This window comes from Staurois parvus, unplaced genomic scaffold, assembly GCF_062004578.1.
Source record: "Staurois parvus isolate SC_StPar_1 unplaced genomic scaffold, SC_StPar_1.0 ptg000775l, whole genome shotgun sequence".
In the NCBI taxonomy this organism is placed as follows: domain Eukaryota; kingdom Metazoa; phylum Chordata; class Amphibia; order Anura; family Ranidae; genus Staurois; species Staurois parvus.
The window spans coordinates 257,156-401,334 of NW_028318571.1; the positions used below are offsets into that span (position 1 = coordinate 257,156).

The 144,179-nt window shown below is 44.5% G+C and overlaps 1 protein-coding gene and 1 pseudogene across 2 annotated transcripts; one reads left to right on the forward strand and one right to left on the reverse strand.

The window, feature by feature from the left end:
• Positions 1 to 2,978: 2,978 nt before the first annotated feature.
• CCDC127 (coiled-coil domain containing 127) lies at positions 2,979 to 82,803 on the forward strand. 2 transcript variants are annotated; one of them, XM_089654545.1, is made up of 3 exons: positions 2,979 to 3,133; positions 53,441 to 53,562; positions 81,988 to 82,803. In XM_089654545.1, the coding sequence occupies exons 2-3, from the start codon at positions 53,451 to 53,453 to the stop codon at positions 82,656 to 82,658; spliced, it is 783 nt and encodes a 260-aa protein (XP_089510671.1). In that variant the 5' UTR covers positions 2,979 to 3,133; positions 53,441 to 53,450; the 3' UTR covers positions 82,659 to 82,803. The 2 variants fall into 2 exon arrangements, with proteins under 2 accessions (XP_089510671.1, XP_089510672.1); XM_089654546.1 differs by lacking the exon at positions 2,979 to 3,133 and adding an exon at positions 3,350 to 3,373.
• LOC149444770 (cytochrome P450 2C3 pseudogene) lies at positions 10,225 to 10,684 on the reverse strand (annotated as a pseudogene).
• Positions 82,804 to 144,179: the final 61,376 nt, after the last annotated feature.

Here is a 144,179-nt window from a genome sequence, read left to right on the forward strand (position 1 = left end):
TCTGGTGCTAAAACTATGGATCTCACTCTGGCGCAGTTGCAATTGACATTTTCATGTGTAGGTGCCCCAACATGTGCATTTACATTCGTATACATGGGGGTGGGGAGGGGCTCACATTTTTGGGGGGGATGTTATGTGCTTAGGTGTAACTATATTTTTACAAAAAAAATGTTTTTACTTAACTTTTACATTTTATCACATAGGGGAAACAAAGTCCCCTATGTGATTATTTTTAGGTGACAAATCTCTTTATTGAGACATGCAGGGTCTATAAGACCCCCAATGTCTCCTCTCTGATCCATTAAACTGCATTGCAATACATCTTTCCCTGGCTATTCTAGTCGGGAAAGTGACAGATGTGATCTGGAAATGACGTTATGGACATTGCCTTCCAGGTCACACATCGGAGGGGAGTGGTTTCTTCTCTCCCTTCCACCTGCTGGCACCCGCGGGGTGGACTGCACTGGAACTGGGGGCTGTGGAAGGCCAGCGGTAGAGGAGCCACCTGACTGCTTCCACCTGACAGGCAGGAGTCTGCCTGTCAGTCAGTTTTATACAAACCCCAGTGGCTGCAGCCACTGGATTGTGTATAAAGCCCCCTGCTGTCAGGTCCATATGGTGTATGGACCTAGTAGCGAAAGGGTTGAAGGATAAGTTCACCTTTACACAAAAAATAATAAATGCACATTTTCTTGCAGGTAAAAAAAAATGGGCATTTATTTTTTGTGTTAGGAGCCTCTAAAGCATTGCACTAGTGATCAGCAGATCGCCGACGCCATACAAGTCTCCTGCAGGCTGTCAATGTATCTGCTTGCTTGTACATCCCGAATGAGCATGCCAATACTTCTAACAGTGCCATGGTAATTCATTGAGGACTACAAGCTGACAGCCGCTAAGGGTGTCGGGAACTGTAGTTCATTCTTGTACAGAGGAATGTGAATGAATGATGCGGCCGTGTTTTTAAAAAGTGAAAGCTTGTATGGGGAACTTCTCCCCATACTTCTGTCACCAGGAGGGGGGGGGGGGGGCAGCAGGCGCCAGCTGCAGGATTGGGAACATGTTACATGTTCCATGATAAAAATGGTTGGAACATGTTCCTGAAGGAGAACTTTTCCTTTAACCACTTCCCGTCCGGCCCATGTATATAAACATCCGGATGGGAGCAGTGCATGGGCGGGTGGCCGTTTATAAATGGCCTCCCCACCCCCTGCTTGTGCATGCTCCCTGGGAGTGCGCAGCACCGTGATTCGGTGCCCGCTGCCGAACACAGTGGAACACCGATCGTTGTACATCATGCGATCACTGATTGGCCAATCAGTGATCACATGAAAAGTAGTAAGCAAGATGTCACTTCTGACATCATTGCTTACTACGTGTAAAATCTGTGAATGATCACAGAGCTCACATAGTACAAGGCTATTCACAACAGCCTTGTACCATGTGACAAGCTGTGACCAATCACAGCTCACACAGTATTTCTCAATGGCTGCAAGAATGCAGCCAGAGAGGAGGAGAAATGATTGCTTTTACAGCCTTTATGGGTGTAAAAGCAATCAATGTAAAAAAAAAAATTTTTTCATAACCCCCCACAAGTAGTAGTGTCACTATGGTGACACTGTACTGCTAGGGTGACAGTATGTAAAAAAAAAAAAAAAAAAATAATAATATAAAAAAATAAAATAGAAATGTAAATTTTTTTTTAAAATTATAATTTTTGGTTGTAAACTAATATTTGTTTTTACTAAAAAATAACTGAATACATTTTGGCCAAGATTTATGAAAAAAGATTATTTATTTGCAAAATTTTATAAGAAAAACACTTTTTTCAAAATTTTTGGACTTTTTTATTTATATATCAAAAACAATAAAAATCCCAGTGGTGAATAAATACCACCAAAATAAAGTTTTATCTGTCTCAAAAAATGCTAAAAAGTTCATATGGGTACAGTGTTGCATGACTGCGCAATTGTCATTACGTGTGATCACACTGAAAGCTGAAAACTGGCCTGGTCAGGAAGGGGATAAAAGTGTCTGGACTTGAAGTGGTTAATGAACCTTTAATATAGCAAAACCACTTATAGACACAACTCAAGAAATTGGAGGCCACGTTTTCTGTGTACATTTTTGCAGAAACACTGTAGTCTCTTTTTTATCAGATGCACAGGGCAGGTAGGTTTTGTAATTTCTAGTAAAGTGGTAGTAAAGTGCGTTCTTTGAGTTCTACCTACAGGTAAGCTTATAATAAAAGCTTACCTGAAGGTAAAATGAATATCTCCTAGGAGATATTCCGGAGAGCAGCAGTCGGAGACATCACAAGTAAACAAGTCACCACTAACAGGGCTTCCATCTTCAGCTGGTTTTCTTTCTGGATTTGCATCATGTGACTGGCCGAGCCCAGGGCTTGGCACACAGCTCTGAAGGAACCGCACAGGTATGCCATTTCTTCAGAGCACATGCACTGACATTGGGTCCAGCGCCGGTGTTACATCTTCATGGGGGTACACATCTTGCCGCTACACCTGCTCCTGCTCTCTGGAATATCTCCTAAACGCTGCACATTTAGTGCATTTGCTAAAAAAAACAGACTACAGTGTCCCTGCAAAAATATACACAGGATATATGTCACAGGAAACATGTGACCTCCACTTCTTTGAGTTGTATCTATTGCTTGTAATATTAAAGTTCATTATATGAAAAAAGTGGAGTGGAGGTCACAGATTTACTGTCGAGTGGAGCTCCACTCTGCAGCCATTCATTGTTTGTTACATTAAAGTTCACTTAAACTAAAACATAGTTGGAGTGGAGGTCACATGTTTCCTGTCCGAGTGGAGCTCCAGTCTTCGGCCACACCCCCTTGAAAAGTATACACAGGAAATATGTGACACGACACATGTAACCTCCAGTTCCCTGAGTTGTGTCTATTGGTTGTTTAAGACATTAAAGTTTCATCAAATAAAAAAATGGAGTGGAGGTCACATGCTTCCTGTCGAGTGGAGCTCCATTCTGCTGCCTCTGCTTGTTTGTTGCATTAAAGTTTACTAGAAAAAAACGGTGGAGGTCACATGTTTCCTGTCGAAAATAGAGCTCCAGTCTGCAGCCAGACCCCTCTCGAATTCTAAGGCTATATAAACAGGTAAGAGTAACTGCCATTTCTTGGTGGTATGACCTGTAGCCAGCACTGGCTTGTGGTTGATGTGCTGTTTATGTATGGAGCTTTTATTTATAGAAATGTAAGGTGATCTGAAAGTGATTTTATTAGTGAATGCAGTCCTGCTGCATCATAAAAACATGCTCGGAGGCTCTTAGAGTCAACACTGTAGCTGTGCTGCGTCGCATGGTTGTCTTCTGGCAAAGGAACTGCTCACATTACATGGTATGCTACGCTTTGCCAAGTTTAGTGGTGTGTTATAGCTGTTCACTGCTCTGTACAGCACTCTGTACTATTGATCTATCCTTTTGTCCGTGTAACTAAATCAACCTGCTTTATTGTAATTTTGCTATGTCATGACTTTAAGGACAAGTTCATGTTTAGTAAACTTGTAGTAAAAAAACTGTTATATCCCCTTTGCTAAACCATGACTGCTGCAGCTCACTCTGCTAAAGGATGTAGATGCTTAAAGCAGTGTTTCTAAAACTTTTTTTTCAGTCAAGGCATTCTTTAAAAATTATAGAAAGAGCATAGAAAATCAGAGCGCTTGTGGTGAAAGCCAGGAAATAAATGCAGTGGTGAACATATCGAGCAGTCAATATGATTAATACAAAAGTTTAATAAATCAATAAAACCATAGTCACTATGTTGAAATGTATCCATGAAACAGTATGGTGCAAGACAAGGATTGGCACAAGCCACAGGCTGAAAGGAATGGTGGGAGCGGCTTACATGTATGTAGACATGGCTTTGGGGAGCTTGGATGGTGAACTCCACAGATGGAAGAGTAGTGAACAACAGTAGTTAGTAAAAATAGTGTCCGCAAGCAGGGCTGCTGTTAGAAACCATGGGGCCCCACAAAGCCAGTCTGACAGGCCATACCCCCCCCCCCCAAAAAAAAAAAATTCTGCTAGTTTACTATGCTTCAGTAATGAATGAACACAGTGAGTAATCGATCTCTCATTGTGTTCACTCAGGAAAGAAAAGGGCTGGTAAATGTGACATATTTACGGGACCCTTCCACCACTCCCCATCTCTGAAGGATCCTATTGTGTGCTTGCAGTTGCTGGTGGGAAGGAGAGGACGGAATGCGGCAGTACTGTGGGGGAGGGTGCACCTGGGCAGCACACAGAGGCATCTTTGCAGCACTGGGAAATGTATGGTGCACAGGGAAGGTGATGGATGTGGTGGGTTGGCAATTACTGGAACCAAACCCCTGTATGCCTCTTTTTGCAGCAGCTGATAGCCAGCGGGAGGGTGAAAAGAAGCCAGCTGGTGCAGTGGGATCTATACAGGGGATCAGTTCCAGAAATTGTCCTCCCTGACTTGCTGATTACCCTCCCTGCCCACATCCGATTCACACAGCTGTCTGGACCCCGCTGCTGGCCTGTGCCCTGTACAGAAGGACAGGTGGTACCCCCTTATCCACAGCCCTATCCACAAGCCAGCAGTCTGGTGAGATGCCACTTGAGGGGTAAGAGGAACCAGAAAAGACCTCCTTCGTGTCACCAAGGATCGCACACCAGAAGTGACATCACAGCGCACCGGAAATCACCTCAGTGGACCTCAGGGAAGCAGACAGCAGCCATCGTGAGCCCTCAGGAGGAAGGAGACCAATCTCAACAACTCCCGGTTACCATGACAACGTGTTTCACACGATTCAGTGGTTTATCACAGTCAGTTGGTAAACGGGGTGAAGAGAAATAATCAGCTTGTAAAATGGGACGGAGTCAAATCTAAGATGCTGAGATTAAAGCTGTGTGCCAAGGTAATGCAGTTCCGGTGCACACACACAGGAGTTGCATCATCAGCAGCCACCTAATTCTAAAGCAAGAATACGCTGGACCCAGAAGATGGTGGCAGCTTCGCTGAAGGGAAACATACTAAGACAAATGTGAATAATGGCACATAATGGTGGTGCGACAGAGCAGCATTTGCTATAAAGTTTCTCTCTAATGTTGTTAGTTTACAGTTTATGCCTTCCCTGACATGTTATCAGTTCCCAAATGAACTCTGCACTCTAATTAAATCTCACAGTTCATTTGCATCATTGTTACAATTCAGATTGCATGTTTTAACATGCAACCTGAATTGTAACAATGATGCAAATGAACTGTGAGATTTAATTAATGTACAGTCAGGTCCATAAATATTGGGACATCGATACAATTCTAACATTTTTGGCTCTATACACCATATATTTGAAATGAAACGAACAAGATGTGCTTTAACTGCAGACTGTCAGCTTTAATTTGAGGGTATTTACATCCAAATCAGGTAAACAGTGTAGGAATTACAACAGTTTGCATATGTGCCTCCCACTTGCTAAGGGACTGAAAGTAATGGGACAGAATAATAATCATAAATCAAACTTTCACTTTTTAATACTTGGTTGCAAATCCTTTGCAGTCAATTACAGCCTGAAGTCTGGAACGCATAGACATCACCAGACGCTGGGTTTCATCCCTGGTGATGCTCTGCCAGGCCTCTACTGCAACTGTCTTCAGTTCCTGCTTGTTCTTGGGGCATTTTCCCTTCAGTTTTGTCTTCCACAAGTAAAATGCATGCTCAGTTTGGATTCAGGTCAGGTGATTGACTTGGCCATTGCATAACATTCCACTTCTTTCCCTTAAAAAACTCTTTGTTGCTTTTGCAGTATGCTTTGGGTCATTGTCCATCTGCACTGCGAAGCGGCGTCCAGTGAGTTCTGAAGCATTTGGCTGAATATGAGCAGATGATATTGCCCGAAACACTTCAGAATTCATCCTGCTGCTTTTGTCAGCAGTCACATCATCAATAAATACAAGAGAACCAGTTCCATTGGCAGCCATACATGCCAACGCCATGACACTACCACCACCATGCTTCACTGATGAGGTGGTATGCTTAGGATCATGAGCAGTTCCTTCTCTTCTCTTCCCATCACTCTGGTACAAGTTGATCTTGGTCTCATCTGTCCATAGGATGTTGTTCCAGAACTGTGAAGAATTTTTTAGATGTCGTTTGGCAAACTCTAATCTGGCCTTCCTGTTTTTGAGGCTCACCAATGGTTTACACCTTGTGGTGAACCCTCTGAATTCACTCTGGTGAAGTCTTCTCCTGATTGTTGACTTTGACACACATACACCTACCTCTTGGAGAGTGTTCTTGATCTGGTCAACTGTTGTGAAGGGTGTTTTCTTCACCAGGGAAAAAATTATTCGGTCATCCACCACAGTTGTTTTCCGTGGTCTTTGAGGTCTTTTGGTGTTGCTGAGCTCACCTGTGTGTTCCTTTTTTTTTAAGAATGTTCCAAACAGTTGTTTTGGCCATGCCTAATGTTTTTGCTATCTCTCTGATGGGTTTGTTTTGTTTTTTCAGCCTAATGATGGCTTGCTTCACTGATAGTGACAGCTCTTTGGATCTCATCTTGAGGGTTGACAGCAACAGATTCCAAATGCAAATAGCACACTTGAAATGAACTCTGGACCTTTTATCTGCTCATTGTAATTGGGATAATGAGGGAATAACACACACCTGGCCATGGAACAGCTGAGAAGCCAATTGTCCCATTACTTTTGGTGTTGTAATTCCTACACCGTTCACCTGATTTGGATGTAAATACCCTCAAATTAAAGCTGAGAGTCTGCAGTTAAAACACATCTTGTTTGTTTCATTTCAAATCCATTGTGGTGGTGTATAGAGCCAAAAATGTTAGAATTGTGTCGATGTCCCAATATTTATGGACCTGACTGTATGTGCTTTCTATTACAAATACCTTCCTCATGCTGTCCTGTTGCCCTATTTGCCCATTGAATCCCTATGTAAAGCCATTTGTATGTGCAGCATGCACATTGTCCAACATCACAGCTCTCAGGCCAGGTATTTATTCAGACACCAAGAGCTATGCTGCTCTCTCCTCTGTGACAGAGCCAAAGGCTGTCACCGGCAGAATCACTGGCTATTTCTTAGAGCTCTGGAAGGAAATTGTAGTGTAGTTGACATGCTGCATCTACAACAGACGCCTATCAAGTGAACTTGTTACTTTGCCTATCATAGAGGCAATACCATACTTCATGGCCTTCTTTTCTCTCCTGAGGCATTACATACCTCCCTCTGCCAGGCGTATAAATGGCTTCCTATTTTAGGACCCCAGCTCATTCACTCAGGGATGCCATATATCACGCAGATGCCCAATTCCCTTTCTCCCATCCTGAAACATTTCTTTACTCTCCTGGGTGTGTAAACAGTAAGCTCCTCATACTTTAGGGCAGTGGTCTCCAAACTGCGCCCCGGGGGCTTGAGGCACTTTTCTCCACACTGATGCAAGACACTATTCCTCCCACTGACACCAACAATGGAGCATAATTCCTACTACTGACATCAGCAATGGGACCCATTGAGACATACAATGGGGTCCTATTTCTCCCACTGACACCAACAACAGGGCACTATTCCACTGACACCAACGATAGGGCTCTATTCCTCCCAGTGACACCAGCAATGGGGCACTGTTCCTCCCCCTAATACCAAAGATGCATTGTTTACTCCCACTGACACCAGGACAATTTCAACTCCCAGTGGCAACAGAGCGGCCCCCCTAAAGTCTGACCGTAAACTGGCCCTTTGTTTAGAAAGTTTGGAAACACCTGCTTTAGGGGAACCCACAGAACCCCTCCAACATTCCATATTTTGTGACCTTCCTTTTTACCATTCTGAAATGTTTTCTGCCTCCACTGGGTGTGTAAATGGCTTGGGTATTTCCCCAAACCTCAGAGGGAAACCCTTAACTGGTAATCTTATCTTAGCCACTTGCCCTCCAGAGGATTTACCTCCCTTAATGACCAGGCCTCTTTTTGCTACTCGGCGCTGCACTAATTCAACTGATAATTGCACGGTCATGCAATGCTGTACAAACAAAATTTGTCTTTTTTTCACACAAATAGAGCTTTATTTCGGTGAAAAAAAAACACAATATTTTTTACTTTCGGCTATAAAAATATATAGTAAACTCAAAATTAGTTATAAATTTAGGCCAAAATGTATTCTGCTACATGTTTTTGGTAAAAAATCCAAATAAATGTATATTGATTGCTTTGTGTGAAAGTTATAGCGTCTACAAACTATGGTATAGATACTGCAATTTACGCCATTTTTTTGCTATACAGCGCTGCACTAGTTTAACTGACAATTGCGCGGTCATGCAATACGGTACATAAATTAAATTTATGTCCTTCTTTTCACACAAATAGAGATTTCTTTTGGTGGTATTTGATCATCTGTGTGCTTTTTATTTTTGCTGCTATAAACAAAAAAAGTTTTGAGAAAAAAATTTTTTCTCATTTCTGTCATAAAAAATATACTAAAAAACTAAAATTTTGTCATAAATTTAGGCCAAAATGTATTTTGCTACGTTTTTGGTTAAAAAAATCCCAATAAGTGTATATTGATTGCTTTGTGTGAAAATTATAGCATCTACAAACTATGGTATAGATAATGCTTGAAGTGAGGTGATTGTAGCCGTATTAGTGCATTTGCGACAGAAACAATTGAGTACTGTCCGTGATATTTTTTTTATTTGCACTAACATACAATTTTGAGGACACGCTTTCGGGGAATGTCCCCTTCTTCACCTGAAGAAGGGGACATTCCCCGTAAGCTTGTCTTCAAAATTGTATGTTAGTGCAAATAAAAAAAAAGTATCACAGACAGTACTCAATTGGTATAGATAATGGAATTTACACAGCTTTTACTTTCTGACTGCCTATCACATTTCTTGAGGTGCTAAAATAACAGGATAGTACAAACACCCCCAAATGACCCCTTTTTGGAAAGTAGACACCCTAAGCTATCTGCTGAGAGGCATATTGAGTTCATGGAAGATTTATTTTTTTTCCACAAATTTCTGGAAAATGACAAAATATATATTTTATTTTGTACACAAAGTTGTCATTTAATTATATATTTTTCACACAAGCCATAGGTATATGTGGAAGTACACCCCAAAATACATTCTGCTACTTCTGAGTATGGGGATACCACATGTGTGAGACTTTTTGGGAGCCTAGCCACATACAGGAGCCTGAAATCCAATGACCACTTTGAAAGCCTGAAGGTGCGTAACTTCCTCATTTCACTTCCTCACTACCTATCACAGTTTCGAAGGCCCTGAAATGCCAGGCACCATTCTGGTCTCCAATCAGCTCTATGGTCAGCTAGAAGAAACACCAGCTGCATTCTCAGGTTCCCCCGATGGCACGGGACTGCCCGAGAAGGCCGTGGAAGGCAGTGGGGGAGGGGGGAACCATCTCCCGCTGCTTGTAAAAGCAATCCTGCAGCTAATTAGCCACTAGGATTGCTTTTACATGAAAGCTGATCGCTGGCTGAAAATAACGATACCAGGATGATGCTTGCAGCTGTAGGCATCATCCTGGTATAACCATTCAAAGTCCAGTGATGCACCAGTACGTCATTGGTCCTTGTTGGGTATATATGCTATGTTCTTTTTTTTGTATGCAGCCTGTGGAAGTACAGTGAAAATTCAAAGACCATCAGGCAGATATCATAACTACTTGACCAGCATTTGATGGCTTATTGTAATAAGGTCATAGTTGTGCACAACTGATACGGATTCATATCATAGCTCACCACATCCTGCCTGTGTATTGTGGAAGAGCGATCATTCACTGGAGTAATGTGCAGACAGCTTCTAGGCTGGTAATAGCAAATTCACCTCACTGAGCACCTCATGATAGGTGCAAATATTCCGGTTCCTGCCAGGTAGGGTGCATTCCTCAGTTAGTGCGGCCGGGCTATGACAATGCTGTGACCTGCAAGTGTGCTGATGTATCCATGCAGAGGGTGCAGGGAGGTAAGACGGCTGGAGAGCCGACCGAGCTGAGACTGTGCAGGCTGCACCCAGATGTGACGTAACGCGTTTTGCCCAGCGAGTCACGTGGGCTTCTTCAGAATGGAGGAACCATGATTCTGGAGTTCCTTATAGCCCAAGAGGGCCTCATTTTCAAAAATCATTGGAAACATGGCCTCCAATTAGCATCAAGAAAAGATAACCGTAAAATCAAGGACAAAACGTCATCTCATAATGAAATATTAGAGAACATACTTGGTGGATAATGCTCGGGGACGGCACACAGCTGAGCATTGGACAAAATGTCATATTTGTTAGCATGCAGCCGACGTTCAGATCTCGGGGGCAGCTTGATGGTGAATTTCTGAAGCAGAGCAGAGAGGAGAAAGAAGAGCTCCATTCGGGCCAGACTCTCTTCGGGACAAACGCGCTTTCCTGCTGAGAATGCCATGAAGGCCACCCGATTGCGGAACTGGCCCTCTTCATCCAGGAAGTATCCGGGATTGAACTGTTGTGGCGTCTTCCATTGAGAGGGGTCATAGAGCACCGATAAAAGGAATGGGATGATGATGGTGCCCTTCGGGATGGCATATCCATGGAACTCGATGTCTTTGGAGGAGAGTACTTGATGTCAGGTCTAAAATTCTCTGCATTTTATGAATGACAGCATTGGTATACGGCATTTGTGGTCTGTCTTCGAACCTAGGTAGATGCAATGACTGCGTCACCTCATCAGTTTCTTGTTGGACTATTGCAACATTGCCTGTAGGCTCTCATCACAGAAATCTGGGTCCTTCTCATTCTCTGCCTCTTTCATCTTCAGCAGGAAATAATCAAATCTTTTCTCCTCGAGCATGCGGAATACCATGGTCTTCTTCCCCGTCACAAAGTCCCTCAGGAAGGAGATGGCAAAGCGGCACAGAGGACGCCATCGGGGGCCATTAAAACCGCAAATTTTTTGCTCATTTTAGCACGATTGCGAAGCCCCTCACAGATCTCACCAAGAAGGCCATGCCTCGGATGGTAACCTGGACCCCAGCCTGCCAGACTGCATTTGACCTGCTTAAGGAGGTCCTTTCCCATGACCCCATCCTAGCAGCACCCAACTACCAGCTAAGGTTCCTACTTATGGGCTGAGGGCCGTCCTCAGCCAGGTAAAAGAGGAGGAGCACCCTGTGGCATTCCATAGCAGGAATCTACTAGACCGGGAGGTCGCCTATGCCACCATAGAGTGCCTGGCCATAGTGTGGGCATTGAAGAAACTTCAACCCTATTTGTATGGCCGTGAGTTCACCATCCTCACAGACCATAACCCCCTCACCTGGCTGAATCGGGTCTCCGGGGATAATGGCCTCCTCTTACGATGGAGCCTGGCTTTACAACCCTACAATTTCACTACCCAATGCAGGTGGGCTGTCCAGTCAGCAAGACCCCCAGTAGATAAATGCAGTCCACAAGTGCTTCCGAGGGAACCTGTTGAGGTTCCCCTGGCCGCACTTATAGAATGGAGGGAGGAGGGGTTGTCACGGAGCTGGTCCTCCCCCCCCCCCCCCATCCTCCAGATGTGGTGCCTGCTGCCCCCCACCTCTCAGCAGCCCCTCACTCTACTGTCCCATCCGTGCTGGGACTTCTATTCTTCCTTGTCCTGACACAGGAAGTCCCCAGCGGCCCCTCACCCCCCTGTCGCCGGCAATCTGGCCCCCGTCGAGGGAGCATCCTGCTTCCCTGGCTGAGTACCACAAAGTTGGCTCCCCTGTTGTGGGAATCCACAGGCAGGCTCCCTCCTGTCACCCCCCCTCCCTGTCCCCTTGTGCACATCTGATCCCGCAAACGCTGAGTTTTTTGGGACGCTATATTAATGTGAATGCTGGTATAGTGCTGATCTGATCAAAGATATTGATTCGTTCAGACACTATGCTAGCAATGGAGGTTTATTGTGTATGAGCATGTTCCTGGCAATCAATGGGTTAAATGTGATTACTGGTGTACTGATGGGCAATCTGACGCTAACTGGAAGGAAGGTGAAAACCACAGGAGCGCGAATCACGTATATATTTAATGTGATTTTGTGCACCCGTGCCACCCTGTAGCAGTATTTCTGCTATAGGGCGGTCAGGAAGCAGTTACATAAGCGGTTTGTGTTATGGCGCTGCGTTACTTTAACTGACAATTGCGCGGTCATGCAACGCTGCACCCAAATGAAATTTACGTCCTTTTTCCCCACGAATTGAGCTTTCTTTAGGTGGTATTTGATCGCCTGTGCGCTTTTTATTTTTTGCGCTATAAAAAAAAAGACCGACAATTTTGAGAAAAAAACCCAATATTTTCAACTTTTTCCTATAAAATATGTCCAGTAAAAAAATGTAAAAATCTAATTTTTTCATAAATTTAGGCCAAAATGTATTCTGCGACATGTCTTTGCTAAAAAAAAAAAAAAATCCCAAAACGCGTAAATTAATTGGTTTACATGAAAGTTATAGCGTCTACAAATGGCGGTATAGATATTGGAATTTATTTACTTTTTTTATATTAAAAATGGCGTCGATTGGCAGCGACTTATGGCGGGATTGCGGCAGACATTCAGACATTAGGGTGGAACTGACTTGGGGTCACTGACATCCCCAGTGACACCAATAGATCAGTGCAAAAAAAAAAAAAACTGGGGAGGAAGGGGTTAACATTTTTAGGCAATCAAAGGGTTAACTGTGTGAGGGGAGTGTTTCACTAGGGGGTGGGGGGGTGTGTACTTCACAGGAACACACTAATCCAGAAAGCTAAGCTCTGCTCTCCGGAACAGTGTGCTGAAACTGACAGGGAGGAGAGCTGCAGTGTAAACACTGCAGCCGTCCTCCCTGTTAGTGACTGGCCGGGATTTTGTGCAGCGTTGCCGCCCTGCTGCAGTATATGTACTGTGGCTGGTCTGCAACCGGTTAACGCTGAAAATAAACCCATTGGGCAAGTCAAATGTATACAGAAACTGTGGCTGCCACTTAGGCTGGCGATACATTATACAATTTTCTTGTACAATTTTCCTTTAGATTTACCATAACCATATAATATGAGGTCAAACCTAAAAACTATCAAATTGTATGCAATCAGGCAGGCCCTTGCACTAATTTATGGTAACCCTAAAGGTGACCAATGCTGTTCTAGTACTTTGCAGCCTCCATACCTCCTACTTGAAGTGTAAAAACAAATCATCTAGATTACTGTAGGCTTGCAGGTTTATATAAATAGTCTAGCATTTTGGTATGTAAAATTGACCTAGATATCCAAATTAGGCAGGTTACAGATATCTGTGCATGTAGTTAACATAGAATACAAACCCACTCACAGTTTGGAAAAATTTAGATAGTACTATGGCTCCATAACATGTACTTGGTTTTATGTTAACCACTTGTCTACCAGCCACAGTATATATACTGCGGCAGGGCGGCACCGCTGTGCAGAATCACGTTTTAAAACTCATTCGCGCTCCTGATGCTTTTGCGGACGGGGGGGGGGGGGGGGTGCACGCACCCCTGCCAACCCGCGGATGTCACGATTCGATCCCCGAAGGATCAATCATTCAATTTCAGCCAGTGATGTCCGGCTGAAGTTGGATGATCGGTCCCTGTCCTATCCTGTCCTGTGTTGACAGTTACACAGGACAGGATATGATGTAAATCTTCTGTGCCTGGGCAAATTCGGTCCCAGAGAGAGAAGAAGACACAGAAAACATGAGAAAAACAGCACACATTTACAGTTAAAACACACCTAGGTCACATTTAACCCATTGTTGCCCCCCCCCCCCCAGTTAACCCCTTCACTGCCCTGTCACCAGTGTCATTGTTTACAGTGCACAGATTTTTACTGATCACTGTATTAGTGTCGCTGGCGACTTCTGATAGTGTTAACGTCAGCGTCAGTTAGCGCCCCTCCCAGATAGCTTCAGATTGCCCGCTAGTACACCAGTAAGCACATTTAACCCCTTGATTGCCAGGAACACGCTCACTTGCACACTAAACCTCCATTGCTAGTATAGTGTCTGATTGGATCAATATCTTTGAGCAGATCAGCGCTATACCAGCGTTCACATTACACCCTGTTCCAAAATATTATGCAAATTATATTTTTCTCATTTACCTAAATAATTGATGTAAATAACAGTCAGCATAATTCTCATGTTATCAACTATTAAGAGTACAATTCAAATTTTATTGAACAAACCTCCTAATGATAACAGTATTTTTTTTAAACATCTCGCAGAGAAAGAGAAAAGAAGATCTCCCTGCCTTAATATCGAAACTAACAGTGGGAGATCAAAGCATCCTTTTGGTCATGAGACTTAAAACCAAGGCTGACTGGCAAGTACTTTAACCCTTTAAACTCCTTTCTGTTACTGGTTTGCTTTGCGGTTATGCTATATATATATATATATATATATATATATATATATATATATATATAGGTTACATCTTCTTTCTGTAAATATTTCTTCTGCTGCACCCCTTTAACCTTTTGGTAATAAATCTTACTTTCTGAAAGTGTTGAACTGCTTCTATAGCTCTTGAATGTAACTTACGAGTCCCTGCCGCTGAAGAACGCTACTATGAGTGTTTAACCCTCTGTATAACCGGTCTGTAGAGATAGCGGTATACTGTCGATTAACCAATCATCCTAGTGTATTGCCGAGTTTCCTCTTTCTCTGTATAAAAAGGAGGTGGTGGCAGTGTGAAGGGTTAATTGCGTAATTAACCTGACCCAGTAACAAGCTGATCCCGCTAACGCTGCGTTTTTGGGAACACTATACTACACCCTGTTTCAAATTCATGTGCAAATTCTATTTAAGTGTCACAAAGAGTAAATATTTTGTTTTTCAGTTTAACTCATGGATGGCATTGTGTCTCAGGGCTCTTTTGATCACTGAAAACAATCTCGGACACCTGTGATAATTAGATTGGCCGGTGAGCCCAATTTAAGGAAAAACTACTAAAGGAGGGTGTTGCACATTATTAAGCAGAGCACCATTTTCAATCAATATGGGGAAGAAAAAGGATCACTCTGTTGCCGAAAAGAGTTAAATAGTTCAATGCTTTGGACGAGGTATGAAAACATTAGATATTTCACGAAAACTTAAGCGTGATCATCGCACTATTAAGAGATTTGTGGCTGATTCAGAGCACAGACGGGTTCGTGCAGATAAAGGCACATTAAGGAAGATTTCTGCCAGATCCATGCAACGGATCAAGAGAGCAGCTGCTAAAATACTATTACATAGCAGCAAACAGATATTTGAAGCTGCTGGTGCCTCTGGAGTCCCACGCACAGACATCAAGGTGTAGAGTCCTCCAGAGTCTTGCAACTGTGCATAAACCTTCTATTCGGCCACCACTAACCTGTGCTTACAAGCAGAAACGACTGCATTGGGCAGAAAAATACATGAAGACTAATTTTCAAACAGTCCTGTTCACTGATGAGTGCCGTGCAACCCTGGATGGTCCAGATGGATGGAGTAGTGGATGGTTGGTGGACGGCCACCCTGTTCCAACAAGGCTGCGACGTCAGCAAGGCGGTGGTGGTCATGTTTTGGGCCGGAATCATGGGAACAGAGCTGGTCGACCCCTTTAGGGTCCCTGAAGGAGTAAAGATGACCACTGCAAAGTATGTGGAGTTTATGACTGACCACTTTCTTCCCTGGTACAGAAGGAAGAACTATGCTTTCCGTAATAAAATCATCTTCATGCATGACAATGCACCATCTCATGCTGCAAAGAATACCTCTGCATCAATGGCTGCTATGGGGATAAAAGGAGAGAAAGTCATGGTGTGGCCTCCATCCTCCCCTGACCTCAATCCTATTGAGAATATTTGGAGCATCCTCAAGCAAAAGATCTATGAGGGTGGGAGGCAGTTTACATCCAAACAGCAGCTCTGGGAGGCTATTCTGACATCTTGCAAACAAATTCAAGCAGAAATTGTCCAAAAACTCACAAGTTCAATGGATGCAAGACTTGTGAAGCTGCCATCAAATAAGGGGTCCTATGTTAAAATGTATCGTGCCCTGTTAAAATGTTTAAAAAGTTAAAATGTTGTTAAAAGTTTGATTGAAATAGCTTTTGATTTTAGTAAATATGCTGCAAATACAACACATGACAATTTTCAGTTCTTTACAACCTATGAAGTGTTTTGAAACTTACTGTGTGTAATAATTTGGAACAGTGCATTGTAAGTTTTTTATGTTTAGAAAAAATACTGTTATCATTAGGAGGTTTGTTAAATAAATTTTGAATTGTACTCTTAATAGTTGATAACCTGAGAATTATGCTGACTGTTATTTACATCAATTATTTAGGTAAATGAGAAAAATATAATTTGCATAATAATTTGGAACAGGGTGTATATACATATATATAAAATATGCACTGCTTGTTTGTAAGGACTTTTTCCACAAAGGTTACAATCCTTCAGTGCAGAGCTAATCTTTAACACTGCACTGAAGCTCTTAATGCAACTATCTCATGTACGCTGCCAACAATATGTGACGGGCGCGGCATGAGACCCCAGCCCTTCTCACCAAACTCGTGACCGAAGGACTAGCCAATCTAAAACCGCACTGTCACGTGCGTAACAATGCCACACCCAGCTGCACCCTGCACAACGATTTTCCAGCTAATTGGACCACAATCGATGTACCGGCAGCCTGAATGCGCTTGTTACTGGGTTAGGTTAATTAGGCAATTAACCCTTCACGCTGCCACCACCTCCTTTTTATACAGAGAGAGGAAACTCAGCAATACACTAGGATGATTGGTTAATCGACAGTATACCGCTATCTCTACAGACCGGTTATACAGAGGGTTAAACACTCATAGTAGCGTTCTTCAGCAGCAGGGACTCGTAAGTTACATTCAAGAGCTATAGAAACAGTTCAACACTTTCAGAAAGTAAGATTTATTACCAAAAGGTTAAAGGGGTGCAGAAGAAATATTTACAGAAAGAAGACGTAACCTATATATATATATATATATATATATATATATATACACACACATGGTTGTGTTCAAAATAATAGCAGTTAGACATCACTGACCTGATCAATCACTGCTTTTGGTAGAAATGATATTTCTACATGGCAAATAATTTACTAGCAGGTGTAGTAGAGTAATAGAAATCCAACACACCCAACAGTCATGACATACATGCTGCTGATTCTGTGTAATTGAATCACTAATTGAAGGGGGCACTTTCAAAATAATAGCAGTGTGGAGTTCTGTTAGTGAGGTTATTCATTCTTTGAAAAACAGGTGGCAATTAATTATTTAAGGAAGGAAGGCAGCAAATGTTGTACATGCTGGTTACAGTGCTGTTACAATTAGAAGATGCCTATGTGAAGCCATGTGCAAGAAGCCCCTGCAAAGTCCCACTGTTAAAAAAAAAAGACGTGCTGAAGAGGTTACAATTTGCCAAAGAGCACATTGACTGGCCTAAAGAGAAATGGCGCAACATTTTGTGGACTGATGAAATTAAGATTGTTCTTTTTGGGTCTAGTGGCCGGAGACAGTTTGTCAGACAACCCCCAAACACTAAGTTCAAGCCACAGTACACTGTGAAGACAGTGAAGCATGGTTGCGCAAGCATCATGATATGGGGATTTTTCTCATACTATGGTATTGGGCCTATTTATCGCATACCTGGGATCATGGATCTGTTTGAATACATCAGAATACTTGAAGAGGTCATGCTGCCTTATGCTGAAGAGGAAATGCCCTTGAAATGGGTGTTCCAACAAGACAAAGACCCCAAACACACCAGTAAATGTTCCAGACCAACAAGATTGACGTTATGGAGTGGCCAGCCCAATCCCCGGATCTTAATCCAATAGAAAACTTGTGGGGTGACATCAAAAATGCAGTTTCTGAGGCAAAACCAAGAAATAGAGAAGAACTGTGGAATGTAGTCCAATCATTCTGGGCTGGAATACCTGTTCACAGGTGCCAGAAGTTGGTTGACTCCATGTAACATAGATGTACAGCAGTTCTCAGAAATAGTGGTTATACAACTAAATATTCATTAAGTGACTCAAAGGAAAGCAAAATCTTCATACATTTTTCAGTTTATATAGTGAATGTTTCAGTTTGTAAAGAAAAATACAAACACCGCTATTTTTTTGAACAGTCTAATATTCACTTTTCTTCAATTTTTTTAGAGGAACAACACAAATTTGATATATTTTTCTTCATGTTTTGATTTGGAATAGAATGTGTAGTGTTCCCAATGCATTTGTGTGTATGGAAATAAAAGCTATTAGAAGGATTTTGAGCTTTATTCACTTTTTTCAACACACTGCTATTATTTTGAACACAACTGTATATAAATATACAGAGCTTAACAGCACAGCAAACAGATAACAGAAAGGAGTTTAAGGGTTAAAGTACTTGCCAGTCAGCCTTGGTTTTAAGCAGCTTCAAGTCTCATGACCAAAAGGATGCTTTGATCTCCCACTGTTAGTTTCGTTATTAAGGCAGGGAGATCTTCTTTTCTCTTTCTCTGCGAGATGTTGCACGCAGAAAGTCCTCACGTCTCTGACTACACCCAAAACATAACGGCTTTTTTTTCTACACAACATCAACTGGTATCTGCCTACCCCGGACAAGCCAATCCTTATTCCCCTGAGGGAGGGGGGAATGAGGGGATACATGAAGACTTCTTAATACAGTGAGAGCCTGTGCCTGGCTCTTGTATGCACGATACTATACCTCCCCCCCCCCATCAGGTGATGGCATATGAGTTTAAGAGTAATACCAAAATGTAGAAGTTTGGGGTAAAATGGAGAACCGCACCTCTCCCTGTGGGCATGATTGTGACAATGGGTAGTGCTGAAGGTTAAGTTGGGCCCTAGGAAGGGGGACCTTAATAAAAAGTTGTTGAAGCACAACAGCCAATTGAATTTTTAGGCTAGGTTATTTTTTAGCCTAGATGAGGGCTTTATATACTTATCCTTTATACAGGATTGAAGGAATATATGTCCTGTTTATCACAATATGGTTTCCTCCATTTGTAAATACATTTTAAAATTTAAATACACATATATGTATGCACATATAGGACAGTTTGTAACCTCTTAACTGGGACCCTTTCTCACCTATGTGCTTTTTGTGCACTGGAAGGCATATTTCTAACGTGACAAAAGCGCATCAAAATGATCCCTCTTTTTAAATCCTGTGTTACGTTTCACATTGCTGTACAATTTTAAAAGCCCTCCATGCAGAATCTTTGGTGTGCTTTTCAAAAGTGCACCAAAGATGCACCTTCCATTTAAGTCAATGGGAAAAGCACCAAAAATGCACCCACGGAGTGTTTTTAGGTGCATTTTTGGGGTCATGTGACACAAAGATGCTGCCAGTGCCTTTAACCAGTGAATAGCGGATTGTTAAGCAGCCAGCACATTCCTTAACCCCTTAGTTCCTGAGGGTAAACGAATGTTAACGCCTAAGCACAATTTTGCAAATTTGACATGTTAGCAAACCTTTACATATTATCACAACTATTATTTTTTTATATTTATTTTTTATTATTATCAAAGGAAAACTGGCACAAAATAGTACATTTTTTTTTTTTTAGTTGTGTATTTTTTGCTGTTACTATCATTTACCATCAAAGAACAACCCAAAATAAATTTTACTGCTCCTGATAATCGCAGATAACACATGCAGTATGTGCATATTGTTGTTTGTACCTGTAGTAGGGCCCAGAAACAATGGTGTGCATTTCGCATTTTTTATTATCTTGCCTAAACACTCTGACACCAATAACACTGATCCTAATTGAAAAATGTGTTTTTCTCTTCTCACCTTCCAGGACAGCACCCCTGAGAGATGAGAGGTTCCTCCCTACAGGAAACACAATCAATTGACAGCTGTTAAAACTCCCCACCCTTCCCCTTGATCCTCAGTATTGATTGCTTCTCCTTATACAGCGGAACGTTTGTTGTTTTCACTGACCAAAAGACCACAGGGTGGAATGGTACCCCTGTGAGGCAGGCATAGGAAGGCCGGGGTCTCTCTGTGGTCCCGGCGACCATACAAGGGAGAAAGAGGGAGGGAGAGGCTATCTGCTAGCCACCCCTGGATTTCTCGGCCATGTCCTTCCCTTCCTGTTTTGGGGAAAGTTTGGGTTCCTGGAGAGGTATGTGTGTGTGTGCCGTGGGCATAGTGTGGGACACTGGGGGACACAGCCTAACTTGACAGCCTTTTAGAAAAGACAGCAGCTTGGAGGAGTGAAATTGGCCGCTATCCTCCCCTTGTCCACAGATGGATTGTCAGGGTCCTGTCCACGGCAGAAGTTCTGGAAGATCTGGCATTTCTGTCAAATATCTGTCAAATGTCAAATATTCCTCTATAAAGTGAATATTTCTGAATCCCATATGCTCCTAATTGCAATCTCTGAAAACATAAAAAAAATCCATCTCTGTGTCCTCTGACTCCTCCTGGGTGCCTTACTCCACTATTAAGTATTTAGGAATCAAATTATTTTTACCAAAGTTATTCCATATACCGCTTAAATTATGAAGCTCTTCTTCATTTCATGAAACAGCGAATTGACAACATCGGGGCAGCCCACTTGTCTTGGGCAGGCAGGGTCTCTGCTACAAAAAAGTCTTTGCTTCCCAACTGTCAGGGTCCTGTACACGGCAGAAGTTCTGGCATTTCTGTTAGTACCCTGCATGGCCGCAGAAGCACGCATCAGCCTCAGACGACCTTTATAAGGAGGCTCATCACTTCCTCTAGTTGCTGGATGATCTCCCATACCTTGTTCCTGGTTCCTGTGACTTCCTGATACCGACTCGGCTTGCTCTTGAACCTGTCTACTCTACTTAACCCCTGATCTGACCTCGACTTGGCTAAAGGATACTCGCTCTCTCGCTCCTCTGTGTGTGACCTCGGCTTGGCTAAAGGATACTGTCTCGCTCATCTGTGTATGACCTCGGCTATTCCATCTGACTACGTCTGCTCTGATTCCTACCTGGTACCTGACCTTGGCTTTAACCGGTTATCCAGTAATCCTCTATTCCCAGAAGGGCTTGCATACCTCGCACAGGTGCCATCTGTCTGCAGACCTCATCTCTGTGCATCAGCTGTGCTCCTGGGTGGACCACCAACAAGCACTCTTACAGGCGACCTGTGCCACTTTGGGCCTGACTCCCGCTGTCCCACTCTCAGGGGAGTCTGGAACTTAGCCAAAAGGGAAGCTCTCTCTCCATTGGCCTCCATCACCAGGCCGAGAGAGGCGCTACCTCACTAGAGGCCCTGTGCCAACAGATGACGGCGCTTACTCAAGCAGTGAAAGATCTACAGCAAGGATACTTCCAGCTGGAAGGGCGTCTTCACTCCCTCACTACTTCTGCGGACCAGGTTCCTTCTGTCAGTTCTAACCCTGTAGCTGCACCTTCCAGTCCGTCTCCTGCTACCACTCCTGCTGTGGTGTTACCACCTCCGGAACCCAGGGTCCCTACTCCTGAACGTTTCCTCGGGGATCGACATAAGCTCAGAGCTTTCAGAAATGCCTGTGAACTGTATTTTACTCTACAACCCAGAACCTTTTCATTGGAAGCAGTCAAGGTCAGATTCATCATCTCCCTCTTGTCTGAAGAACCTCAGTCTTGGGCACATAGCCTACTAGAACAAAAAATCCCAGCACTCAACTCTGAGTGAATTTTTTGAAGCCATGGCTGCCCTTTACGATAATCCCCAGAGGACCTCCACTGCTGAGTCCGCCCTCCATGCTCTACTACAAGGTCGGCGGCTTGTGGAGGACTACATAGTGGAGTTCCGCAAATGGTTAGTGGATACTGGTTGGAACGACGCAGCATTAAAGTACCAGTTCTGCCTAGGCCTGTCCGAATCACTCAAGGACGAGTTAGCTAGGGTGGAAGCTCCCTCCTCCTTGGAGAACCTTATTCTGCTCTCTACCCAGTTGGATTGGCGTCTACGGGCAAGACGTGCTGAGCGTACTCAGAACTTTCGACCCACATGGGTTCTGCCAAAAGTTCCAGGACCAATGGCTCCTGCCCCTACTCCGCAACCCATCAGCATTTCTGAGGTAGAACCAATGCAAATTTGCCTTCTCCGACCTGCCCCAACTCCGGAAGAAAGGCTACGCAGACAGCAAGGCAATCTATGTCTCTACTGTGGGGCCACTTCTTGCATAACTGCCCAGTGCAACCAAGTAAGTCCAGCCAACCCCATCCTTCGTACCTTCAGTTATCTGGAACTTTAACCACCAATGTCATTCTCCCCATATCATTGCAGGTGGCTGGAAGGGACGTCAAGTTATGGGCAGTCGTTGACTCAGGAGCCTGTAGCTGTTTCTTGGACATCAAACTTGCCAAGGACTTACATATCTCTCTTCTGCCTAAGAAACAGAGACTTGACTTATTACTAGCCGATGACACTACTCCGAGCTCAGGACCTGTTACCCAGGAAACCATTCCTATTCTAGCAACAACTGACTCCGGCCATCAGGAGTTCATTCGTTTTGACGTCATCAGATCCCCCATGTATCCAGCCTAGGAATGCCCTGGTTGCAAGCCCACAATCCACAAATCAGTTGGCCCAAGAAAGAAATAATCTTTTCATCAGAATATTGTCTGCAGCACTGTGGTGCCCCTACGCTCACCAATTCTTCCATATGTCTCTCAGTCCAACCTTCCCCAGAGGCCAGTCAATCAGTGCCCTCTACCTACCATGACTTCCTTGATGTGTTTGATAAAAATAAGGCCGACACATTGCCTTCTCACCGGTCTTACGATTGCCCAATTGAGTTACTTCCAGGGGCAGAAATACCATTTGGACGAATTTTCCCATTGTCCAAGATTGAACTGGAAGCTCTCCGACATTACTTAGACGAGAACCTCGCTAAGGGATTCATCCACCCCTCTTCCTCTCCTGCCGAGCTGGTATTTTCTTTGTTGAAAAGAAAGATCAGTCTCTCAGATCTTGCATGGACTACAGAGAGCTTAACAAAATTACCATTAAGAATCGGTATCCTCTTCCTCTTGTGCCTGAGTTGTTTCAGAGGTTTCGAACAGCCCGAGTATTCACTAAATTGGACTTACAGGGGGCCTACAATTTAGTCCGCATAAGAGAAGACGATGAGTGGAAGACCGCCTTCAGAACATGCTTTGGACATTTCGAGTACCTGGTGATGCCATTTGGGCTATGTAATGCCCCTGCTATGTTTCAACACTTTGTAAACGACATCTTTAGAGGAATACCTTGATCTCTTCGTAAATGTCTACTTGGATGATATCCTAATTTTTTTTACCTCACTGGAACTCCATCGAGATCATGTTAGGAAAGTGCTAAATACTCTAAGGATACATGGCTTGTTGCGTACAAGTGTGAGTTGGAAAAGCAGTCCATCCAGTTCCTGGGGCTCATAATTTCCACTGAGGGAATCTCCATGGACCCTCAAAAAGTATCTGCTATCCTGGAATGGCCTGCACCTTCAAACAGGAAAGGGGTCCAAAAATTCGTAGGCTTCGCCAATTTCTATCGGAAATTTATTAAGGGCTTTTCAACCATCATTTCCCCTATTGTTAAATTCACTTGGCAGCATACACATTTTTTGCTGGAGCCAGGAAGCTCAAATAGCGTTCGAGCAATTAAAAAATCAGTTCACTTCCGCTCCCGTGTTACATCATCCAGAACCAAAACTTTCCTTCATCCTGGAGATGGATGCATCTGAAGTGGCTACAGGAGCCGTACTCTCTCAGCTCCAGGGCCCAAAGGCTCTGCTTCACCCAATAGCCTTTTGTTCGAGGAAACTGAGTCAAGCTGAAAGGAACTACGATGTGGGTGATAGGGAACTTCTAACAATCAAGATAGCCTTCAAAGAATGGAGATACCTCTTGGAAGGAGCCAGCCACCCAATTATGATTTTCACAGATCATAAAAATCTGGAATATCTAAGATCTGCCAATCGCCTAAGACCTCAGCAGGCTAGATGGGCTTTTTATTTCTCCAGGTTTAATCTCCATATAACCTACCGCCCAGAATCCAAGAACGGGAAGGCAGATGCTCTTTCCCGTATGTTCCCGGACCCAGAAGAGCCTTCTCCCCCCAACACCATCTTGTCGGCCCCAAATTTTTTGCTGATTCAACCCAGCCTAAAGTCTTCAATCAAGCAAGCCGCTGCACTATGTTCTGAACCTAAACAAAACTCGTTAAGAAGGCAGGATGGTCTTCTTTGGCACAAGGATAAGATCTTTGTACCCCAGGAAGTAAGATCTCGAATTTTCAGGACTTTCCATGATCATCAACTGGCTGGACACTTTGGAGCCCGTAAAACAATGGAACTGATCCAGCGATCCTTTTGGTGGCCCAACTTGAATCAAGACTGTAGAGCCTATGTGAAATCTTGTGTGTCTGCGTAGCAAGGGAGACAAAACCAAGGCTTGGGGGTTACTGAGGCCCCTGCCCATTCCTGATCGTCCCTGGGAGATGGTCGCAATGGACTTTATTGTGGACTTGCTGCCCTCTGAGGGGTTTACTACCATTCTAGTAGTAGTGGATCGGCTATCCAAGATGGCCCACTTCTTACCAATGCTGGGTACTCCATCTGCGCCAGAGATTGCACTTACCTTTATCATAGAGATCGTTAGGTTATATGGTCTGCCCAGTAATATTGTCTGACCGAGGGGTGCAGTTTATTTCCAGTTTCTGGGAGAGCCCTCTGCAAGGCCCTTAAGGTGGAAATCTGCCAATCGTCTGCCTACCATCCTCAGGAGTAATGGGCAAACGGAGTGAACAAACCAGACTTTGGGGCAATACTTACGGTGCTTCTCTGCTTTTTCCCAGGATGATTGGGCATCCCTACTCCCATTGGCAGAGTTTACCTATAGCAACTCAGTCCATTCAGCCACAAACCAATCACCATTTTGGGCCAATTATGGATTCCACCTTTCCTGCATACCGGACACCATTCCTGAAGATTCAGTACAGGAAAGACTCTCCATGATGCTGAACAACTGTAGAGTTCTCTAAGAGTCTATAAAGAAATCCCAGGCTGATTATAAGAAGCACTACGACAGGAAATGGAGAGGAAACCCTCCTCTAAAGATCGGAAACAAAGTTTGGCTGTCAATTGCCAACCTAAAACTCCCTTGCCGTCACGAAAGTTTGGACCAAGGTACATTAGCCGTTTCCAGATCAAGAGGGAAATTAATCCAGTGGCGTATGAGCTATTTCTTCCTGAATCATACAAGATTCATCCAGTTTTTTTATGTCTCCTTACTCAAGCCAGCTGTTCCAGATCCATTTCCAGGGAGAGTAGAACCACCTCCACCGATAACAATTGGGGAGGAGGTGGAATACGAGGTTGAAGCAATTCTGGACTGCAGAAGGCGGAGAAGACAAATTCAGTACTTGGTCAGTGTCAGGGAGCGAGGAGCCAGACACATAAGGAGGTTTATTAATATAAAAATAAGACAAGAGTCTATGCAAGTCCAACAGCGGAAATCGTAGCCAAAGCCGGGGTCAAGAGCCAGGAAGAATCGTCGCCAGAGCTGGGATCAGGAGCCAGGAAGAATGGTCGCCAGAGCCGGGGTCAGAAGCCAGGAGGAGTCTTAGCCAAAGCCGAGTCGGTATCCAGGAAAGCAATGAGTAGCTAAACAGGAGCTTGCTGTTGTGCAACAGACAGGACACGAATGCAATGGGCAGCCACAAACAGCAGACTTATATGTGATAAGCCGCCACCTCCTGGGGGATGAGCCGCAGAGGGCTGAAGCATAAAGGATCCCACAATGCTTTGCAGACACCTAAGATGGATGCCAGCACATGGAACAGCACAAGGTCTGAGGAAAGGTAGGACCTTGACAGTACCTCCTGCTCAAGGGCCTCTCCCCCTCCGTAGCTCAACATAAGGCTTCTGTGGAAAGCGGGCGTGAAAAGCGCGGAGGAGGGCAGGAGCATGAACATCCGCGGAAGGAACCCAGGAACTCTCCTCGAGACCATAAACACGTCAATAGACCAGGAACTGCACTCGACCGTGGACCAACCGAGAGTCCAGGATGCGACTCACCTCATACTCCTTATGACCGTCGACCCGGATAGGATGAGGCCAAGGCGGAGAGGCAGTAAAGCGATTACAGACTAGAAGCTTCAACAGGGATACGTGGAAGACATTGGAGATACGCATCCCAGGAGGAAGAGCAAGGGCATAGGCAACCGGGTTCACCCTGCGGAGGATGCGGAAAGGACCAACAAAACAGGGAGCCAGTTTCGGTGCGGGCACCCGAAGATTGAGGTTACGAGTGGACACCCACACCGGATCTCTGACCTGGTATGAAGGAGCGGGCAACCATCTACGATCAGCCTGGAGCTTCTGGCGCTGAGCTGAGTCCTTCAAGGACCTCTGGATCTGCCCCCACGCGGAACGCAGGCAGCAAGATGGTTATCCACAGCTGGAATGTCCTGTGGCGAGAACAACGGAGGCAACACAGCGGGTTGGAACCCATAGTTGGCCATGAAGGGAGACATCCCGGAGGAGGAGTTGACAGCCGAGTTCCTCGCAAACTCTGCCCATGGCAGGAGATCGACCCAATTGTCTTGATGGTCAGAGATATAGCAGCGTAGGAATTGTTCCAGGGCCTGGTTGGAACGCTCCGCAGCCCCATTGGACTGCGGGTGGTAGGCCGAAGAGAATGAGAGCTTGATACCCAACTGGGAGCAGAAGGTGCGCCAGAACCTGGACACAAACTGGCTCCCACAGTCCGAGACAATCACCTTAGGCAACCCATACAAGCAAAAGATCCCCCTGGCGAAAACCGTAGCCAGTTCTTGCGCAGTCGGCAATTTCTTGAACAGAACACAATGGCACATCCTCGAGAAACGATCAATGACCATAAGAATGACCGTATGGCCTCGAGACGCAGGGAGGTCTACAATAAAATCCATGCCCAGGTGTGACCAGGGACGCTCCCCATTGGGAATGGGTTGCAGAAGGCCCAATGGAGGATGCCGAGACAGAACATGCCGCTACATATGAGGTGATGTCGGAACGGAGAGATGGCCACCATAATAAAGGAAAAACGACCCAGGACAACTGGTTCCTTCTTGGATGACTGACGGTCTTGGAATTATGGTAGGTACGCAGCAAGCAGATGCGCAATCCCTCAGGTATGAAACATCTACCAGCCAGTCTCTCAGAGGGAGCATCAGTTTGAACCGCCAAAATCTGCTCCCCAAGGGGAGAAGTCAGGCTGGAACGAATGGCAGCCAGGATCTATTTCGGAGGTATGACCGAGGTCGGCTCAGAGACCTCCCTGGACAGCTCAGAGTATTGCCGTGACAAGGCATCAGCCCTGACATTCTTGGAGCCAGGCAAATAGGAGACCACATAGTTAAAACGCGACAAGAACAGAGCCCATCTGGCCTGACGGGGCGTCAACCTCTTAGCTTCCGAGAGATACGTCAGGTTCTTGTGGTCAGTGAGAATGAGAACCGGAACCGCAGAACCCTCGAGCAGGTGCCTCCATTCCGTGAGAGCCTGAATAATGGCCAACAACTCCCTGTCTCCAATCTAGTAGTTGCATTCTGCGGAGGAAAGCTTCCTGGAGTAGAACCCACAGGGAAGTAGGGGTCCATCGGGCGACCGACGCTGAGACAGGAGAGCGCCTACTCCCGTCTCAGATGCATCAACCTTGAGGACAAAAGGCAACCCAGGATTGGGATGAGACAGTATCGGAGCCGAAGCGAAGGCGGATTTCAGAGCTTCGAAAGCTAAGATGGCCTCGGATGACCACTCGTGGGGATTACTGCCCTTCTTGGTCAGATCTGAGAGAGGCTTGGCCAGCATGGAGAAGTTCCTGATAAACTTCCAATAATAGTTGGCGAATCCCAAAAAGCGCTGAATGGACCAAAGACCACTGGGACGAGGCCACTGCAGAACCGCCGAAACCTTCTGAGGGTCCATGGAAAATCCCACAGCGGAAATGATGTAGCCAAAAAGGCAACCTGGGATCAGTGAAATTAACACTTTTCAAGCTTACAGAAAAGCTCGTTCTCACGTAATCGTTGCAGCACTCGCTTAACATCCTGGATATGAGACTCCATGGACGCAGAGTAAACCAGGATGTCGTACAAGTAAACCACCACGCACTGCTGCGACAAGTCACGAAAGACATCATTAATGAACTCCTGAAAGACCATGGGCGCGTTACACAACCCGAAGGGCATAACCAGGGATTCATAGTGGCCAGTTCTGGTGTTGAACGCGGTCTTCCACTCGTCGCCCTCCTTGATCCGTACGAGGTTGTACGCAGCCCTAAGGTCGAGTTTAGTAAAGACCGTTGCTCCCTTGAGGCGGTCGAACAACTCGGTTATCAACGGAATTGGGTAAGCATTCTTAATCGTGATTCGATTCACCGCCCTTCTTTTTCACAAAGAAAAAACCAGCTCCTGCTGGAGAAGTAGACCTGCGAATGTGCCCCGGGAAAGCGCATCCGCAACGTACTCCTCCATGGCCTGATTCTCCGCAACCGAAAGAGGATACACCCTGCCACGCGGAGGAGTGGCACAGGGTTGTAAGGTTATGGCACAATCGTATGGACGATGAGGAGGCAGAGCACCGGCGCGCACCTTGTCAAACACGTCCAGGTACTCCCCATAGTCAGTGGGCAACACAGAGTCCGAGGAGGCACACAACACCTTAACAGGTCCACGGATGCAACCGGACCCACACTGTGGAGACCATGAGAGAATCTCGGCCGACCGCCAATCAAAGGTCGGATTGTGCTTCTGAAGCCAGGGATATCCCAAAACCACGGAGTAGTGCGGGGAAGAAATTACCTGGAAACAGGCCAACTCCCTGTGAACAGCCCCAATAGCTACTTCCACCGGCAGGGTCTCGTGGGTAACCTGCAGCGGTTGCAGGGGCCTGCCATCTATCGCCTTGAGGACCAATGGAGTAACTTGAGACTGCAGAGGAATGGAGTACTGGGCAGCAAACAAACTGTCTATAAACAACCCGCTAGCACCAGAGTCTACCAACGCCTGGGCCGTCACCGAGCCTTCCGCCCAAGAGAGGACAACGGTGATTAGCGGTTTATCTTTGCGGGAAACTGGGGACGAGGAAACTCCACCCAAGATCTGCCCCTAACAGGATCTCAGGTGGGAGCATTTCCCGGGGGACCGGACAGGACTGCCGAAAATGCCCAGCAAGACCACAGTACAGGCAGCGACCCTCCCGACGCCGAGAGGCCCGCTCCCCCTCGGAAAGGCGAGCAAACCCCAGCTGCATGGGCTCACCGCCAGACAAGCCATCCCCAGGAGGTGTGGGAGGAGAGGGAGGAACGGGTGGGACAGAAAACGTAGGCGCCAATTGGTTAGGAGGCTTCCGCAGATGCTCCTTAAGTGAAGGCCTCTCCCTGAATCTGGTGTTAATCAGGATTAGGAAGGAAATGAGTGCTTTGAGCTCCACAGGCAGTTGTTTGGCTGCAATCTCGTCCTTCAACGCATCTGAGAGACCATGAGAGAAAGCAGCCACCAGAGCCTCATTGTTCCAACCCACCTCTGCCGCCAGGGTACGAAATGCTATGGCGTACTCGACAACAGTTCGTGAACCCTGATGCATGGACATGAGCAACTTAGCAGCAGACGCGGAGCGAGCAGGCACATCAAATACCGCACGGAAGGAGGCAACAAAACCGGCAAACTCGTGAATCACAGGGTTATTTTTCTCCCATAAGGGATTTGCCCAGGCCAAGGCCTTGTCCGAGAGCAGCGAGATTAGGAAGCCCACCTTTGACCTCTCAGTAGGAAAAGCGTGGGGTATCAATTCAAAATATATGCCCACTTGGTTAAGGAAATGCCGACACTGACTCGGTTCACCCCCAAAGCGCTGTGGAAGGGGGGCTGAACCAGTCATACATCTGGGCACCACAGGTTCGGCAGCAGATGCGGAGGTAGGCGCAACAACCGGAGCAACAAAGGGAGCGACCACAGGAGTGATAACCGGCCTAATAGCACCAGGAGCAAGGTGCGCTATGCGTGCAAGCAGCGTCTGCAACGCCTGAGTGAACTGAGCCAACAAGAGATCCTGCTGATCAAGTCTGGCAACCAACATAGGGAGCGGGGGCGTACCTACACCGTCAAGATTCATGGCATTCGTGTAGTGTCAGGGAGCGAAGAGCCAGACACACAAGGTAGGTTTATTAATATAAAAATAAGACGAGTCTATGCAAGTCCAACAGTGGAAATTGTAGCCAAAGCCGGGGTCAAGAGCCAGGAAGAATCGTCACCAGAGCCGGGATCAGGAGCCAGGAAGAATCGTCGCCAGAGCCGGGATCAGGAGCCAGGAAGAATGGTCGCCAGAGCCGGGGTCAGAAGCCAGGAGTCTTAGCCAAAGCCGAGTCGGTATCCAGGAAAGCAATGAGTAGCTAAACAGGAGCTTGCTGTTGTGCAACAGACAGGACATGAATGCAATGGGCAGCCACAAACAGCAGACTTATATGTGATAAGCCGCCACCTCCTGGGGGAGGAGCCGCAGAGGGCTGAAAGCATAAGGATCCCACAATGCTTTGCAGACACCTAAGATGGATGCCAGCACATGGAGCAGCACAAGGTCTGAGGAAAGGTAGGACCTTGACAGTCAGATGGAAGGGGTACCCACCTGAAGAAAGTTCCTGGGAACCAAAAGGCAATGTACATGCCCCCAGGCTTCTCTAAGAATTTAGTTCCAAGTATCCTGAAAAGATGGCCCTGGTGGGCATCCGGAGGCTGCCGTTTAGGGGGGCACTGTCAGTGTCTTGTCCACGGCAGAAGTTCTGGAAGATCTGGCATTTCTGCCAGTACCCTACATGGCCACAGAAGCATGCATCAGCCTCAGTTTGGTGCCAGACGACCTTCATAAGGAGGCTCATCACTTCCGCAAGTTGCTGGATGAAATCTAGCTTCCCGTACCTTGTTCTTGTTTCCTGTGACCTGTGATTTCCTGATCCTGACTTGGCTTGCTCTTGGACCTGTCTACTCTACTTAACCCCTGATCAGCTTGGCTAAAGGATATTCTCTCACTCCTCTGTGTATGACCTCAGCTATCCCATCTGACTAAGTCTGCTCTGATTCCCACCTGGTACCTGACCTTGGCTTGAACCAGCTATCCAGTAATCCTCTATTCCCGGAAGGGCTTGCATACCTCGCACAGGCACCATCTGTCTGCAGACCTCATCTCCATGCATCAGCTGTGCTCCTGGGTGGACCACCAACAAGCACTCCTACAGGCGACCTGTGCCAGTTTGGGCCTGACTCCCGCTGTCCCACTCTCAGGGGAGTCTGGAACTTAGCCGCAAGGGAAACCCTCTCTCCATTGGCCTCCGTCACCAGGTACCTGATATGTATAATCTCTCTCCCCCAGCTTCCTCTTACTTCAGTAGATGCTGTGGTCATTGCAACATAAAGGGGCTGATTTACTAAGAATAAGGTGAAGCAACAGAAGTTAGACACCAAACTTCATCTAATTGAAACGATTAAGACCTTGCCGTGGTGAACATAAAAACGTCTTCACTCAGGAAAATGTCCAATTGGAATAGTCGTGGCTACAAAATAGGCAATTCTAAACTTGGTCCCTAGAGGGCAAAAAAGCCAAGATCCCATTTCTAGAAAGAAACAATTGGCAGGTGTGATTTGTTTGCTTTTTTTTTATGCTAATTATATTACTCATTCTCTTTCTTGTTTTGTAGTGTTTTTTTTACATCTTTTGCAAATACAGTGGTACCTCGGTTTACGAATGCCTCGGTTAACGTAATTTTCGGTTTGCAAATGAAAATCCATTGAAAATAATGCCTCGGTTTACAAATTTTTTTCGTGATACGAAGTGTATGTCGGTGCTGATTTTTAAATGCAATTGCCGGCTTTTTTTTCTTCACTACAGCTCACAGGATTAGCTGTCACTTTGTTTTTTTTAAGAAACAAAAAGGAAACATTGTTTCTTTTAACGTAAAATTTTTTAAAAATGTAAAAAAAAAACGGTGTGGGGGTCCCGCCCAAAATCCATACCAGACCCTTATCTGAGCATGTAGCCCGGCAGGTCAGGAAAGGGGGGGGGGCCATACCAGACCACATGCCCTCAACATGGGGGGTGCTTTGGGGCAAGGAGCTCCCCAATCTGGATCTGGAAGCCCCCTTTAACAATCCCTGCCCCCCCATGTGAATGAGTATGACGTACATGGTCCCGATACTCATTCACAAAAAACAAAAGGTGTAGTGTGAAAAAAAGACAGGACACGGTCTTTGATAAGTCCTTTATTAAAAGAAAAACCTAAAAGAATGTCCCCCGCAGTAGATCCAACGTCAATCACAATGTCCGCTGCCAGCCCTCTGCCTGCTCCGGTGGTTTGACAGTTTTTAAATAGCTAAGGTGCGGGGCCACCTGGGCACATCACGCATGTGACCCCACCCCATGTGACATCAATGATGTCACATGGGGTGGGGTCACTCACTCCTAACATATTTAAGAACTATCAAGCCAGCTCAGAGGCAGAGGGCTGGCAGCCATCGTCAGGAACGGAACCTTTTTTTTTCTCTTTTTTCGGGTCTGCGGCAGGCTTCATAATTGACGTTGGATCTACAGCAGGGGACATTCTTTTAGTTTTTTCTTTTAATAAAGGACTTGTCAAAGACTGTCTTTTTTTACACTACACTTTTTGTTTTTTGTGAATGAGTATCGGGACCATGTAACCCATACTCATTCACATGGAGGGGGGGCCGGGATCTGGGGACCCCCTTGTTAAAGGGGGCTTCCAGATTCCAATAAGCCCCCTGCTCGCAGACCACCAGCCAGGGTTGTGGGGAAGAGGCCCTTGTCCCCATCAGTATGGGGGGTAGCCCCCCTGCCCCAAAGCACCCCCCATGTTGAGGGCATGTGGCCTGGTATGGTTCAGAATGGGGGGGAGCTCGTTCGTCCCCCCCTCCTTTCCTGACCTGCCGGGCTGCATGCTTGGATAAGGGTCTGGAATGGATTTTGGGGAGGACCCCCACAACATTTTTTTTTTTAATTTTGGTGTGGGTTCCGCTCAAAATCCATACCAGATCCGAAGGGTTCAATCTGTTTCTTCATGAATGTCTCAAGTGATTGCACCTGATTAGCAGGCTAATACTCCTCACAAATGTGTTATCCCTTGGCTATGTGCATCAATTCACACACTGAAGGTCAAAGTCCATTAGCATGCATAGAAAGAAAGCAACAGTTAACTAAGCATATGTACCTGTGCAATGTAACAGAAAATGTGAAATGTCCAAGTCCCTGGGCATGCTCAGTGCTAAAAAACAAAAAAGCAAGTTGTAAGTCATTGGGCATGTGCAGGGTACAGTGCAGGAAATCTCACATGATGGCTATTTCACCCAAATTTCTGATAAGCATGACTAGTCATGTACTGGTCATGCTTGTCAGAAATTTGGGTAAAATAGCCATATATTTCCTATATATTCCAATGGCTGTAGTTTACCCCAGTACAGCACATTCTTGTGCAGCCCACCAATTTAGATCATGATGGATGTTTTCTGCATGGATCTACACTGGGACATGGCCAGACAACCTCCTAAATGCACTGACATGCATTACTGTCTACAAATTCTGTGGGTTGTTAGGAGATGACACCTGCTGGCATCTTAACAACCAGAGACTCATCCCCAATGACAGCAGAATGAAAACAGAATAGCCATCATGTACCAAAGAGCATTGGCCCTTCAGTCTGTCATGGATCTGAAGGTGAGGATCTGAAGGGGAACCTCATGGCCAAAAAGTTAAAAAAAAAAATTGTGGCTTCCTCCCAAAATCGCTAACACGCCCTTATCTGAGTATACAGTCCTGCAGGCCAGGAAAAGGGGTTGGAAGAGTGAGCCCACACACTTTTTATTTGTAATGTCAGCTCTTTTGTTTCCATTCCGTGAAACCCATCTAAAATGTACCAGATTGCAAAAAGCACCTATAAAAACATGCATTATTAGTTCGTACTTATATATCACCATCCAGTTACACAGCACATACATATTGTACATTCATATCAGTTCCTGCCTTCAAGGAGCTTAAAATGTAAAGTCCCTAACATTAATTTACTAGAAACAATTTAGACAGGAGCCAAACAAATACCAGCATGTCTTTGAAGCATGGGAGGAAACCCATACAGGCAAAGCATGCAAACTTCATGCAAGTAGTGCCATGGAGGGGATTTGAACCAGCAACCCTAGTGCCACTAGGCAGCAGTACTAACCACTAAGCCACTTTGCTATCACATGCCTGTAGATTGCAACTCTGTGGTTTGATCAGTTCTAAGTCCTTGGGCATGGTCAGTGTAACAAACAATATATTTCAAATGGAATACAAATGTGGCACTGAATAAGCAGAATTCACAAGGCTGCCTATTGTCATTCACGAGTGAAAACATATGGCAATATTTATTTTATTTTTACATTTACATATAGGTGGTGGACTTCCATATGGTTCTATGTTTATTGATTTAGGAATTGATATTTTTCTTCATTGGCGTGTCACTGTGGAACAGTGGCGTCACCCTTCTGAATTTTTTTTCATTATCTTTATGTGGTATTTATGATGTTGGGACACATATCACATTTTTTGTAATGCTATTATCCTTTGTATTAGGATACATATCCAACACACATCAAATTTAGTAACACAGTGCAACATTTGTATCTTTTTTAATTTTGCTTCAGCACTAGTATGGTATTGTGTGTGGTTGGTGAAGACAGCTGTGGAAGTTTGGATTTGGCACTAAGTGCCGTTTTTCTACCATTTAGTTAATATATTTCAAAATTCTAAGTCCCTGGACATGATCAATGCACATGGCAGTACATACAGAAGTATAAATACTGCATAGAATATATGCTCAAAAAAAAAAAGAATAAAACATGGCACTAGCATTATTTAAAAAAAACGAGAAGAAAAGAATATATATAAGAAGCAAAAAAAAAAAACACAGCTAAATAAATTTACAAAGGAAATTAAAAAGTTCTTAGAATATCTTTGTTGGTGTTTCTGTGCATATTGACCGTTCTATAGTCACAAGTATTGATGTATACCGGTAAAAAAATAATATATATATATATATATATGTGTGTTAGTCTGTTTAAATATGTTTTACAGGAACAGATTCACTCTTTTCAACGACATTTCCAGGCTTGCAAACACAGGCATTTACTATAGCACTTTAAAAAAAACAACCGTGAATGCAGTATTCAGTTTTGCTGGTCTGGGCATGCTCAGTCATGTCACTACTGAGATGTTTGAAAGTGATATATTTCAAAAAATCCAAACATGGATTGATTTCACCTAGTTCAAAACAGATAAATCTAGAATTATTTTAAAGCAGTTATTCTTAAAAATTACTGAGTGCTTTAGTAAATCTCTTCTCTGCCTAAAAGTAGTCGGTCCACTCTAAGCCCTACTGTGGTACATTTAGAGTGGTGGATTTAGTGAAGTCCTGAGGCCAGATAGACACTAGCTCCCCTGGGTGAGTTGTTTACAGGCTATTTTGGCCACTGAAGGAACTCCTGACACACCTAAAAAGATATGAGGTTCAGTGGAGGGCTGGAACTTGGATATCCCAGGAGTAATACAGCAGCGTTTCCCGTGGTCTACAGTGCTACACCAGGCAATCTGAATCTACTATGCCAGCTGCTATGAACACGGCAAGATTCCTCCAACATGGGTTGCTGGAGATCTTCCTTCCATCACCTAATGACGGCTTGTTAAGGCCTGCTGGTTACACCCTCCAAGCTAATATGGTGTTCACTTCTTCTTGGACAGCAGCCTTAGTTTACCACAGGGAAGGCTTGGACGTGCTCCTACCTGTGTATAGACTAGCTAAACCTACTCAAACTTATGTTAGTGGATGGGGAAATTCACTGAGATGCATGACTAAATATGCAGCATTAGGATGACACCTAGTTTGCACCTATTCCAAACCAAAACCTTTGGTGCGGTTCAAGCCTAGTGGTGGAAACTATTGCTGGTTACCAACAGGTACTACAGTGGTAGTGTGTTCACCTTAAATTGATGATCCAGGATCCTCCAGTGGATGGATAAAGGATGAGTATCCAGAGTCCAGGCCATACCTATGATAGGTAGTGCTGTTTGTGGGGTATTTCTTAGACAAATACACCATGACTGGGACTTTGTGCTTTGGTAGCATTTGTCCCTGTTTACCCAGCTGCACTTCGGGAATACACAACATTGAGGTTTGTGTTTTTTTCTGTTTTTAGTATTTTCGTGCACATCAGAAACACACACAACATTGAAGTTTGTGTCCTGTCTGGTTATGAGAATAAACTCCTAGATTGTAAGCTCGAAAGAGCAGGGCCCTCGAACCCCTCGTGTATCACATTGTATTGGTATTGTTCTGTCACATGTTCTGTCCCCCTTTGTAATGTACAGCGCTGAGTGAACTATTGGCGCTTTATAAATACTGTATAATAATAATAATAATAATAAACAGGTGGCGCACACACCTAGTGCATTATCCAAGGTTTATTGAAAGGAGTGAAAAATAAAAACATACAGACGAAGCATGTATCTAAAAATCATTTGCATAATGACAATGGCCACAACGGCAAGAAAGGTGTTCCAACTGTCAGTGCGGTCAAATGGGTGACGCGTTTTGGGGACGAATCCCTTTCCTCAGAGCTACTGACCAGCCTGTATGAAGGTCAAGCGGTAATTAACCATGACTAAATGCTTTGGGAGCAGAGCTCCACCTCCTCTACTTGTTATAAGGCGAGGAGTTGGAGGGGGTTATTTAAAGTGCAATATTTGGTAAATTTCTATAAACGCATATACATAAATATATACACATGCACATACACATATACATAGATACATACATGCACTGAAAGAGAAAGCGAATAAAAAATTATATATACATGAATGTATCATTTGCAAATGTAAATAAATAAAAATAAATATAAAAATAATTGTAGTAGTAACACTGGCAACAATGATAAAAATAGAGGTAAAAATAATATTAGTAAAAATCATAAAAATGAAGATCATAAGACTAGTGAGTAGTAGATGATTTGCAGTTCAGAGTGTCAAGTGTGGCTGTAGACTATATATATTTATTAAAATATCATAAAAAGGAAAAATGGGGACAGTAAAAAACATGAAATAAAAAGTGTGTCTGTGGGTAAATGAATGTCCTTTAGGAGGCGATGGTCTGGTGAATTGATAAGAAATATGAATATGGTGTAGATACCTCTGATGCAGATGTGTAGTGGATGGATGATGGGAGCCTTGTCTATCCTTTAGGGAGGTGCCCCCACACAGTGACCCTATCCTTATGGATGACCGGCGGCCATCTTGGAATTTTATGTAAGTTGTGTACCTGTTTTTATATTACACCTTTAATAAAAATACTACACTATCGGATACCTCTCTTCTGGGCTTGTTTGTTCTGCGAGCCCCCCCCTAAGGTGATTCCTGATGCATGAGAGCGTGTAACATCCCTCTGGTGGCTGATGACGGAATACCTGGAGATGAATTTTCTACCTTCGGACGCATAGTACCTGAATGCTGCTGAGCTGATGACCATTCACGTTACAGTGCTCCAGATCCAGACGACCAGGAGTAGGTCCTATTTACTCCAATGCGCAATAAATTGCGCTGTCTGGTTAGTGCAATCAACATTCACTTTCTAAGCCACAGATGTCACGGATTGTTTTTATCATTTTGCAATACCACCGGATAGACTGACTTTGGCACCATTGTCACTATATGCACCTTATCCAAGCATTCAGCCCGGCAGATCAGGAAAGGGGGAGGACGAGCGTGTCCCCCCTTCTTGAACCATACCAGGCCACTTGCCCTCAACATAGGGGTGCTATGGGGCAGTATGTACCCCATATTCATTCACAAAAGGGTGACCAGGATCTGGGGGCCCCCTTCTTAAATGTGGCTTCCAGATTCTGATAAGTCACTCCCCGCAGACCCCCACAACTACAGCCTAGTGCTGTGGGGAAGAGGCCCCTGTCGTCCTCAACATGGGGACAAGGTGCTTTAGAGGGAGCCCCCTGCGCCAAATCATCCCCCCATGTTGATGGCATGTGGCCTGGTATGGTGGTGGGTAGAAGTGTGTATCTACACTTCCACCCCGGACACACTTGCACATGCACACTACATGCAGAATTTATCCCAACTGCTACACACTTGGCAAACATATAAGGGCAGAAACGTCGAGATATAGCCATTCTCTGGAGTGGCTGTGGTGTAAAAGGAAATCCTTGCATGATCTAACCCTATACAATTCTGCCCTCCTAAAATACAATTCCCGCCTTCATTCTGCCAAATAAACCTATTTCATTACTCTCATTACCACCCCCTCATCCAGTCCTTGGCCTTCTTTGCTTTTAACACTTTACTTTGTTGTCCAGTACCTACACCCACCAACTCACTCCCTTCCCAGAAAATTGCCAGTCATTTTCAAAACAAGTTTGATGCAATTTGTTAGGAGCTCTCCTCTAGCCCTATACCCTGAACCCCCTAACACACGTGTCTACCACCACATTTTGTCTGAAGCCTACCTGCCCCCTATTTGCCCCCTTGAAGCCTATTCCTTCCCAGCTACTATGGTCACCTTCCTGCTCTATTATAGGCTCATGTCTATAATCTCTCCCTCATTACTGGAATCTTCCCCACCAATCTAAATTAATTATTGGTCATCCCCATACTTAAAAGCTCTCAATGGACCTCACCAGTTTAATCTAATTATAACCCATCTCCTTGCTTCAGTTTACTCTCAAACTTCTTGATCGCCTTGTCTACAATTAGTGAGTTGCTACCTCACTTTAAATAATCTTCTTGACCCCTTGTGGTCTGACCTCTACCCGCAACACTCAGTTAAAACTGCCCTCCTAAAACTCAATTAATGATGTATTTAATCCTAAAACAAATAACTACTACTCCATACTTACATTCTTAAACCTTTTTGCCACTTTTGATATAGTAGACCGCCTGTTATTCTAAAAAAAAAAAAAAAACTCCACTCTTTCCTGCTTCTTCTTCCTATCTTAACATACACTCATTGTCACCTACCTGTCTCCCGCTTTCTGTAGTGGTCCCCTAAGGCTCTGCCCTTGGACCCCATCTATTCTGTATCTACACCTTCCCATCAGTCAACTGATTACCTCACACAGATTCAAATACCACCTCTAGTCAAATGACTCCTTAATTTTTCTCTTTACTCCTCAGCTCGCCTCTTCAGTCTCTCCAATGATCACTAACTTACTGACATATCAGTATGGATTTTAGTTATATTCAATAGCTGCCAACATAAAGTTCAAATTCCAAACACACAAAACGTCCAACAAAAAGTCTCAAAAGTTCTCAAGGTTTTTCCATATATACTGGGGATGTTTTTGTATTGTTCCACCAGTCCCCAATTTTCCTCAAACCGATTTCTTTTTCCTTCAGGATATTTGATATTGCTTCACATCATTGGTTTCAGCACCAAATCATTTTGCTCATTTGCACATGTATATCATGTACACTTTACTACCCATTTTAATATCCAATTTTTAGCGCTGCATATTTTATGTTCATGTATTCATCTTATCTCTGTCTCCTCTGTCCCCTCCTCCCTCTCCCCCCCTTCTGTCACAATTATCAGCTGCCTTTCCAGTACACATCACACAACACAGGTCTCTGTCTACCTCCCTCCCCCCCCTCCATTCTGTCACACTCATCTTCTGCCTCCTCATCACTCTTTAGTTCAGTCCCTTTGTTCCAGAGGCCATCCGTGCCATTATCACCACTATACCACATTCATCCCCTCCAGCTATCCTTCACATGGCTGTGCTGACACTGGTCCCTTCTTCCCCCCTGGGAGGAGCATTGCAGTCACTGCACGTGTTGATGTTTTGTTTCAGGGATGCCGGATGTGACGTCATCCGGAGTTTACTTCTGGTCTTGTGGCTTGCGTTCCAGCAGCCATTTCCCCACAGGCATAAAGCACACTCCCACACCATCCTACTCAGGCATCACCAGCAAGGCTCCCATCATCCATCCACTACACATCTGCTTTAGAGGTATCTACACCATATTCATATTTCTTATCAATTCACCAGACCATTGCCTCCTAAAGAACATTCATTTACCCATAGACACACTTTTTATTTCATATTTTTTACTATCCCCATTTTTCCTTTTTTTTTTAATGATATTTTAATAAATATATATAGTCTACAGCCACACTTGGCACTCTGAACTGCAAATCATCTACTACTCACTAGTCTTATGATCTTCATTTTTATGATTTTTACTAATATTATTTTTACCTCTATTTTTATCATTGTTGCCAGTGTTACTACTACTATTATTTTTATATTTATTTTTATTTGTTTACATTTGCAAATGATGCTTTCATGTATATATCATTTTTTAATTTTTTATTCGCGCTTTCAGTGCGTGTATGTATCTATGTATATGTGTATGTGTATATATTTATGTATATGCGTTTATAGAAATTACCAAATATTGCACTTTAAATAACCCCCTCCAACTCCTCGCCTTATAAGAAGTAGAGGAGGTGGAGCTCTGCTCCCAAGGCATTTAGCCATGGTTATTTACTGCTTGACCTTCATACAGGCTGGTCAGTAGCTCTGAGGAAAGGGATTTGTCCCCGAAACGCATCAACCATTTGACCGCCCTGACAGTTGGAACACCTTGCTTGCCGTTGTGGCCATTGTCATTATGAAAATGCTTTTTAGATACATGCTTCGTCTGTGAGTATGGTTTTTATTTTTCACTCCTTTCAATAAACCTTGGATAATGAACTAGGTGTGTGCGCCACCTGTTTATTCTCTATCTAGTGACTGATCTCCCCGTCTGAGGAGGGCTGCACCCCTGAAGCATTTCCTTTGGTTGTTGCTGTCTTAGTTCCCTTGACTTCCCTTTTGACTGTGCATATCCTGAGGAGCTGGAGAGTACATACGATAGCCTGTCTGGTTATCTGTTGTATTTTTTTAGCTGGCAGTGCATCAGAAATACACAGCATTGAAATAAGTTTGTCTTTTCTGTCTACAGGTGTTAGATCACTTTAACCACTTGCCCTCCAGAGGATTTACGCCCTTTCCTGACCAGGCCATTTTTTACGATACGGCGCTGCATTACTTTAACTGACAATTGCACGGTCAAGCAATGCTGCACCCAAATTAAATTTACGTCCTTTTTCCCCCACATATAGAGCTGATGGTATTTAATTGCCTCTGTGTTTTTAATTTTTTGCGCCATGAACAAAATAAGACTGACAATTTTGAAAAAAAACTATATTTTTTACATTTTTCTATTAAACGTGTCCAGTAAAAAAATTTAAAAAATCTAATTTCGTCATAAATTTAGGCCAAAATGTACTCTGCTACATGTCTGCTAAAAAAAACCATCCCAATACGTGTATATTAAGTGGTTTATGTGAACGTTATAGCGTTTACAAATGGCAGTATACAGGTGAAACTCCAAAAATTAGAATATCGTCCAAAAGTTAATTTATTTCAGTAATACAACTTAAAAGGTGAAACTAATATATGAGATAGACTCATTACATGCAAAGCAAGATATAGTTCAAGCTGTGATTTGTCATAATTGTGATGATTATGGCTTACAGCTCATGAAAACCCCAAATCCACAATCTCTGAAAATTTGAATATTACATGCAATCAATAAAACAAGGATTCTACATAGAATATCAGTCCTCTGAAAAGTATAAGCATGCAAACGTACTCAGTACTTGGTTGGGGCCCCTTTTGCAGCAATTATTGCCTCAATGCGGCGTGGCATGGAAGCTATCAGCCTGTGGCACTGCTGAGGTGTTATGGAAGACCAGGATGCTTCAATAGCAGCCTTCAGCTCTTCTGCATTGTTCGGTCTCATGTCTCTCATCTTTCTCTTGGCAATGCCCCAAAGATTCTCTATGGGGTTCAGGTCAGGCGAGTTTGCTGGCCAATCAAGCACAGTATTCCCACGGACATTGAACCAGGTTTTGGTGCTTTTGGCAGTGTGGGCAGGTGCCAAGTCCTGCTGGAAAATGAAGACAGCATCCACATAAAGCTCGTCTGCGGAAGGAAGCATGAAGTGCTCCAAAATCTCCTGGTAGGCGGCTGCGTTGACCCTGGACTTAATGAAGCACAGTGGGCCAACACCAGCAGATGACATGGCTCTTCAAATCAACAGAGACTGTGGAAACTTCACACTGGATTTCAAGCATCTTGCAGTGTTTGCCTCTCCATTCTTCCTCCATACTCTGGGTCCTTGGTTTCCAAATGAGATGCAAAAGTTGCTCTCATCAGAAAAGAGGACTTTGGACCACAACAAACCAGGTCTGTTTTTCTTTTGCCCAGATAAGACGCTTCTGACGTTTGTTGTTCAGGAGTGGCTTGACAAGAGGAATACGACATTTGAAGTCCATGTCCAGGATCCGTCTGTATGTGGTGGCTCTTGATGCACTGACTCCAGCCTCAGTCCACTCCTTGTGAAAGTCCCCAACACTTTTGAATGGCCTTTTTGTCAGGGAGCGAGGAGCCAGACACACAAGGAGGTGCAATTAAAGGTAGGTTTATTATACAAAAACAAGACAGAGTCTATGCAAGTCCAACAGCAACAGCGGATGACTTGGTAGAACAGTAGCCAGGAAGGATGGTCCCCAGAGCTGGAATCAGAAGTCAGGAAGGATGATCGCCAGAGCCGGGGTCAGAAGCCAGGAAGGATGGTTGCCAGAGCCGGGGTCAGAAGCCAGGAAGAATGGTCGCCAGAGCCGAGGTCAGAAGCCAGGAAGGAGTCTTGCCAAAGCCGAGTCGGTATCCAGGAGAGCAATGAGAAACTAAACAGGAGCTTGCTGCTGTGCAACAGACAGGACACAAATGCAATGGACAGCTACAAACAGCAGACTTATATGTGATAAGCTGCCACCTCCTGGGGGAGGAGCCGCAGAGGGCTGAAAGCATAAAGGATCCCACAATGCTTTACAGACACCTATGATGGATGCCAGCACATGGAGCAGCGCAAGCCCTGAGGAAAGGTAGGACCTTGACACTTTTCCTGACAATCCTCTCCAGGCTGCGGTCATCCCTGCTGCTTGTGCACCTTTTTCTTCCACACTTTTCCCTTCCACATAACTTTCTATTAATGTGCTTTGATACAGCACTTTGGGAACATCCAACTTCTTTTGCAATTACCTTTTGAGGCTTTCCCTTCTTATGGAGGGTGTCAATGATGGTTTTCTGCACAACTGTCAGGTCAGCAGTCTTTCCCATGATTGTGATTCCTACTGAACAAGACTGAGAGACCATTTAAAGGCTCAGGAACCCTTTGCAGGTGTTGTGGTTTAATTAGCTGATTAGAGTGGGACACTTTGAGCCTAGAATATTGCACCTTTTCACAATATTTTAATTTTCTGAGATTGTGGATTTGGGGTTTTCATGAGCTGTAAGCCATAATCATCACAATGATGACAAATCACAGCTTGAACTATCTTACTTTGCATATAATGAGTCTATCTCATATATTAGTTTCACCTTTTAAGTTGCATTACTGAAATAAATGAACTTTTGCACGATATTCAAATTTTTTGAGTTTCACCTGTATATATATATTCTGTTCCCTCATCCCTATAGCTCCTCTACATTTTTTATATTTTATTTTTTATTTTATATTATTATTTTATTTTTTATATTTTTTATCTTTCATCTCATCTTTTCAAGTAATTTAATAATGTTCTTTACTAAACTTCATTACACTTTTAATTTTTTTATTTTTTCATTATCGATAATTTTGAATTTCCTTCCTTTTTTCAGACAGAAACAATTGAGTACTGTCCGTAATACTTTTTTTATTTTCACGAACAAACAATTTTGAGGACAAGCTTTCGGGGAGTGTCCCCTTCTTCAGGTCCAAGAAGTACTGGACCTGAAAAAGGGGACACTCCCCGCAAGCTTGTCCCTAAAATTGTTTGTTGGTGCAAATAAAAAAAGTATCACGGACAGTACTCAATTGTTTCTGTTGCAAATGCACTAATACGGCTACAATCACCTCAAGCTTCCTTTTTTCATCATTCTTCCCTGTCCTGTTGTGTTTCTATATGTGTTCAAACCCAATCGCTATCTATATATGTGAATTTTGCATGTACCCTGCCCAGACATTGCTTTTTATCCCATCCCCCTCTCCTCTCCACATACTCTACATGTTCCTCATTTTGCAGCTGTTAATCTAAAGCCATTCACAAGTTTTATTAAGTGTTCTTGCAAGAACACTTATTGTTATCTCACAAATATATTCTTATTAAGTGTTCTTGCAAAGAACACTTATTGTTATCTCACAAATATATTCTTATTCCGTTTCTTATTATAGCCAAATTTGCCACGCTTACTCCTCCCACAGTTTTTACACTACAAAGACAAGTAATATATCAAAACGTGCGGATTGTTCCCGATCGGATTGCTATTACTTTGTGGAACGTTTTGCCGAATTGTTCACGAAATATCGCGGTTTTTGTGGTGAAATTTTCCCATAGGAATGAATGGAGCAACTAGAGTGAGAAGTGACAAAGCTACAGTGTGGAAGGAAAAATCAGAACATGATATGTAAACTGCCATCACTCTGTCATTTTCAAGCCCACCTACACATATCTTATATCAAAACGTTCAGCTAACCCTGCTGTCACTAAAAATGTCCACCATTTGTTTGCAACTCACCCTTCCCATTGACTTTCATTGAAACTTCACTCATAGCCACCTGAAATTTTAAGGGACATTTTTAAACTGCGACTGTGCCTTCATTTTTAATATTTCAGAGACATACTATACATCAAAATTTAGCTCTGCTTCTTGTGATTCTTGCAATATTATGCAACAACACTTCACACAATTTCCCCAGAAATTGTAGATTTTCTAGTTTTTATTCTTATTTTAGCCAAATTTGACACGCTAACTCCTCCCACAGTTTTTACACTACAAAGACAAGTAATATATCAAAACGTGCGGATTGTTCCCCATCGGATTGCTATTACTTTGTGGAATGTTTCGCCAAATCATTCACGAAATATCGTGGTTTTTGTGGTGAAATTTTCCCATAGGAATGAATGGAGCAACTACAGTGGCAGCAGAGAAAAGCTAGTTTGGAAGGAAAAATCAGAACATGATTTCTAAACTGCCATCACTCTGTCATTTTCAAGCCCACCTACACATATCTTATATCAAAACGTTCAGCGAACCCTGCTGTTACTAAAAATGTCCACGGCTAAGCCATAGTCCTGATAGTTTTCACAATATGACCATTTGTTTGCAACTCACCCCTCCCATTGACTTTCATTGAAACTTCACTCACAGCCACCTGAAATTTGAAGGGACATTTTTAAACTGCGACTGTGCCTTCATTTTTAATATTTCAGAGACATACTATACATCAAAATTTAGCGCTGCTTCTTGTGATTCTCACAATATCAAGCTGTTCGCTGTAGCATTTATACTTTTAAAACTACAAGTATTTGAAGATGGCAATTGCCAGTGAAGTTGGCAAGTTGGAGCAGTGTGCTTATAAAAGCCCTTCTCACCTTCCTGTCACTGAGTGAGTTGCTTTAGCAACCAAACATGACTCACAGGCAGCTGAGTCACCGAGGCTAACTGTGAGCTGCAAAATACAAGCTGAAATGCATTTCTCACTCTATCAGCCTTGCTATGTGCACTGCTTACATTTCATCAATCGTTTGGTAAGGGTTGGCTGCAAGAACACTTCACACAATTTCCCCAGAAATTGTAGATTTTCTAGTTCTTCTTCCTATTATAGCAAAATTTGCCATGCTAACTCCTCCCACAGTTTTTACACTACAAAGACAAGTAATATATCAAAACGTGCGGATTGTTCCCGATCGGATTGCTATTACTTTGTGGAACGTTTTGCCAAATGGTTCACAAAATATTGCGGTTTTTGTGGTGACATTTTCCCTTTTATTTATACTTTTAAAACTACAAGCGTTTGAAAATGGCAAACACCAGTGAAGTGAGCAAGTTGGAGCAGTGTGTTTATAAAAATTCCTCTCACCTTGCACTAGAGTGAGTTGCCATAGCAACCCAGCTGTGTCAGCAGAGTGACCAAGGCTACTCCGCCCACTCCAGTTGTAGACTACTGCTGCAGGCAAGAACACTTCACACAATTTCCCCAGAAATTGTAGATTTTCTAGTTCTTATTATTATAGCCAAATTTGCCACGCTAACTCCTCCCACAGTTTTTACACTACAAAGACAAGTAATATATCAAAACGTGCGGATTGTTCCCGATCGGATTGCTATTACTTTGTGGAACGTTTTGCCGAATTGTTCACGAAATATCGCGGTTTTTGTGGTGAAATTTTCCCATAGGAATGAATGGAGCAACTAGAGTGAGAAGTGACAAAGCTACAGTGTGGAAGGAAAAATCAGAACATGATATGTAAACTGCCATCACTCTGTCATTTTCAAGCCCACCTACACATATCTTATATCAAAACGTTCAGCTAACCCTGCTGTCACTAAAAATGTCCACCATTTGTTTGCAACTCACCCTTCCCATTGACTTTCATTGAAACTTCACTCATAGCCACCTGAAATTTTAAGGGACATTTTTAAACTGCGACTGTGCCTTCATTTTTAATATTTCAGAGACATACTATACATCAAAATTTAGGTCTGTTTCTTGTGATTCTCACAATATAATGCTCTTCGCAGTAGCATTTATACTTTTAAAACTACAAGTGTTTGAATATGGCAATCGCCAGTGAAGTTGGAGCAGTGTGTTTAGAAAAGCCCTTCTCACCTTCCTATGACTGAGTGAGTTGCTATAGCAACCAAACATGACTCACAAGGCAGCTGAGTCACCAAGTTGAAATTCATTTCTCACTCTATCAGGCTTGCCATGTGCACTGTTTACATTTCATTTCAAATGTGATCCTTGGATAGTAGTAATCACATGTTTAGTGTCTTTAATGTAGGCTCTGGTTTTTTCTACCAGAGGCTGTAAAAATTGATCGATGTATTGGCCCACTCTAGATGTTAGTGAGTCTATACCATTAATGGTCTAATAGGTGGATTTTGGATATCCTTATGTATTTTCGGTATACAGTATATAATTGGTATTTTACTCACTGATGGCACCAAATATTTAGCTTCTTTTTCGTCCACAATACCCTTTTTATTTTCATAATCTATTAGCTTAATTAGTTCTTTTTTGTATAATCTTGTTGGATTGTTATTTAATTTACAATATGTTTCTTTATCTTCTAACATTTTGATCATAGATGTCTCATATGAATTCTTAGATAATATGACTATTCCTCCCCCTTTATCAGCTGGTCTTATTACTAAATGTTTTCTATTTTTTAGGGCCTTGATTCCTCTATTTATATCAGATTCTCCCTTATATGTTTTAATTTTCAGGGCTTCAATATCTTCTGTTACCAATTTCTTAAATATATTAATATATGTATTATCCTGATTTTTAGGATTGAACAGTGATCTGTTTTTCAATGTACTATGTTGAATATTATCCATACTGTGGCTACTTTCTCTACTGGGATTCTGTATAAAATATTTCTTTAAATTTAAATTATTATATATATTAAATTGGTTTGATGGTATAATATATTTTTTATATAACTTGGTCACTTATTAATATTGATCCCTTTAACATTATAGGAAGGATATAAATATTTTGATATTGTGGTATTAAGGAGCGCAACATTTAAAGGTATATTAATTCAGCTGTACCGCATAGTAGTATATTACCAAATCCAGAGCTCAGAGGTCTAGACCCCCCCTCAATCTGGAAGTATAAAGAGTGCATCTATTCACCCTAGGTCTCTCAGCTCCCCATATAAATAACATTTTCTTTGAAATGCTTTAAAATCAGGCATTCGTATCGCAACTGGGATAGTGTAAAATAAATACAAAATCCTTGGAAAAATATACATTTTTAGGGAATACAGTCTGCCTAACCATGATGAAGAGTTGGTTTTCCACTTATCTAGGTAATCAGAGAATATCCTATACAACGGGGGATAATTCTTTTGGGTGTGCAAGGAAGGTTTTAGAAAAATTCCCAAATAAGGTAGGGCCTTGGATTGACATTTAAATACAAAAGTCTGTTTAAGGATTGTCTAAGGAGACATTTAGTGCCTGTGATTTTGTGAGATTTGCTTTAAGGCATAAGATGAATGAGAGTGGTCGTAAAAAAGCGTAACAATTAGGGATAGAGGTAATGAGGAAAGACAGCAGCTTTAAGATATCGTCTGCGAAAAGGGCACATTTATGCTCCCTTTCCGCAATGTATGCCGTGTATATCAGCGCAGTTTCAAATTTTAATCTGGGAGAGGGGGCATTCCTAACAAGTGCCCCTGCGTATATTAAAGACTGGAGACATATACGCTTTGACCAGCAACAAAAAATAAAAACCACAGACACGACCAAATACCACCGAATAAAAGCTCTATTTGTGGGAAAAAAGGACATAAATTTAATTTGGGTGCAGCGTTGCATGACCGGGCAATTGTCAGTTAAAGTGACGCAGCGCCGTATCACAAAAAATGGCCTGGTCAGGAAAGGGGATAAATCCTCTGGAGGTCAAGTGGTTATGATTTTTTACTCTGTGATGTTTAAACCAGGATGAAGAATGATAATGATTATGTGTTTTGTTTAGATCAGTATTAAAGAGAATATATATGGCTCTTGAAGAAGTGGATCAAGTCCTTGAAATGCGTTGAGCCTAAAGAATTTGGATCACTTCTGAAATAATATGTCTTTCCATGATAATTGTTGTAATTTTTTAACCTTTATTTGATACAGTACTTTTAATTGTAAGTACCAGTCACATTTTTTTTAAGTCTAATAGCACACATTATTTGGCATTAGAGGACATATTTATCACAGTTGCTAGTATGAGTAGGGCCCTTTTTCTTTTTTTTTTTTTCTTCATTTTAAGTGTTTGCTTACATCCAGGGGCTGCTTCTCTTGATAATATTTAAAGCTATTCTAAAGGTTCATTTTCTTTTTTTTGGGAGAATAACAAACGTGTTATACTTACCTACTGTGTGCAGTGGTTTTGCACAGAGCAGCCTGGATCCTCCTCTTCTTGGGCTCTCCTGGCCCCTCTTTCCTGTTGGGTGCCCTAACAGCAAGCAAATTGCTATGGTGGCACCCGCTGCTCCGTGTGTCCATTCACAGACGGAGCCTTCGTTTGGTCCCGCCCCTCTCTCCTCATTGGCCGACTGTCTGTGATTGACAGCAGCAGGACCCAATGGCTCCTGCTTGCTGTCTCAGCCAATAAGGAGGCAGAGACCCAGGACATCCGAGGCTGTCGTGCATATCACTGGCTACCAATTTAAAATCCATGTAATCAACGAGATGGTGGGGGGTGCTTCGTCCAGGGGGTATTGTTATTGCCAGGTTTTGGGATAATGCAGACTGCAGATAGGAGTAAGCCCTATCCAAGGGAAGAACCTTTTTTCTGAGCTCATAAATAACTTAGTAAGACGTGGAGAGAGGAGGTCAAAGAATTTTTGGTAATAGACAGCCGTGAAACATAAGTCCGATTTTTTTTTTCTTTAAAGTCTTACTAAACCCAGGACCCTGCATTCACTATGTTTGGTCTCCCACAGTAAACAGAACATGGAGGTATAATTATTTTAGTAAATATAAACTGCTGAATACCGTTTTCAAATCAGCAGTTAGAGCAGTCTTGTGACTTCAATCAGTGTCCAGCCGAGCACTGGTTAAAGCTTGTAGGAGGAGATTTAATTTTGTTCTAGGAGGATGCAGAACCCCTGACCTCTGTCTGGACAGTGCTGATTGGCCCTGTGCTGATCACATGCACTCTCCCATGAAAAAATAAACCTCTCCAGCAATGTTCAGAGTGACTCCACACAATATACTCCACACAAAATACCAGGAGGGGGACACTGGAAAAAGGGGAAGATCAGAGAAGTCAGGATCAAACAGCGTTTTTACACAATGCAGAGGATTAACCCCCTAGGTTCCACAGTGAGTATAACAAGCATACTTTACTGCATATACAGACTGATTTTACTATTGTGGGTTTAGTAAAACTTTAGTTTCAGTGTTTTTTTAGCCTGTTGTACTTACAACAGAGAAATTTCTGCAACTATGGAGGTTATCGAGGGCTCAGATAGTTTCATAAGTGCAAGTTTAGCAAAAAAGGCTTAAAACAATTGATTTAAGGGACTTGTGAAATGTGCACATGATCTTAATCAGGTTCACTGTAAGGTTGATATTACTTGTATGAAATTAGAAGGTTTATAGGTAGGTCCAACATCTCGAAGCCTAGTGACCTTCAATAATTTCTTTCATTGGACCTCCTCGTAGACAGAAGTAACAACTTTTTAAAGTGCAGAAATATGATTTTGTAATTCACAATATAATCAATGTATTGAAAGAAGGATCAGACCTGTCCCGAGATTTGTTTGGGCCAACAAAAAGTCTTGGGTCTCAAAACACACTATGCTTATACACAGGAAACAAAGTTGCTTGGGAGTCCCTAATTTTTCACAAATGTATAGCCGCTCAAATCGCTTCTCTGACTTCTTGTTACATTGCACAACTCTCTCCTCTATGGTTCACCTTGGAAACGCTTTCTTGCTCTCCGGTCTCTCCCCGCTCACTTCTGTGGCTTCCCCCAAAATCTAGAACTGCATCCATTAGCCCCCTAATGACCCATTCGCTCTGAGTATGACTCCACCAAATACTTCAGTGGTCTAATTGCCCCACACCTGCCCCTCCTCCTTTTACGCAACCCACGGTTTTCTCCAGGTTTGGAGTCCCCTAATGCCTTCCATTGGTGGGTTTCCCACAAATTCCACTTCGTCCACTCATTCCTCACTGGTCGCAAGTCCCCCAACATTGAACTCTTTCCATTTCTACAAATCAAGCATTGGCTAACTTCAGTACTCGCTAATAGAGACCTGGGAACTCAACTATCATTGCTCGAGTACATTTGTCATCGGATGCGTCTCTCTCCTAGACACATATCTACTCTCTACTCACATTTGAATAACCTCAAAAACCCTAACAACCATGGTTACGTCTCACAGGAGGAAAGGGACCTTAAAAACACTAAAGACAGAGGAAGCTGGTCAGAAATTTGGGCCACACTTAGTTCCTGTTCCATCAATATCCTCACAATTGACTCGGCTTTTAAAACTGTTTCATGGTGGTACCTGGTCCATCTCATTTGGCACTTCTTCACACATCAGCTCCTGGCCCCTGCTTTAGGGAAGACATCCTCCACATATGGTAGACATGCCCCATGTTCTCCCAGTTCTGGACAAAAGTTCTTTAAACTTGTACAATCATTACTAACTTGCCCCTTCCCAAAAAGATCCGTGTTATGACCTGCTACACCTGAAACCCCTGGGCCTCCCCAAATCTCAGTTCAGACTGGCCACCTATGTACTACTGGCAGTGAAACAAACAATAGCAAGAGCTTGGAAACAACAGTTTATACCCTTTACAGAGGTCCACTGCCTAGAAATATTTTTCACTAATGAAAAGCTTTCCAGTATTCTTTTAGATACGCATGAGAAATTTCCTAAAATATGGATCCAGTATGGTCACCCTTCTATATCAATAGCCAGTTATACACTGCTATGAGCACTGAGACATGAGGTTTTGGCTGGGGTGCTTCGGACAACCTTCTCAATGGAGTCCATCCATGAAATTTATTTGCTACTAAATATTCCATGGCCAACTGTTATTATTATTATACAGGATTTATATAGCGCCAACAGTTTGCTCAGTGCTTTACAATATAATGGGAGACAATACAGCAACAATACAGTTCAATACAAGAGGGATAGGAGGGCCCTGCTCCTCGGAGCTTACAACTGTTAGTGGTATTATAACAAAGTGGAAGCAACTAGAAATGGTAGGCCATGTAAAATAACAGAACGGGGTCAGCGCATGATGAAGCGCACAGTGCGCAGAAGTCGCCAACTGTCTGCAGAGTTAATAGCTAAAGACCTCCAAACTTCATGTGGCCTTCAGATTAGCACAACAACAGAGCTTCATGGAATGGGCTGCTGCATCCAAGCCTTACATCACCAAATGCAATGCAAAACGTTGGATGCAGTGACATAAAGCACACCGCCACTGGACTCTAGAGCAGTGGAGAGGCATTCTCTGGTACTCCACTGCTCTATGAATCATGCTTCTCTGTCTGGTAATCCGATGAACACGTCTGGGTTTGGCAGTTTCCAGGAGAACAGTACTTGCCTGACTGCATTGTGCCCAGTGTAAAGTTTGGTGGAGGGGGGATTATGGTGTGAGGTTGTTTTTCAGGGGTATGCGTTTTACCCTTTGTTATGTTGGGATAACCTGTTTTTGGGTAGATATGTGGAGAGTCAGGGGGAGTTTCAGAGTAGGTTATTTGCAAATCTACCAGCATTGTAAATGCAAGTCTGTCTGATTAGATTGGGAAAGGTCTTAAATATTCATAATGTACTTGTTTATGGTGAAGAGAGCAGTTTTGCCATAAACAAGACAAGAAGTATCTATTTAACTTTTTAATTAAAATCTATGCATATAGCTGTTCTAGGTCTAGACACATAAGATCAAACATGCTCATAAAACCAACCAATCAGATTGCTCGACACTTTGGTCAGTGGGAAAAGGTGTACATTAGGGAAGGTTTTTTTGGTTGAGTTCTGTCAGGAGAAAGGACACAGGAAAAAGTGGTGACAGGAGAGAGTGGTGTCTGGAGAAGGAGTGATAGGAGAAAGGGGGTTCTCTGAAGGTTTCTGATTATTGCATGAATCTGCCTTGTCTGTACCTCTGTTTTATGAACTGTTTCTGAGATGATTAAATGCATCTCTCTAGAAAAGAACTGTTGGACTAATTGCTGCGGGAAAATACATTTATAAATATACACTCGTCATCCGTCCTGATACAAGACAACACTTCCCTGAAGAGTTGAAGCTGCAAAGGGTGGGCCATCTCAATATTGAACCCTATGGACTAAGACTGGGATGCCATTAAAGTTCATGTGCGTGTAAAGGCAGGTTTCCCAATACTTTTGGGAATATATCCGTCAGCGCCTGGTTCTCCAGTATGGGCGCAAAGGTTTTGTTTCCTTTTATTTACATTGTTCCTCTGTTACGGCATGACTAATGTGCCCTCTGACATTCCATTCTGTTATTTGCTGTCATTTTTCTGCTTGATGTATGGCTGCTACTGAGTTGCAAGTTGCTGATATTGCCCTTCTATCTGTGTTCAAAGTCACACATTGTACTCCTTACATTTCTCAAAAAAAATGTTTTGAAAGTGAAAGAAGATCAGAAAATGCAATTTCATAGACTATAGGAGCGCTGCAGAAATGTTATTTAATCATTATTTGATCTGTGTAACATCATTTTGTTTGCTTGTTTTAAGGTCCATACCAATGAATAACTTGAACAATCCACCTCAGTGGAATATCCAACCTAATGAAGATGGAAATGGGAGTAAATGGAATTATGCTTTGCTGGTTCCCCTAATGGGACTTGCTGCTTTCCGTAAGTATTTTAAATGTTTGACCAATTTTAATATATGTTATCTAGCACCCTTGGTTTTGTTACAACTGAATCCCAATTCCATAGATGCATTTTAGACATTTTTCCTTTCCAGGCATTAATGATGGCCCCAAAAAGCTTGAAAATGCTGTAATCAAATAAAATAAATGGTTAGCACAGTGGCTAAGTGGTTAGCACTTCTGCCTAGCAGTGCTATGGTCATTGGTTTGAATCCCACTAGACCTCTGAAGGTATGCTGTGGTTTATGGTACCAAGCCATCAGTAGCAGATCATTTAAGCCCTGGAATTGGGGCCTCCATGGAGTGTACTTTTTTTCCAGCACATCCCACAGATGTGTGATTGGATTGAGAACTGGATAATTTAGATGCCAATTCAACACCCCAAAATCGTTAAGTTCCTCAAACTATTCTTCAACAATTTTTGCAGGGTGCATTATCCTTATGAAAGAGGCCACTGCTATCAAGGAATACAATTACTATGAATGGGTGTACTTGGTCAGTAACAATATTTAGATTTGTGTCAAGTAACATTCACATGGGGGTGTGGCTAGGACATTGTTTGGGAGCTCTGTGTAGACCACAGCTTAGGGCAGCTAGTCTGGACCCTGCAGCCAACAGATCTCTATGCCGAAGAAATGGAAACTGCCCTACAGCAGCTGACGGAGCAACAAGGTTCTGAGATTTCCCAATACTTGCTATGACAAACCCTTGAACCACTACCTGTGGAACCTTCTAAGATGGTGCCACCGTGAGTCAGATTAACAAGGCCTGCTCTTGGTAAGAAGTCTTCCAAGTCCATGGTTGGAGTGACGACAGATACCTATATCTCGCCCAGACTCTATCTTAACCCTGGTCCTAGGAGCAGAGTTCCAAACAGATTCTATCGCTTCAGAACTCAAGTGCCCCTCCATGATAGAGTCTTCAGGGACTTGATAGCTTATCTGCTCACAAAACAGGACATCCATGAAATGGCGTCTTCCATAGTGAACTCCTTGTTCCGTGAAATACAGGACCTAAAGCAGCAGATTGACAACGTAGCAGAAAGAATTACTACATTAGAATCCTCCTCTGCAGGGTGGACACTAGGCTCTCTGCCCTGGATGTGCCCCAGGCTGCTTTTAGTGCCAGCTCATCAACATGCAGCTATGGATTGAAGATGGGGAAAACAGAATCTGAAGAAATCACCTACGCTTGAGAGGTATTCCTGGAGCAACTATGGGTGATGATTTGTGAACAAACGTGGTCACCATTCTAAATCACCTGCTGGTGAAGCCCCCAACTGCTGACTTGGAGTTGGATCGGGTGCATCGGGTACAAGGTACACAGCCAGATTCATTCCCATCAGCAGCCTCTGCTTCTACACTCTGCCCAGAGTGCATTTCTGTTCTGTAAAAGTGTAACTTCTATGCCAAGCCTAGTCTAAAGGCCCAATTGACTTCAACAGAGCTATTAGCTGGGTCCTCCCCAACATCTTCCAGACAGACCCATAAAATGCAAACCACTGCTAATCTGCAGATGTACTGTATCTTACGGCTGGGGGTCACCCATTCCATCTAATTGTGTGTAAACAAGGTGCCTCTTTCTAGCTGTTTACACCCGACCAACTCCCTGCCTTTTTCCAGTTTCCAGACAAGCCGGTCATATTTGTACTGCACTGGTTGAATTCCTTGCTGAGCATTGATGGCCCCCTGCCAGCCCTCCCCAAGACCACAGAGGATCTCTAGACCCAGATCTTTTGCCTCCAATCGGGAAGCGTCCAGAGCTACCCCTTCATCATCAGAGGACTGACGCTCTGTCTAACATGACTCACCAGCACTGTTTGCACATACTATGCCCTTTGAATGCCCAGCAGCCTCTGTCATTTTAGATGAAGGTTGCTTACGTGCAAGTTACTGCTTTTGCTATACCGAGGGGCTGCCCCATTTCTGTTACCCTTTTGTGGTCTTGAACCACTGTGTGCCCTCATGAGGTGATATTGTGTTGACTAACATACTTCCCTTGGTGGAGTTTTTTTGTCCTCTTAGCAGCATCACCACGTGCCCACAGATCTCTGCATAGTGGCCCCCTCTCTGTGTTTTGAAAACCATCTATGAACCTACCCTGTGACAGCCGCACTGGCCATATTTGATCCCAGGAACATGCAATTTTCATGGATTTTTGTCTGATTTTGGTGTCCGTTCATAAAAGAGAAAAGCTGAGATCCTTATGATCTTGGCTGATCTCTCATGTGTGCCAGTTTATGTAGCTGAGACAGGGAGCAGAGAACATGTTGCTCACTTCTCATCACAAGACACACTTCATTCACTTTTACAGAGGTGGCCGATTTATGAAGATGAGATCTCAAAATCTCACTGGCCATGTCTGTAAAAGATATCTCTGTCTCAGCTTCTCCAGCCAAGAGATGGAAAATCTGGGAAAGAAACTGCTGTGATGTGAGGAAGAAGGCTTCTCTCTCCTAATATCAGCACCAGTGGGGTTAAAAATTAATATAAATAATAACTATATATATATATATATATATATACTGTATATATATTCCCATAAATGCGGGCCATTGATTGCAAACACGATTTGTTAATTTGCACACACAAAAAAATATTTTTCCTATCAAATTCATTCAAGACCATGTTGCTAAAATTAATACATCCCAACAAAATCATAGGAGCAAAGCTAAATTTTAGACAACAAAATCCTAATTAACAAGAATTCAACTACAGGTGAGTTTAATTATTCATTAAACAGATGTCCAGCAGACAGTTGATTATAAAAGGCCGTTACTTAACAAAGAGAACCCCTTCCCATTTCATGCCGTCAGCAATGGCACAACATGGTACAAGGCCTGAGAAAGAAAATAACAGGATACAAGAAGATCAGCAAAGATTTACTTGTTAGTCAGAATACTGAAGTGATACAAAAATTTAGCAAAGATTTAACTGCAACCATCTCAGAGAGATGTCTAGGCCGTCCACGGAAGTTAACACCTCGACAGGAGCATCTTTTGATGAGAAGCGTTGAAGAAAATCGCCATGCAAGTTTACTGCAGTTAGCTAAAGAAGTAGAAAGCCAAACTGGGTTGATTGTTTCCCATGACACAATACGGCGTACACTGCAGAGGAATTGTATACATGAGTATCGTTCATGAAGGAAGCCTCTCCTAAAGCCCATGCACAAAAAAGCCTGCCCAGAATTTGCCAGGGCCCATGCTGAAAAAGAAGAAGACTACTGGGACTCTGTACACTGGAAAGATTTTTTTTGAACTGATGACTTCAAAACTTTATGGTGTCGTAAAGGTGAGGAGTACAAAGAAAAATGCATGGTACCTACAGTGAAACATGATGGTGGCAGTGTCCTTCTGTGGGGCTGCATGAGTGCTGCTGGTGTTGGGGAGCTGCATTTCATTGATGGCATCATGAATTCACAGATGAACTGCTCTATATTGAAAGAGAAGATGCTGCCATCACTCTGTGCCCTTGGTCGTTGTGCACTTTTCCACTTTTTAATTTTATTTTCCATTCTGCTGACATAACTCTTTGCCTCTTTTTCTTGCTGGACTCTGACACTGGAGCTATCTCAACCAACTCCTATTACTGTATTTGGGTAATCCCTCCTTCAGGCTCCCTTGTCTTCCCCTGGGACAATAGGAAAATTATCTACCACTACACCATACACCAACCATATCTTCTTCAGGTACCTTCAAGACATCAGCAGCTCCTGCTAAATGGCCTTCATCTAAAATGGCCTCTCCACAACCTTCACTTCACTTAGCTTCATATTCCACTTGGATGACTATTTCAACGATAACCTCTCTGCCGCGCAAGTAACAGATCCCACTTTGGTGGCTGTTCAAGACTCAGCCCTCCTTGAGAAATCTAAACTCCTTCTTTAATAAGAATTAAATATGGCAACAGAACAACTCACGACTAAGATCACTCCTGAAATAAAGAGACATAGGATCCCGTATTGACTATCTTTGAACATAAAATGGACAAAGCTATTCTGTTGATCGATAACGACAAGCAAGATCTTGCCTCTACCCTTCAGAAACTCAAAGACTTGGAAAACCGCAGCAGGAGAGGAAACTTCCAGATCAGAGGCCTCCCTGAATCCATAGAGGACTTAAACTCTACAGTCACTGCTTTGCTACAAGAACTCATCCCAGGAACCCCAATCGAGAGACTGAAATTCGATAGAATCCACAGGACCCTGGGCCCGGAGAGACCTGAAGGACCTCCTTGGGACATCATAGTTAAGCCCACCTTTACAAGACCAAGGAAGCCATTATGCAAGCGGCCTGGTCCAAGAGAGACCTGATTTTTCAGTCACAAATTTTCTCTGACCTAGACCCACAAACACTTTTGAGGCGGAAGGAATTTAAACCATTTCTTCAAGCGCTGCAAAACCATCACATTAAATAGCCATGGAAGATAATTCGGACAAAAGGGGGCGCCAATCTCAGTGTAGAGAGTTAAAGATTTATTGGTAATAAGAGGTTAAAAACTACTCACAAACGTAAGAAGTATAATAGCATGGTTAAGGAATGCCTTTGGTAAGCCCTCAGTCTACCAGTGATGTGAAGATGGATCCTGGTGATGCAGGATGAGCAGAGATGCAGCCATCAGTATTCAGCAATGCAGAAAGTTTTTGAAAATGGTGCCAAAACCAGAGAGGACCGCAAGGAAGTTGGGACCTCGGCGGGCGACCAATGGCAGGGCAGGAACAGGGTCAGGTGACACGTTTCGAAGCACTTGCTTCTTCTTCAGGCCTGATTGGCTGTCGGGTTCTCTGGTGTTTTATAGGCAGAAGACCGGTGGGGGCAGGATGATATCACTCTGACTGGCAGCTGGGGGAAAGTGTCAGCAGCTTGGATTGGTGGATAGGGATCAGAGCATCGTCGGAGGGGAGGCATATACCGGCTAACACAGTAAAACAGCAGTAACTGGCATAATGTTCTAGTGTGGTTCTTTCCATAGTGGCGGCAATGTTTTTTGGTTAACACAATTCATAATAATATAGAATTATATGCAAATAAAGGGGGGGGGAAGAGAAGGCACATGCAGAGGAAAAAAGGGGGGTGGGGTGATAAGGAATGCCGGAAATCATGGAATAAAGGTAATAATAATATGTTGGCAAAGGGCATGGCAACCCAAAAATGTGGTATGGCGTGGACCAAATTTATGATAAAGCAGAGTGGGATTAGAAGAGTGAGTGAGATTGTGAAGATGAAAAACTAAAAAGACAAAAAAAAAATATAGAATATAAAAAATATATAATAAGGGTAATAATAAAAAGTAAAGAATAATAAAAATAATTAAAAGATAATAAAAATAGAAATAAAAATGAAAAAAATAACAAAAAATACATAGAGTGTGGTTAAAAAGTGTGTGTGTATGTATATATATATATATATATATATATATATATATATATATGCATACAGTATATATATATATATATATATATATATATATACACATACACACTCATATGCAATGCATAGAATAATATAATAAAGTGGATGATCTACAGGGTGGTCTCTCATAGGGCTATGATGCGGGGTATGTGATGCGTTGGCGCATGTATATGTAAATGCATGTGTGAACACGCACAAACGGAAAATCGATCGGAGGGGAATAATGAAAAAATTGGTGAATATATATATATATATATATATATACCCCAATGCCATACACATGTATGCATCACATAGCCCCTACACACATATATAATGGTGGGTTCGGGATAGTTTCTGGTGGTGGGTAGGATTTCATTAAGGTAATGAGAGTAGGCTTCTTCACTGAGCTTGGTTGGGTATCCCTTCTCAAGGAATTTGTTTTTGAGGACCACGCTTGGTGTTTGGTGCAGTTATGTTTGAGGCGATGGAATTGGCTCTTAGGGATATTCCGAATCCATCTTGGATGGTGACAACTGGAAAGATGAAGTAATGAGTTACCTGTGGTAGGTTTGTGGTAGTTTTTGGCAATGATGGCAGAGTTGCAATGTGTCAATTCGAGATCTAAAAAGCAAGGTTTGGAGGGGTCGGCTGGATGGGCGAAGGTGACGCCAAACAGGTTAGAATTACAGAACTCAACAAATTTGAGTATGGATGTTGGGGGGCCATCCCCGATGATAATAATGTTGTCAATTAGCGACCGTAGAAGACCAGGTGTTGACTATAGGAGTTGTGGAACCAAATATGTTGGTTTTCCCACGGTAAGGTTTGCATAAATGGGATCGAAGTTGGCTCCCATTGCTGTGCCCTGGATTTGAAGGTAGAAGTCACCCTCAAATGTGAAGTAATTATGTTCCAGACAGAATTTAGTGGCTACGAGCACGAAGTTGATTTGTTCGGTGTTGAGGTAGGGGTCTTCCATTAGGAAATGAGATACAGCTCGCAGGCCTACATTATGGGGAATGGATGCATAGTGGGAGCAGACGTCTAAGGAAACCCAGATGTAGGAGGGTTCCCATGTGTAGGGTTTTAAGATATCCAGCTCAGGATGATGTGCATTGTTAGTTTTCCACCACACATAGCGTTTTGTTTTTAGGCCTGCCCATTGTTGTGGCCATCTCCATTGTCTTACAAAGCTTTACAAGCATTTGCTATGTTTGTGAGTATGTTTTCGTCCTTTTCACTTTTTAAATAAGCCTCGGATAATGCACTAGGTGTTTGTGCCACATGTTTGCTCTTTTCCAGGTGGGAAAGAGATTTTGAAAGCACTAAAGACAGGGGTCACAGATCTGGACCACACTGGCTTCTTTTTCAGTTAATATCCTTGCCATGGAATTAAAAACGGTCATGAAGTGGTACCTGGTTCCATCCTGTCTGGCGCATCTTCACCCTTCTGCCACCGACACCTATTCAGGGAATGTGCCATTCTGGGAGATGCTTACCACATTTGGTGGACCTATGCTTTCCCGGTTCTGGACAAAAGCCCTAAACGCCTACAAACATTATTAACCTGTTCTTTCCCAAGGGACCCGTGGAATTTCTTGCCTTACTAAATACCAATTTAAGCTGGCAACGTATGTGTTACTGGCAGCTAAACAAACAGTTCATACAGTGCCTTGAAAAAGTATTTATACCCCTTTCCACATTTTGTCATGTTACAATCAAAAACATATATGTATTTTATTGGGATTTTATTTGATAGACCAAAACAAAGTGGCGCATAATTGTGAAGTGGAAAGAAGATGCTAAATATTTTTCAAAATATCTTACAAATAAATATCTAGAAAGTGTGTTGGGCACACTTTACTCTGATCCCCCTGACTAAAATCTAGTGGAACCAATTGTCTTCAGAAGTCACTTAATTAGAAAAAAGGGCCCATCTGTGTGTAATTTAATCTCAGTATAAATACAGCTGTTCTGTGAAGCTCTCAGAGGTTTGTTAGAGAACATTATTGAATAAACAGCATCATGAAGGCCAAGGAACACACCAGACAGGTCAGTGATAAAGTCATGGAGAAGTTTAAAGCAGGGTTAGGTTATAAACCAATATCTCATGACCATCTCATGAAGCACTGTTCAACCCATCATCTGAAAATGGAAAGAGTATAGTACAACTGCAAACCTACCAAGACATGGCCATGCACCTAAACTAACAGGCCGGGAAATAAGAGCATTAATCAGAGAAGCAGCCAAGAGGGCCATGGTAACTCTGAAGGAGCTGCAGAGATCCACAGGTCAGGTGGGAGAATCTGTCCATGGGATAACTATTAGTCATCCACGCCACAAATCTGGCCTTTATGGAAGAGTGGCAAGAAGAAAGCCATTGTTGAAAAAAAGCCATAAGAATTCTAATTTGCAGTTTGCGACAAGCCATGTGGGGGACACAGCAAACATGTGAAAGAAGGTGCTCTGGTCAGTTGAGACCAAAATTGAACATTTTGGCCTAAAAACAAAACGCTATGTGTGGCGGAAAACTAACAATGCACATCATCCCGAACACACTATCCCCTCCGTGAAACATGGTGGTGGCAGCATCATGTTATGGTGATACTTTTCTTCAGCAGGATCAGGGAAGCTGGTCAGAGTTGATAGAAAGATGGATTGAGCCAAATACAGGGCAATCTTAGAAGAAAACCTATTAGAGTCTGCAAAAGAATTGAGACTGGGGTGGAGGTTCACCTTCCAGCTGGACAACAACCCTAAACATACAGCCAGAGCTACAATGGAATGGCTTAGATCAAAGCATATTCACATGTGTCAGAATGGCCCAAAGTCCAGACCTAAATCCAATTGAGAATCTGTGGCAAGACTTGAAAATTGTTGTTCACAGACACTCTCCATCCATCCCGACAGAGCTTGAGCTATTTTTCAAAGAAGAATGGGCAAAAATGTCACTCTCTAAATGTGCAAAGCTGGTAGAGAAATCTCCCCAAAAGTCTTGCAGCTGTAATTGCAGCACGGAATGTGGTTCTACAAAGTATTGACTCGGGGGATGAATACAAATGCACACCACACTTTTCAGATATTTATTTGTAAAAAAATTTGAAAACCATTTATCATTTTCCTTCTACTTCACAATTATGTGCCACTTTGTGTTGGTCTATCGCATAAAATCCCAATAAAATATATTTATGTTTCTGGTTGCAACATGACAAAATGTGGGACATTTCAAGGAGTATGAATACTTTTTCAAGGCACTGTACCTTTTGCATAAGTTAGTCATAAGTTAGTTTTTTTAACATGTATTTTGGCTCATTTTCTTAACCCACGTTTTTGTGTGCATTCTGGAAATTCATGCAAAATGTGTTTGCAGTGCCATTAATTGTTAATGGAACCCCGGAAGTGGCTAGCAGGTGTGCATTTTTCCAAAATGCACATAAAAACCACATCAAAATGCACTTTAAAAAGCACCAAAATATGCATTCAAAGAAGCACCAAAATGTGCGTTACAAAATGACAAAAATGTCAAAACACATATTAATAAAAGTGCATATGTGTATTAAAAAAGTGCCACAATGCATTTAAACATTTAAAAAGCTCCAGGGGGGCTGTGTCCAGGTTTAGGTGAGCTAAGCTCTGAGGTCCGTGCTGACCATGTAACCCTGCCTGCACTCAGAGAAGAATCCAGGGGAATTAATCTATTGGCATTGGAGGTCTAAGACAACTGCCTGCAATCCATCCCAGAATGATTTGTAGGGATACATTGCCCCACTGGCCATGCTATTACCTGCTCCCACTGTACCAGAGACCATCTCCCACTAAGATGGCCGCAAAGAAGTTTCAGGCAACGCTCATGTCATAAAGCCCTTCAGTCTTGGGTGAAAATCTGTCTCCCCCACAATTGCCTCTGCATGGCCGCCTGTATCCTTGCAAGTGGGGTTGGCTGAGCATACAGACTCTGCTTTGGCAGTTTCAACCCAGGAGCTTCAATCCATGGTAAGAGCCCTCCTTACTAAAACTGATATGAATAACTGGGCAGCAGAGAATAAGAAGGCTTTTAGGCTGGAAGTGGACACTATCAAGCAGCAGATATTGGGCATAGCAACTACAGCAGAGCCACCTCAATGCAACCAGGAGAAACAATGTCAGATTATGTGGTATTCCTGAGGCTATTTCTAAATCTAAAGACTACAGCCTCAGCAATTCTGAATAAGGGGAGAGACCTTCGGACGAGCCTATTGGATTGGGTGCATAGAGTTGCAGGACTCAGCAATCCCTCTGCCACCCACACGCGTATTGTGCAGAGTACACAATTTTCGTATCATGGTAAATGGGTCAAGTAGAATATGAGTTCAGGTTACTCCTGTCCAATCTATCAAGGGCTAAAGTTGCTATGCTGAGAGGATTGAAACCTCTCCTGGATCTGAATCGGGCCCAGGGGGCGCTATACAGCTGGGATCATCTTGTCCTCTTTAAGTTGTTCACCCCGGATCAAATGCCAGCCCTTTTTACTTTCCTAGGTACTGAGCCACTGTCTGTGCCCAGTTGGCTGCACCTTCTTGAGGAGAATGAGATACAACCAAGAAAAATGGGCTTATTAAAAATATGAGGAACTATCCTATGCATGTCGTATTTGAAGACTGCAAGTTCCGATTCACTGAGAATCTGCTGGTGGGATGCCTGTGTGTAATTGTCAGTAACAGAACCCATAAGTGGAACTGTTTATCAATGAATGATGAACAAACTCTTAAAGTTATTTTTGCCTTATATACAATACAGGAAATAATGTTAAATTACACTGCAGCTCCATGATGCTCATATTTGAGGGCCTCAGTGCCTAGGTGGTCTTTACTATGTAAACTACATCCGGGATGGGGGGGGGGGGGAGATATATGTTTTCTTTTTTTCTTTGATAAGTCATATATAACCACTAAGTGTGGTATATTATTCTAGCACATTTTTAAGTGACTGCATAGGTAGATACACATAGCTACCTCAAACAAAATTATATATTTTTTTTTTTTGTTTTTTTCATATATATGACATTTTTGGGAAGTAATCTAATAATATATACATGTGCATATATTTTTTTTTTTTTTTTTAATGCATCAATGTTGCATTATTAACCACTTGCCTACCAGCCATAGTAGATATAATGCGGCAGGGAGGCACCGCTGCGCATATGGGCAGCATAGTGGCACTTCCACCTGGCCTCCGTGGGTTCCTCCAGGTACTCCAGTTTCTTCCAACACTCCAAAGACATGCTGGTAGATAATTGTATCCTGTCTAAATTGGCTCAAGTATGTATATGTATGAATGGGAGTTAGGGACCTTAGATTGTACACCCTTGAGGGTTAGGGACTGATGTGAATGTACAATATATATGTAAAGCGCTGCGTAAATTGATGGCACTATATAAGTACCTGAAATAAATAAAATAAATAATATCATGTATATACATGATTTTGCATTTCGGGTAGGGGGTGCGCAAGTCCGTCCTACCCACGCTTGCATTGTTTTCAATGCAGCTCTCCTCCCTGTCAGTTTGGGCACACTGATCTGGATGGATGAGCTCAGCCTTCTGGATCAGTGTGCTTACAGTGAAGCAACCCCCCCGCCCCCTAGTAAAACACTCCCATCACACAGTTAACCCTTTGATTGCCTTCTAATGTTAACCCCTTCCTCCCCTGTGCCATTAGTACAGAGGCCGTGTTTTTTTTTTGCATTGATCACTGTATTTGTGTCACTGGGGATGTCAGTGACCCCAAGTCAGTTCCCCCCCAGTGTCAGAATGTCTGCCGCAGTCCCTCCATAAGTCGCTGATCGCCACCATAAGTCGCTGATCGCCGCCATTATTAGTATAAAAACAAAATTCCAGTATATTCACCGCCATTTGTAGATGCTATAACTTTCACGTAAACCAATTAATTAACACGTATTGGGATTTTTTTTTTTAGTAAACACGTCGCAGAATACATTTTGGCCTAAATTCATGACAAAATTTGATTTTTACATTTTTTTACTGGACATGTTTTATAGCAAAAAGTCCAAAATATTGTTGTTTTTTTTCAAAATTGTCAGGCTTTTTTTTTAATAGTGCAAAAAATAAAAAGCGCACAGGCAATCAAATACCACCAAAAGAAAGCTCCATTTGTGTAGAAAAAAAGGATGTAAATTGAATTTTGATGTAGCATTGCATTATCACACGATTGTCAGTTAAAGTAACGCAGAGCTGTAATACAAACCGCTTCTGAAATACGGCTAAAGGGCAGCATGGGTGTGCAAAATCACACACACACACATATATATATATATATATATATATAGTGGGGTTAGCTCAGGTGGGGGATCTCCTTCCCTGGGACAAAGGTAGACCGCACAGCAGGCTTTCGTCAAAATCCGACTGGTTGTCAGTTTTATTAAAAAGGTTTGCAAGAAATATCAAAATAAACAAAACATCAAAATAAACCCTTGCCATCAAGGCACTAACTAAACAGAAGATGATTCCTCTCTCAGAGGTGAAGGGCTTCTCCCTGTCACCAAAACAAAATAACAGCAAACCTTTTCTTGTAGGTATAGTCCATACACACAGCTCTCTCAGAATACCTCTCTGAGTCCCAGGCCACGAGCAACTCCTTGCTCCAGCCCTGTCTTATTTATACCACCTGCTGGTGGTCATCAGTGGAGTCCAAACTCTGGTCCGGAACCACCTCTGCCATTGTGGCCCCGAAAACCCGGAGTGGACTCCACCTTACACCTCACAGTATGACGTCATGCGAGGTGACACATATCGTCCATCCATCACTTTGCCGTTCATACGGTCACATATCCCCCCCCCCCTCTGCTCAAGCCCCTGCGGCTGAGCAACTGTTCCAACCAGGCAATGGACCCGGGAGAGGGCATCTACATTACTTTGCAGTTTCCCCGCTCTGTGTTCCACTGTGAATTTGAACACTTGTAGCGCGAGAAACCACCTTGTCACTCGACTGTTTTTCTCCTTATTATCACACATCCATTTGAGCGGGGCATGATCAGTAACCAACTTGAACGGTCTTCCTAACAGGTAATATTTCAGGGCCTCCAAGGCCCATTTGATGGCCAAACATTCCTTCTCCACAATGGCATAGTTTCTCTCATGTTTGTTGAGCTTTCTACTTAGGTAGACCACAGGGTGCTCCTCCCCTTTTCTGATTTGGGACAGGACAGCACCTAGTCCCACATCAGAGGCATCAGTCTGTACCACAAACTCTGTTGTGAAATCTGGGGTCACAAGCACAGGTTGAGCACAGAGAGCTTGTTTCAGCCTTTGAAATGCGGTCTCCGCCTCAGGATTCCACTTAATCATGACCGGCCCCCTACCTTTTGTCAGATCTGTCAGTGGGGCTGCAATGGTGGCAAAATTGGGGATAAACCGCCTGTAGTATCCTGTGGTCCCAAGAAATGCCCGGACTTGCTTTTTATTTACAGGTTGGGGCCACTTTTGAATTGCCTCAATTTTATTGATCTGAGGCCTAATGAGACCTCGACCAATGATGTAGCCAAGATATTTGGCCTCCTCTAAGCCTATGGCACACTTTCTGGGGTTGGCGGTAAGACCTGCTTCCCTCAGCGAATCTATGACCGCTTGCAAGCGGGACAAATGAGATTCCCAGTCTGGACTGTGGATAACGACATCGTCCAAATAGGCAGCTGCATATTGGCGATGTGGTCTCAATGTCTTGTCCATCATCCTTTGGAATGATACAGGAGCCCCATGCAAACCAAACGGCATCCGCTTATACTGAAAGGACCCCTCGGGGGTAGAGAATGCCGTCTTTTCTTTTGCAGCTTCCGTTAAAGGAATCTGCCAATAGCCTTTGGTTAAATCTAAGGTGGTTACGTACCGAGCCGTTCCCAACCTGTCAATGAGCTCATCCACCCGAGGCATCGGGTACGCATCAAATTTAGACACACTGTTCAGTTTTCTGAAATCATTACAGAAACGAATAGTTCCATCGGGTTTTGGGACCAACACTATGGGACTCGACCACTCACTGTGAGATTCCTCAATCACTCCCAACTCTAACATGTCCTTTATTTCCTTTGCCACCGCTTCCCGTCTGGCCTCGGGTATTCTATAAGGCTTGACATTTACGCGGACCCCGGGCTGGGTAACTATGTCATGCTGTATGACCATCGTCAGTCCAGGTAGGTGGGAGAAGAAATCTCCATTTTTCCTCACAAACTCCGTAACATCATTTTGTTGGGCTACTGATAAGGTTTCCGTTATAGGTACCTGAGGGGCCGCGGGAACCACGTCCTTTTGGGGGCTTGGTACTGCCAACAAACTTTCCCTGTCTTTCCAAGGTTTTAAGAGATTAACATGATAGATTTGTTCGGGTTTCCTTTTTCCTGGCTGGTAAACTTTATAATTTACTTCCCCCACTTTCTCCCTAATTTCAAAGGGACCTTGCCACTTTGCGAGGAATTTACTTTCCACGGTGGGGACTAGCACCAGCACTCTATCCCCAGGGTTGAAGGTACGGATCCTGGCACCCCGGTTATAAACCCTTCTCTGAACCTCCTGGGCTTGCTCCATGTTTTCCCGAACAAGTGGCATGACAGCTGCGATTCTATCCTGTATCTGTGAGATATGCTCGATGACACTTCTATAGGGCGTGGACTCTGTCTCCCAGGTTTCTTTTGCAACATCTAGCAATCCCCTGGGATGTCTACCATACAGTAATTCAAAAGGTGAATATCCTGTAGATGCCTGAGGTACTTCCCGTATAGCGAACATGAGATATGGTAGCAAAAAATCCCAATTTCTCCCATCTTTGTCCACCACCTTTTTTAACATATTCTTAAGGGTCTTGTTAAACCTTTCCACAAGCCCATCAGTTTGGGGGTGGTAGACCAAGGTACGGAGATGGGAGATTTTAAACAATTTGCATAACTCTTTCATAACTCTAGACATAAATGGCGTGCCCTGATCCGTTAATATCTCCTTTGGAATACCTACACGACTAAACACCCGGACAAGCTCTTTGGCGATATTTTTAGCGGAGGTATTACGCAAGGGGATGGCTTCAGGATACCGGGTGGCATAGTCAAGTATAACCAGTATGTGCTGATGGCCCCGGGCAGACTTTACTACTGGACCCACTAGGTCCATGCCCACTCTTTCAAACGGTACTTCAATTATGGGTAGAGGTACTAGCGGACTGCGAAAATGGGGTGAGGGCGCAGAATATTGACATTCCGGGCATGACTCACAATGCGCTTTGACGTCTCCATGTAAGCCTGGCCAGAAGAATCTCTGGGTTATTCTCTCCTTTGTTTTCTCTACACCCAGGTGTCCACCCATTATATGCCCATGGGCTAAATCCAGTACCATCCGGCGAAAGGGTTTGGGGACCACTAACTGTTCTACCACCTCCTCCCCTTGCTTTACCACTTGATACAGCAAGTTATTGTTAAGAGCCATGTAGGGAAAAGACACCGCTACATCATTTTCCACTGGTTCCCCATCAATCATTTTAATGTTTTCACGGGCTCTATTAAGTGTGGAATCTTTCAGTTGTTCCGTACAAAAATCCTCTTTTCTGACCTCTAGGTCAGGCACCACATTCTGTCCACTCTCACTAGAGCCAGCGATCATCTCTTGTTCTATATCCTCAATGTCTGGGGTTGGATCCAACTCCTCCTGCTCCCCATCCATTACAGAGAAAGGGAAAAGATCTACGCCTTCCTCGGACACACCCACCGTTTCCACTTCCACTCGGCAGTCAAAGGGGTCAGGAGTGAGTTCAGGAGTTTCCGGCGTTTCCCCTGCAGGGGGAGCTCGGTCTTCCTGCCTCCCCTCCTTATCCCATAACTTCCAGAAATGGGGAAAATCTCTCCCCACTATGGCTTCATGAAGCAGAGAGGGCACCACCCCCACAGAATGGGTCACAGGGCCCCAGGGAGTATCAATCTCCACCAGAGCAGTCTGGTAATTACGTGCATCACCATGAATACAAATAACCCCAATCGTGCTAGGGTGTAAGCTTGCAGGGTTTACCAAATCACTTTTAACCAAGGTCACAACACTACCCGAGTCTAGCAGAGCAGTTACTGGCTTTTCATCAATGGCAATCACACACATTTGCTTTTCCATGCGTTTCTGACATGCTGCAGTACATACCACCTGTGCAAAAAGAGACATGCGTTTTCCTAAATAAGCATTTTCACATTGCATAGGTTCATCATTTAAAGGACAGTTTGCAGCAATATGACCCAACGCATGACACCGATAACATTTGATATGTTCAGTACCTAAACCTCTGAATGGCTTTGGGGACCTTCCTGACCTATTTGGCCAGTCTCTAGGTCCTAAGCCTACAGTCTCATTATCTGACACAATAGTCTTATCATTTTTTTCTGAGCCTTTGGCCCATGGAACAGTCTTACAGGATCTTCCGGATAGTTTTCCACCCCTAGTGACATTGGGGTACGGCCCAGGTGAATGAAAAAAGTCCTCAGCGGCTGCAGATCTCTCCACCAGGTCCACCAGCTCGTTTGCAGATTTAGGGTCTCCACGGCCGACCCACTTCCTCAAAGTGGCAGGGAGTGCACGCAAATATTGGTCCATGACCACACGCTCCACAATCTGAGGGCCTGACAATACCTCTGGCTGGAGCCACTTTTTGGAGAGATGTATCAAATCGAACATCTGAGATCTGGGTGGTTTGTCAGCCCTGTAATGCCACTGATGCACCCGCTGAGCCCGGACTGCAATGGTGACGCCCAGGCGTGCAAGGACCTCAGCCTTCAGTTTCTCATAGTCCTGGGCATCCCCTGGTTCCAGGTCATAATAGGCTTTTTGGGATTCACCCGTCAGAAATGGTGCAAGCAGTCCTGCCCATTGCTCCTTTTTCCATCCTTCCCGAACAGCAACCCTTTCAAAAGTTGTGAGGTAGGCCTCCACATCATCCGGGTTAGCTCAGGTGGGGGATCTCCTTCCCTGGGACAAAGGTAGACCGCACAGCAGGCTTTCGTCAAAATCCGACTGGTTGTCAGTTTTATTAAAAAGGTTTGCAAGAAATATCAAAATAAACAAAACATCAAAATAAACCCTTGCCATCCAGGCACTAACTAAACAGAAGATGATTCCTCTCTTAGAGGTGAAGGGCTTCTCCCTGTCACCAAAACAAAATAACAGCAAACCTTTTCTTGTAGGTATAGTCCATACACACAGCTCTCTCAGAATACCTCTCTGAGTCCCAGGCCACGAGCAACTCCTTGATCCAGCCCTGTCTTATTTATACCACCTGCTGGTGGTCATCAGTGGAGTCCAAACTCTGGTCCGGAACCACCTCTGCCATTGTGGCCCCGAAAACCCGGAGTGGACTCCACCTTACACCTCACAGTATGACCTCATGCGAGGTGACACATATCGTCCATCCATCACTTTGCCGTTCATACTGTCACAATATATATATACTTGATTCGCACTCCCATGGTTTTCACGCCCCTCCCAGATAGTGCCAGATTGCCCGTCTACTGACCAGTAATCACATTTAACCCCTTGATTGCCAGGAACATGATCATACACAATAAACCTCCATTGCTAGTATAGTGTATGAACGGATCAATATCTTTAATCAAATCAGCACTATACCAGCGTTCACATTAGTATAGTGTCCCCAAAAATGCAGCGTTAGCAGGATCAGCCCCGGCACCTGTGTTTAGCCCCTACACTTACCCCCCCCCTTCTCCCCCAGCAAGTGCAGTGTCAGTAGGTCACTGTCACTTGATACATTGCACACAAAATCGCAGTGTTCACAGAACAAGTATTGTGGAAGTGGAAAAACCCAGATACTCCTGCGCCTAGGGATGAACTCTGTCATAGGGACCACACAACGAAAATCTTGGAATATGCACGCCTTGCCGCCCTCAAAGAGCTGAGGAGTCCAAAAGTACTAATACAGAAAAACAAAAAAGAGGGTGCACCGGCCCTGTGCATTACCTTTAAAAGTATGTTTATTAAATATAAAAAAAAGGTATTCTACTCACAATAGTAAATAAATATAAGGCACATCATGAAGGGACCCCTCTGTTCAATTCTCACTGCGTTTCTGTCTTATAATGAGAATGATGGACATCCAAAAGGCTAAAGCGTTTCAAGGACTAGCCTCTTCCTCAGAGCCACTTCCTAGATGTCTGTCCCTCTTCTATATATGCTCACTAATGAATGTACAATGGTTACATAAGGGCCGTCCTATGGACTCACAGGGGCGGAGAGTAATAAAATGGGAGGTGCTGACATGGTAAATACAATAAGATGAAATTGAAGATATATCACATCAAAACCACATAAAAAAAACATATAAAAAAGTGCAAACATCTCTATCTGAATAGATAAATGCAACCAATAAATAAATAAATGTATAAATACACATCCATAATATATAGTAGGCATAAATGGCCATAGCTGATTCAGATGTTTATGTATATTCAATTAATTAAATGTGGCAACTATTATATAGATAGTAAATAATTATGGCATTGTAGTATTTAGGTATAGATACTAGCAGTATTAATAGCAATGGTAATAATGTAAAACTAAGATGATATGATATAATATAATGATTGTGTGTGTGAATGGGTATGCGTTTCAAAAGGAGGAAGGAAGAACCTCCCCCTGTGTAATATCATGTCCATACATGATATTACACAGGGGGAGGTTCTTCCTTCCTCCTTTTGAAACGCCCAGGGGCATGCGCTCCAGCAGGAGCCTGGAAATCCATGAGGAGAAGTAAAAAGACTGGCCCTGCTGCTCATGGGGCAGGTCCAAAGTGCATATCACCAAAGGCCAATGAGAGCCTAAGATTGTGACCTCTCCTGTGTGTGGAGGGGCGGGCACAACCGGCTCTCACGAACAGTCGGCAAAACGTACAGACAGCAGGGAGGGCGCGCCTGCCTTTACAGAAACACATGGGGGGGGAAGGAGGAGGTGGGCCAAAAGGAAATTATTGGCAACTAGCCACCGAGAAACTGTCAGATGTAACAGTGTCTCTGGACCCTCGCCCACAGACAAAAATATGTGATATAAGAATATCTATAACGCAGTATAAGTCTATAAAAATAGATACATTATATGTATTTCTCTCATGGAATGTTGATGACTGATTACATAGAATACATAAAAATAATGGTGTAGCGCTATTTGTACACTCTTTGCGGCTACTCGGGTATGATGGCGCCACCTGTATAGTATTTAGGAGCAGAGTCCTTATAATCTGTGTGATCAGGACAAGATCTCTAAAAAACGCTAGTGCCTCCACTCAATTGGGGCTTGTCGATAACAAGTGAAATTCCAACTGAGAAATATATCGTCCACATAGATAGTAATCCACACAGCATTGTATATGAAAGTCCATGTGTCAGGAATGGACTTGCCAATAGTGGTGGGACTCACCTGCCTTGTGGGCTGCAGTACCAGGGCTGGCCAGCGGGTGCTCTCAACAACCAGAGGTTTACTTCGGCAATTAGCCATCACCTGCGGCTGATTGCAGGTGGTGTATTTAAGGGATGGCCAGACCTGCAGTCTGTGCCTTGGTGTGTGTTTTTCCATGGGCCCCTGTACCTTGTAACGGGCATTCCTGTTCCTGCCTGACTTGTTGCCGACCCTGCCTGATCCTGACCTCTGCTGGCTTCTCCTGTTTGATCCCTGGCTTGTGACCCTGACCATTCTCTCCGCCTGCTCCTCCTGTACCTACCTGTCCGATAGTTATCGACCCGGCCTGCCTGACTACGTTGTGCTCTATATGTGTATGTACCTGTGTATCTTTATCAGTTTAGGTTTGGGTTTGTTTCACCTTGTTGTATGTATTTGTGTTAGTTTGGGGTTTGGTGCACTGCATTTATGTTTGTATTGTTAGTCTTAATAAATTGTCTTATTTATACCATATCTGAAGCTTGTGTTTCCCTGTGTCAGTCCACACACTTCTGGTCACACCCGCATCCCTGACACCATGTATTGAAGAAATCACATTCAGTGAACCATCCAACGTAAAGTATCTTCTAAATAGGAACATTAAAGCATTAACTGTCTTTTTTGCATGTCCCAGTGAGGGGAGGTTACAGTCTGAGCTCTCAGGAAAACCACACTTTCTTCTCTTTTCACAAGTGCTCTCTCTCATGACCTCATCCTCAGTGCCCAGAGAGCATAGCAGCCATATTGGAAAAGGGCAAAACAAACACTGCATAATAGAAGTATACACTGGAAAATGGGCAAAGAAATTATCACATCGCTACAAAAGGAATTGGAAAATTGGAGATATAAAAAAATTATATATAAATAAATGTATGAGAACATACATACATGAAACCATATCATGAATTAATAAAATACAATAAATTAAATAAAAATGTGAGATATATGGGGCACAGACTAATAACTAAAATATATACTATAAAAACTGTATGTATGTATATATATATATATATATATATATATATATATACATATACACACACATCAAAAATTGGAAAAAGCAAAAACATGCGTTAAAAATATCTTTAAGCATACATTGGGAAATGATCATGTGTCCACAGAGGGGAGAATTGGAATTGACACAATGGAGGGGAAGGAGAAGAAAAAAAAAAACACTAAAAGGGGAAAGGACTGGAAAAAGCGAAAGGAAAAGGAGGTGACAAATGGAGCTCTATGGGGTATGCATGTAGATGATATTGGGGAATCTATGGATAACTCCATGTATTTCTATTTGGTTGTTTTTTTTTTTTTTCTTCTCCTGAGCCTCCATTGTGTCAATTCCATTCTCCCCTCTTTCTTCTTTCTTTCTTTTCTTTTTCTCACTCTGTCATTTTCTTTCTTTTTCTTCTCTCTCTTTCTTTCTCTCTTTTTCTCACTCTTTCTTTTCCTCACTTTCTCTTCTGTCTCTTTCTTTCTCTTTCATTCTTTCTCTTCTCTCTTTCTCTTCTTTCTTTTTCTTTTTCTCTTTCTTTCTTCCTTCTTTACTTCTTTCCTTTCTTTCTTTTTTTACACTCTTCTCTCTCTTTCTTTGCTTCCCTCCTTCCGTCCTTTCTTTCTTTTTATTTCCCTTTTTCTCTCTCTCCCTACTTCTTTCCCTCTTTCTTTTCCTCTTTTAAATATCTCTTTCTCTCTCTCCTTTTTCTCTCCTTTCTTTCTTTCATTCTTTTTCCTTCTCTCTCTCCCTCTGTCTTCTGTATCCCTCCTTTCTTTCTCTCTCTTTTTCTTTCTTTCTTTCTTTCATTTATTTCCCTCCTTCCTTTCTTTCCCTTCTTACCCTCTTTTCCTCTTTCCCTCTTTTGCTCTTTCCCTCCCTCTATACGTCTGTTTCTTTCTCTCTTTCTTCTTTTTCTCTCCTTTCTTTTTTTCCCTCTCTCCTTCTTTCTTTCCCTCCTTCCTTTCTCTTTCTTTCTTTCTTTTCCTCCCCCCTTTCTTTCCCTCCTTTCTTTATTTCCCTCCTTCCTTTCTTTCCCTCCTTTCCCACTTTCACTCTTTCCCTCCTTCTATACGTCTGTTTCTTTCTCTCTCTCTTTCTCGTTTTTCTCTCCTTTCTTTCTTTTCTTCTCTCTCTCCCTCTATTTCCTGTATCCTTCCTTCTCTCTCTCTCTCTCTTTATTTTCCTCCTTCCTCTCTCTTTCTTTCTTTTCCTCCTTTCTTTTTAAATATCTCTTTTTCTCTCTCTCTCTTTTTTCTCTCCTTTCTTTCCCGCCATCCTTTCTCTTTCTTTCCTTTCTTCCTTTCCCTCCTTCCTTTCTTTCTTTTTCTTTCCCTTTTTCTCTCCTTCCCTTTTTCTTTCCCTCTTTCTTTTCGTCTTCCTTTCTTTTTAAATATCTCCTCCCTCTCTCTCTCTCTCTTTCTTTTCTCTTCTTTCTTTCCCTCCTTCCTTTTTCTCTTTCCCTCCTTCCTTTCTTTCCCTTTCTTTCTTTCTTTCCTTTTCTTTCTTTCTTTTTCTCTTTCTTTCTTTCCTTTTCTCTTTCTTTATTTCTTTCCTTTCTTTCCCTTCTTTCTTTCTTTCTTTCTCTTTTTCTTTCCTTTCCTCCTTCTTTCCCTCTTTCTTTTCCTCCTTTCTTTTTCAATGTCTTTTTTTTTCTGTCTCTTGTTTTTCTTTCCTTTTTCTCCCTCCTTCCTTTCTCTCTTTCCCTCCTTCATTTCTTTCCCTTCTATCCTCCTTTCCCTTCTTACCCATTTTCTCTCTTTCCCTCCTATATGTCTGTTTCTTTCTCTTTCTCCGTTTTCTCTCCTTTCTTTCTTTCATTATTTTTTCCTTCTCTCTCTCCCTCTGTCTCCTGTATCCCTCCTTCCTTGTATCTTTCCATACTTCCTTTCTTTCTCTTCTCTCTTTCTATCTTTCTTTCTTTCCTTATTCCTTTCCTTCTTTCTTTCTCTCTCTTTATTTCTATTTTTCTTTCTCTTCTCTCTTCATTTCTCTTTTCATTTCTCTTCTCTTCTTTATTTTCTTTCAATTCTCTCTTTATTTCTTTTTCTCTTTCTTTCTTTTTTCTCCCTCTCTCCCCCGCTTTCCTTCTTTTTTTCTCTCTCTTTTTCTCTTTCTTTCTTTTTCTTTCTTTTCCTCCTTTTTTTAAAAAAAAAAATCTTTATCCCCCCCCTTTTTCTCTTCTTTCTTTCCCTCCTTCCTTTCTTTCTCTTTCTTTCCTCTCTTTCTCTTCTCTCATTTTACTTTCTTTTTTTTACTCTCTTCTTTCTTTTTTTCTCTTCTTTCTTTCTTTCTCTCTTCTCTTTCTTTTTTTCTCTTCTCTCTTTCTCTTCTTTCTTTCTCTTCTATCTTTCCTCTCTTTTTTCTCTCTTTCTATCTTTCTTTCTCTTTCTTTTTTTCTTTCTTTCTTTATCTTCTTTCTTTCTTACATTCTTTCTTTCTGTTCTTTCTTTCTCTACTTACCCTCTTTCGCTCTTTCCCTTCTTTCCCTCTTTCGCTCTTTCCTTCCTTCTATATGTCTGTTTCTTTCTTTCTCTCTCTCTCTTTCTCCTTTTTCTCTCCCTTCTTTCTTTCATTCTTTCTTTCCTTCTCTCTCTCCCTCTGTCTCCTGTATCCCTCCTTCCTTCTTTCTCTCTTTTTCTCTCTCTCCTTTTCTCTCCTTTTTTTCTCCTTTCTTTCCCTCCTCACTTTCTCGATTTCCCTCCTTCCTTTCTTTACCTTCTCCCTTTCTTTCCCTCCTTTCTTTCTTTATTTCCCTCCTTCCTTTCTTTCTTTCCCTTCTTACCCTCTTTCGCTCTTCCCTTCTTTCCCTCCTTCTATATGTCTGTTTCTTTCTCTCTCTTTTTCTCCTTTTTCTCTCTCTCCCCCTCTATCTCCTGTATCCCTTCTTTCTTTCTCTCTTTCTTTCCCTCCTTCCTCTCTTTCTTTCTTTTCCTCCTCCCTTTCTTTCCCTCCTTTCTTTATTTCCCTCCTTCCTTTCCTTCTTTCCCTCTTTCGCTCTTTCCCTTCTTTCCCTCCTTCTATATGTCTGTTTCATTCTCTCTATCTCCTGTATCCCTCCTTCCTTATTTCTTTCTTTCTCTTCCCTTTATTTCTTTTCTTTCTTTCCCTCCTTCCTCTCTCTTTTTCTTTCTTTTCATCCTTTCTTTTTAAATATCTCTTTCTCTCTCTCTCTCTCTCTCTCTCTCTCTCTCTCCTTTTTCTCTCTCCTTTTTCTCTCTCCTTTTTCTCTCTCCTTTCTTTCCCGCCCTCCTTTCTTCCTTCCTCTTTCCTCCTCTTTCATTTTTTTACTCTCTTCTCTCTCTCTTCTTTCTTTCCTTTCTCTTTCTTTCTTTCCCTCCTTCCTTCCCCTCTTTCTTTTCCTCCTTTCTTTTTAAATATCTCTTTTTTTTCTCTCTCTCCTTTTTCTTTCCTTTCTTTCCTTCTTTCTTTTCTCTTTCTTTCTCTCCTTTTTTCTCTTTCTTTCCTTTCTTTCCCACCTTCCTCTTTCTTTTGTTACTCTTCTTTCTTTCTCTCTTTTTAAATATCTCTCTCTCTCTCTAATTTTTCTCTTCTTTCTTTCCCTCTTTCCTTTCTCTTTCTTTCTCTCCTTTCTTTCTCTCTTTCTTTCTCTTTCTTTCTTTCTTTTCCTCCTCCCTTTCTTTCCCTCCTTTCTTTATTTCCCTCCTTTCTTTATTTCCCTCCTTCCTTTCCTTCTTTCCCTCCTTCTATAAGTCTGTTTCATTCTCTCTCTCTATCTCCTGTATCCCTCCTTCCTTATTTCTTTCTTTCTTTGCTCTTTCTTTCTTTCCCTCCTTCCTCTCTCTTTTTCTTTCTTTTCATCCTTTCTTTTTAAATATCTCTTTCTCTCTCTCTCTCTCCTTTTTATCTCCTTTCTTTCCCGCCCTCCTTTCTTTCTTCCTTTCTCTTTCTTTCCTTCCTTCCGCTTTCCTCTTTCTTTTTTACTCTCTTCTCTCTTCTTTCTTTCATTTCTCTTTCTTTCTTTCCCTCCTTCCTTCCATTTTCTTTCCCTCTTTCTTTTCCTCCTTCTTTCTTTTTAAATATCTCTTTTTTCTCTCTTTCTCCTTTTTCTTTCCTTTCTTTCCTTTCTTTCTTTCCCTCCGTCTTTTTCTCTTTCTTTTCCTCCTTTCTTTTTAAATATCACTTTTTTTACTCTCTCTCTCTTTTCTTTCCCTCCTTCCTTTCTTTCTTTTTCTCCTTCCTTTCTTTCCCTTCTATCCTCCTTTCCCTTCTTACCCTTTTTCTCTCTTTCCCTCCTTCTATACGTCTGTTTCTTTCTCTCTCTCTCTCTCTCTTTCTCCTTTTTCTCTCCTTTCTTATTTCTTTCTTTCCCTTCTTCCTTTTTTTCTTTCTCTTCTCTCTTTCTGTTCTCTCTTTTTATCTTTCTTTCTCTCTCTCACTTTCTTTTTTTTCCTTCTCTTCTCTTTTTCTCTTTCTCTTCTCTCTTTCCTCCCTCTCTTTCTTTCAATTTCCTCTTTCTTTTTTTTACTCTTCTTTCTCTTTCTTTCTCTCTTTTTAAATCTCTCTCTCTCCCTTTTCTCTCCTTTCTTTCCCTCCTTCCTTTCTCTTTCTTTCTCTCCTTTCTTTCTTTCTTTCTGTCTGTCTTTCTCTCCTTTTTTTCCTTCCTTCCTTCCTTCTTTCTTTCCTTCTTTTTCTCTCTCTCTTTATTTCCTTCCCTCCTTCTTTCCCTCTTTCTTTTCCTCCTTTCTTTTTAAATATCACTTCTCTCTCTCCTCTCCTTTTTCTTTCTTCCTTTCTCACTTTCCCTCCTTCCTTTCTCTCTCCTTTCTTTTTCTTTCTTTCTTTTCTCTCCTTCCTTTCTTTCCCTTATATCCTCCTTTCCCTCCTTCTATATGTCTGTTTCTTTCTCCTTTTTCTCTCCTTTTTTTCTTTCATTCTTTTTTCCTTCTCTCTCTCCCTTTGTCTCCTGTATCCCTCCTACCTTGTTTCTTTCCATCCTTCCTTTCTTTCTCTTCTCTCTCTCTTTTTTTCTCTCTCTCACTTTCTTTCTTTCTTTTCTTTCCTTCTCTTCTCTATTTCTCTTTTCTATTTTCTTCTCTCTTTCTTTCTCTTCTCTCTTTCTTTCCTCTCTTTCCTCTTAATTTTTTTTACTCTTCTTTCTCTTTCTTTCTTTTTCTCTCTCTTTCTTTCCTCTCTTTCCCATTTCTTTCTCTTTCTTTCTCTCCTTCTTTCTCTTCTATTTCTTTCTTTCCCTTCCTCCCTTCCTCTCTTTCTTTCTTTCTTTCTCTTTCTTCCTCTGTCTTTCTTTCTCTTCTCTCTTTCTTTCTCCCTCTCACTTTCTTTCTTTTTTTTCCCTTCTCTTCTCTCTTTATTTCTCTTCTCTCTTTCTTTCTTTCCTCTCTTTCTTTCCTCTTCTCTCTTCTTTCTTTCTCTTTCTTTCCTTTTTCTTTTTTTACTCTCTTCTCTTTCTTTTTTTCTCTCTTTTTTTTCTCTTCTTTTTTCTTTCCTTCTTCTTTCCTTCCTTCCTTTCTCTCCTTCTTTCTCTTCTATTTCTTTCTTTCTCTTCTTCCCTTCCTCTCTCTTTCTTTCTCTTTCTTTCTCTCTCTCTTTCTTTCTCTGTTTCTTCCTCTGTCTTTCTTTCTTTCTCTTCTATCTTTCTTTCTCCCTCTCACTTTCTTTTTTTCCCTTCTCTTCTCTCTTTCTTTCTCTTCTCTCTTTCTTTCCTCTCTTTTTTTCCTCTTCTCTCCCTCTTCTTTCTTTCTTTCCGTTTTCTTTTTTTACTCTCTTCTCTTTCTTTTTTTACTCTCTTCTCTTTCTTTTTTTTCTCTCTTTTTTTTCTCTTCTTTTTCTTTCCTTCCTTCCTTTCTCTCTTTCTTTCTCTCTTTCTATGTTTCTTTCTCTTCTCTCATTCCCTTCTTTCTTTTCCTCCCTTTCTTTCTCTTTCTTTCTTCCTTCCTTCCTCTCTGTCTTTCTCTCTTTCTATCTCTTTCTTTCTCTCTTTCTATCTTTCTTTTTCTCTTTCTCACTTTCTTTTTATTCTCTCTCTTCTCTCTTTCTTTCTTTCCTCTCATCTTTTTTTCTCTTCTCTTCTTTTTCTTTCTTTTTTTTTACTCTCTTCTCTTTCTTTTTTTCTCTTCTCTCTTTCGCTTCTTACTTTCTCTTTCTTCTATCTTTCCATCCTTCCTTCCTCTCTTTCTTTTCTTTTTCTCTTTCTTCTATCTTTCCCTCCTTCGTTCTTTCCGTCTGTTTCTTTCTCTTTCTCTCTCTTTCTCCTTTTTCTCTCCTTTCTCTTTTTTCTTTCTTTCTCTCTCTCTTCTCTCTCTCTTTTTATCTTTCTTTCTCTCTCTCACTTTCTTTTTCTTTCCTTCTCTTCTAGAGTTTTTTCTCTTCTCTCTCTTTCCTTTCTTTCTTTCCTCTTTTTCTTTCTTTCCTCTTTCTTTTTTTTCTCTTATTTCTTTACTATTTTTTTACTCTCTTCTCTTTCTTTTTTTCATTCTCTTTCTTTCTCTTCTTTTTCTCTCTCTCTCCATCCTTCCTTCTTTCCTTCCTTTCTTTCTCTCTTTCTATGTTTCTTTCTCTTCCCTTTTTCTCTTTGTTCTTTTTTTTCATTTCTCTTTCTTTCTCTTCATTTCCTTTCTCCTTCTCTCTCTCTCTCTCTCTCTCTCTCTCTTTCCTTCTGTCTTTCCCTTTCTTTCCTTGTCTTTCTTTCCCTTTCTTTCTTGCCTTCTCGCTCTCCTTCCCTTCTCTCTCTCTCCTTCCCTTTCTTTCTTTCTTTCTCTCCCCTTCCTTCATTCTTTCTTTCCTTCTCTCTCCCCTTCCCTCTTTCTTTCTGTCCCTCCCTTTCTTTCCTTCTGTCTTTCTTTCCCTTTCTTTCTTGCCTTCTCGCTCTCCTTCCCTTCTCTCTCCCCTTCCCTCTTTCTTTCTATTTGCCTCTTTCTCCTCTTCTCTTTCTCCCCTTCTCTTTCTTTCCACCTCTCTCTCTCTCCTTCCCTCTTTCTTTCTTTCTTTCTTTCCTTCTCTCTCTCCTTCCCTCTTTCTATCTTTCCCTCTCTCTTTCCTTCCATTTCTTTCCTTCCGTCTCTCCTTCCCTTTCTTTCTTTCCTCCTCGCTTTCCTCCCTTCTCTCTCTCTCTCCTTCCCTCTCTCTTTCTATTTACCCCCCCCCCTCCTTCTCCCTCTCTATCCTTCCCTCTTCCTTTCCTTCTCTCTCTCTCTCTCTCTCCTTCCATCTCTTTTTCTTTCTATCTTCCTCCTTCCATCTTTCTTTCTCTCTCTCCTTCCCTCTCCTCCATCTCCTTCCTTCCTCTCTTTCTCTTCCCCCCTCCCCTCTCTCTCTCTCTCTCTCTCTCTCTCTCTCTCTCTCTCATAAAAGATAGAAATGCACCTTTAAAAGATATAATATTGGGGAATTCTTTTCTTTTTTAGATTTACAAAATAAGACGGGAGTATTTTCTATGTTGGATCAGTGGTGTTACTATCAACTAAGACATTTTGTTACAGTGCTCCCGCAGCCACTAAGGATGGAGAAGGACAAGTATCCATTTGAAAAACTCTTAGTAAGAATACAGTACGAAAACATGTTACTTCTCGTATATATATAAGATTCTTACTGAGTTACCTGAATCTGTCTCTCCACCATTCATGGAAAAGTGGGAAAAGGAGCTTGGAACAAAATTAAATGAACAAGAAATAAAGAAAATATTTAATTTAGCACATGGTGCGGTGGATGTGAATACAGTGGAAATGAACTATGCAAGTTTGGTAGATTGGTAAATGGAAGAAAGAGATTCTGTGGACAGGTGTCTTTTATAAACAAAACAAGTTGTCGTTAGGAGCACCTTCTTAAATTGACAGGACTAATCTGTGTACTACATGAGCACATAGCAAGTCATAGCAAGTCTGTGGGAGCCAAAATTATTGCTTGTTCTTAAAATACTAGTTTTATTCACTGAACTATAACTTTTGTATCAAGTGTAAAATACACCTATGATAAAAATTATAGACCCTTCATTTCTTTGTAGGTGGGCAAACTTAAAAAAACTGCAGGGGATCAAATAATTATATTCCCCACTGTATAATCATGGTCAGGTAAAGAGCTGGGTATCCCTGGAGCAACATATATCTCCTATTCCACTCAAGGCTCTGCTATGGAGAGATCCTTCACCTGTGCTCTGCTCAGGTAAAGGATCATCCTATCCTAGGTACAAAGTACAAACATGACCACTTTTGATGCCTTAAATAGGAAACCCCAGCTTTCCGCCAGGGTTGTCTGATCCCAAACTTCATCAGTTTTTAGAGGTTGGTACGTTACAATTGCAGGATTTTCGAGATTCAAATGGTTGGAAAACCATTAGGGATATATAAGCCATGCTTATACCATCTTTACCGATATGGCATGGGTATAATATGGGTTATTGATCCTTCCCTCTTGCAGTTTTACTGCATCATTTTCATACATCCACATGGCTCATAGTCACATCTGTGATGTTTTTCTGTTTACTTACTTGTACATGTTCTTTATACTTCTCATGCTCTGTTAAATTTATGCAAAACAAAAGACAAATTTGCCTTTAAAAGTAATACGTCTCTAAAATACTTGCTCCCTACAGGATGGATCTGGTCAAAGGAATCTGAAAAACAAATTAGAACAGCTAAACTAGATTATCAACAGAAAGTGAATGATATCCAAAAAGATCTGGAAAAGAAATATCAAGACATTGTTGTTGAAAACCGACATACAGTGGCTCATTTGCAAATAGAGCTTGAAAAAGAAAAGAACCGGACACTAAGTTATCGTAAAGCTCTCATAACTCAAAGTCAAAAATTAGTCGAAGAAAGGAAGCTCCTGGAACATGAGCAAGACAAATTAAAGCAAGAAATCAAAGCAGCTCAAAAGAGTGGAGCAGTTGGAGCTTTGTACACAAGCTACCTTGATAAGGAAAAAGAATGGCAGACAAATGCAAAATGTTTACTTAGTGAATTTGAAGAAGCCCTCAAAGAGAGACAGGGCATTTACTGTAGCTTAGTAGCATCTAGGAAAAAAAGATTAGAAATAGAAAAAAACTTGCTTGTTAAAGCTGCAACCAATCCAGCAGCAGTGGAATTAGAAATGTCAGAAGGCTTGGTAGACATTTTTAAACATGACACTCATTGTGCAGCATTGTTGAACATTAATAAGCATGAAAATGGTAGACTAATGTGGCTATATTTGAAATATTGGGAACTGCTAGTAGACTTTAAAAAATTCAAGAGAGCTGAAGACGCTTTGATAGGGAAGTAGTGTGTATCTATTAAATTTAGACCTTATAGAAAATAAAATGATGTTACCATGTTCTTGTGTAAATTAATACATGTAATCCATTATTTGGAAATTATGACTATTTACGTTAAAGAGATATTAAAATAAATTCCTCCTTTATATCTAAGATGTGATTTATTCTTATTTCAATTGTTTAGCGCCAACCAAACATTAGTAGGAGTAAAACAAGCATAGTTTGTAACAATAGAATTTGGTATAATCTGTCAGAAAACCCACAGTTTGAAATCAGAGTTTAAGCAGTAACGCCCTCTTATTAGACAATGCTTGTTTGACAAACACACTCAATGTGAGCCCTGCTCACTCCAGTTCATGCTTCACCAGACTTGGCAGAAGCTTTTCATAATGTCTAACTAAGCTTTACAATATAGACTCGACCTTGTCCTCCTGGCAAACACCTCCCTCTTTTGTGGCCATTCAAGATTACCTGCGTGAGGCTAACCTACCTGCCCTCACAACTGAATACCAGGAGGTGTTCTTCCAGCCTCTTACAGTAGAAGAATTTGCATTGGCCAGCTGGGAAGGCTGGAAGCAAAAATCCATCCATCCTGGAAGTGAAAATCCATCAGGCCAGGGATGGCCTGATGGATTTTTGCTTCCAGGACCACTTAGCGTCCCACTTTATCATATCCTTCAACGCTATCCTGGATGGGTACAGTATGCCAACAGATATGTTGTGTGCCTCTATTTCTGTAATCCCAAAATCGGGAAAAGATCTATTGTGTTGTCTGACCTACAGTGGGGATCGAAAGTTTGGGCACCCCAGCTAAAAATTTGTATTAATGTGCATAAAGAAGCCAAGGAAAGATGGAAAAATCTCCAAAAGGCATCAAATTACAGATTAGACATTCTTATAATATGTCAACAAAAGTTAGATTTTATTTCCATCATTTACACTTTCAAAATAACAGAAAACAAAAAAATGGTGTCTGCAAAAGTTTGGGCACCCTGCAGAGTTTATATCTTGTACTGCCCCCTTTGGCAAGTATCACAGCTTGTAAACGCTTTTTGTAGCCAGCCAAGAGTCTTTCAATTCTTGTTTGAGGTATCTTTGCCCATTCTTCCTTACAAATGTCTTCCAGTTCTTTGAGATTTCTGGGCTGTCTGTCACGCACTGCTCTTTTAAGGTCTATCCATAGATTTTCAATTATGTTGAGGTCAGGAGATTGTGAAGGCCATGGCAAAACCTTCAGTTTACGCCTCTTGATGTAATCCCCCGTGCATTTCGAGGTGTGTTTAGGATCATTATCCATTTTTAGAAGCCATCCTCTCTTTAACTTCAGCTTTTTCACAGATGGCATCAAGTTACCATCCAAAATTTGCTGAAATTTTATTGAATCCATTTTTCCTTCTACTCGTGAGATGTTCCCTGTGCCACTGGCTGCAACACAACCCCAAAGCATGATTGATCCAACCCCATGCTTAACAGTTGGACAGAGGTTCTTTTCATTAAATTCTGTGCCCCTTCTTCTCCAAACGTACCTTTGCTCATTCCGGCCAAAAAGTTAAATTTTAACCTCATTGGTCCACAGAACTTGTTTCCAAAATGCATCAGGCTTGTCTATATGTTCATTTGCAAAGTTCAAATGATGATTTTTGTGGTGAGGACATAGAAGAGGTTTTCTTCTGATGACTCTTCCATGAAGACCATATTTGTACAAGTATCTCTTTATAGTGGAATAGTGTACCACAACTCCAGTGTCTGCCAGATCTTTCTGGAGGGATCGTGCAGTCAAACGTGGGTTTTGAATTGTTTTTCTCACAATCCTGCGAGCTGTTCTGTCTGATATTTTTCTTGGTCTTCCAGATCTTGCTTTAACTTCCACTGTTCCTGATGACTGCCATTTCTTAATTACATTCCGAACAGAGGATATTGACATCTGAAAACACTTTGCTATCTTCTTATAGCCTTCTCCAGCTTTGTGAGCGTCAACTATTTTCAGTTTCAGTTTTCTAGACAACTGCTTAGAAGAACCCATGGTGGTGATTGTTGGGGCAAGGTCAGATGAGTCTGGGCATTTAAAACCTTTGAGATGGACATAACCTGGTCTTCCCAGATGATGATTGAGAACAATCCATGACACTGACAGGTCTCGGCTTTGCAAAGGAGGCAGTGCATGCTATAAATTCTGCAGGGTGCCCAAACTTTTGCAGACGCCATTTTTTTGTTTTCTGTTATTTTGAAAATGTAAATGATGGAAATAAAATCTAACTTTTGTTGACATATTATAAGAATGTCTAATCTGTAATTTGATGCCTTTTGGAGATTTTTCCATCTTTCCTTGGCTTCTTTATGCACATTAATACAAATTTTTAGCTTGGGTGCCCAAACTTTCGATCCCCACTGTATATCTCTTCTAAATTGTGACATTAAACGCTTTACCAAAATCTTAGCCTCCAGAATTGAATGCCTTACTGCAATGCCTCATTACGACAGACCAGGTTGGTTTCATACAGATGAGGGAGGCAATGGACAATACCATTCGGACATTACATGTTATGGAGAAAGCAAAGAGATCCTGTATCCTACTCCTGTCCACTGACTCTGAAAATGTGTTTGACCAAGTAGATTGGAGACAGTTCCACTCATTGGGATGCTGACATTAATCCTAGCCTGGATCTCGGCTTTATACACTAAACCTACTGAACAGCTCGAGTGAATGGATTCAACTCTCACCACTCTCAACTTTCACAATCTCAAATGGCACTAGGCAGGGCTGCCCCTTTTCACCCATGTTATTTGTTCTCTCCCTGGAGCCTTTCCTTCACCATAAAAACAATAATCCAAATAGTAGAGTTTAGGCAGGCAAATACCAACCAAAATAGAGGCTAACATATATGACCTTTTATTATATATTGGTGATCATTAACAACAATCTGAAGCTTTTAACGTCTCTGTAATCCCATCTCTACTCTATACCTATGCCCCTTTTTCCCATTCAAATGGGCTACTTGTTCGATACAATATTTGTGGATGAAAATTCCCATGAATCTGACATTTTTTCTTTGAATTTTTAGCCCTTTCTGGCAACGTTAACTGCAGACCTTAAAAAATGGGACTCTCATGCTTTCTCTTGGTTTGGCTGCTGTAACATACTTAAGATGATTGTAATGCCAAGACTTTTGTACTTGTTACAGGTCATACCCCACAGACCTTTTTCCATGCTGTATGTTCAGCGTTTATCCAGTTTATCTGGCGTGACAAATGCCCATGTATAGGCTGCTGTTGTGACTGAAACTCAGGGCTCTCTCTTTCTTTCATTCTATCTTTCCTTCTCTCTATCTCTATTTCTTTCTCTATATCATTTTCTCTTTATCTCTCTCTATCTTTCATTCTCTCCTTTCTTTCTCTCTCTCTCTTTTTTTTTTCTCTCTCTCTCTTTTATTCTATTTTCTCTCTTTGTGTCAGGGCCTGGACTTGAACCTGGGACCTCTACTGTGTCCTCTGCTTTTCATCCCCAGTCTAATGGTCAGACTGAGAGAACCAAACAATGGAGCATTATCTTCGATGCTTTGTCACTTATCTTCAGGATAACTGGGTGGACTGTCTTCCCACTGCAGAGTTTGCATACAATTCTAAACATAGCTCCACTTCTCAAAGTCCCTTTTACTTAAACACCGGTTATCATCCAGTTTTTATCCCTGATCTCCCTATCACAACTCCAATTCCTGCTGTTACCAACAGACTAACTACATTTCAGGAGATTCAGGAGAAATTGATTGAGACTTTGAGGGAAGCTCAGGAATGTTACAAAAAGGCTGCTGACAGACATCGGAGATCACTTCCTACATTTCATGTGGGTGACAAAGTTTGGTTATCAACAAAAAATTTGAAGGTTCATGTTCCATCTGCTAAGTTGGGTCAAAAGTTTGTGGGTCCTTTTCAGATTTCTGCCCAAATCAACCTGGTCACCTTTCGTTTAAAACTTCCAGACAGTATGAGGATTCACCCTGTTTTTCACATATCACTACTCAAACCGTTTCATGAAAATCCTTTCTCTGGAAGAATTTTTCCACCTCCTCCACCCGTTGAGGTACAGGGTGAACAAGAATTTGTGGTGGAGAAATTTCTTGATTCCAGGATCTTTAGGAACAAATTACAATATCTGGTTCAATGGGAAGGATATGGGCCAGAAGAAAATTCTTGGGAGCCTGAGGAGAATGTTCACACCTCTAGATTAACAAGAGAATTCCACCAGAGGTTTGTTCACAAAACTGGCCCTAAGACATCCAGAGGATGTCCTGGGAGGAGGGGAGTACTGTCAGGGCCTGGACTTGAACCTGGAACCTCTACTGTGTCAGGCAGTAACTCTTCTCACTGAGCTACCTGGGATGCTGGACAACACTTTGCCTGATCTATTGGACAATCCTGCCTTGAGCCTTGTTTTCTGATGAACCTTGAACTCCTTGCTCCTCCCATGAACTTCCTGATTTAAGCCATGTCTCTGCACTTCCTGGTTGCCAGATTATTGTGCCTTCTCCAGCCAGTATCTTGCTTGTCTCTCCTGCTGCCATCTATACCTTTGCTACCGACCTTTGGCTTGTTCCTGGACTACGATTCTGCCTTATCCCCATCTTCTACCGCTTGTTACCGATCCTTTGCTTGGTGACTGACTCCGCTTCTGCTAGATCCCTACCTGCTCTATCTGCTACTGCTTGCGCATTCCCTGGTGGGGTGATCCTAAGAACTGTGACCTGGTACTAACACGCAGCTAAATCCATCTCGACCATTAGGAGCTCTGGTGAAAACCAGTTAGTGCTTAGACCCTGCACCTCAGGTGAGCCTGCGTCATTTCCCAGGGTGACCTGCTGGTGTACCTATCCTGCTGGTTTCAGGTAAGCCTTACACTGCTATAGCAACTGGTCTCTGAACCTGACCTCACACCATGACACTTTCTTTCTTTCTCTATCTCTCTTCTTTCTCCCTCTTTATTTCATTTTTCTTTCTCTTTTTCTTTCTCTCTTTCTTTTTCTCTCTTTCTCTCATTTTCTTTCTCTCTCTTTTTCTCTCCCTTTTTTCTCTCTTTCTTTCTCTCTTTCTTACTCTCTATCTTTTTCTTTCTTTCTTTCCATCTCTCTTTTTCTCTCTTTTTTTATCTCCCTTTTATCTCTCTCTCTCTCTCTCCTTCATTCTATCTTTCTATAACTTTCTTTCCTTCTCTCTTTCTCGCACTCTCTCTCACTAGCTTTTTCTCTTTTTTCTCTCTCTCTGAATGAAAATTCTATCTTCTTTTTCTCTTTCTTTCTCTCTTTTTCTCTTTCTCTCTTTTTCTCCCTCATTATAATTGTTATTATGTATTATTCATTATTGTTGGCAGAAGGACTCGGTCTGGTAAGACAAATAACGTACAATAAGCTATGACCATCATCATTAAAAAAAAATATGAAAATATGAAGTCCGATTGGGATTTGAGAGGTCAACAATGAGAAAAAAAGACGGAAAAAAAACTTCAGAAAATTTCTGTGTCGGGCTCCCTCCCATCTCTCTGCAGAAAATAAAGGGTTGAGCCTTTCATAAATGGTATAAACCAACAGGAGTCTAGGATTCCACTTTTCAAAATTGCAGTTACTTTGGATGAGGATAATTGCTCGCTTATCACCATAACAATCTTATAACCAGCTTATCTATCTTAATTTTAAGAATTTCCTTTCATCCTTCCGTCCTTTCCTTCCATTTTCTTTCCTTCCTTTGTTCCTTCCTTTATCTAACCACGTTCTAAGAAGCTACGTAAGGAAAAAGAAGGAAGGGAAAAAAAAGGATAGGGGAGGAAGGAAAGCAAGGATAGGAAAGAAAGGTTGGAATGAAGGAGGGGGGAAGGAAGTTATGATGGAAGGAAAAAAATAAGGAAGAATGAAAAATATGGTGTGAGGAAAGGAAGTAAAAAATTCAATAATGAGGCAAAATATAGCTGCCATATGGCACTCTCGGGCTGCTGCCGCTCACACACTCCGACTCAGGAGATGCCGGATTTCGCCTTGATGAACTAGACCCAAATTTTGTTTTCCTTAAATCCTATTTTCCTCCCTCCTTTCCTTTGTTTCAACTTTCCTTCTGTTTCTGTTTTCTGTTTCCATCTTCCCTCCTCTACTTTCCTCTTTCTTACTTTCCTTTCTCCTTTTCTATACAGACTACTTCTTCCCTTTCACTTCTTTCTTCCTTCCTTCATTCATTTCTTCCCTCCCCTTCCATCCTTCTTTCTTTCTGTCCTTCCTTTCCACCTTCCCCTTCCTTCCTAACCAATACTTCTTTCCTGCCTTCCTATTTCCTTCCCTTCCTTCCCTCTCTGCCTTCCTTCCTCCTTTCCCTTTTTCTTCACTTCCCTCTTTTCGCTTTCCTTTATTTTCTTCCTGCTTTATTTCTCCCCTTCCTTATTTTTAATCCTTTACTACTTCTTTTTCCCTCCAATCTTTCCAATTTCCTTTAATGCCACACTTAGGATGTTCTTCTACTCTTTCCTTTCTTCCTTTCATACCCTCTCTCTCCTCCTTCCCTTTTCTTCCCTTCCTTTCCCTTCCTTCCTATGTTTCCTTCATTCTATTCTTCTTTCCTTTACTCCATAATTCCTTCCTCCCTTCCTAATTTCGCCGCCTCCTTCCCTTTCTTACTTCCCTTCATCCTCTTCCTGCCTGTGTTTCATTGCTTTCTTTTTTTTCTTCCTTCCTTCCCTTCCTCCCTTCCTTCCTTTCCTCCTTCTCTCCAATCTTTCTTTCCTTCCTTCATACATTCCTTCCCTCCCTCCTTTTCCTTTCTTCCTTCCTTCTTTTCCTCCAAAGTTCAATCATAATAAATCCAAAGGACGGCACCACTCTGTACAACAAAATTTCCTTTCAAATTGCAAATAATTTCAATTACACTTCATTACCTAGGAAATAATTTAGCCTTCACCGTTGACTTGCCCTTCCAAAAGAGAACCATATATAAAAGAAATTGATGAACGATCTCTCCAAATGTGCTTTAAACCGAATTAAGTGAAAATTAATATTTTGTCTGAAATTCTTTGTTTTGAACTCAGCCTATAAAAATGTCTGCAACAAGTCTTTCAAAGAAAGATACTAAAATCCATGAAAACATTCTCGCCCCGAGATGTGCACTCATTTACGGCTCAATTAGTTACACAATAATTCTAAATATACCAATTAGAATCGTCGCATGTTTTAATCCAAGTCTGAACGTTTGGATAAGACCAAGAATTTTGTGTTGATTAGCGAGGAAGCATTCGCCCATACTTTTTTTGGAAACCTTGCTCTCCGTTTTTGAATGGTGGGAACATTTTCTTCATCTCACGGAAACGATCATTATGTCTTAGAGATTCTGATCCTGTGGTTTAACTATACATTTACTCTGGTGACTCTTAATTCCAGGAAAATCGATGGCGGCAATTCCTTGAACATCCTTCCCATGACCAAGACCAAACAGACTGAACGCCTATTTTAAGAAAACTTGGGATCTTCATAAAACATTTCCATCACACTCTCACTCCCTCTCTCTCCCAGTTATTTCCCCTTATCTATTTTTTTCGGTTTCCGTTAGCTCAACCCCTCATTTTCTGCTGAGAGATGGAGGGAGCCCAATACGGCTGTTGGAGACACCCAGTCCAACAGAAGATTGTTTTCCGTCTTTTTTTCTCATTTCTCACCTATCATTTCAAATCCCAATCAGAATTCATTTTTTATTAATGATTTTGATGGAATGCGTTATTTTTACGAATGTACAATGTTTGACCGAGTCCCTATGTCTGCTTGCCAGTTGCCATCATGTCATCAAGAACTGATCAGCAGCAGCTAAAAAAATTAAGATTCAAAACTCCGGTAGAAGGAATAGTTTGGCTTTGCAGACGTAATCTCCGCCTTCTAAAGGAATTTCTGCTGCCAGAACAATTGCGTTTGATGTCGCTCTCTTCTGTACTACTTCTTTCTCTTTCTTTCTTTCTTTCTCTCTTTTTCTCACTCTCTCCCTCTCTCTCTTTGTGGCTCTCTCTCTTTTGTGGCTCTCTTTCTGTCTATCTTTCTTTCTTTTTCTCACGCACTCTTTTTCTTTCTTTCTCTTTTTTTGTCTCTGTTTCCTTCTCTCCTTCCTTTCTCTCACTCTTTCTTTTCCTCACTTTCTCTTTTTCTCTCTGTCTCTCGCTCTCTATCTATCCATCTCTCTTTCTTTCCTTCTCTCTTTTTTTCTCACTCTCTCTGTCTTTTTCATTCCTTCTCTCTTTCTTTCCTTCTTTCTCTTTCTGTCTCTTTCTTTCTTGCTTTCTCTCTTCTCTTTCTTTCTTTTTCTCACTCTCTGTCAGGAATGGACTCAGCACTGGTGGTGGGACTCGCCTGCCGTGTGGGCTGCAGTACCAGAGCTGACCAGCGGGTGCTCTCAGCACTGGTGGTGGAACTCACCTGCCGTGTGGGCTGCAGTACCAGAGCTGACCAGCGGGTGCTCTTAGCAGCCAGAAGCTCACAATCAGCCAAACCTGGGGCTGATTGTAGAAAGGTGTATATAAGGCATGACCAGGCCTGTGCTCTGGGCCTTGGTGTATGTTTTCCCATGAGCCTCTGTACCCTGTGTTCCTGCTTCGTTGCTGTCCCGGCTTGATCTCTGTTGACCGTCTCCTGTTCTGACTACTGGCTCATCCCTGACTATTCTTCTGCCTACTCCTATGCTGTTTGACCTCCTGTTGCTGTACCTTGGCTTGTGACCCGTTTACTCTTTGCCTGCTGCTCTGTACTGATCTGCCTCCACCGTTACCGACCCGGCTTGTCTGACCACGCTAACTACTCTGCCATCCATCCATCCTGCACGGATCCAGCCGTACCTGCACATACCTCTGGCGGATCCCTCTACCACTAGCAGGTGTACTCAGGGGCCGTGACCTGGTCTCAGTCCTGCGCCAAGTCCATCCCCACCATCAGGGGCTCTGGTGAAAAGGCAGACTGGGGCTTAGACTCCGCGCCCTGGGGAATCCTGCCCTGAGGACCGCTAGAGGTACCACCAAACGGTCATTACAGAACCCTACGGCCGGCCTGACCGTTCCACCTCTCCAGCCCTGACTACGCCTGTGTTCCTGCACCTCCTAAAGATTAGTGGAATGTTAGTTTGTTCACTGTGCATTTATATAGATATATATCTGGGTGGCTAATAATAAACTGTATTATATTACCTGCGTTTTCCTGTGTCAGTCCACACCTTTCTGGTCACTCCCTGATTCCTGACATCACACCAAGGCCTTTCCTGACCAGAAGTGGCTGCACAGGGAAGCCATCTTGACTTGTTGTGAAGGATGCATCCTGATGAGGTTATATATTTGTCTATGCTAGTCTTTGATGACAGAGAATATGCCTATCAGACTCTGCGGGAGTATACCAGGGATCAGCTGCTAGAGTGCATACGGGTCGCTCATTCCCTAGTAGGTCAGGACCTAGAGCTCTCTGAGGTGCAACCATTGATTCAGGCTTGTGTTGAGTTGGCTTCATCTAGTACCCCTGAAAGCAGGGATGAATTTCCTCCCTCCATGCTGCCAAACAGGCCTACTTCTTGACCCTCATCAAGGCCCTCTCCTCCAATCCTCGCCGACTCTTCTCTGCCTTCAACTCTCTACTCTCTCCACCCCCACCTCCACCCAGCACCTCACTCACTGCCCTTGAGATTGCCAATCACTTCAAAAACAAAATTGACACAATTCGCAAGGACATTGCCGCAACTCACACGCCCTCTCAACCTGTCCCCTCTCACACAGCTACCCCCTTATCCCCCCTCCCCCTCGACATAACCCGCAGGGACTTCGTCGCTGCTCAAACTCCCTCCAACCCCCTTCACCCTCACTCAGCTACCCCCTCATCACCCCTCTCTCACGGCCCCACCACTGCTCTGACCTCCTCTTCCACCCCACCCTACATTCCTCATACTGAAGCTCCCCCAACACTCCACACCTTTGACCTTACTACCATCGAGGAAGTCTCCAAGACCCTCTCTGATGCCCGCCTCACCACCTGCCCCCTCGACCCTATCCCCTCACAACTCCTACGACCTTCCTCCTCCTCCATCCTACGCTCCCTCACCCACATCTTCAATCTCTCCCTCTCCTCAGGCACTTTCCCCTCCCCTCTGAAACATGCACACATCACCCCCATACTTAAAAAGCCCTCCCTGGACCCCAATGACCCGAACAACCTCAGACCCATCTCCCTGCTCCCATTTACATCTAAACTCCTCGAGCGCCTAGTCTACACCCGCCTATGCTCTCACCTCAACGACAACAACCTCCTCGATCCCCTACAGTCCGGCTTCCGTCCCCTACACTCCACCGAAACTGCCTTACTCAAACTCTCCAACGACCTGCTAACCGCCAAAGCTAATGGACACTATTCAGTGCTCCTACTCCTTGACCTCTCTGCGGCCTTCGACACAGTCGACCACCCCCTCCTCCTCAAAAAACTACACTCCCTCGGCCTCAGAGATTCTGCTCTCTCCTGGATCTCATCCTACCTGTCACAACGCTCTTTCAGCGTTACCTATAATGCTACCACCTCCCCCTCACTCCCCCTCTCTGTTGGGGTCCCTCAAGGCTCTGTCCTCGGGCCCCTTCTCTTCTCCATCTATACCTCCTCCCTTGGCCAACTCATACACTCTCACGGCTTCAACTACCACCTCTATGCCGACGACACACAAATCTATCTCTCAACCCCCCACCTCACCCCCTTGGTCTCAGCCCGAATCACACACCTACTGAGCGACATATCAGACTGGATGTCGCTCCACTTCCTTAAATTGAACCTCTCCAAAACCGAGTTTCTTGTCTTCCCCCCAGCCCGGACACCACCCCCCATTGATTTCTCCGTCACATCCAACAACGCTACCATCAAACCCGCCCTGCAGGCCAGAGTACTGGGTGTCATTCTGGACTCCAACCTATCCTTCCAGCCCCAAGTCCAATCTTTAACAAACTCGTGCAGACTCCACCTCCGCAACATCGCCAAAATCCGCACGTTCCTAACCCCAGAAACCACTAAACAGCTCATCCACTCCCTCATCATATCACGACTCGACTACTGCAACTCCCTCCTCACTGGCCTGCCTCGCCGCTGGCTATCCCCTCTTCAGTCCATCCTGAACACGGCTGCCAGACTCATTCACCTTTCCAACCGCTCTGTCTCCGCCACCCCCCTCTGCCAATCCCTCCACTGGCTTCCGATTGCGCAACGGATCAAATTCAAAATCCTAACGCTGACGTACAAAGCTGTCCACCATACTGCCCCGAACTACATCACTGACCTAATATCCAAGTACCGCCCAGCACGCACACTCCGCTCCTCACAGGACCTCCTTCTCTCTAGTTCCCTGGTCTCCTCCTCCCATGCCCGCCTCCAGGACTTCTCCAGGGTGTCACCCATCCTCTGGAACTCCCTGCCCCAACCCATCAGATTATCACCTACTCTCCTCTCCTTTAGGCGCACCCTGAAAACCCATCTCTTCAGGGAAGCCTACCCCACCCCCTGCTAACTTGCCTCCCTCCTCCACTCTTCCTACCACTCCATCCCCCACAGCTATCTCCTCCTGTGCCACCACCCCCTCCCTCCCAGATTGTAAGCTCGAAAGAGCAGGGCCCTTGATCCCCTCATGTTTTGCATTGTATTGGTATTGTTCTGTCACATGTTCTGTCTCCCTTTGTAATGTACAGCGCTGAGCGAACTATTGGCGCTTTATAAATACTGTATAATAATAATAATAATAATTTCTTCCTCCATTCAGGGCGAGTCAAATAATATCACTGATATGGTTGTTGGAAGATGATCCGGATTGCTTCTTGGAGCATTATTCAGCATGTTCACCACATGTGCTAAAGAAGTGTATAAACGCAGTGCAATCTTTGACCAGACAGGCCTTGTGTAAGCTGAGCGTTGTCCAACCCTTACTGCAGACATGGTCAGACTTGTTACACCCAGCCTCAATCAGCTTGCAACAAACCAGTCCTGTTTCTCATCATTCCTCTGCTCAAAGCTCTTTTCCTGCATTCCCAACAGCACCCCCAGTGACAGCCCCCCCAGTGACAGCCCAGTATACCCAGCAATCTACCACATGTCAGTACCCTGCTCCCACTCACTGCACCATCCTGCCAGTTGACTTGGTGCCCGCTGTCGTGCCAGTTGACTTGGTGCCCGCTGTCGTGCCAGTTGACTTGGTGCCCGCTGTCGTGCCAGTTGACTTGCTGCCCGCTGTCGTGCCAGTTGACTTGATGCCAGTTGACTTGGTGCCTGCCGTCGTGCCAGTTGACTCGGTGCCCGCTGTCGAGCCAGATGACTTGATGCCTGATGATTTGGTGCCCGCTGTCGTGCCAGTTGACTCGGTGCCCGCTGTCGTACCAGTTGACTCTGTGCCAGTTGACTCGGTGCCTGCTGTCGAGCCAGATGACTTGATGCCTGATGATTCGGTGCCAGTTGACTTGGTGCCCGCTGTCGTACCAGTTGACTCGGTGCCAGTTGACTCGGTGCCCGCTGTTGAGCCGGATGACTTGATGCCTGATGACTCGGTGCCCGCTGTCATGCCAGTTGACTCGGTGCCCGCTGTCGAGCCAGATGACCTGATGCCTGAGGACCCAGTGCCCGCTGTTGAGCCACATAATCTGATACCAGATGACTTGGTGCCCGCTGTCGTGCCAGTTGATTCAGTGCCCACTGTTGTGCCAGTTAATTTGGTGCTTGGTGACCCGGTACCCGTTGTTCTGCTAGATGGCTTGGTGCCCGCTGACATGCCCGGTGACTCTGTGCCCGCTGTCGTGCCAGATGACTCGGTGCCCGCTGACGTGCCTCTGCCCGCTGCACAGCCCGACATGCCAGCCCCTGATGTCCAGATAAACTGGCCCATAACTGATACCCAGCCTGCTCCTGGAGATCCTGTGCCCAGTGACCTGCCTTCCTGGGTTCTCCTACATGGGGAGAGGTCTGCCAGCAGGAAACCCGGCCAGCCGGTTTACTCCGGCAGTGGGATATTCAGCCAGTTGCCTGACCCGGGCGGTGGAACATTTTGCCCACTAAGGACTGTTTGGAGCGTCCTGAGGCCGCTCCTTGAGGGGGGGGTACTGTCAGGAATGGACTCAGCACTGGTGGTGGGACTCGCCTGCCGTGTGGGCTGCAGTACCAGAGCTGACCAGCGGGTGCTCTCAGCACTGGTGGTGGAACTCACCTGCCGTATGGGCTGCAGTACCAGAGCTGACCAGCGGGTGCTCTTAGCAGCCAGAAGCTCACAATCAGCCAAACCTGGGGCTGATTGTAGAAAGGTGTATATAAGGCATGACCAGGCCTGTGCTCTGGGCCTTGGTGTATGTTTTCCCATGAGCCTCTGTACCCTGTGTTCCTGCTTCGTTGCTGACCCGGCTTGATCCTGATCTCTGTTGACCTTCTCCTGTTCTGACTACTGGCTCATCCCTGACTATTCTTCTGCCTACTCCTATGCTGTTTGACCTCCTGTTGCTGTACCTTGGCTTGTGACCCGTTTACTCTTTGCCTGCTGCTCTGTACTGATCTGCCTCCACCGTTACCGACCCGGCTTGTCTGACCACGCTAACTACTCTGCCATCCATCCATCCTGCACGGATCCAGCCGTACCTGCACATACCTCTGGCGGATCCCTCTACAACTAGCAGGTGTACTCAGGGGCCGCGACCTGGTCTTAGTCCTGCGCCAAGTCCATCCCCACCATCAGGGGCTCTGGTGAAAAGGCAGACTGGGGCTTAGACTCCGCGCCCTGGGGAATCCTGCCCTGAGGACCGCTAGAGGTACCATCAAACGGTCATTACAGAACCCTACGGCCGGCCTGACCGTTCCACCTCTCCAGCCCTGACTACGCCTGTGTTCCTGCACCTCCTAAAGATTAGTGGAAGGTTGGTTTGTTCACTGTGCGTTTATATAGATATATATCTGGGTGGCTAATAATAAACTGTATTATATTACCTGCGTTTTCCTGTGTCAGTCCACACCTTTCTGGTCACTCCCTGATTCCTGACACTCTCTCTGACTTTTTATTTTTTTCTATTTCTGTCTCTCGTTCCTTTCTTTTCTTCTCTCTATATTTCATTCTCTCTCTATCTTTCTCTCTTATGCTCTTCTCTTCTCTTTTTTTTTTTTCTTGCTCTCTCTAAAGAGAAAGCTGTCTCTCCTTTTCTCTCTCTCTCCCTCTCTCTCGTTTTCTTTCGCTTGTTCTCTTAGATCCTTCTCTCTTTCTTTCCTTCTCTCTCTCCCTCTCCATCCTCCCTCTCTCTCTCTTCTTTCCTTCTCTTATTTTCTCACTCTGTCTTTTTCTTACTATTTCTCTTTCTGTCTCTCTTTTTCTTCTCTCTTTCCTTCCCTCTGATCCTGTTTCCCTGAACCAGCTACCTATTACCTGTTATCCGCAATCCGCTCTGTGTCCTGTCTTCTTCTCTGCATCCCATGCTTGATCTCCTGTGTATGACCCCGGCTAGCCCTGACTACGCTTCTATTGCTGTACATGTATATATTGGGTGAAGGTTTTGGTTATTTGGGTTTGTTTGCACTGTGCGTTTTTGTATACTGGTGTATACTGCCTCCACCAATAAATTATACTATTATAACACAATAAATTATATTATTTACATTATTCCTGAAGCCTGATATTCCTTGTGTCAGTCCACACATCTCTGGTCATATCCGGATCCCTGACATAACACCAAGGCCAGTCCTGACCAGAAGTGGTTGCACAGGGAAGCCATCTTGGCTTGTTGTTTATGAAGGATGCATCCTGAGGAGGTTGTGTACTTGTCTCGGCTAGTAACAGAGAACAGAGAATCTGCTATCAGATTCTGAATAAGTGGGCCAGGGATCAGCTGCTAGAGTGCATGCGGGTTGCTCATTCTCTAGTAGATCAGGGCAGGGTGTTTTCTGAGGTGCAGCCATTGATTCAGGCTTGTGCTGAATTGGCTCTGTCCAGTACCCCTAAAAGCAGGGATGACTTTTCTCCACCCTTCAGTGTGGATCAAGTAGAATCACTGGTATGGTTGTTGGAAGATGATCCGGATTGCTTCTTTGACCATTTGTCAGGGCAGGGCTGTGGAACGGACAGGTAGGCCTAGTGGCAGGGTAACGCACTGACTGACGACAACCACCAACCACTTCACCAGGGCCCCTGATGGTGGGGATGGACTTGACGCAGCCAGGAACCAGGTCGCGGCCCCCGAGACACCTAGGCTGTGGTAATGGCCGCCGCCAATGGCGTGTAGCTGGTAGGAATGACAATAGCGTAGTCAGGCAGGCCGGGTCAACAACAACGGGACAAAATGGTACAGAATCAGTAGACAAGAATCACAGGTCACGGGCCGGGTTCAGCAACGGAAGGTCAGATCAAAGGAAAACACAGAGAATGGTCTAGTCACAAGCCGAGTCAGATACCAGAAGAGTCACAAGAGTATACACAGAGCTGTAGCAACAAAAAGACACAAGACACAAGTGCAAAGAGCATGTGCAGATCACAGGCTTATATGTACTCAGCCACACCCCTCTGGGAGATGGACCTCAGAGACCTGAAGGCATAAAAGACTCCCATCATGCTCTGTAGAAACCCAAAATGGACGCCAGCACATGAAGCCGCACAATCTCTGGGAAAAGGTAGGACCTTGACACCATTATTCAGCATGTTCCCCACATGTGCTAGTTGATTGTATAAACTTTGGTCAGACAAGCTATGTGCAAGCTGAGCTTTGTTCAACTAGTACTACAGACATGGTCAGATTTGTTGCACCTAGCCTCAGTCAGCTTGCAACATCCCAGTCCTGCTTCTAATCATTCATCTTCTCAAAGTTCTCTTCCTCCATTCCCCACAGCACCCACAGTTACAGCCCAGTATTTCCTGCTATCAACCACATGTCAGTACCCTACTCCCACTCGCTGCACCGATCCTGCCTTTAACCCCGTCAAGAAGTCCTCTGTAGTAACTGCTCCCTTCTCTGTTCCATCCTTCAGCTCTTCTCTGTCTTCAGCTGCTCCCTCCGTTTACAGCCCTGCATTCACTTGCAGTGCTTCAGTAACTTAACTCAAGAAGAAGCAAAATTTTTTCCAACCAGTACCATCCTGCCAGTATCCAAATCGGCCAACCTGCTGTCTGTTATCCATCCTGAGGACCCATTCGGCGTGATAACCCAAGTCATGGCCTGTCGTCCAACCTGATGACCCGATGCCCGTCGTCCAGCCTGATGACCCGATGCCCGTCGTCCAGCCTGATGACCCGATGCCCGTCATCCAGCCTGATGACCAGGCGCCCGCTCTCCAGCCTGATGACCTGGCGCCCGCTCTCCAGCATGATGACCCGATGCCCGCTATCCAACCTGATGACCCGATGCCCGCTCTCTAGCCTGAAGACCCAGCGTCCGCTCTCCAGCCTGATTACCCGGCACCTGCTCTCCAGCATGATGACCCGGTGCCCGTTATTCGGCCTGAGGAACCGATACCTGCCATTCGGCCTGATGACTCTCTTTCTCTCTTTCTTTTTCTCTCTCTCCTCTCTCTCGATTTCTCTCTTTCTATCCTTCTCTCTTTCTATCCTTCTCTCTTTCTATCCTTCTCTCCTTTTTTCCCTCTCTCTCTTTCTTTCTTTCTCTATTTGTATACAAAAATGATTTTGGAAACTTAACACACACCCTTGTTTTAAGAAAAATTTGTTAATATCAACATGTGCCACCTAGAGTCCTTTTCCAAATGTTTTTTTGCTTTTACATAAAATCTAAAAGGTTTTAAACTTATGGATTCATAGAGGCGCTCTGGCCAATAAACATGCGAATATCCCAGATGCGCTTTAATCGTGGATGCTCTTTTAATGTTCCTCATTACCAGGTACACCTCCACAGCAATCTCTGGTCTAAAATTCAATCATAATAAATCCCTGGTCATAATAAATCATAATCAATCATAATAAATCCAAAGGTACGACATCACTCTGTACAATAAAACTTTCTTTTCAAATAATTGCAATTACACTTCCTTTACCTAGGAAATTGACCTCCCCTTCCAAAAGAGAGCTAAACCAGGTGGAGATTCAGGTGTGCGCTAAAGCACAGCATTTTTAACCTATCGTTAAGATTCGCAGATCACAGCACAAGTGTTATGATCCGCCAGGTGGTGCCTCTGGCTGCCCACTTGACAGACCTACCCAAAGCGTGGAGTCTAAGTCCCAGTCTGTGCTTTCACCAGGGCCCCTGATGGTGGGGATGGACTTGTAACAGACCAGGACCAGGTCACGACCTCTGAGCAGGCCCACCAGTGGCAGAGGGAACCTCCGGGGATGTATAGGTACCGGGAGAGCCAGATGTGAGGAGGCCGGCAGGACCTAGCAGGATGGATCACGAGCAGTGGTCCCGTGGGGTAAGCGAGGTACAGAATCGGCAGGCGGAGAGTAGTCAGGTCACACGCAGGGTCAGCAGGATATGTCAGTCCGCAGATAGGTCAAACAAGCCGGGAGTCAGGAGGAGAGAAGGCAGAGTAGTCAGGGCAATCCGGGTCAAACACAGGAGAAGGCAGCGTAGTCAGGACAATCCTACTGCGCATGTGCGGCGTCCTGTCAGCCGCGGCCCGCCGGGACCTGGTGCTTGTGTGCCGGCGTGAGCCGCTACTAGTGCGCGTGCGTCGGGGGAGGCGCTGCAGCGGTCCCTGACATTGCCCCCCCCCTATGGGCACCCTCCGGGAGCCCCACTGATCTCTCCACCGCGGGTGGCTACGAAAGAATTCCCGGATGAGCCTGGGGGCGTGAACATTCTGGATGGGTTCTCATGAGTTCCATTTTATCAGGAACTGCGTCTGGCCCCCCCTCTTTCGGCAACTGAGAATCGTTTCTACTTCATACTCTTCCTGTTCACCTATGGTGACTGCCTCGGGAGGTCTGGATTCACGATCCGGAAAGGGATCCGGTCTGGATGGTTTCAGGAGTGACACATGGAACACAGGGTGTATCTTGAAGGTTTCCGGAAGCTCGAGTTCGTAGGCCACCTCGTTGATTACCCGTTTAATTTGGAACAGGCCAATGTACTTCGGTCCTAGCTTCCTTGAAGGACATAGCATCTTCAAGTTGGTCGTAGCCAGCCAAACCTGATCCCCCGGTTGGAGCAACAACTCTCCTCTTCTTTTCCTGTCAAACGCCTTTTTACTGTCCTCTTGGTCTTTTGCGATGGCCTCCTGAATCGTCTTGTTTTTGACAGAAAAGAAATTCAAGACATCTTGAGATGCAGGTACCGGATTTTCGGGCATCAGATCAGGAAGAAATGTAGGATGAAATCCATAATTGGTAAAGAACGGGGATTGTCCCGTAGCTGAGTGGTTCGAGTTGTAGGCAAATTCTGCGGAAGGCAACAGTGTTAGCCAGTCGTCCTGAAGGTAGGATGTGTAGCATCTTAGGTACTGTTCTAACGTTTGGTTGGTCCTTTCCATTTGCCCATTGGTCTGGGGATGGTAAGCGGATGAAAGAGACAGCTTGATTCCCAACGTTTCACATAAGGCTTTCCAGAACCTTGATGTGAACTGGACTCCCCGATCCGACACTATATCCTCGGGAACCCCATGTAGCCTTACTACTTCTTTAATGAAAATCCGTGCAGTCTCCGGCGCCGATGGTGTCCTTTCCAGGGGCACAAAATGGGCCATCTTCGAAAAGCGATCTACGTTCACCATTATTGCAGTGTAGCCTTGAGATGGTGGGAGTTCGACTATGAAATCCATGGCTATCATTTGCCAGGCCGTTTGGGTATTGGCAACGGATGCAACAATCCCCAGGCCCTGTTTCTGGAGGGCTTATTCCTTTGGCAGGTAGGACAGGTCTGGACGTAGCGCTCGCAGTCCTTTCATCATGTTTGGCCACCAGAACGAGCGCTGCAGTAGTTCCAGAGTTTTCATAACCCCGAAGTGGCCCGCCATCGGATGGTCGTGGCAGTGGCCCAGGACCAAAGTTTGGACTCCTTCCGGTACCACGATCTGATCTTCCTTCCAAAGCAGACCCTCGCGGTTCTGGAGGGGCGACCCAGGCGGGGCTGGCAGTCCTACGGAAGCGTCGATAAGTCTGGAGCGAAGTTCCGTTTGAAGAATGAGGAAGTTCCCGGAAGGTAAGATTGTGTCAGGTATCGCTGTATCGTCGGGGTCCTCAAACATGCGGGACAGAGCGTCTGGTTTTGTATTCTTAGAGCCAGGTCGGTACGTTATGTGAAAGACAAACCGAGAAAAGAAAAGAGCCCATCTCGCCTGGTGTGGTCTCAGTCGTTTTGCCGTTCTTAAATATTCGAGGTTCTTATGATCCGTGAATATTAGGATTGGGTGTGTGGCTCCTTCCAGTAGATACCTCCACTCCTCTAGATCGGACTTAATAGCCAGAAGCTCCCGATCTCCGATGTCATAATTTCGCTCCGCAGGTGTCAGCTTCCTGGAGAAGAACGCTACAGGATGCAGTAGCTCCTTGGTACCATTCCTTTGGGACAGGACCGCTCTACCGCGTTTTCGGAGGCGTCCACTTCCAAAACGTATGGGAGAGAAGAATCCGGATGGCAGAGAATGGGAGCAGAGGTGAACAATTTCTTGAGCGTTTCGAACGCAGTCTGAGCTTCGGGAGTCCACTTAAAGCGGATCCCTTGTTTAGTCAGTTGCGTGATTGGGGAGACCAGACCAGAGAAGTTCCTGATAAACTTTCTATAAAAGTTCGAGAACCCGATGAAACGCTGTACCCCCTTCTTATCGGTGGGTATTGGCCAATCTAAGATCGCAGTGACCTTCTGAGGATCCATCGCGACCCCCGCGGGAGAGAGAACCAGTCCCAAGAACGTGATTTTACACTGTTCGAAACAGCATTTTTCTGCCTTGGCGTATAGCCCGTATTGGCGTAAACGTTCCAACACCCGTAATACGTGATTTAGATGAACCTCCAGTGAGGGAGAGAAAATTAAGATGTCATCCAAATAGACAACCACGAAGACATCGAGGAAATCACAAAAAACATCATCGATAAAATGTTGGAAGGTGGCCGGAGCGTTACAGAGCCCGAACGGCATCACCAAATACTCAAAATGACCAAATCTCGTACGGAAAGCCCTTTTCCATTCATCTCCCGCCCTGATGTGAACAAGGTTATATGCCCCCCCCCCCCGTAGGTCTAATTTAGTAAAAATCATCGCTGACCTTAATCTCTGGAGGAGCTCGGGAACCAGGGGTAATGGATAGCGATTTTTTACCGTGATCTTATTCAGATCACGGTAGTCTATGCAGGGCCGTAACGATTTGTCTTTTTTTTCAACAAAGAACAACCCGGCCCCTGCTGGGGACGTGCACGGGCGAATAAATCCCTTCCGAAGATTTTCATCTATATACTCCCTCAGTACGCCTGACTCTAGTTCAGATAAAGGGAAAATACGACCGAACGAGATTTCAGACCTGGGTAGGAGGTCTATGGGGCAATCGTATGAACGGTGCGGGGGAAGAATGTCTGCTCCTCGTTTACTGAATACGTCCAGGAAGTCGTGGTAGGCCAGAGGAATAACCTGAGACAGATCTGTATCACCATCCATGCACAGAAGAAACTGGGGAGCCACGGACCTGTGATGTGGCAGTGACTCAGACAGTATGGTGACTGAAATTGAACTGTTCCCTTCTCCCAATCAACCTGGGGGTTATGGGCCCGCAGCCAAGGGAGCCCCAGAATGATTGGGAAAAGGGGGGATGCGATGGCATCCAGACGGAGAAACTCTTGGTGATGGTCTGCCATCGTGGTAAAAATAGGAGGTGTCTCCTGATCCACCACCCCTGATTTTATGCTAGACCCGTCTGCCAAAAAGATGTTAAACCCCCTTTCTTTGGTCTGGAGAGGGATCTTTTGCCGGTGAGCAAAAGTAAGATCGATGAAACAACTACATGCTCCCGAATCAATGATTGCGGTCACCGACAAGGTTCTTCCGGGGAGCTCTAAAGACACAGGTATTGCCAGGTAACTAGATTGATCACCCCTTTCTGCAGGTAAAGGTAAAAAACAGGAAGCGGACTTGCTCATTTTTGCAGGACAGGAGCGCACCTAGTGACCAGCTTCCCCGCAGTACAGACATAGGTTCTGCGATCGTCTCCTCTGACGTTCCTCGGCCGATAAAGTGGAACGGGCCAGTCCCAGTTGCACGGGTTCCGAGGTGTCCCCTGGTTCCGTGCTCCGAGTATGGTTCCATGGGGCTGGAGCTGCTTCTCTCGGTGGAATCCATGCCACCCTTTGACCCTGGCTGCTCCTTTTCAGCCGGCGTTCCCTCAGTCTGCGGTCAATTTGGATAGCCAACTCTATCAGTTTCTCAAGGGAGTCAGGTAGGTCTACTCGTGCTAACTCATCTTTCAGCGACTCAGACAGCCCGATGTGGAACTGGTGACATAATGCCGCATCGTTCCATCTGGTATCTCCCATCCAGCGCCTAAAATCGGACGCATATTCTTCGGCTGCCCGGCGGCCTTGCCGTAGAGAGTATAGGGTAGCCTCTGCGGAAGCAGCCCGCTGAGGGTCGTCATATAAAACAGCCATGGCCTGAAAAAACTCAGTCACGGAATCAAGATGGGGGTCGTGATTCTCCATCAGACGGTGAGCCCAGTCCTGGGGCTCATCCTGAAGAAGAGAGACTATAAACCCCACCTTGACGGTCTCGGTGGTGAACGTGCGGGCCTGTAAATCAAAAAACAAGGTGCACGTGTTCCGGGAGGCCCGGAAGCGGCTTCGGTCTCCACGGAAGCGTTCCGGCAGGGGAATGCGGGGTTCAGGAGCTAGGGGTGCAATAACTGCTCTGGATGCTGGGGTAGCGGGTGATTCCCCAGTAGGTGCCGCAGTTGGGGGACTCTGAGCAGGGGAAGTCAGGGTGGCTAACGTCTCCATGCGGTCCTCAAGACGGGTGCAGCGGCTGTGAAAATTCTGGATGGCCTGGGTCAGAGTTGCCAGGTGCTGGCATATATCCTCTAAGGAAGCCGGTCCTCTTCCTGACTCTGTCATGGCCGCAAGGTACTGTTATGATCCGCCAGGTGGTGCCTCTGGCTGCCCACTTGACAGACCTACCCAAAGCGTGGAGTCTAAGTCCCAGTCTGTGCTTTCACCAGGGCCCCTGATGGTGGGGATGGACTTGTAACAGACCAGGACCAGGTCACGACCTCTGAGCAGGCCCACCAGTGGCAGAGGGAACCTCCAGGGATGTATAGGTACCGGGAGAGCCAGATGTGAGGAGGCCGGCAGGACCTAGCAGCATGGTTCACGAGCAGTGGTCCCGTGGGGTAAGCGAGGTACAGAATCGGCAGGCGGAGAGTAGTCAGGTCACACGCAGGGTCAGCAGGATAAGTCAGTCCGCAGATAGGTCAAACAAGCCGGGAGTCAGGAGGGGAGAAGGCAGAGTAGGCAGGGCAATCCGGGTCAAACACAGGAGAAGGCAGCGTAGTCAGGACAATCCAGGTCAAACACAGGAGAAGGCAGCGTAGTCAGGGCAATCAGGGTCAATATCACAGGTTCAGGAACTCAGGATCACAGATAGACCTTGCGGCAATCTGTGACAGTGCAGGGCATCTTTAAATATCGCTCCCTGCACTTTCATTGGCCGCCCAGGACGCGCCCCCGGGCTGTCATTGGCCGCCCGAGGCGCGCCCACGGCTCCTACTGCGCATGCGCGGCGTCCTGTCAGCCGCGGGCCGCCGGGACCTGGTGCTTGTGTCCCGGCGTGAGCCGCCACTAGTGCACGTGCACCGGGGGAGGCGCCACGGCAGTCCCTGACAACGAGTCGCGGAATTCCCCACACTGCATTTATCTATAGTTATACTCTTTAAGTTTCTCTTTGTAACAAAGGAGGCACGACAACATTTGACTACGAGTTGCAAGAATTTCCAGTAACTTCCCTACCACCGAATTGTAAAATAGTTGTAGGAACCTTTTTCATTTATCAAATGCAGGCATAAACATGTGTGAATGAAGTCTCATCATAAGGAGAAACTTAAAAAGTATAGTTAGTTCAGTTAGTAAACACTAGGCTGCAAAATGCACTAATTTAAATTTGAATGGCCACTTTGAATTCAATGAACTGGACATGTGAATTGGCAGGAATGCAGTTCTTTAATGGAGTTAACAGTTCTTTAACTATCTGGAAATGAGGACCTCTATTGGCAAAATCCTAAATTAAAAAGCCTGGAAATATTGGTTGTAATAATTTGTATATCTGCCTAAAAAAAATGCTCCGAAGCCTGAAAAAAACCGCTTGAAAAAATGCCTTAATGCATTGAATTGATGAAACAACATTTTCCCTTTGAAATGCTTGATTGGTTTTAGTAGCACTGAAAGTAGAAGTAAAATCATAATGTTGGGACTTTTTGGGAAAATGATAAAGAGAAGCTTAAACTTCAGCTCAGCATCTTCATTAAACTAAAAACACTGGCCACAAACCACAACCCCAACAGCAGAAACCGCTGGTATGCTGATTCTTTTGACCTCTAAAATATAAATGAAATGTCATCTTTGGCCTTTAGGTTTTTGGAGGCACTGCAGCACTCGCAGAACATTTTGGACAACACACCTGACAAATGTTTAGTTTGCTGGTAAGTCATGGGGAATGACATCGCAGAAGTGTCTGCTTCTCCAACAGCATGTTTTTTGGCCATAGTCCATATTCTGGTTATATTTATGCAAAAGAGACATGTGGACCTTGTTGTTAATATTAACAAATATTTCTTAAAACAAGGTTGTGGAACGTTTTGTGTTAAATTAATAGGCCTATTAATCCAAGTAGCATCGTACACATCTCATTTCCAGGCAATCTATAATATTATAACATTCATCAATTATTGGGAATTTCATCCCAAAATAAATTCTGCTGAGAATAAGATGTTGTCCATTCAGAAGACAGAATTATCGTCCTAGTCAGTTCTCCTGTAGAATGCATTGGCAACTTTTCCTGCTACCAGACCAGCCTAGTTTTGGCTGTGCTGAGCATGTCTCTGCCTTAACAATTTGTTTTAGCTGCTGCTGTCACAAGGGTCAGATCCTGTGTCAGGCAAAGGCATGTTGGGATTATTGTTGGCAGCAGGACTCGGTCTGGTAAGACAAATAACGTACAATAAGCTATGATCATCATCATTAAAAAAAATATGAAGTCCGATTGGGGTTTGAGAATGCGAGGTCAACAATGAGAAAAAAGATGGAAAAAAAAACTTCCGAAAACTTCTGTGTCGGGCTCCCTCCCATATAAACCAACAGGAGTCTAGGATTCCGCTTTCAAAACTGCAGTTATTTTGGGTCAATTATTTGGCTAACTTTGGATGAGGATAATTGCTCGCTTATCACCATAACAATCTTATAACCAGCTCTTTTTCTTTCTTTCTCTCTCTTTCTCTTTCTCTTTTTCTTTCTTTCTGTCTCTCCTTTTCTGTCTCTCTTTCCTTCTCTCTTTCTTTGATTCTCTCTCTCTTTTTTTATTTCTATCTCTGTCTTTTTCTTTATTTCTCTCACTCTTTTTTTCTCTCTCTCTCTCTCTTTCTGTCTTTCATTCCTGCTCTCTCTCTTTTTCTCACTCTGTCTTTTTCTTTCTTTCTCTCTTACTTTCCTCTTTGCGTCTATTTTCTCTCTCTCTTTCTTCCCTACTCTCTCCTCCCCTTTCTTTCCTTCTCTCTCTCTTTTCTTCTCTATTTCTTTGCCTGTCTCTCACTTTTTTTTTCTCTCTTTCTTTCTCTTTCTTCCCTACGCTCTCTCTGTGTCTCTCTCTTGTTTCTCTCGCTTGTTCTCTCTCTATCCTTTTCTCTTTTTTTCCTTCTCTCTCTCCCTTCCTAGGAGGTGTTGGAAATGACCACTTATTCAGCCAGGTGGCCATACAGTCTTGCTACAGATATACAGGTATGCTATAGATAGGAAGTATGGGGTTACTGTATCCAGTCACACCCTACCACAACACAGAGTCCGATGGGTACAACATCCACTTTTTTTTCAGGTAACCTTTTATATTGATATATATGAATAGATGGTAAATAAGTTACAGGGATTGAGATCACCATCAGAAGTATCCAGTCACACCCTACCACAACACAGAGTGCGATGGGTACAACATCCACTTTTTTTTTTCAGGAAACCTTTTATATTGATATATATGAATAGAGGGTAAATAAGTTACAGGAATTGAGATCACTATCAGAAGTTCACAATAATGTTAATTATTGTAGGCCCAAAATATCTATCACACACCCTGACCTAGAGGCTAGAGCCTCATACTTACAAGAGAGGCATATTCGCTATCAGTGGCAGTTCCCGTTTCAACAAAACACCTCTCAGAATGGAGAATCGGCACAATTTCATACTCCTGGGGACATGCCCACATTTCTCAGTGTGTTCGAGTTGCCTCAAGTGTCCCTCCCGGATTGGCCCTTCCGGCTCCTGACCCCAATCCTCCCATTTTCCTTGCCCTGGCAGCAGTCTGATCGCAGGAAGAAGAAACGTTCCAGATCCTCCTCACAGCAGATTGCAGAGGGCTGATCCCCTTTTTGAGTCAACTGGGAGGTTTCTCCCCTCCTTTTTCTTGAAGATTTTGATGTAACCTGTTGGATGCTCTTTTTGGACCTGTGCTTAAGCCTGTTGTTTGTTGGGCTCTGGGGCTGTGGCATGGGTTCTACCGACATTTGCTAAGGCGGACAGGGATGCCTTCGGCCATAGTCTCGGAGGTCCTGGGCCCCCTTATTATTTTTTTGGTTTATTCACACACTGTCGGTTATGCTTATGTTTATTGTGAGGGGGGACTAGGGGATCTTGCTCCTCCAGGAGACTCATTTTCACTCCGATGGTATCCCAGCCTTCTGCAACCACTATTATACACAATGGCATCACAGTACCATCAAGGCACGATCGCACAGTGTATCGGTGGATTTTTATAATACATTTGGTCCAGAGGTCTTGGACTCACTCGTTGATCCAGCTGGTCGCTATCTTTTCCTTAAATTGAAATATTGTAATTTCGTCTTTACAGTGGCGAACATTTACACTCCCAATCAAGATCAGGCTACATTTCTCACAGCATTTCTCCAACTTGGCCGCTTTTAGGGGTCCTAGAGTCGTTTTTGGACAGTCTTTTCTAGACTGTACGACTTCATCCTCTCTCGGTCATTTCTTATGGTCTGGACCATGACCACTTACACTTCAAGACAGACCTTCTCGTGGCGCTTGAATGATACTCTGCTCAAAGATTCTCTATGTGTCGCGGAGGTTATGAAGACTTTGTTTTTGATCATGCATTGAGGGAGACCCTTAAATAGTGTTCTTATCAAACACGGCTCTCACTTAAAAAAGGCTCGAATGACAGAGATGCGCCGACTATTTTCACTCATCGTGAGCTTAGAATCTTCCCACAAACGCACGTTAACTCCGGTTCTCATGGTGACCTTAACTAACGCTCATAGAGACTTGGTGCAACTTTTAGATTCCTACTCCCTTGTTGCCCCAGACAAAGTGCACACCACTCATTACTCCTTAGCTAATAAATGTAGTCAACATCTGGCACGTGTGCTCCACCCTCGACCGTCCCGTCAACCAATCCAACATATCAAGGTGCCTGACAACACTAAACTCCACCACAACAAAGGAATCACTTCTGCGTTTGAGCATTATTATTCTCAACTTTATAATTTATCTGCGAATAACCCCACTGCCCTTCTTGTTCGCTCTCTTCCGACTATATCCCTCTATATTGCGTAGACAGCGTTGCCTGTTCTGGAGGTCCAAGATGCTCTAGATTTCTCTAAATCCCTTGTCGATCACGGAAGTTCTTGGGGCAATTAAGGCCTTAAAAAATGCCCAGTCCCGGATGGGTTTACCCCACTATTTTATAAAACATTTGCCGCCCAACTGGCCCCACTTTTGGCCCTGGCTTTAAATCTTATTGATGACCTGAATGTACCTTCTTCAGCTTTTTTATCAGCCAATATTTTGGTTATCCCTAAGCCGGGTAAAGACCCCTCTCTCTGCGGTAGCTATCGCTCGATTTCTCTTCTTAATCTGGACGCTAAACCTCTACCAAACCGTCTCTCTCCTTTTTTACCAACCTTGATCCACCCATGTGATCAAGTTGGATTTGTTCCCGGTCGTGAAGCAAGGGATAACACTTCTAAAACAACTCACCTTATTTTTTATATTAAGCAGCGCGGTTAAAGGCTTGCCTTTGGATGCTGAGAAGGCATTCGATCGTGTAGATTGGCGTTTTCTGTGTCTTACCCTAAAACAGGTTTGGGTCCGCGGTTTCTAGCTCGGCCCGTCAATTGAAACCCGTTCTGGAAAACGATGCACAAATGTTACATCTCTTCATTGTCACATTTGTGCGATGGCTTTTCTTATGTATGTCTATTTGTGCTTGTTTTCATTTTTCTTTTCTTCTCTCTCTCTCTTTTTCTCACTGTTTTTTTTCTTTCTTTTTCTCTTTCTGCCTCTCTTTCCTTCTCTTTTTTTCTCACTCTCTTTTTTTTTTTCACTCTGTCTTTTTTTCTTTCTTTCTCTCTTTTTCTCATTCTGTCTTTCGCTTTTTCTGTCTTTCCTCTCTCTCTTTCCTTCTTTCATGCGTATGGAGGAAATGCTGGCGTTTGCCAATGATACCTACAATAAACTGTGGTCGGTCTGGCTCCATTTCTCCTCCTCTTTGACTCTTCGTGAGATGTGTTCCCCTGTCGGTCCCTAAACGATTTGTGCTTCGCCCCCCCATTCATTTCTTACAGGGGGGTCCACCGATGTGGCCACGTGGCTCAGATCGGGTGTGGCTGGCGGAGTCACCCCGATGGGATCCTAGAAGAGGACAACCTCGGTCCTGCTTTTTGCTCCTCGATCCCCCTCTCTTCTTATCTTTCTATCTCTCCAACTGACTTCTCCTTTTTTCTCTTCTTCTATTTTGTTGTTTTCGTTTGGATTCCTCGAGGATGCCTTCCTCGACACTATTTATTCGTACAGGTGAAACTCGAAAAATTAGAATATTGTGCAAAAGTTCAATTATTTCAGTAATGCAACTTAAAAGGTGAAACTAATATATGAGATACACTCATTACATGCAAAGCAAGATAGTTCAAGCCGTGATTTGTCATAATTGTGATGATTATGGCTTACAGCTCATGAAAACCCCAAATCCACAATCTCAGAAAATGAGAATATTCCATGCAATAAATAAAACAAGGATTGTACATAGAACATTATCGGACCTCTGAAAAGTATAAGCATGCATATGTACTCAGTACTTGGTTTGGGCCCCCTTTTGCAGCAATTACTGCCTCAATGCGGCGAGGCATGGAAGCTATCAGCCTGTGGCACTGCTGAGGTATTATGGAAGACCAGGATGCTTCAATAGCAGCCTTCAGCTCTTCTGCATTGTTCGGTCTCATGTCTCTCATCTTTCTCTTGGCAATCCCCCATAGATTCTCTATGGGGTTCAGATCAGGCGAGTTTGCTGGCCAATCAAGCACAGTAATCCCACGGTCATTGAACCAGGTTTTGGTGCTTTTGGCAGTGTGGGCAGGTGCCAAGTCCTGCTTGAAAATGAAGTCAGCATCCCCATAAAGCTCATCTGTGGAAGGAAGCATGAAGTGCTCCAAAATCTCCTGCTAGACGGCTGCGTTGACCCTAGACTTAATGAAGCACAGTGGACCAACACCAGCAGATGACATGGCTCCCCAAATCAACACAGACTGTGGAAACTTCACACTGGACTTCAAGCATCTTGCAGTGTGTGCCTCTCCATTCTTCCTCCATACTCTGGGTCCTTGGTTTCCAAATGAGATGCAAAAGTTGCTCTCATCAGAAAAGAGGACTTTGGACCACTGAGCAACAGACCAGGTCTGTTTTTCTTTAGCCCAGGTAAGATACTTCTGATGTTGTTTGTTGTTCAGGAGCAGCTTGACAAGAGGAATACGACATCTGAAGCCCATGTCCAGGATCCATCTGTGTGTGGTGGCTCTTGATGCACTGACTCCAGCCTCAGTCCACTCCTTGTGAAAGTCCCCAACACTTTTGAATGGCCTTTTCCTGACAATCCTCTCCAGGCTGTGGTCCTCCCTGCTGCTTGTGCACCTTTTTCTTCCACAATTTTCCCTTCCACATAACTTTCTATTAATGTGCATTGATACTGCACTTTGGGAACATCCAACTTCTTTTGCAATTACCTTTTGAGGCTTTCCCTCCTTATGGAGGGTGTCAATGATGGTTTTCTGCACAACTGTCAGGTCAGCAGTCTTTTCCATGATTGTAAATCCTACTGAACCAGACTGAGAGATCATTTAAAGGCTCAGGAACCCTTTGCAGGTGTTGTGGCTTAATTAGCGGATTAGAGTGGGACACTTTGAACCTAGAATATTGCACCTTTTCACAATATTCAAATTTTCTGAGATTGTGGAATTGGGGTTTTCATGAGCTGTAAGCCATAATCATCACAATTATGGCAAATCACGGCTTGAGCTATCTTGCTTTGCATGTAATGAGTCTATCTCATATATTAGTTTCACCTTTTAAGTTGCATTACTGAAATAAATGAACTTTTGAAGGATATTCTAATTTTTTGAGTTTCACCTGTATCTCCGTAACACATGCTATATTGTTATTGATCCTTACATTTATCCTTTTTTTGTATGAAACTATTTTTCACCTATTCACATGGATCATTGTCACATTTGTGCGATGGCTTTTCTTATGTACGTCTATTTGTACTTGTTTTAATTTTTCTCCATGCCATTTATTGTTAAACTGTTCAAAATGTAATAAAGAATTTGCCTTTAAACGCTTTCTTTCTCTCTCTTTTTCTCACTCTCTTTTTCTTTCTATTTTCTCTCCTCTCTCACAAAAAAGGTATTCTCATATGTATAAAAAGAGGTTTAAAAAGATAACAGGCTTCTTGTTTCTTTCTTTTTCTATTTCTGTCTCTTTCTTTCTCTCTTTCTTTCTGTGTCTGTTTCTTTCTCTTTCGGTCTCTCCTTTTCTCTATCTCTCTCCCTCTCTCTCTTTGTCTCTCTCTTGTTTCTCTCGCTTGTTCTCTCTATCCTTCTCTCTTTCTCCCTATCTCTCTTTTAGAGCTCCACCCCCCTCTCTCTAGAGCTTTCTTTCCTTCTCTCTTTTTCTCACTCTCTGTCATTTTCTCTTTCTGTCTCTCTCTCTCTTTTTATTTCTTTCTCTCTTTCTGTCTCTCTTTTTCTCACTCATAATTTTTCTCTCTTTCGCTCTCTCATTTCTCTCTTACCAAATTGTAAGCAGAATTTATTTACCCCCAAAATAAATGTGTTTGTTGTCTGGAAATTAGAAATGAACACTTTATTGCCGAGTAGCCATTTTTTTAACAGATATGGAAAATATTGTAATCAATATTTCAGGAGTTTTCATTTACAGGTCCACATTTTAAGATAGGTATTCATTCTTCATTCTTTCCAATTCACATGTCCAATTTTCTGAATTCACTCTGCCCATTCAACAATTTGAACCACACAAATAATCAACTACACCGCAACCTAGCAGGTTGTTGTCAGGCATCGTCAAGTTAACCTGTCATCAAGATTTGCAGATCACAACATTTCCACACTGCATTCCCACTAACTACCGTATACTCTAAGTTTCTCCTTAATGATCTCACATTTGAGGTTCTACGAGTCGCAAGAATTTCCAGTAGGGAATACCACCGAATTGTAACAAAGTTGCTGGAAACTTTTTAATTTATCAAATACAGGCAAAGTAGACTGTTTAAATTAATGCATGCAAACGCGACTCGTAAATGTAAAGTCGTACAGCTATCATTTAAGGAGAAACTTAAAGCGTATAGGTTAAGCTCAGTTAGTTTAAGATGCAAAATGCACTAATTTCAATTTCAATGGGCTGAAATCACGACACTTTGAATTCAGTGAATTGGACTTCTGAATTGGCAGGAATGCAGAACTCAACAGAGGACCTCTATTGGCAACATCCTAAATTAAATCGCCTGAAATATTGATTATAATATTTTGCATATCTGCTTAAATAAAATGCTCCGAAGCCTGAAAAAAAACACTTGAAAAAAAATGCCTTAATGCCTTCAGCTCAGCATCTTCGATAAATTAAAAATACTGACTGGACACAAACCACAACCCCAACAGCAGAAACTGCTGTTCTTTTAACTTTTAAATAAAAATGAAATGCTAAAATGGCATTGAGGCCTTTAGAACATTTTGGAATGCAAACACCTGACAACCCTTTGAGTTCCCAAGCAACTTCACTTTTCACAGCCAGGGGGCCTCAATGCTCTTCTGCATTCTTTCACTTCTTGCATTTAGTTTCAAATAAGTGTTTCAAGAGTGTTGGATGTCAGTGAAGGTAGAGATAGCAGAATAGTGAAGGTGTAAAACAGCAAGTAGATAGCAGAATTGTGAAGAGGTGTAAAAATGCAAGCAATCCTGTGAATTTATGTCCCAACCTTTACCCCAAAGGGATCACAAAGAGCACTATTACTGCTGGCAGAAAAACATAACCTAGAACAGCACCTCCACCCAAATTGCTGGTGTCCAGGATTGTTTGCCTAAAGATTCCTCCAACCCAGCAAGAGCGTTTACACTAGAGTCAGAGAATCTTTTAATGAGAAGTTTCCCCAGGACAGGTCCACCTGTTCTTAAATTAAGTTCTTAATTCCTGCTTTGCTGGTAAGTCGTCAAATGTATCGCAGACGTTTCTTCTTGTTTTGGCTACTCGGCAGTACTTTGAAAATGAGATCTTTAAAACTCCTGACGATGCTACTTGGATTAACAGGTTTTTATAGACAACCTATATTATTTGAAGGCCCTTCATTCACTCTTCCACCCCAAAATAATTCTGGTAAGCATAGAAAGAATTATTGTCAGTTCTCCTGTAATTCTGCAGAGATTAGGTCAGCAGAGCTAAACTACTGGCAACTTTTTTTTGTGGGAGAGAGAAAAGATGAGCATGAACCCATTACCGGCTCGTTCAGACATTCATTGATGATTATGAACGTAAGCTTGGCCTCAAGCTCAAAAGGAATGTGTAATCAGGCGAATGTGTATCCAGGAATTTCTGTCACAGATTTTCTTAAAATTAGGCAGTAATGATATTAATATTAAAAATATTGCTTAGATATTGTGACCGTAGAAGTCCGTAAGACAAATAAAATTTCCCCAAAAAAAAAAATCCAAATAAATTTTCCAAAAAAAGTATGGGGGTATTTAAAGCCATGCTAATCGACACAAAATTCCTGGCTTGGACGGAGGAAAGGAAGAAGAAGAAAAAGAAGAAAGGGTAAAATGGAATGAGGAATGAGGGAAATAAGGAAGGATGGATGAAAGAAAAGGAAGAAAAAAGGATAGGGAAGAAATTAGAGGAGACTTCTTTTGAACGTGGGAAGAGAGGGAAGGAAGAAAAAGAAGGAACAAAGAAAAGAGGACGGAAGGAAGAGAAGGAGAGCAAAATTAAAGAAAGAAGGGAGGAAGGAAAGATGGAGAGAAGGAAAGAAGAAAAGAATAAAGGAACACAGGAAGGGATGGGAGGGGGAAGAGGAGGGAAGAAGGAGAGAGAACGTAAGGAAAGTCTCTATTAAAGGATACAAATGAAGGGAAGAAAGGAAAGAAGTAATGATATGGGAAGAAAGGAGGTAAGAATCATCATTGGAAGGGTGGGAAGGAATGGAAGGAAGGAAGGAATGAGGGAGGAAAGGAAGGGGGAGGAAGGAAGGGAAATGAAAGAAAAGGAAAAAAATAAGCAGAAGCTAGGATGCCTCTGCCAAACTTAACTGTCATTAAGACTGCCTCTATATAATAATGAGCCATTAACTCAGGAGATGCCATATTTCCCCTTGATGGAAATCAAGATCTAGACCCAACTAGACTAGACTATTCCTCCCTTCCCTTACTTCCTTATTTTCCATGCTATCTTTTTACTTTCTTCCTTCCCTTCTTTTCTTCCATGCATATGTTATCTTTCTTCTTGGTCTTGTGATAGACCCCTCGATCCTGAAAAATTATACAGAAGTGTCCAAAAGCCGAGCAATAATGACTGCCCCCTTGACAGTTGGGGTGTAAGGTTCCTACTTTTTTTTTCTTCCCTCCCAAAGGCTTTCCATTCCTGTCCCTTCCATTCTTCCATCATTCCATCTTTACTTCCTTGAATCCTTCCTCCCCTCTCCTCCTATCTTTTCTTCCATTCCTTCATTTCTCTCCCGTCCTTCCTTTATTCCATCCTTCCTTCCTTCCATCCTTCCTTCCTTCCTTCCTCCCTACCCTTCCAAACTTCCATTCCTCCGTTTTGGAATGAAATGAAATTACATTTCATTAAATTAGAAGGAAAGAGAGAGCAAAAGAAAGTGAGAGAAAAGGTGTGAAAAAGAGAGAAGGAAAGAGACAGAAAAAGACAGAGATAGTGAGAAAAAGAAAGAAAAAAGAGAAGGAACGAGAGAGATGAAACGAGAGAGACAAAGAGAAGAAACAAAGAAAAAGAGAGACAGAGAAGGAAAGAGAAAAAGTGAGAGCAAGAAATAGAGAGATAGAGAGAGAAGGAAAGAAAGAGAGAAGGAGATAAAGAGAAAGAGAGAAGAAAGATAGAAGGAAAGAGAGACAAAAAGACAAAGAGAGTGAGAAAAAGAGAGAAAGAAAGAGAAACAGAAAGAGAAAAGCAAAGAGAGAAAGAAAGAGAAAAAAAGAGATTGAGAAAAAGAGAAAGTGAAAGCGAGAAGGAAAAAGAGAAAGAGGGAGTGAGAAAAAGAGAGAAGGAACGAATGAGAGAGAGATAGAGAAGGAAAGAAAGAGAGATGGAAAGAAAGAGAGATGAAAAGAAAGAGTGAAGGAAGGAAAGGTCTCTCGAAGGGGAGATAGAGAAAGAGAGATAGAAAAAGAGAGAGAAAGAGAGAAAAAGAAAGATTGAGAAAAAGAGAGAAAGAAAGAGAGAAAGAAAAAATGAGAGTGAGAAATAGAGAGGAAGAAGGAAAAAAGAGAGAGAATGAAAGAAAGAAAGAGAGAAAAATAGAAAAGGGAAAAGGGAAAGAAAGAGAGAGAGAGGGGGAGGGAGAGGAAGGGAGAGAAAAAAAAGAGTGAGAAAAAGAGAGAAGGAAAGAGAGACAAAAAGAAAGAAAAAGACAGAGGGAGTGAGAAAAAGAGAAAGAAAGAAAAAGAGAAAGAGAGAGAGAAAAAGAAACAGGAGAGTGCGTTCTGGGAGGACGTCATATGACGTCCACCCAGAACTGGCCGGCCACAGTGCAGCCGTCAACTAGTTAAAACATGGGACGATTCTAATTGACATATTTAGAATTATTGTGTAACTAAATAAGTGCACATCTCGGGGCAAGAATGTTTTTATGAATTTAAGTATCTTTCTTTGAAAGACTTGTTGCAGACATGTTTTATAGGCTGAGTTCCAAACAAAGAATTTCAGGCAAAATATTCATTTTCACTTAATTTGGTTTAAAGCACATTTGGAGAGATCAATTTCTTTTATATATGGTTCTCTTTTGGAAGAGGAGGTCAACAGAGAAGGCTAAATTATTTCCTAGGTAATGAAGTGTAATTGCAATTATTTGCAATTTGAAAGGAAAGTTTTGTTGCACAGAGTGGTGTCGTCCTTTGGATTTTTTATGATTTAGTATGCGATTAAAGCGCACAAAACACATGTGGTGTTAGAATGTTTATTGGCCAGAGGCACAAACCATAGGAAGCCCTGCCAAGCCTTAAAGAAAGGCTTTATGTAAAAGAAAATAACATTTGTAAAGTACTAGAGACATGTTAACTATTTTGATAATATTAACAAATATTTCTTAAAACAAGGTTGTGGAAAGTTTGTGTTCAATTTTGTATACAAAATTGATATTGCAAACTTATCTGTCATACCCTGCAACCACACTGCAAAACTATTTTGGATCCCTTCTTTCGACGTTCTGGTCCCACGTCAAACCTTTATCTTTCCAATTTCTGTAGATGTTTTGTAATTCCAATGAATTGGAACTGTTGTTCAGGGAGCATGGGTTAAGGCCATACGGCCAAGGAAACCAAAAGATTAGGCTGCTCCCTTTTGCTAAAATCATTCACTGCACCATAAGCATATTTGGAGTTTGGTAAATGTCAATCTTTTTCCTCAAACAATTGGCAAGCATGCGTTTCCTCTTTACTCTTTTCTTGTCATCCTTTCCTTCCCTTCTTTTCCCTTTAACAAAAGGGCAACAAAAGTTCCTTCTTTCCATTCTTCCTTTCCTCTCTCCTCCTTTCTTTCCTCTTCAGCTTGCTTTTCTTCTTTTTTTCTGTTCTTTAATCTTTCCTTCCACTTCCTTTTTTATTTTTTTTTTTAACTCTCTCTCCTTCTTCTGCCTCCTTCCGTACTTCATTCCTTCTTTCCATCCCTCCTATCTTCATAGATTTGCTTTCTATTCCTTCCTAGCCTCCCTTCCTAATTTTCTTTTCTTCCATCTATTTTTATCCTTCTTCATATCTTTCCCCTCCCTTTCCACCCCTTTCTTCCTTCGTTTCCTCCCTCCCCTTCCTTCCACATTTCCTTTCATCCTTCCTTCCTTTTTCCTTTCCTTCTTCCTTCCGTCCCTCCTTCCTTCCCTTCCCCTCCCTTTTGTTCCTTCCTTTCTCTTCCCATGTTTTCTTCCTTCATTCATTTCTTCCTTCCTTGCTTTCTTTCTCTTTTCTCTCCTTTCTTCCATCTTTCCTTCCTTTTCTTTTTCCTTCCTGCTTTCCTTCCTTACGAAGCTACCAAAGGAAAAAAGAGGGTAAGAAAAAAAATGAGGAAGGAAGGAAAAAGGGATAGGGAAGGGAACAGAAGGAAGGAAAAAAAGAAAAAAGGAAGGAGAGTGAAGAAAGGAAAGAAATGAATGAAAGGATAGAAAGAAGGAGGAAGAGAAGGAAGAAAGGATGGAAGGAAGAAAAGAGGGAAGGAAAGAATTAAGGAAGGAAAGCAGGAAGGAAGGAAAAAAGAAAGGAATTGAGGAAAAGAGTGAGGAAGTGAAAAAAGGAAGAAGTTCGGGAAGGTAGGAAGGAGAGGGAAAGAATGAAGGAAAAAAAGGAAGGTAGGGTGGGAGGCAAGGAAGAAAGGAAACAAGGAAGGAAAGGGAGGAAGAAATAAAGTTAAGAAGGAAAAAAATAAGGAAGGATGGAAAGAATGAAGGAAAGGAAGAAAAAAAAAGAAAAGAAGAACAGAGAGGGGATGAAAGGAAGAAAAGAAAGAAGGAAAAAAGAAAGTGGAAAGAAAAAAATAGGAAAGGAAAGGCTTTTCTTTGAAAAGAGGGAAAGGAAGAAATAGTTGGAAGAGAAGAAAAAAAAGGAAGAAAAGATAAGAAAGGAAGGGGATTGGAAGGAAGGAAGGAAAAAAGGAAGAAAGGAATGGAGTTAATGGAGGAAAGGAGGGAGGAAGAAATAGTAAGCAGTGAAGAAAGGAAGGAGTTAGATAGGATGGAAGTGGATGGAAGGAATAAAGGGAAGAAAGAAAGGAAAGAAAGAAGGAAAACAATAGGAAGGGAGAAGAGGAAGGAAGGGAGGGGAGTAAGGAAAGGAATGGAAAGAAGGAAAGAAAAAAAGGAAGAAAGGGAGGAAAGACAAGGAAAGGAAAGATGGAAGGAATAGAAAAAAGGAAGAAAGAAAGGGAATGAAGGAAGGAAGGAAGAAAGAAAGGAAAAAATGATAGGGAAGGGATTAGAAGGAAGAAAGAAAAAAAAAAAAAAAGAAAGCAATGAAAGACATGAAGGAAGGAATGTAGGGATGCAGGAAGGAGAAAAAGAGCGGGAAGAAGCAAAGGAAGGAGAAATTAAGGAAGGAAGAAGGAAGGAATTATGGAGTGAAGGAAAGAAGAAAAGAATGAAGGAAGGAAAAACAGAAAGGAACGAAAGGGAAAAGGACAGTAAAAGAAGCTCTTGTCTTCTCTTTCTCAACATCCTCTAAGATAGGAATTAAAGAAAGCAGAATAGGAAAGAAGGAGAGGGAAGAAATGAAGAAGGAAGGAAAAAGGAAAGTGAAAAGAGGGAAGGAAGAAAGATAGGATAGAAGAAAAGATATGAAAGGAAATAAATGAAGGGAAGAGGGGAAGGAAGGAAGGAATGAAAGAAAGGAAGAAAGAAAGATGGAAGGGGAGGGAAGAATGAATGAAGAAAGGGAGGAGAGATGGAGGAAAAGAAGGAAGAAAGGAAAAGGAGGGAGGGAAGGAACATGTGAAGGAAGGAAAGAGAGATTGGAAGGGGAGAGAGAGGGAGGGGAGAGAGAGGGAGGGGAGGAAGGGAAGGAAGGAAAAAAAAGAAAGCAATGAAAGACAGGCAGGAAGAGGATGAAGAGAAGTAAAAAAGGGAAGGAGGCAGCGAAATTAGTAAGGGAGGAATGAATTATGGAGTAAAGGAAAGAAGAATAGAATGAAGGAAACACAGGAAGGAAGGGAAAGGAAGGGAAGAAAAGGGAAGGAGGAGAGAGAGGGTATGAAGGGAATAAAGGAAAGAGTAGAAGGACGTCCTAAGTGAGGCATTAAAAGGAAATGGGAAAGAAGGGAAAAAGAAGTAGTAAAGGATATAAAGGAAGGAAGGGGAGAAATGAAGAAAGCAGCAAGAAAATAAAGGAAACGAAAAGAGGGAATGTACTCCTTCTGTAGGAAGTGAAGAAAAATGTGAAAGAAATGAAGGGAAGGGAGGAAGGAAGGCAGAGTGGGGAGGAAGGGAAGGAAAGAGGAAGTAAGGAAAGAATGAAGTATTGGTTAGGAAGGAAGGGGAAGGTGAAAGAGAAAACGAAAGAGAAAGAAAGAAAGAAAGAAAGAAAGAAAGAAAGAGAAAAAGAAAGAAAGAAAGAAAAAGAAAAGAAGGATGAAAGGGGAGGGAAGAAATGACGGAATAAAGTGAAAGGGAAGATGAAGGAAGAAAGTGAAAGGGAAGAAGTAGTCTGTATAGAAAAGGAAAGAAGAAAGGAAAGTAAGGAATGGAGAGGAGGGAAGGTGGAGAAACAGAAGGAAAGATGGAACAAAGGAAAGGAGGGAGAAAGATAGGAAAACAAAATTTGGGTCTAGTTCATCAAGGCGAAATCTGGGTCAGAGTGTGTGAGCCGCAGCAGCCTGAGAGTGCCATATGGCAGCTATATTATGCCTCATTATTGAATTTTTTACTTCCTTTCCTTCATTTCATTGGTTGGAAGGAGGAGGGAGGAAGGAAGTTATGATGGAAGGAAAAAATAAGGAAGAAAGAATGAAAAAATAAATAGGATGTGAGGAAAGGAAATAAAAAATTCAATGCTTTCCTTTATTTCTTTCCATCTTTCCTTCCTCCCTCCCCTTCCCTATCCTTTTTTCTTTCCTTTCTTTTTTCCTTATGTAGCTTCTTATAAAGAAAGGAAAGTGGTTACAGAAAGGAAGGAACAAAGGAAGGATAGAAAATAGAAGGGAAGGATGGAAGGATGAAAGGAAAAGAAAAGAAGAACTGGAAAGAACTGGTCCTACAGAGAAGAAAGGAAGGAAGGAAACGAAGGAAAGGAAGGAAGGGGAGGGAGGAAAAGTAGGGAAAATTATAAAAAAAGGATGGAAGAAAGAAAAGGAAAGATGGAAGATAGGACAGTAATGAAGAAAGGGAAGCTAGAAAGGAGGAAGAAAGGAACAAGGAAAGGAGGGAAGGGAGTGAAGGAAAAACATTTCAAATAAAATAAAGAAAGGAAGGCAAGGAAAGAAGTACGGAAGGAGGCGGAGGGAGGGAAGGAATAAAAAAATAAGAAGTAAGAAAAGATTGAAGAACGGAAAAAAAGAAAAAAGCATGGAAAGAAATAAGGAAGGAATGAAGGAAGGTCGGGGGTTTCTGGGTGTGTTCTAGGTTATGTTATTCTGCCAGCTGTGGCTGGGATAGTTGCTTGCTGTTTTACACTCTTCACAATTCATATCTCTAACATTCTTGAAACACTTATGTGAAACCTACCTAAGTGATTTCTTGTGAAGTGTTTGCATCCGATGCCTTTAATCAAAATGGTAAAGGGCATTAAGGGAAGGTTGGGGATCCATATTCAGGCAGTGAAAGAAGAGCGTTGAGGCATGGAAGGCCTGAGGAACTCAAAGAGTTGAAAGAGTAGAGTCTGTTGTCAGGTGTGTTGTCCAAAATGTTCTGCCAGTGCTGCAGTGCCTCCAAAAACCTAAAGGCCTGAAGGCCAAAGATGACATTTCATTTATATTTTAGAGGTCAAAAGAATCAGCATACCAGCAGTTGCTGCTGTTGGGGTTGTGGTTTGTGGCCAGTGTTTTTAGTTTAATGAAGATGCTGAGCTGAAGTTTAAGCTTCTCTTATCATTTTCCCAAAAAGTCCCAACATTATGATTTTACTTGTACTTTCAGTGCCACTAAAACCAATCAAGCATTTCAAAGGGAAAATGTTGTTTCATCAGTTCAATGCATTAAGGCATTTTTTTCAAGTGGTTTTTTTTAGGCTTCAGAGCATTTTTTTAGGCAGATATGCAAATTATTACAACCAATATTTCCAGGCTTTTTAATTTAGGATTTTGCCAATAGAGGTCCTCATTTCCAGATAGTTAAAGAACTGTTAACTCAGTTAAAGAACTGCATTCCTGCCAATTCACATGTCCAATTCACTGAATTCAAAGTGGCGTGATTTCAGCCCATTCAAATTTAAATTAGTGCATTTTGCAGCCTAGTGTTTACTAACTAACGGAACTAGCTATACTCTAAGTTTCTCCTTATGATGAGACTTCACTCACACATGTTCATGCCTGCATTTGATAAATGAAAAAGGTTCCTACAACTATTTTACAATTCGGTGGTAGGGAAGTTACTGGAAGTTATTGTGACTCGTAGTAAAATGTAGTCGCGCCTCCTTTGTTACAAAGAAGAGACCAGTTTCTCAATAAAGAGAAACTTAAAGAGTATAGGTATAGGTAAATGGAGTGTGGGAAATTCCACGACTCGTGTTGCGATCTGCGAATCTTAACGATAGGTTAAAAATGCCGTGCTTCAGCATACACCTGGATCCAAACCTGGTTTAGCTCTCTTTTGGAAGGGGAGGTCAATGAAGAAGTTAACTTTCCTAGTTTTTCCTAGATAAAGGAAGTGTAATTGCAATTATTTGCAATTTGAAAGGAAATTTTTGTTGTACAGAGTGATGTCGTCCCTTTGGATATATTATGATTTATTATGACCAGGGATTTATTATGATTGAACTTTAGACCAGAGATTGCTGTGGAGGTGTACCAGGTAATGAGGAACATTAAAAGAGCATCCGCGATTAAAGCGCTTCTGGGATATTCTTATGTTTATTGGCCAGAATGCCTCTATGAACCATTGGTTTAAAACCTTTTAGATTTTATGTAAAAGCAAAAAAAATGTGAAAAAGGACTCTAGGTGGCACATGTTGAGATTAACAAATATTTCTTAAAACAAGGCTGTGTTAAGTTTCCAAAATCGTTTTTATATACAAAATTTATACCCTCTCATTCCTTGCAGCCGTTCTGGTCCCAGGTCAAACCTTTGTCTTTTCAAGTTCCGTAGTGGTTGCGTAATTTATTGAGCAACTGTTGTTCTGGGAGCATAGATTAGGCTGCTCCCTTTTGCACCAAAAACATATTTAGTAAAGGTCAATCTTTTTCTTTTTCCTCAACAATTGGCGCTTGCCAGCAGCTTGTTATCTTTTCTTTACGGTTTTTCTTTTCCTTTCCTTTCCTTCCTTTTTCTTTTCACGTTCCTTTCTTTCTTCTTTCCTTTTTTTTATTTTCATCCTTCATTCTTTACTTCCTTCCTTACATCCTTCATTTTTTCTTTCCTTAATTCCTCTCTTCATTCCTTACTTTCTCCCTTTCTCTCCTCCCTTTCTATCTTTTTTCCGTCCATTCGTCCCTCCTTTGCTATCTTTTCTTCCATTCTTCATTTCCTCCCTCCTTCCCCTCTATTCATTTATTTTTCTTACCTTTTCTTCCTAGCTGTAATGATCCACCTGGTGGTACCTCTGGCAACCCACCGGACAGGATTTCCCAGAGCGCGGAGTCTAAGTCCCGGTCGGCTTGTTCACCAGGGCCCCTGATGGTGGGGATGGACTTGGAGCAGACCAGGACCAGGTCGCGGCCTCTGAGTACACCCACCCGTGGTGGAGGGATCCGCCTGGAGATATCTACAAGATGAGAGCCTGATGTGAAGAGGCGGAAGGGCCCAAGCAGGATGGATGGATGCCTGGTCAGACAGGCCGGGTCGGTTACCGTAGGAGCAGCGCGGTACAAGCGGCAGGCAGAGGATAGTCGGGTCACATGCAGGGTCAGTACCAGAAGATCAGATCCAATAGGGGGAATCCAAGAGAGAGGTCAGGCAAGCCAGGGGTCAGGGCAGGAGAATACAGCACAGTCAGGGGCAATCCGGGTCAGCAACGATCAAATATCCACGAATACAGGAGCAGGGAACACAGGACAGACCAAACGGCAACTAGTGTCAGTGCAGGGCGGATTTAAATACCGTGCCCCGCACTGTCATTGGTGCCAGGCGCGCACCCGCGGCCCCCAGTTCGCATGCACGAGTTAGTCTCTGCCGCAGTCGGCCAGGACCTAGCACCCGCAGCCCAGCGCGAGCTGGCAAACCGTGCATGCGCCGGACCGAACGCCGCAGCGGACCAGGACATTGCCCCCCTCTTACGGGCAACCTCCGGGTGCCCAACTGATCTCTTCACCGTGGGTGACTACGATAAAATTCCCGGATAAGCCTAGGGGCATGAACATTTTGGGTGGGTTCCCATGAGTTCTCCACAGGGCCATAACCCTTCCATTTGATCAGGAACTGTGTCTGGCCCCCCCTTTTTCGACAGTTCAGGATTGCTTCCACTTCATATTCTTCTTGTTCATCTGTGGTTATTGCTTCTGGATGTCAGGGCTCCGGGAATGACCAGAGGTGTGTGGACCGACACAGGGAAACACAGACTTCAGGTATAGCGTGTAAATAAGATAATTTATTAAGGACAACACAAACATAAACGCAGTGCAACAAACCAAACCCAAAGCTAACACAAATACATACAACAAGGTGAAACAAACCCAAACCTAAACTGATATATATATATATATGTATATATATATGGAGCACAACGTAGTCAGGCGGGCAGGGTCGGCAGACAAGGTACAAGGAGCGAGCAGAAGAGTGGTCAGGAATAGCCGAGGTCAGGACAGGCGGAGTTCGTTCAGAGTCAGGATCAAAGCAGAATCAGGATCAGGCAGGAAGCAGACAGGATGCAGGTACAGGGGCTCATGGGAAACACACACCAAGGCCCTGATCACAGGTCTGGTCCTGCTTAAATACACCTCCTGCAATCAGCCTCAGGTGATGGCCTGATTGCAGGAGTGAGATTCTGGTTGCTGAGAGCACCCGCTGGCCAGCCTTGGTACTGCAGCCCACAAGGCAGGTGAGTCCCACCACCAATGGCGAGTCCATTCCTGACAGTACCCCCCCTCAAGGAGTGGCCTCAGGACGCTCCAAACAGTCCTTAGTGGGCAAAATGTTCCACCGCCCGGGTCAGGTAACTGGCTGGATATCAGAGGCTAACACATCAGGCTGGGCAGTGGGCGGAGGCACATCAGGCTGGGCAGTGGGCGGAGGCACATCAGGCTGGGCAGCGGACAGAGGCACATCAGGCTGGGCAGCGGGCAGAGGCACATCAGGCTGGGCAGCGGGCAGAGGCACATCAGGCTGGGCAGCGGGCAGAGGCACATCACGCTGGGCAGCGGACAGAGGCACATCAGGCTGGGCAGCGGGCAGGGGCACATCAGGCTGGGCAGCGGGCAGAGGCACATCAGGCTGGGCAGTGGGCAGAGGCACATCAGGCAGAGCAGCGGGCACCGGCCATCAGGCGAGGCAGCGGGCACCGGGCCATCAGGTGAGGCAGCGGGCACCGGGCCATCAGGTGAGGCAGCGGGCACCGAGTCATCTGGCATGACAGCAGGCACAAGTCATCTGGCAGAACAGCGGGCACGAGTCACCAAGCTCATCAGCGGGCACCGAGTCATCTGGCACGACAGCGGGCACTGAGTCATCTGGCACGACAGCGGGCACCGAGTCATCTGGCAGAACAGCGGGCACCGAGTCATCTGGCACGACAGCGGGCACGGAGTCATCTGGCACGACAGCGGGCACGGAGTCATCTGGCACGACAGCGGGCACCGAGTCATCTGGCCGGACAGCGGCACAGAGTCACCAAGCTCGACAGCGGGCACGGAGTCATCTGGCAGGACAGCGGGCACAGAGTCATCTGGCATGACAGCGGGCACCAAGTCATCTGGCACGACAGCGGGCACCGAGTCACCAAGCTCAACAGCGGACACCGGGTCATCAGGCTGGATCGGGTCATCAGGCCGGATCGGGTCATCAGGCCGGATGGGGTCATCAGGCTGTATCGGGCCATCAGGCTGGGTAGCGGGCACCAGATCATGAAGCTGGACAGGATCATCAGGCTGGTTCAGGTCATCAGGCTGGATCGGGTCATCAGGGCTGGGTAGCGTACACCAGATCATCAAGCTGGATCGGGTCATCAGGCCGGATCGGGTCATCAGGCCGGATCGGGTCATCAGGCTGGATCGGGTCATTAGGCTGGATCGGGCCATCGGGCTGGGTAGCGGGCACCAGATCATCAAGCTGGATAGGATCATCAGGCTGGGTAGGGTCATCAGGCTGGATCGGGTCATCAGGCTGGATCGGGTCATCAGGCTGGGTAGCGGGCACCAGATCATCAAGCTGGATAGGATCATCAGGCTGGGTAGGATCATCAGGCTGGATCGGGTCATCAGGCCGGATCGGGTCATCAGGCTGGATCGGGTCATCAGGCTGGGTAGCATCATCAGGCATCAGAGCATCAGGCTGAACAACGGATGGTGGGTTCACAGACGGCAGGCTGACCGATTTGGATACTGGTAGGATGTACTGGTTGGAAAGAATTTTCGCTTCTTTTTGGATTTAGTTACTGGGGCACTGCAAGTAAATGCAAGTCTGTAAATGGAGGGAGTAGCTGGAGACAGAGAAGAGCGGGAGGATGGAACAGAGGAGGGAATAGTTGCTACAGCGGCCTTTTTTACAAGGTTAAAGGCAAGATAGGTGCAGCAAGTGGGAACAGGGTACTGACATGTGGTAGATAACAGGGTATATTGGGCTGTCACTGGGGGTGCTGTCGGGAATGCAGGAGTAGAGCTTTGAGTAGAGGAATGATTGGAAGCAGGACTGGTTTGTTGCAAGCTGCCTGAGGCTGGGTGTAACAAGTTTGACCAGGACTGTAGTATTGGTTGAATAAAACTCAGCTTACACATAGCCTGTTTGACCAAAGACTGCACTGCGTTTATACAGTCCACTAGCACATGTGGTGAACATGCTGAATAATGCTCCCAGAAGCAATCCGGATCATTCTTCAACAACCATACCAGTGATTCTATTTGATCCATACTGAATGGTGCAAGAAAGTCATTCCTGCTTTCAGGGGTATTAGATGAAGCCAATTCAATACAAGCCTGAATCAATGGTTGCACCTCAGAGAACTCCGTGCCCTGATCTACTAGGGAATGCGCGACTCATATGCACTCTAGCAGCTGATCCCTGGCATACTCCTGCAAAGTCTGATAGGCATAATCTCTGTCATCTAAGACTAGCAGATACAAGTATATAACCTCCTCCGGATGCATCCTTTACAACAAGCCAAGATGGCTGCCCTGTGCAGCTACTTCTGGTCAGGATTGCCCTTGGTGTAATGTCAGGGCTCCGGGAATGACCAGAGGTGTGTGGACCGACACAGGGAAACACAGACTTCAGGTATAGCGTGTAAATAAGATAATTTATTAAGGACAACACAAACATAAACGCAGTGCAACAAACCAAACCCAAAGCTAACACAAATACATACAACAAGGTGAAACAAACCCAAACCTAAACTGATATATATATATGTATATATATATATATATATATATATAGAGCACAACGTAGTCAGGCGGGCCGGGTCGGCAGACAAGGTACAAGGAGCGAGCAGAAGAGTGGTCAGGAATAGCCTAGGTCAGGACAGGCGGAGTTCGTTCAGAGTCAGGATCAAAGCAGGATCAGGCAGGAAGCAGACAGGATGCAGGTACAGGGGCTCATGGGAAACATACACCAAGGCCTTGATCACAGGCCTGGTCCTGCTTAAATACACCTCCTGCAATCAGCCTCAGGTGATGGCCTGATTGCAGGAGTGAGATTCTGGCTGCTGAGAGCACCCGCTGGCCAGCCTTGGTATTGCAGCCCACAAGGCAGGTGAGACCCACCACCATTGGCGAGTCCATTCCTGACACTGGAGTTCTAGACTCCCGATCTGGAAAGGGGTCTGGCGTAGCTGGCTTCAGTAGTGACACATGGAAGACTGGGTGGATCTTAAAGGTTTCCGGAAGAGTGAGTTCATACGCCACCTTGTTGATCATTCGCTTTACCCGGAATGGACCTACAAACTTCAGCCCCAGTTTTTTCGACGGGCAAGACATCTTCAAGTTTGTCGTTGCCAGCCAAACCTGATCCCCAGGTTGCAATATCAATTCTCCCCTTCTCTTCCTGTGGAAGGCTCTTTTGTTATCCTCTTGTGCTTTTGCAATAGCCTCCTGAAGTACCTTGTTGTTGGCAGCAAAGAAACTCAACGTGCTTTGAGTGACAGGAACTGAGCTTTCGGGCATCAAATCCATCAGAAACGTGGGATGGAACCCATAATTTGCAAGAAATGGAGATTGCCCTGTAGCTGAATGATTCGCGTTGTTATAGGCGAATTCCGCCAGTGGCAAGAGTGTCAGCCAATCATCCTACAGGAAGGATGTGTAGCATCTTAAATATTGTTCCAACGTTTGATTTGTCCTTTCTGTCTGCCCATTTGTCTGTGGGTGGTAAGCGGAAGAGAGGGACAATCTGATTCCTAATGCTTCACATATCGCCTTCCAGAATATCGAGGTAAATTGGACTCCCCGATCTGACACAATGTCTTCAGGAACTCCATGCAATCTTACCACTTCCTTTATAAAAATTTGCGTGGTTTCCAGGGCCGATGGCGTATTCTTCAGAGGTACGAAGTGGGCCATCTTTGATAGGCGATCCACAATTACGAAGATCGCAGTGTGGCCTTGCGACGGAGGAAGCTCAACTATAAAGTCCATGGCAATCATTTGCCATGATCGATCAGTATCGGCAGTGGGCGTAGCAAACCCCAGGCCTTGTTCCTGGAGGGTTTGTTCCTCTGGCAGGTGGCGCAGGTCTTGACATAGAGCTCACAATCCTTGATCATACTTGGCCACCAGAATGTGCGCTGAAGTAACTCCAAGGTTTTTGCTAAATGGCCTGCCATCAGGTGATCATGGCAGTGTCCCAGGACCAATGTTTGGACCTCTTCTGGTACTGCGATTAGGCCTTCTTTCCATAAGAGTCCTCCCTTGCTCTGGAGGGATACCCCAGGTGGGTCTGGCATTCCCATGGATGCATCATTTAGCCTGGAATGTAGCTCCGTCTGGAGAGCAAGAAAGTTCCCCGAGGACAAGATAGTGTCAGGCTTAGGGACTTCTTCAGGGTCTTCAAACATGCGCGAAAGGGCGTCGGGTTTTGTATTTTTGGAGCCTGGCCTGTACGTGATGTGGAAGGAAAACCGGGAGAAAAAGAGTGCCCATCTCGTTTGGCGTGGTCTCAAACATTTCGCTGTTCTCAAATACTCCAAGTTCTTGTGATCGGTGAAGATCAGGATTGGATGTGTGGCTCCTTCCAGCAGGTATCTCCACTCCTCTAGTGCGGTTTTAATGGCCAAAAGTTCCCGATCTCAAATGTCATAGTTTCTTTCTGCCGGTGTAAGTTTCCTCGAAAAGAATGCTACTGGGTGCAGGAGCTCCTTGGTGCCCTTCCTCTGGGACAGGACGGCCCCTACTGCGTTTTCTGAAGCGTCAACTTCTAAGACATAAGGCAAGGATGAATCAGGGTGACTGAGAATGGGAGCGGTGGTGAACAGCTTCTTCAGGGTTTCAAAGGTTATTTGAGCCTCGGGCGTCCATTTAAAATGGACTCCCTGTTTGGTCAACTGAGTAATGGGGAAAACCAGACCAGAGAAGTTCCTGATAAATTTTCTATAAAAATTTGAAAACCCAATAAAGCGTTGTACGCCCTTCTTATCAATGGGTATTGGCCAATCCAAAATTGCCGAGACCTTCTGAGGATCCATCGCAACCCCCGTGGTGGAGATGATCAGCCCCAAAAACGCAATACTGTGCTGTTCAAAGCTGCACTTGTCAGCCTTGGCATACAGACCGTGTTGTCGTAATCGTTCTAACACACTTGTCACATGACCCCTATGAGCTTCGAGTGAAGAAGAGAAGATTAATATGTCATCTAAATAGATGACCACGAAAACATCAAGATAGTCATGAAATACATCGTTGATGAAGTGTTGGAACGTGGCTGGGGCGTTGCAGAGTCCGAAGGGCATGACGGGGGAATCGTCTGAATTAGGTTAGAATCCCCGTCTGCGCATAGGAGGAACTGGGGAGCCACGGGGCCCGAGGAGTGGCAGTGTTCCTGACAATACTGGGATTGAAACTGAATAGACCCAGTCTCCCAATCAATCTGGGGGTTATGGGCCTGCAACCAAGGAAGCCCCAGAATGATTGGGAAAAGAGGGGAGGCTATAGCGTCCAGTTGTAGGAACTCTCGATGATGGCCAGCTACTGTAGTGTAGCTAGGAGGAGTCTCCTGGTCCACCACTCCTGACTTAATACATGACCCGTCGACCAAAAAGATATTAAGGCCCCGTTCCTTAGTCTGGAGGGGGATTCTCTGTTGATTGGCAAAAGTTAAATCCACAAAGCACCTGCATGCTCCGGAATCAATTATTGCCGTCACTGACACGGTTCTTCCTGGGAGCTGAAAGGAAACAGGTATAGCTAAGTAACTGGACTGGTTTGGACTTTCAGCAGATATAGAAGAAATAGAGGCAGAGTTACTCATTTTTGCCAGGCAGGAATGCACCATATGACCGGCTTCTCCACAATACAGGCATAGGTTCTGGGACCGCCTCCTCTGGCGTTCTTCGGCTGATAACGATGGCCGAGCCAGTCCCAGCTGCATGGGTTCAGAGGTGTCCACAGGCTCTGAGCTCTGGTTCCCTCCCAGCAGAGGCTGGGCTGCTCCCCGGAGGGGTATCCATGTTGCCTTTTGACCCTGGCTGGTCCTCTCAAATCGGTGTTCCCGCAGCCTGCGGTCTATCTGAATGGCCAAAGTAATGAGGTCCTCCAAACAGTCGGGAAGGCCTACGCAGGCTAACTCATCCTTTAGAGCCTCGGACAGTCCGATGCGGAATTGGTGGTGTAATGCAGCATCATTCCACTGGGTATCCCCCATCCATCGTCTAAACTCTGATGCATATTCCTCCCCCGCCCGGCGGCCTTGTCGGAGGGAGCATAATGCCGTTTCTGCGGAGGCTGTCTGCTGCGGGTCATCGTAAAACACGGCCATAGCATCAAAAAAATCTGTACCATTTCCAGGTGGGGATCGTGGTTCTCCATAAGACGGTGAGCCCAGTCCTGGGGTTCATCCTGGAGCAGGGAGACGATAAATCCCACCTTAACTGCCTCTGTGGAAAATGTGCGTGGCTGCAGTTGAAAAAAGGAGACACGCATTCCGGAAGGCCCTGAATCGGCTTCGGTCCCCGCGGAAGCGTTCTGGTAATGGAACGTGGGGTTCTGGGGTGGATGGCATGGCTACCGCTCCAGTAGATGAACCTGAAGATTCCCCCGGATGGAGCGGGGGTAGCAGGACTCTGGGAGGTGATAGCAGGTGGGACTAGCGTCTGCATGCGATTCTCCAGGTGTGCGTATCCATCTTGTAGCGTATTGACGGCTTGGGTTAGAGCCACCAGATGCTGGCATATATCATCTAGGGGGGATGGTCCTCTTCCAGGCTCTGTCAGGGCCGTTTGGTACTGTAATGATCCACCTGGCGGTACCTCTGGCAACCCACCGGACAGGATTTCCCAGAGCGTGGAGTCTAAGTCCCGGTCTGCTTGTTCACCAGGGCCCCTGATGGTGGGGATAGACTTGGAGCAGACCAGGACCAGGTCGCGGCCCCTGAGTACACCCACCCGTGGTGGAGGGATCCGCCTGGAGATATCTACAAGATGAGAGCCTGATGTGAAGAGGCGGAAGGGCCCGAGCAGGATGGATGGATGCGTGGTCAGATAGGCCGGGTCGGTTACCGTGGGAGCAGCGTGGTACAAGGCGGCAGGCAGAGGATAGTCGGGTCACACGCAGGGTCAGTACCAGAAGATCAGATCCAATAGGGGGCATCCAAGAGAGAGGTCAGGCAAGCCAGGGGTCAGGGCAGGAGAATACAGCACAGTCAGGGGCAATCCGGGTCAGCAACGAACAAATATCCACGAATACAGGAGCAGGGAACACAGGATAGACCAAACGGCAACCAGTGTCAGTGCAGGGCAGATTTAAATACCGCGGCCCGCACTGTCATTGGTGCCAGGCACGCACCCGCGGCCCCCAGTTCGCATGTGCGAGTTTGTCTCTGCCGCGGTCGGCCAGGACCTAGCGCCCGCAGCCCAGCGTGAGCCGGCAAACTGCGCATGCGCCGGACCGAACGCCGCAGCGGACCCTGACACTAGCATTCCTTGCATGCCTCCCTTCTCTCTCCGTCCTTTCTTTCTTTTTTCGTCCTTCCTTCATTCTTCCATCCTTCCCTTCTTTTTTTAAAGAAAGAAAGAAAGACAAAGAGAAATTTCTCTTGAGAGAGAGAGAAAAGAAGGAAGGAAAGAGAGAAAGAAAAAGGAAGAGAGAGAAAAAAGGGAGAGAGAAACAGAGAAAGAGAGAAAGAAAGAGAGAGAAAAAGAAAGACAAAGAAAAAGAAAAGAAAGAAAGAGAGAGAAAGAAAGAAAGAGAAGGAAAGAGAGAAGTAAAGAAAGAGAGGATAGAGAGACAGAAATAGAGAGAGAGGACAGAGAAAGAAAGAGAGCGAGAGAAAGAAAGTCATCAGGCCGAATGGCAGGTGTCGGTTCCTCAGGCCGAATAACGGGCACCGGGTCATCAGTCTGGACAGCGGGCATCGGGTCATCAGGCTGGACAGCGGGCACCGGGTCATCAATCTGAATAACTGGCATTGGGTCATCAGGTGGAGTAGCGGGTGCTGGATCATCAGGCTGGATAGCGGGCACTATGTCATCAGGCTGGAGAGCGGTTGCCTGGTCATCAGGCTGAACGGCAGGCATCGAGTCATCAGGCTGGACGACAGGCATCGGGTCATCAGGCTTAACGGCGGGCATCGGGTCATCAGGCTGGATGATGGGCATCGAATCATCAGGCTGGACAGCAGGCATCGGGTCCTCAGGATGGATAACAGAAGGCGGGTTCTCAGACAGCAGGTTGGCCGATTTGGATACTGGCAGGATGGTACTGGTTGGAAAGAATTTTTATTTCTTCATGGGTTTAGTTACTGAAGCACTGCAAGTGAATGCAGGGCTTTAAATGGAGGGAGCAGCTGAAGACCGAGAAGAGCTGAAGGATGGAACAGAGAAGGGAGCAGTTGCTACAGAGGACTTCTTGACGGGGTTAAAGGCAGGATAGATGCAGCGAGTGGGAACAGGGTACTGACATGTGGTTGATAGCAGGGCATACTGGACTGTAACTGTGGGTGCTGTGGGGAATGGAGGAAAAGAGCTTTAAGAAGATGAATGATTAGAAGCAGGACTGGGTTGTTGCAAGCTGACTGAGGCTAGGTGCAACAAATCTGACCATGCCTGTAGTACTGGTTGAACAAAGCTCAGTTTACACATAGCCTGTCTGACCAAAGACTGCACTGCATTTATACAATCAACTAGCACATGTGGTGAACATGCTGAATAATGCTCAAAGAAGCAATCCGGATCATCCTCCAACAACCATACCAGTGATTCTACTTGATCCATACTGAAGGTTTGAGAAAAATCATCCCTGCTTTCAGGGGTACTGGACAGAGCCAATTCAGCACAAGCCTGAATCAATGGCTGCACCTCAGTAAACACCCTGCCCTGATCTACTAGAGAATGAGCAACCCGTATGCACTCTAGCAGCTGATCCCTGGCCCACTTCTTCAGAATCTGATAGCAGTATTCTCTGTTCTCTGTTACTAGCCAAGACAAGTACACAACCTCCTCAGAATGCATCCTTCACAAACAACAAGCCAAGATGGCTTCCCTGTGCAGCCACTTCTGGTCAGGACTGGCCTTTGTGTTATGTCAGGGATCCGGATAGGACCAGAGATGTGTGGAATGACACAAGGAATATCAGGCTTCAGGAATAATGTAAATAATATAATTTATTGTGGAATACACCAGTATACAAAAACGCACAGTGCAAACAAACCCAAATAACCAAAACCTTCACCCAATATATATACATGTACAGCAATAGAAGCATAAGCATAGTCAGGGCTAGTCGGGGTCATACACAGGAGATCAAGCATGGGACACAGGGAGGAAGACAGGACACAGAGCGGATCACAGGTAACAGGTAGCTGGTTCAGGGAAACAGGATCACGGGATAACAGAGGCCCATGGGAACAAACACCAAGGCACTGCAAAAGGCCTGGTTACTGTAGAACAGCGGTTCTCAACCTGGGGGTCGCGACCCCTTTGGGGGTCAAACGACCATTTCACAGGGGTCGCCTAAGACCATCGGAAAACACATATTTCCGATGGTCTTAGGAACCGAGACACCGCTCCTGTCTCACGCGATGTGTGGGCGGGATGATATGCTGCCCCTGTCACCTGGCCACACCTCCGGGATCACTCAACAGCTCCGCCTCCTCACCGCTGATTGGCCACCGGAACTGTAGCTCAGGAGAGGCACACAGGCGGCCAATCACCGGTGAGGAGGTGGAGCTTGGAGAGGAGGAGCCGAGCGGCAGCGCGCATAGATCAAAGAAGATCGAGGGAGCTGCAGGAGCGAGTGAAGAGAGAGGCCAGAGAAGGAAGACAGCTGACAGGTAAGTGCAAATTTTGCTGCTGCAGCCAGGTATGCAGGCTGTAGATGGGAGAGGGAGAGAGCGAGCCCAGGCTGGAGCAGGAGTCAGCAAGGTAAGTATCATTGGTGTCAGTGGGAGGGATAGTGCCCCATCATTTGTGTCAATAATACCAACGATGGGGCACTATTCCTCCCCCCACTGACACCAACGATGGGGCACTATTCCTCCCCCCACTGACACCAACGATGGGGCACTATTCCTCCCCCCACTGACACCAAGAATGGGGCACTATTCCTCCCCCCACCGACACCAAGAATGGGGCACTATTCCTCCCCCCACCGACACCAAGAATGGGGCACTATTCCTCCCCCCACCGACACCAACGATGGGACACTATTTCCCCCCCCCACCGACACCAACGATGGGTCACTATTCCCCCCCCTGACCCCAATGATGGGGCACTATTCCCCCCTCCACCACACTGACATCAATGATGGGGCACTTTTCCTCCCACTGACACCAATGATGGGGCACTATTCCTCCCACTGATACCAATGATGGGGCACTATTCCTCCCACTGACACCAATGATGGGGCACTATTCCTCCCACTGACACCAATGATGGGGCACTATTCCTCCCACTGACACCAATGATGAGGCACTATTCCTCCCACTGACACCCACGATGGGGCACTATTCCTCCCACTGACACCCACGATGGGGCACTATTCCTCCCACTGACACCCACGATGGGGCACTATTCCTCCCACTGACACCCACGATGGGGCACTATTCCTCCCACTGACACCCACGATGGGGCACTATTCCTCCCACTGACACCCATGATGGGGCACTATTCCTCCCACTGACACCCACGATGGGGCACTATTCCTCCCACTGACACCCACGATGGGGCACTATTCCTCCCACTGACGCCAATGATGGGGCACTATTCCTCCCACTGATGCCAATGATTGTACACTATTCCTCCCACTGACGCCAATGATGGGGCACTATTCCCCCCACTGATGCCAATGATGGGGCACTATTCATCCCACTGATACCAATGATGGGGCACTATTCCTCCCACTGATACCAATGATGGGACACTATTCCTCCCACTGATACTATTCCTCCCACTGATACCAATGATGGGACACTATTCCTCCCACTGAGACCAATGATGGGACACTATTCCTCCCACTGAGACCAATGATGGGACACTATTCCTCCCACTAATGCCAATGATGGGGCACTATTCCTCCCACTGATATCAATAATGGGGCACTATTCCTCCCACTGATACCAATGATGGGGCACTATTCCTCCCACTGATACCAATGATGGGGCACTATTCCTTCCACTGATACCAATGATGGGGCACTATTCCTCCCACTGACACCAATGATGGGACACTATTCCTCCACAGACACCAATGTTGGGGCACTATTCCTCCCACTGATACCAACGATGGGACACTATTCATCCCACTGACATCAGTGATGGGGCGCTAGTCCTCCCACTGCAAAATTACAGTTATGAAGTAGCAACGAAAATAATTTTATGGTTGGGGGTCACCACAACATGAGGAACTGCATTAAGGGGTCACGGCATTAGAAAGGTTGAGAACCACTGCTGTAGAAGTACACCTCCTGCAATCAGCCTCAGGTGATGGCTTGATTGCAGGAGGTGAGATCCTGCCTGCTGAAAGTTCCGGTACTGCAGCCCATAGAGCAGGTGAGCCCATCAGCACCACCAGCGGTGAGTCCTTTCCTGACAAGGCGTGTGTGAGGAGTGCTCTGTGTCTACCAGAGGCCTATTGCGAGATCGTTGGCTGGATTTTTCTCCCTGCCCAGGAGGGATGAGCAGTCCTGGGCAGGAATCAGGCGGTGGGGGCCCCTCTGAGGGTCCTAGTACCGATCCCCTCATTCCAACTGGGGATATGGGAAAGGGCCCAAGGAAGGGGGAGCCTTATGCGATTTATAAGGATCACAGGAGTGTCTGTGCGGGTCGTATTGCCCGTGAAGAGGAAAAGCTGTGCAAACTGAAAGCGGAGATCAAAATGTTCCGTGTTACATATGACCGCTTATGGAGCAGTAAGCGAGTGGCTTTGAAACCTGACTTAGAAAAGTTGGAGCAAAAGCTGCGGGTCCAGAGTCCGATCGTGTCCACCCTGAAGGCTGCCGGCAGCTCGCTCCATGAGAGGGGCAGTAACGAGGAGCGTAGCAGGCAGGCCAGGGGTAGGACTGTGTCGGCAGTGAGAGGAGCCATGTCGTCATCATCCCTGGACAAGCCAGCGATGGAGCCGGCCAGCATGGAGGAAGAGCCGCCGGAGGGTCCCATGGTGGACGTGCAGAGCCAGGTGGCCGGGATGTCTGTGGGAGAGTTGGAGGAGGTGAGGAGTACTGCAGAGCTTGTCCCCCCGGGGGAGCGGCCGCCCGACTAGGGGTCGCAAGTGAAAATCGCTAAGGCATCGGGAGCTATCGAGTTTGTGGAGGAGTCCCTGCTGCAGGGGCGCCGTTTTCAGTTCGGATCGGAGGACTCTGATGTGGAGGAGGTCATGGTCCCCAAGCCATTAAAGCCAGAAGTTGTGGAGAAAGCGGTTTATGTTAAACTGCGGAGGCTACCGGAAAAGGAGCTGGCTAATGTGCGGCGTCACCAGGTGGCCGGTTCACTGCAGGGCATGGGCAGTGTGGAGGTACCTCCGGCTGAAGGTCTAGAGGACTCAGTAAGGGACATGGTGGTAAATATGGTATCTGATGAAAATGTATGCAATGTGTCTGTGCCTGTCCCCCCTGGCCCCCCCCTTGCTGTGCAGATCTGCTTCCGGGGTGCTGATGTCTGTCCCTGGGGCTCCATCCCTTGTCCTGGTTTTCCCCTATCATGGGTCTGGTGTGGCTGTAGATGTTACTGGTGCCCCTGGGCTCTGTTGGGGCTGGTGGGGTGGAGGAGGCCAGTGTACCAGTGTTGGGCCCCGGTGCAGGTGATAGAAGCAATGGTGTTACTTCTGGTACCCCTGGGTCTGCGGGGAAGAATAGTGTGGTGGTTGCTGGTAACTCTGTGTTGGGCCATAATGTTGGGGCTCAAGGTAAAGGGATGGCCCCTGGCAGCAGTCAGTGCCCCTATGTCCGGCCCTGTCTCTGAGGATCCAAGTTATGCTGCAGCCCTGAGGGGGGCTAGGCTGTTGTTGGGTCATCCGGGGGCGGTGGGGGCCTGGGTCCGCTCCCCAATCAGTCAAACGAAGGAACGTGGTCCAGCTTAAATGGTCCGGGCAGGGTTCCCCTCCTGTTAGGAGAGAGGTAGTAGATCACCTGTTGGAAATGGGCTTCAAGGCGGGTGACATATTTGCCCTTATTGCCCCGGTAGGGTAAGGGGAATATGATGTTTCTTTTGTTAGGAGCGACATGCTGGATGTCTTCTGGCAGAAATATGATGACAGATGGAAGGGATCAGAGAGGTGGGCGGGGCTTGTCCCCAAGGTAGTATTAAGGCAGCCTTTGGTGAAGAACATCACCATCTTGAACGAGTCAATTCCTGCAGCGGACATCATGGTCTGGTTGCAGCAATATGGGGAGGTCCTGGGGCCCCTTAGGAAAATAAATGATGACAGAGGGATTTGGACTGGTGGCTGGTCGGTCAATATGAGACTGGGGGTGTCGGATAACGTGGTGAAGCATCTTCCCTCCTCGGCCTTCATAGGTCATGATAGATTAGTTATTTTTTATGCTGGGCAGCCTAGACTGTGCCATAGGTGCGGGAGTAAATCCCACTTCGCCTCAGCATGTTCAGTCTTGCATTGTTCCCTATGTCAGGAGGTGGGCCATGTTGCACGCGATTGCAACCTGATTAGGTGCAATTTTTGTCTGCGTTTAGGCCACTCTTACTTGCAGTGCCCGGAGGCTCTGCATAACCAGACAGAGGTGGTGGAGGAGTTAGCAAGGATGGAGGTGGAGGAGGCAGGTGATGTGTAGCATGGTTTTGGCCCTGCAGTGTCCCAGGAAGGAGTTTCCACTGTAGTTTCTATTGTCAGATGGAAGGGATCAGAGAGGTGGGCGGGGCTTGTCCCCAAGGTAGTATTAAGGCAGCCTTTGGTGAAGAACATCACCATCTTGAACGAGTCAATTCCTGCAGCGGACATCATGGTCTGGTTGCAGCAATATGGGGAGGTCCTGGGGCCCCTTAGGAAAATAAATGATGACAGGGGGATTTGGACTGGTGGCTGGTCGGTCACTATGAGGCTGGGGGTGTCGGATAACGTGGTGAAGCATCTTCCCTCCTCGGCCTTCATAGGTCGTGATAGATTAGTTATTTTTTATGCTGGGCAGCCTAGACTGTGCCATAGGTGCGGGAGTAAATCCCACTTCGCCTCAGCGTGTTCAGTCTTGCATTGTTCCCTATGTCAGGAGGTGGGCCATGTTGCACGCGATTGCAACCTGATTAGGTGCAATTTTTGTCTGCGTTTAGGCCACTCTTACTTGCAGTGCCCGGAGGCTCTGCATAACCAGACAGAGGTGGTGGAGGAGTTAGCAAGGATGGAGGTGGAGGAGGCAGGTGATGTGTAGCATGGTTTTGGCCCTGCAGTGTCCCAGGAAGGAGTTTCCACTGTAGTTTCTATTGTCTCTGCTGCTCCCCCAAATGCTGGGTCAATTAATGTAGAATCTGTGGGTTTGTCTTCCCAGGTGCCGGCGGTGCCCAGGTCTCCTGCTGTGTCTGTTCCCCAGGGTTCTAGACTTGAGGAGGCAGCCAAAGGTGCAGGGTTGGCTAAGAAAGGTCCTTTGGTGGCTCCCCCTCTGGTGCTGTTGCCTCAGCATCGTCAGAGGAGCCTTGTTAAGAAGGTGGAGGAGGAAGGAGGTGGTAATCAGGGAGTATCGAACCACAATATTGGGGTCGAAGAGGCGGAGGTGGAGTGGACAAGGGTGGAAGGTAGGGGGAAGAAAAATAAAGTTGCTATTTCCCCGGCCTCGTCCATGTCTTCCCTAGATGTAGGGGAGCTGTCCATCTCTAATAAGTTTGGGGCTCTGAGGATGAGGGGGAGTCAGTGGGCTCCTTGTCCCCGATGGAGGAGAATGGGAGGGAATCACTGGAGGAGGGTGTGGTTTCAGCTGTAGGGGAAGGGGAAAAGAGAAGGATAGGAAACACCAATCTTAATGGCTCAAATGGCAGTTCCCACTCCGTTAAAGGTGGTGACTATTAATGTCGCCAGCCTAAAATCTGTAAGCGAGTAGCGGTATTGATGCTGATGTTTTATTTTTGCAAGAGACCCAGTTGTGTAGTCTAGCCGATATACATCTGGCTAAGAGGGAGTGGAGGCTTGGGCCCTCCTTTTGGTCTCTTGCAGCTGAGCCTTACAGCGGAGTTGCGGTGCTTTTTACCGGTATGGTAATGTGTCGGTGGGTCATTGAGGTGGAGATTGGAAGATGTCTGATCTTAGATGTCCTTGTGAGGGGGGCAAGAACTGCGCCTGGTTAATATATATGGACCACAGTCCAAGTGGGACAGGAAATGCCTCTTCACGAAGATCAAGCCTTTTCTTTTTATGTCCTGGCAAGTTGTCTTTGGAGGTGATTTCAACACTGTGACTAGGCCCAAGGACAGGAAAGGCTCCAATGACAGGCTGGGATATGATAGTGTTTTTTAAAATGCGATAGTCAGGGAAGCAGGTCTGATGGATGCCTTAATTAAGAGCAGCCCGGACAGCACTGGTTTCATATTTAGGAGAGGTAATAGTCAGAGTAGTATAGACAGTTTTTTTTGAAGGAGGACTCTGCCTTCTTGGCACCCGAGTGTCAGGCGGTGGAGTTTTCTGACCACCTTTTGCTTACTGTGACTTTGAATGTTTCAGATGCGCCACTGAGAGGGAAGGGCATCTGGAGAATGAATTTGGCTCTGCTGGAAGACGAGGAAGTGAGACGATCCTTTGAGGAGTTCTTTCAGGCTCAGGAGACTGTGCTGGATTTCTGCAATAGTAAGTCGGAGTGGTGGGAGCTTACCAAGGTGCGGATCGACAGGTTTTTCAGAGCCATAGGAAAAAGAAAACAACTTGATAAATATATCGCCTACCAACGGTTGCGGAGGGAGCTCGACTGCCTTGTTTCAAGCGGTGGAGATTCTGGGGCGATCTCAGAGGTTAAGCTTCTTCTCAGGGAGTACCAGTATGACTGGTGGGCCTCTTTGGTTCTGGAGAGGGATTATGGGAAGTACCACTCGCCTGACCCTTTCCAGAACCGTAAGCAGAGCACAGCGATTAAGACGGTCTCTGGCTTGAGGGATAGTACGGGATCCCTGACAAGATCCAGGTCAGAGATCCTGGAGGTCTCCAGGTCCTTTTATGAGGATTTACTGAGTGAGAAGCACCTTGACCGGACAAGGATGTTGAGCTTTTTGGACTCTACACCAGGTTTGGAGGGTAATGTCTCGTCTGCAAGTTTGACAGGGGAAATTACAGTAGAAGAGGTGTCCAAAGCCATTTATAGTCTGGCCATTAAAAAGACTCCTGGGCCAGATGGTTTGACAGCTGAGTTTTTTAAGGCTTTTAAGTCCAGCTTGGCACCCCACCTTGTGGAGGTCTATAATTGCTGTCTGGATGAGGGGTCGCTCCCTCCCTCCATCAGGCACTCTGCTGTAATTCTCTTGTCAAAGGGTAAAGATCCTTTGGCTATTGAGAACTGGCGACCCATTAGCCTCCTCAATGTCGAAAGAAAGATTCTGGCTAAGATCTTGTTCTGGCGCTTGTTGTCAGTGGCGGATATTTTACTTTCTCGCCAGCAGCATTGTTCTGTCCGGGGCAGAAGTACTTTTACAGCGGTGTTAGCTGTCCGGTGTCAGGGAGCGAGGAGCCAGACACACAAGGAGGTGCAATTAAAGGTAGGTTTATTAATATAAAAATAAGACAAGAGTCCATGCAAGTCCAACAGCGGAAATCGTAGCCAAAGCCGGTGTCAAGAGCCAGGAAGAATCGTCGCCAGAGCTGGGATCAGGAGCCAAGAAGAATCGGTGCCAGAGCCGGGATCAAAAGCCAGGAAGAATGGTCGCCAGAGCCGGGATCAGGAGCCAGGAAGAATGGTCGCCAGAGCCGGGACCAGGAGCCAGGAAGAATGGTCGCCAGAGCCGGGGTCAGAAGCCAGGAGTCGTCTTAGCCAAAGCCGAGTCGGTATCCAGGAAAGCAATAAGTAGCTAAACAGGAGCTTGCTGTTGTGCAACAGACAGGACACGAATGCAATGGGCATCTGCAAACAGCAGACTTATATGTGATAAGCAGCTACCTCCTGGGGGAGGAGCCGCAGAGGGCTGAAAGCATAAAGGATCCCACAATGCTTTGTAGACACCTAAGATGGATGCCAGCACATGGAGCAGCACAAGGTCTGAGGAAAGGTAGGACCTTGACAGTACCTCCTCCTCAAGGGCCCCTCCCCCTCCATGGCTCAACAACAGGCTTCTGTGGAAGTGCGGAGGAGGGCAGGAGCATGAACATCCGCTGAAGGAACCCAGGAACGCTCCTCGGGACCATAACCACGCCAATGGACCAGGAACTGCACCCGACTGCGGACCAACCGAGAGTCCAGGATACCTCATACTCCTCATGACCCGGATAGGACGAGGCCGAGGCGGAGAGGCAGTAAAGCGATTGCAGACCAGAGGCTTCAACAGGGATACTTAGAAGACATTGGAGATACGCATCCCAGGAGGAAGAGCAAGGGCATAAGCAACCGGGTTCACCCTGCGGAGGATGCGGAAAGGACCAACAAAACGGGGAGCCAGTTTCGGTGCGGGCACCCGAAGATTGAGGTTACGAGTGGACAACCACACCCGATCTCCGACCTGGTATGAAGGAGTGGGCAACCGTCTACGATCAGCCTGGAGCTTCTGGTGCTGAGCTGAGTCCTTCAAGGACCTCTGGATCTTCGCCCACGAGAAACGCAGGGCAGCAAGATGGTTATCCACAGCCGGAATGTCCTGTGGCGAGAACAACTCAGGCAATACAGCAGGTTAGAACCCATAGTTGGCCATGAAGGGAGACATCTCGGAGGAGGAGTTGACAGCCGAGTTCCTCGCAAACTCTGCCCATGGCAGGAGATCAACCCAATTGTCTTGATGGTCAGAGATATAGCAGCGAAGGAATTGTTTCAGGGCCTGGTTGGAACGCCCCGCAGCCCCATTGGACTGCGGGTGGTAGGCTGAAGAGAAGGAGAGCTTGATACCCAACTGGGAGCATAAGGCTCACCAGAACCTGGACACAAACTGGCTCCCACGGTCCGAGACAATCACCTTAGGCAACCCATGCAAACGAAAGATCTCCCTGGTGAAAATTGTAGCCAGTTCTTGCGCAGTCAGCAATTTCTTGAACGGAACACAATGGCACATCTTGGAGAAACTATCAATGACCATAAGAATGACCGTATGGCCTCGAAACGCAGGGAGGTCTACAATAAAACCCATGCCCAGGTGTGACAGGGACGCTCCCCATTAGGAATGGGTTGCAGAAGGCCCAATGGAAGATGCCGAGGGGATTTATTCTGGGCACAGACAGAACATGCCGCTACATATGACGCGATGTTGGAATGGAGAGATGGCCACCAGAATAAACGAGAAACGACCCAGGACAACTGGTTCCTCCCTGGATGACCGGCGGACTTGGAATTATGGTAGGTACGCAGCAAGCGGATGCGCCATCCCTCAGGTATGAAACATCTACCAGCCAGTCTCTCAGAGGGAGCATCAGTTTGAGCCACCAAAATCTGCTCCCCAAGGGGAGAAGTCAGGCTGGTATGAATGGCAGCCAGGATCTGATCCGGAGGTATGACCGAGGTCGGCTCAGAGTCCTCCCTGGACAGCTCAGAGTATTGCCGCAACAAGGCATCAGCCCTGACATTCTTGGAGCCAGGCAAATAGGAGACCACATAGTTAAAACGCGACAAGAACAAAGCCCATCTGGCCTGATGGGACGTCAACCTCTTAGCTTCCGAGAGATACGTCAGGTTCTTGTGGTCAGTGAGAATGAGAACCAGAACCACAGAACCCTCGAGCAGGTGCCTCCATTCCTTGAGAGCCTGAATAATGGTCAACTCCCTGTCTCCAATCTGGTAGTTGCATTCTGCGGAGGAAAGCTTCCTGGAGTAGAACCCACAGGGAAGTAGGGGTCCATCGGGCGAACGACGCTGAGACAGGAGGGCGCCTACTCCCGTCTCAGATGCATCAACCTCGAGGACAAAAGGCAACCCAGGATTGGGATGAGACAGTATCGGAGCAGAAGCGAAGGCAGATTTCAGAGCTTCAAAAGCTAAGATGGCCTCGGATGACCACTCGTGGGGATTACTACCCTTCTTGGTCAGATGAGAGAGGCTTGGCCAGTGTGGAGAAGTTCCTGATAAACTTCCGATAATAGTTGGCGAATCCCAAAAAGCTCTGATTGAACCAAAGACCACTGGGACGAGGCCACTGCAGAACCGCCGAAACCTTCTGAGGGTCCATGGAAAATCCCACAGCGGAAATGATGTAGCCCAAAAAGGCAACCTGGGATCGGTGAAATTCACACTTCTCGAGCTTACAGAAAAGCTCGTTCTCACGTAATCGTTGCAGCACTCGCTTAACATCCTGGATATGAGACTCCATGG

What these genes read in the sequence shown, in the direction of transcription:
- CCDC127 (XM_089654545.1), top strand. Translation starts at nt 53,451, where the DNA reads ATGAATAACTTGAACAATCCACCTCAGTGGAATATCCAACCTAATGAA. An exon ending in AATGGGACTTGCTGCTTTCC is followed by an intron (nt 53,563 to 81,987) that starts GTAAGTATTTTA and finishes TGCTCCCTACAG; the next exon opens with GATGGATCTGGTCAAAGGAA.